Genomic DNA, 126,146 nt, shown 5'->3' on the forward strand with positions numbered 1-126,146 from the left:
CAGCAATGATACTTTAATGATTATATACTGGATACACTAAGGGGGGGTTAATCCGGTCGCTTGTAAGCCGACAGGAGTAGGAAGGGGGGGGGGGGGGTAGAATCCGGCTGCCTCATCCGGCCAAGGGTATCCCAGGTGAACCCACTGTAGTGCCGTTCAATGCGCCGGCGATCCTTGGACCACAGATGAAAGCAGGTGGACTCTTTGTGGGCCGGCGTCCTCCGGTCCACGGAGGAGAGACGTGAAGCGACCTCGTCTTGCAGAGCGTCTCCTCACCTTGCGTCCTCTCCAGGGGGGGGGGGGTTCCAACACACGGCAGTGTCGGGGGTCTTTATCCATGGAATAATCAACGTATACAAAGCATAATCCGTGCCGGGGAAGGCGGGCTGTCGTCGGTAGAATAATCCGGTATACAGGTCCACTCGCTCGTCGGCTCTGGGGCTCCTCGGGTGCAGCTTCACGTGGGGTCAACCACCCTGGATAAGCAGCCAGTTCTCTGCCCGAAACGATGGGGTACTGACTACGGTAGTATTCTCACCGCACGAAGCACTATATATTAACAGACTATTATTAGCTTAATAGACTACTTCCAACTCGACGATATAGTGCCAAATATGACTATTCAAATATTAATATACACGATGTCTCAATACCGATGGTAAGCCGAACTTGGCCTTACTCCCACACGTGGCGTCGCGGGGAGGCTTTACGTCTGTGACTCTATTGGAGGGTAAGAAACTGGACTGAAAAGGAAGTCCTACTTTAGTAGCGCAGTATATATACGCACTATGAACAAATAGTCCCATTAGTGGTGCGGTAGCCAGATTCCTACGCGGAACTAGGACTTGTTCGTACATGTTGAGCGGTACGTTTGAACTGGGTCTGGGGGGTATGGCAGCCTGGCACCAAGGTCTCGACCAATAGTAGAATGGAGACTATTATGGGATGTTCAGTAGGCTAGAATGGATATTCAATGCATATTGTACAAGGAATATACAAGGGATATCAAGGAATATTAGAGAATATACAAATACAATTAAATATATATATATAATAAATATATATATTCGGTTTAATCTGGCCCTTCACAACAGCCACCCCCTGATTGGTCCCAGACCTAATCAGTTAAGCAGAGACAGATTAATCGCGTTGTCTATTTACACATAAGGGTTTGCTGTAGGGGTCAGTCAACTTCACAAAGTCATAGGGTTATAGGGTCATGGTCATCATCGATTGTGTCTGGGAGTCGGGGCAGTTCTATGAGCCTCGCCACGGGACGGGTGTAAGTGCGACCCTGGACAAGCACTTCAGCTGCTCGGACCTTGCCGTCGGCACCGGTGATCACTTTGCTTACGCGGCCGGCCGGCCACATAGCTCTGGGCAGTGATTGATCAATAATCATGACGACTGTTCCTTCTGTCAAATTGTCTCTCTCCTTTACCCACTTCTGGCGGGTCTGTAGAGACGGTAGGTAGTGCAGTAGGAAACTGCTCCAAAACTTGTCGGCTAATACTTGGCTGTACCTCCACATTCGTCGGCCGTTCGCTTCTTCAGGCCGGTACATTGTCTGGGGTAATGCAGGATCTAGCCGCCCCATCAGGAGTGTGTTGGGGGTAACTGGGTCGATATCCGCCACATCACTGGAGACATATCCGAGGGGCTTCGAGTTAAGTACTCCCTCAATCTCCGTGAGGACTGTCATTAGGACTTCTTCCGCCACAGTCTGGGCCCCAAGTACTGCGTACAGGGCTGTCTTTATGGAGCGCACTTCTCGTTCCCAAGTGCCACCGAAGTGGGGTGCGTTTGGGGGGTTGAATTGGAAATCAACCTGTGCTGGAGCGAGGTGGGTCTTAAGTTCTGGGCCCATAGCTTGGAAGCTCTCTCTCAGCTCTCTTTCGCCGCCTTTGAAGTTTGTCCCATGATCGGACAATAGGGTAGACGGTCTTCCTTTCCGTGATGTGAATCTACGGAAGGCCATAAGGAATGAGTCTGTGCTCATGGTCGGGAGAAGCTCGATGTGTATCGCTCTGGTGGTCATGCATTTGAATACAATACCCCACCGCTTCTCGGTTCCTCTTCCTTTCTTTATGTGCAGCGGGCCAAAGCAGTCCATACCCGTTGAGTGGAATGGCTTGTCACCGATTCGGAGGCGACATGGAGGAAGGTCAGCCATCCTTGGTATGCTGGGCTGCGCGCGCCACTTGCGGCAGTCTAGACATGTTCGCTGGAAGCGTCGTACCGCCTCTCTTCCTTGTAGGATCCAGTAACGACGTCTGATTTCCGCGAAGACTCTTTCTGCTCCTGCGTGATGTACATCCTCATCGTATTTCTTTATAATCAGCTCTGTGACCTTGTGTCGGCTGTTCAATACGATCGGGTATTTAATGTCATCCGGTAGATTGGGGGCTCTGCGTAGGCGACCACCCACTCTGATGAGGGTATGAGCGTCGCTCTCGGGGGCCAGATGAATTAATCTGCTGTCGGATGGGACGGGCTTTCCTCCCTGTAGACAGGCCAATTCATCGGGGAACGAGTCTCTCTGGGCTCGCTGCAGTAGAAGCAATTCTGCTTCCTCGTAGTTAGCTGCTGACATATCAGCGGGGGACTTGCACTCCGGGTGGTACCGCAGGAATGTTCTTTGTTGTGCACTCTCTATGGACGTGCAATCGTCTATGTTAGGGTCGGTGGAGGCTACGGTGCTCAATCCACAGAACACAGACTTCTTATTTTCCACCTCCTCTGGACTTGCTTCCCTCGGGATAGGCATGGGCCACTGTCCTTCCGGGAGTCTTAGGAATGCGGGGCCGTCACTGTAGACATTGCGACGGGTGAGGTCATCTAGGGGCATTCCCCGGGTGATGACGTCAGCTGGGTTCTGTTTTGTATCAACGTAGCGCCACTCTGTTTCTCCGGTTAACTCTTCGGTTAAGTCTTGAATCTCGGTGACTCTGACTCCCACGAAGACTTTGTACTTGCATGAGTCCGATTTGATCCAGGCGAGTACTGTCGTGGAATCTGACCACAGGATTGTTCTAGACACCGGTATGGTGAGCTCACGTTGGATGAGCGTGGCTAGGTGCGCTCCGGCTAGGGCTGCGCAGAGCTCTAGACGTGGGATAGATTGTTGCTTGCGTGGGGCTATTCTCGAGCGGGCGAGGACAAATGCTGTGTAGACCTCTCCCCCCCTTTCTTGGGCCCGCAAGTAGGCTACTGATCCGTATGCGACCTCTGAGGCGTCACTGAAGACGTGTAAGTCCATTTTACATGTCTCTGGCCTCACCGTGGGTGGGAAGTAGCTTCGGCGCATATTAACGCCTGGGAGTGAGTGGAGCTCCATCTCCCACTCTCTCCAGGTGGATGTAAGGTGTGCGGGAATGGGGTCGTCCCAGCCCTGGTCCTTGTCCCACAATGCTCGTACAATCATTTTTGCCCTGGTGGTGTACGGTAGAATACATCCTAGCGGGTCATATTGTCGGGCGAGTGTTGTGTACACACTCCGTCTGGTGGTCGGCGCCGCCGCCGGCCTTCCCTGCTCCGTAGTCAGGGGCTTGTGTCTGTAGTGAAGCGAATCTGTTTTGAATCGCCACACCAATCCCAGGGTCATCTCCTGGGCTTCTCCCAGGATTGTAGCCATCCAGGTCTCGCTGCTGGCTGCCTTGTCCTCGGAGGAGAGGCTGCGCAGTACTTGCGGATCGCTGCTGGCCCACTGCCTGAGATCAAAGCCGCCTTTGATCAATGAGGCGCGGAGTTTAATCAGGAGAGCCTCGGCTTCTTCCTGGGTTGAAAGGCTTTGTAGACAGTTGTCTACGTAGAAGCTGTTCTTTACGCTGTGTCGGACCTCTTCGTCCGCTGCTGGGTCCTCTGCTACATGTTTCTGTAGTGCAAATGTAGCACAGCAGGGGCTGCACGTCGTTCCGAAGGGGAGGACTTCCCATTGGTAGATGGCTGGGTGCTCATCTCCTGGCTTCTCTCTCCATAGGAACCGTAACAGGGGCTTGTCCTCCTCTACTAATCTCACCTGCAGGAACATTCCTTTAATGTCCCCGCTGATGGCCACCTTTTCCTGGCGGAAGCGGAGTAGAACGCCGAGTAGGGAGGGGCCGAGTGTGGGACCGGGCAGTAACTCTTTATTCAGATTTTGGGATCCGATCTGGTAGCTGCAGTTAAATACTATGCGGTCTTTACCGTTGTGATGGACCTTGTGGTGAGGCACGTACCACGATTCAGTGGTCTGGTCAGCCTCTTTAATGTCCATCTTTGTGACGTGTCCCGCTGTGATGAGCTTCTCAATCTCAGCGCGGTATACACTCTCTTGGGCGGGGTTCTTGGCTAAGCGCCGCTCCGTGTTCAGCAGGTACCGTTCTGTGGCGTCTGTCTTGGCGTGGAAAGTAGGCATTCCTTCTCGCCGCAGGAGTGGCGTGGCGTATCTCAACACGCCGTTGACCGGGACTCTCTTGGTCCCTGTCTCGAGGAGGTGAATGGCGTAAATGTCATCTTTAGAGCGAATGTCTTTCCTTCCGTTCTTAAAGGGCATTTGTTCCAAGGTCCATAGCCGCTCTACGTGTTGCAGGAGTGCGGTTTCTCCCTCCGTGACTCGGGAGTGGAGACATCTAGTGGCTGTACTTCGGTTGAGAGATTTGGCGAGCGGGCCTTGGAGAGTCCATCCCAAACGGGTCTCGACTGCTGCAGGACAGCCTCGGGGTCCGGTATGAACCCGGTCTATCGGGACAATGAGGTCTGCATGGTCGGAGCCTATCAACAGGGTCGGCATAGCATTGTCTATGAGCGGGATCGGTAACTTGCGCAGATGTGCATATTTCTCCATCAGCTTGGCGACGGGGTATGTGTACCGCGACAGTCCTATTTCTTGGCTGGTGAAAGCGTCTGTAATCTGGTACCGTCGCTCAGGCTGGCCGCTTGCTGCGATAGAGAATGAGACATTCTCGCCCTTTATCGTCTTCAAATCTCGTCTTATTGTCCGAATTGTCATTTGGGTTTCGCTTCCCCGCAGCCCTAGCTGGGCCGCAGCGGAGGCGAGCAGAAGGGTCTTCTCTGACCCGTCATCGAGGACGGCGTAAGTGTCCAGGACTTTATTCTGGTAGCTTAGTGTCACACGCACTACTTTTAGGAGTACTCGGGCTCCACTGCTGCTGGCGGGATCGATGTACATGACGCTCGCTTTGCTGCTGGATGGTGCGGGTGAAGGGCGCCGTCTGTTACTGTCGTGAAGTATGTCCAGATGGGCTCCATCGCACTTGGTGCACCTTTTCTTTAAGCGGCATTCGGCTGCCATGTGTGAGCGCGCACAGCGAAAACAGCGCTTGTTGGACTTTATCCATTGACTTGCTTCCTCCGCGTTCAGCTTGGAGAAGGAGTCACATTGCGCTAGCCAGTGTTCTTTCTCACAGTAGGGGCACACTATCTTCCACTTCTCCGTTCTGGAGGGGGTACTGTGGCTCCTGCTGCTCGGTACTGACTCCGATTGGTGCATCACAGTCACCGATCTTCTTCCATCATTTAGTCGTCTGGTTCCTTCTCTGGAGCCAGGGGTGCTCCGTCCGAATGTATCTAGCCGTAGGCTGCTGACTTCTCTCGCCAGGAAGTCTGCTAGATCGAGGAGGTTCGGTTCGGGGCCATTCGGGTCTCGGTGGTCTCTCTGCCGCCTAAAACGCTCCTGTCGAGCGGGCGGCAGCTTCTCCAAGATCCTTTCCACATTTGAGTTGCCTCCCCTTCTCTCTCTGCGCTCCCAACATCCCTACCAGGGACTGCACTCTGATGGACAGGTCGTCCAGTGCTCGATTGTCTATTGCTGGGGGTAAGCGGTCGATGTGTCGGATCTCCTGGATCACGTAATCCCATATGCGCCCATACCTCTGGTCCAATGCTACCAGCGCTGCTGTGTATGGGGTGGTGGAAGTCGCGTAGGCGAGCACTATATTATGTGCGCGGGGTACCTTTAAGTGCTTCAGTAGGATGGTGTATTTATGGCGTTCATCCAATACATCCACCAACATGGTCTCCAGACACATGCGGAGTTCTGTATACTGGGCCCGGTTCTCTTGGGTGAAGTCGGGTACCATAGGCGTGCCAATGTATGACGCTGACTGTGGATACATCGGCGAGCGTTGGGGGAGAGGCCTCCTAGGCGAGTCTCCTCCCGCTCCTTGGTATGGGCTGGTACCGGCAGTGTACCATGGCCCGCTTGTCCAGGTGCTGTTCCTCGGTGCGGGTCGTGCGTCGTGCTCACCCGTGTATAGAGTCGGGGGTCTGTAGCGCAGCTCCGCGGGAGTATAGCCTGGGCTGTACGAGTACTGTGCTGTCGTCGGGCGTGGTTCTCCTCCTCTTCCTCTTCGTCTTCAGTTAGGTCATCCAGTGCTTGTAGTCTCTGGTTTAGCCTCTCCACAGGATATGCTGCTCCTTCCTGGTTGCTAGGTCTCGCTTGGACCGGTGGGGGGAGGTGGTCTGTGGGGGGTATAGACCTCGTCTGTTGGTCAAGTTCAGGGTTGTTTACTCGGCTAGGGGATGCCGCCCTGGAGGTGTGTCTAGACGAGTTCCTGGAGCCTCTGGCGGAGGGAGAGGGTGTTGTCCGTCTGATCAGCTGTTCTATTAGTTGCGCTTGCTGTCTGTCGCGCTCTGCGTCCCGTAGAGCACCAGCAGCTGCTCGCTGGCTGTCTGCTCGGTCTCGGGCCACATTCTCTTCCCTCTGAATGCGTCTTATTTCTAGACGTATATGCTCTTCTTCGCTCCGCTGCTGGATCTGCAGTCGGTCGCGTTCAGCAGCGGCGTTCAGGCTGATGAGGAAGGCCTGCTGTAGGGTCCTCTCTGCCTCGCTGGGAGAAGGCGGTTGTATAGGGGAGCCTTCCCTCGGGGTACTCCTTGCGGAGCCTTGGAGCTCTATCTCCACGGTGCTCTCACCGTCTTCTTCCGTGCCGAGTTCTCTCTCGGTAGCGTTGTATTCCTCCCGGGACTCATCGGGGACTACTTCTTCAGTACTGGCGGGGTGTGAAGTCATGTCTGGTTCCCACTGGTCCCCACCGTGAACTTGGTCAGTTACATTAGAACCCGTAGGGGCCTCTATGGTCGGGGTAGTCTGGGCGTTGGGGTTAGACATACTTTTACTTTCTAGTTTTACCGCGTTTACTGTTAGTAGAAGACTAGGTTGTTGACTGACAGCGTAAGCCTCTAAGTACTGAGGGAGCCGTCGTTCGCGGTGCGGGCGTTGGTTAGGAGGATCGTTTCGTGGAGTGTTCATCATAGGCCATTTCAATATTAATAACACTATATTAATATTACACTAATTACCATCCGGCTCGAAGGACCAATTGTAACTGTGGGGTACAATTCCCTGACTGTATTACTAGATATGATACTTACTACCACTACCTTTGTACTTAATATTCGGCCACCCAGTACTCGGCATAAATATATTATGATGAACACTGTCACGTAGATGAAACGGATCCAACACAAATGTACGAATTAGAAATAGGTCTTTATTTCTACACAGCGATGGTGTGTAGAGCAAGCACTTAATCAAATCAATCACATTTATGAATGGGAATTAGTATGCACTTTTATGGCAAGAGTATTCGTCGGTATATCAATAGAGAATGTCCAATCTCTGAAGGCGCAGGTGGTACATATACGACCTGGAATAGTTTAAGGAATAACAGCAATGATACTTTAATGATTATATACTGGATACACTAAGGGGGGGTTAATCCGGTCGCTTGTAAGCCGACAGGAGTAGGAAGGGGGGGGGGGTAGAATCCGGCTGCCTCATCCGGCCAAGGGTATCCCAGGTGAACCCACTGTAGTGCCGTTCAATGCGCCGGCGATCCTTGGACCACAGATGAAAGCAGGTGGACTCTTTGTGGGCCGGCGTCCTCCGGTCCACGGAGGAGAGACGTGAAGCGACCTCGTCTTGCAGAGCGTCTCCTCACCTTGCGTCCTCTCCAGGGGGGGGGGGGGTTCCAACACACGGCAGTGTCGGGGGTCTTTATCCATGGAATAATCAACGTATACAAAGCATAATCCGTGCCGGGGAAGGCGGGCTGTCGTCGGTAGAATAATCCGGTATACAGGTCCACTCGCTCGTCGGCTCTGGGGCTCCTCGGGTGCAGCTTCACGTGGGGTCAACCACCCTGGATAAGCAGCCAGTTCTCTGCCCGAAACGATGGGGTACTGACTACGGTAGTATTCTCACCGCACGAAGCACTATATATTAACAGACTATTATTAGCTTAATAGACTACGTCCAACTCGACGATATAGTGCCAAATATGACTATTCAAATATTAATATACACGATGTCTCAATACCGATGGTAAGCCGAACTTGGCCTTACTCCCACACGTGGCGTCACGGGGAGGCTTTACGTCTGTGACTCTATTGGAGGGTAAGAAACTGGACTGAAAAGGAAGTCCTACTTTAGTAGCGCAGTATATATACGCACTATGAACAAATAGTCCCATTAGTGGTGCGGTAGCCAGATTCCTACGCGGAACTAGGACTTGTTCGTACATGTTGAGCGGTACGTTTGAACTGGGTCTGGGGGGTATGGCAGCCTGGCACCAAGGTCTCGACCAATAGTAGAATGGAGACTATTATGGGATGTTCAGTAGGCTAGAATGGATATTCAATGCATATTGTACAAGGAATATACAAGGGATATCAAGGAATATTAGAGAATATACAAATACAATTAAATATATATATATAATAAATATATATATTCGGTTTAATCTGGCCCTTCACAACAACTACCGTTATCATAAAAAATACGTGTAGTCATAGAAATTGTGTTACAGAATCATCCAATGCTAAATTACAAACCTGCAGAGCACCTGGGGGGACATGGGAGGAAATATTTGCATTATCTTGCAAAAGCAGATTCAATTGCTGATCTATAATCACAAGATACAATTATATGCATCATGTAACTGTGGCCATTATATGGTTTCATCATTTATATGTTATTTCAGTTTGTAAGTGTAATATTTGAGAATGTATTTATGTTTCATTTCTTATTTTCTTTATTATTTAATTTGCTACAATTTATAATATATTCATTTTGACGTCTGGTCATATATGGTGTCCCCGTAGGCTGCTGTCGCATTTTTACCTTTGGAACTGATTAAGACACCTGCGAGCAAGCGGCAGGGATGGTCGGAGACTGGGACTGATTAAGACACCTGCGAGCAAGCGGCAGGAATGGTCAGAGACGAGTTGTACAGGCTCTCTAAATTCTAAGTGTACCACTATGTGTAGTGTACCACTATCAAGACTGTTACCAAAACAGAAGAATAAGACCCCTTTTTATGTAGCATGCAGCCAACGAGGTATTTAAATGTTTGTTTGTATTTTGCTTTGCTGACGTGTTGTTTTCATACCGTGTATATTATTGTTTGTGTTGACCTGACGCGACTTATGTTTCTGTTTAAGTTTTCACGGTGGATTGGAGGACCAAGCCTTTAATAAACCCGTCGAAAGGAAACCACTTGTGTCTGCAGTGCTTGGAAGGAGTTACACATCATGTTGTACACATCCAGTCTGATAATAGTTTTTCCACAATTGCTTAATATCTATCAATATGGCGGACTGGAATCCCAAGACGAACACTTCACAGAGTTGGACTTTTAACGAATGTCACCCATTTTGGCAGTGAACGGCAAATACCATTTTAGCCAGCCCATATCAATGAACCTTTTAGAGTTTTATAGGTGTTATTTTTATTGTATAATTATTTAATTTAGAATGGTTAATGTTTTGGTATGATCTATGTTACTTTAATATTGAATAAAAGTAAACTATGACAAAATATGTGCCATGCTGGATCCACCCTTCCCATGGGATTAGGACTATCCTGATTTCAGTGAATCAGTGAAAGGTCAGTGAATACCACGACCACAACACCAGAGGGAGCGCCACAAATCCTGTTAAACCCAGATTCGGCTCAAACAAGGGACTAAACACGTTTTGCAATTATGCCACATCAATGTGGAACGCCCTACCCACAGCTGTAAAGGAATGTGAATCCCTACTACCCACTTTCAAAACCACTCTCAAGGAGCACCTACGGGAGACTGCAATTCGAAACTGGCCCCTGTAAATGTCCTAACCCAATAATAAACGAGACCCTCTTCTTGGGACCAAGTAAGGTTTCGTCGATATTCCAATGTACAGTCCCCCCCCCCCCCCCCCCGCCTACCCAACCCCCCCCCCCCCAACCACCTACAATGTACAGTTTCCCCCCACCCACCTACCCAACCCCCCCCCCCACCCCACCTACCCAACTTCCTCCAATGTACAGTTTCTACGTCAAATGATACTCTCTTTTTTAGATGTTTTTTTGTATCACAAACAGTACTGTATTTGTAAATCTGGTATGTCATAAATGTATAGATGTAGCAGTACTGTCTATCTGTATGTCATGTATGTCATATATGTTATGATGAATTGAAAATGGGGGACCCTAAACAAGACTAAAGTCTTTCTCTGGTCTGCATCCCCCTAACAATTGTGTGTATTGTTTATTATTGTTCTATGTGTAAGGCTCAGTCAGGGCGACTGTTTATTATTATTTTTTGTGTAGAGCTCAGTCAGAGGACGGTTTATTATTGTTCTGTGTGTAGAGCTCAGTCAGAGGACTGTTTATTATTGTTCTGTGTGTAGGGCTCAGTCAGAGGACTGTTTATTATTGTTCTGTGTGTAGGGCTCAGTCAGAGGACTGTTTATTATTGTTCTGTGTGTAGGGCTCAGTCAGAGGACTGTTTATTATTGTTCTGTGTGTAGGGCTCAGTCAGAGGACTGTTTATTATTGTTCTGTGTGTAGAGCTCAGTCAGAGGACTGTTTATTATTGTTCTGTGTGTAGGGCTCAGTCAGAGGACTGTTTATTATTGTTCTGTGTGTAGAGCTCAGTCAGGGGGACTGTTTATTATTGTTCTGTGTGTAGGGCTCAGTCAGGGGGACTGTTTATTATTGTTCTGTGTGTAGAGCTCAAGTTTCAAGTTTCTTTAATAGTTGTCATACAGAAGTACAGAATACTTTCATACAAAATGCTTCTTACTGTTACGCTCCAGAGACTGTGCTAGACAAGATAGTATCAAATATTATACAACGGCATGCAAATTTCTCGATTCTGATTGGCTGAAACAGTCATTTTACACGTCTTTATTGGCAACAATCCACGCTGCTGGCCCAGGACCCGCCCACAACCGACCCACATCACATCACTCCGCCGGATCACAAGAAGGTGGCCAATAATATTTACAAATGGATATGTTAATGGCGACTAAACGACTAAATATGAAGCGATTCTGTCAAGGGGAATGTGTTAGCCCTTTAAACAATGTTGGATGATGTAATTGATGGGTCTTGAGGCAATCTAGAACAAAAGAAAAATCGCGGTTTGATTGATAGATTAATTGATTGATTTAAATGTCTACTTCCTTCTTGCTACTGACTGCAGCGTTCTCTCTCACTGTCCGACGCTGGCGTACCCACAAACACACACACACACATACACACACACACACACACACACACACACACACACACACACACACATACACACACACACGCACACACACACTGTGACACACACACACACACACACACACGCACACACACACACACACACTCCTGTCTGCAACAGCGGGGGAGTCAGACTGAGAGAGAAGCAGCGCTGTTTTAAGTGAGCATGGTCTATTGAATTGATTGATTGGTTGATTGCTAATTTTATTACTGTACCCCTGGTTTCCAACTGGTTAAGTTTAGGCTAAAAGAAATAAATAAAAAAATAGGGCGAAGAAAACGTTTTTTTCCTATGCATTCCCTTAACAATTGTGTGTATTGAGCCGTACTGTATTGTACCCATTCTGCATCTGGTAATAAAATTTTCAATCAATCATTCCAATAATACACAGTTGGATGTGTTAGTTGGTTGGATGCACTTCAAGCTGCTTCCACATGAGGCAACTTCTCTCAATCATTCCAATAATACACAGTTGGATGTGTTAGTTTGGTTGGATGCACTTCAAGCTGCTTCCACATGGAGTTGTGGGAACTACTTTTTCTGGCGGATGGTTTTTTCAATAAATCTTCGATTAATGTGTGTTTATTGTATAGAAATAAGGTTGGATGAATCTGGCAGTTGTATAAAAGCTTTACACCACGTGCAGTCGTGATTTGTGACCAATAAACCATGCCTAGGGGGGTCTAACGACCCTCGGCTGCGCCTCGGGCCTAACAACCACCCCTAGGCATGGTTTATTGGTCACAAACCACTCCTGCGTGTGATGTAATGCTTAAACATAGTATAGCATGTAATTTAGAAGAAGAAAATGAGGTCACAGTGTTCGGTATAGACATATGTACAATGTTCTGAGTTACCATATAATATACAATACTATGCAGTGTACTAATGTACAGTACTATCTAGTGCAAAGCAGAAATGGGATGAGGTACAATTTAGGTACAATTTACAGTAAGGTGTACGAGTTGTAGTGCAATCCTTCATCAATAAATATAAAGTGTGGGGAGTGGGTGCTACAGTGTGTTTGTTTAAAGTGGGTGTGTGCTATAAAGTGTGTGGAGTGGGTGCTACAGTGTGTTTGTTTAAAGTGAGTGTGTGCGTGTGGATGTGTGTGCTATGTGCGTTTGGTGGTTGTTGTTGTGTAGTGTTCATTCATTGTTCGTTTAGCAGCCTGATGGCCTGGGGATAGAAGCTTCTTCTGAGTCTTTCTGTGCTCGCCTTGAGACTCCGGTATCGCTTGCCTGACCGCAGCAGTTCAAAGAGGCAGTTGTTCGGGTGACTGGAGTCTTTAATGATTCTCTTAGCCTTGCCCTTGCAACGCTTGTTGTAAATGTTCTGGAGGGTGGGGAGCCCCCCTCCAATTGTGCGTTCGGCTGAACGTGTCACTCTTTGTAGTCTGCTTCGGTCTTGTGCAGTGCTATTCCCAAACCAGGAGGTGATGTTGCCGGTCAAGATGCTCTCTATTGTACATGAGTAGAAGTTCTTAAGGATCTTCTGACTGACTTGGAACTTCCTTAGGCGCCTGAGGAAGTAGAGGCGTTGTCGTGCCTTCTTCACAACACTGTCAATGTGTGTGGTCCATGTCAAGTCCTCGGATATGTAGGCTCCGAGGTACTTAAAGTAGGGATGCTCGATATTGGCTTTTTTACCGATACCGATATTCCGATATTGTCCAACTCTTAATTTCCGATACCGATATCAACCGATACCGATATATGCAGGGTTTCCCCCCCCCAAAAAACTGAATAATTTCAGGTAACTAATAATTTCACTGGATATATATATAACAAATATTGTTATTGTTTTTCTTTTTTTTTAAACCGATACCGATATTTTCCGATATCACATTTTACTGCCGATATCGGCCGATAATATCGGTCGGCCGATAATATCGGACATCCCTAACTTAAAGCTGTTGACTCTCTCAACCGGTGCCCCGTCGATGCTGAGGGGGCTGTAGTCCTTGACCCCCGACCTCCTGAAGTCCACAATCATCTCAGTCAGGGGGACTGTTTATTATTGTTCTGTGTGTAGGGCTCAGTCAGGGGGACTGTTTATTATTGATCTGTGTGTAGGGCTCAGTCAGGGGGACTGTTTATTATTGTTCTGTGTGTAGAGCTCAGTCAGGGGGACTGTTTATTATGGTTCTGTGTGTAGAGCTCAGTCAGAGGACTGTTTATTATTGTTCTGTGTGTAGGGCTCAGTCAGAGGACTGTTTATTATTGTTCTGTGTGTAGGGCTCAGTCAGAGGACTGTTTATTATTGTTCTGTGTGTAGGGCTCAGTCAGAGGACTGTTTATTATTGTTCTGTGTGTAGAGCTCAGTCAGAGGACTGTTTATTATTGTTCTGTGTGTAGGGCTCAGTCAGAGGACTGTTTATTATTGTTCTGTGTGTAGAGCTCAGTCAGAGGACTGTTTATTATTGTTCTGTGTGTAGGGCTCAGTCAGAGGACTGTTTATTATTGTTCTGTGTGTAGGGCTCAGTCAGAGGACTGTTTATTATTGTTCTGTGTGTAGGGCTCAGTCAGAGGACTGTTTATTATTGTTCTGTGTGTAGAGCTCAGTCAGGGGGACTGTTTATTATTGTTCTGTGTGTAGGGCTCAGTCAGAGGACTGTTTATTATTGTTCTGTGTGTAGGGCTCAGTCAGGGGGACTGTTTATTATTGTTCTGTGTGTAGGGCTCAGTCAGAGGACTGTTTATTATTGTTCTGTGTGTAGAGCTCAGTCAGAGGACTGTTTATTATTGTTCTGTGTGTAGAGCTCAGTCAGGGGGACTGTTTATTATTGTTCTGTGTGTAGAGCTCAGTCAGAGGGACTGTTTATTATTGTTCTGTGTGTAGGGCTCAGTCAGAGGACTGTTTATTATTGTTCTGTGTGTAGGGCTCAGTCAGAGGACTGTTTATTATTGTTCTGTGTGTAGAGCTCAGTCAGGGGGACTGTTTATTATTGTTCTGTGTGTAGAGCTCAGTCAGGGGGACTGTTTATTATTGTTCTGTGTGTAGGGCTCAGTCAGGGGGACTGTTTATTATTGTTCTGTGTGTAGGGCTCAGTCAGGGGGACTGTTTATTATGGTTCTGTGTGTAGAGCTCAGTCAGGGGGACTGTTTATTATGGTTCTGTGTGTAGGGCTCAGTCAGAGGACTGTTTATTATTGTTCTGTGTGTAGAGCTCAGTCAGAGGGACTGTTTATTATTGTTCTGTGTGTAGGGCTCAGTCAGAGGGACTGTTTATTATTGTTCTGTGTGTAGAGCTCAGTCAGGGGGACTGTTTATTATTGTTCTGTGTGTAGAGCTCAGTCAGGGGGACTGTTTATTATTGTTCTGTGTGTAGGGCTCAGTCAGGGGGACTGTTTATTATGGTTCTGTGTGTAGAGCTCAGTCAGGGGGACTGTTTATTATGGTTCTGTGTGTAGGGCTCAGTCAGAGGACTGTTTATTATTGTTCTGTGTGTAGGGCTCAGTAATTCAGCTGCTCGGCTCCCAGACTCTGGAACGCCCTGCCCCAACATATCCGACAGTCCGACTCACTCTCATCATTCAAATCACAACTGAAAACCCATCTGTTCACACTCGCATATTCACTATAACCTCTGTCACTGTCCTATACCCCCTGCTGTTTTTTTTTTTTTTTTATATTTTGTTATTATTATTAATAACAGTGTATTTTGTTACGAGTTGGGTCGGTGTGTTGGACCCAGGTGCAGAAGCGAACAGATAGGACGAAGGACAGGTGTTGATCTTCAAAACAAGAAACTTGTTGCTTTAATGTTTGTAACGAACAGCATCAGCAAACGACGACCAGTACACTCCATCCCGGAACCTACGATCCTCTGATCTAGGTCTCCTCTCCATCCCTCGCACCAGGTTACGGACTTTTGGGGACAGAGCCTTCAGCGTGGCGTCCCCTACCCTCTGGAACTCTCTCCCCCCCGAAATCCGCAACGCCCCAACCCTGGACACCTTCAAATCCGCTCTAAAAACACACCTCTTCACCAAGGCTTTCCCCATCAGTTAGTTTTAGATTAAATTAGGTCCATTATCCCCTACTTTCCCTCATCCCCTCTTCCCCCTCCCCCCCTACCTTACTTGCCCTATTTTTTGTCCCGATTGTAAAGCGACCTTGGGTTCTATGAAAGGCGCTATATAAATTTGATTTATTATTATTATTTATTATTTGTATCTCAGGTTAACAAAACAGGGAAAGCAAAGTGAAGAGAACTCGGTCTTCAAAACACGTTCTTTGGCATACATGTCAAACGACGGAGATGTATACAAACATAATTATATACACTAAACTTTCAACAGTGAATGCAAGTGACACGATAAACAGTAACAATAACGAGTGTACTTGTCCTCCCCTGGCAAGGAGCGATAAGACTAACTCACAACGGTGGACTCACGGTAACGGTTCAGTGAACAACTGACAATGAGACAGCACACACAGCAGGCGTTAATTAGAGCAATCAGGACCATTTAGAAGAGAGAACACGGTGAAATACTCCAGGATAACGCCACAGCTTTTACTCCCAAGTGAGAGCAAAAGCCCAAACGTTACAGTATTTATTTACCCAAAATGGGATGAAATTAAAGAGATAACAAAACAACTAGTCTGCATCCTGCCTTCGCACCCTGTCCTCTATCTCCTCCTTGCCCTGCTCCTCGTTGGCCTCTTTCTCCTGTTCCTCCCTGTCCTCTTCCTCCTCCCTGTCCTCTTCCTCCTCCCTGTCCTCTTCCTCCTCCTCCCTGTCCTCTTCCTCCTCCCTGTCCTCTTCCTCCTCCTCCCTGTCCTCTTCCTCCTCCCTGTCCTCTTCCTCCTCCCTGTCCTCTTCCTCCTCCTCCCTGTCCTCCTCCTCCCTGTCCTCTTCCTCCTCCTCCCTGTCCTCTTTCTCCTTCTCCTGTTCCTCCCTGTCCTCTTCCTCCTCCCTGTCCTCTTCCTCCTCCCTGTCCTCTTCATCCTCCCTGTCCTCTTCCTCCTCCCTGTCCTCTTCCTCCTCCCTGTCCTCTTCCTCCTCCCTGTCCTCTTTCTCCTTCTCCTGTTCCTCCCTGTCCTCTTCCTCCTCCTCTCTGTCCTCTTTCTCCTTCTCCTGTTCCTCCCTGTCCTCTTCCTCCTCCTCTCTGTCCTCTTTGTCCTTCTCCGTGTGCTGCTCCTCCTTGTCCTCTTCCTCCTCCACCTTGTCCTCTTCCTACTCATCCTCTTCCTCTAAAAACTGTGATTTTAAATGTCTGCACTTAATGTGCTCATTTTATGCCTTTTTATCTTTTTTCTGTTGTGAAGCAATTTGAGCTGCAGTTTCTGTATGAAAGGTGCTATACAAATAAAGTGTATTATTACTCAACATTTTAGAAGAATTTCAATCGGGATTCAGAAAATATCATAGCACTGAAGGACCGCATGAATGAGAGATAGTATATGTGTACTTATGCACGCTATAGAAGCGGGCTGAAATATCTATTCTTTCATTTCCTGATCAGCGAGCACACACACACACACACACATATGGGACACGTTGATATAGCACCTCAAAGGCGCTTAAAACAAAATTACAAACATCACAAAACAAACTGGTCAGACTACTACTTGACCTGAACCCTAGAACCCACCTCACCCCTGCCCACTTTGACAACCTAGGATGGCTTAGAGTAGACGACAGAGTACAGCAACTTGCAATGGGCCTGGTCTACAAGATACACTACACGACCAAGGTACCCATGTACATGTCAAAATACTTCCCAAAGGTCAGTGAATACCACAACCACTACACCAGAGGAAGCTCAACAAATCATGTAAAACCCAGATTTGGCTCAAACAAGGGACTAAACACGTTTCGCAATTATGCCACAACAATGTGGAACGCCCTACCCAAAGCTGTAAAGGAATGTGAATCACTACCCACATTCAAAACCGCTCTTAAAGAGCACCTACGGGAGGCTGCAATTCGAAACTGGCCACCGTAAATGCCCAAAACCCCCACCACCTCCTAATAGACAGTCTCCTCCCCACCGCATGTATATATTCCCTCCCCGCCGTATGTATATTTCTCTCCCACCCACCCACCCCCTCCTAATGTACAGTCCCCTCCCCATCATATGTATATACTCTGTCAGGATCTAGGGGTAACAGTACTGTATATTTGAATACCGTTTATGTCACAAATGTATCAGTACTAAATACCTATATGTCCCTATGCCATAAATGTCATGTATGTTGTGTATGTCATAAATGTCTATGAATTGAAAATGGGGGACCCTGATGGAAACAAGACAAACGTCTTTCTCAGGTCTGCATCCCCTTAACAATTGTATGTATTGAGCCGTACTGTATTGTACCCATTCTGCAATCTGTTAAATACAGTTTTCATTCATTCATTCATTCATATATCTGTGAAAAAAGCTCTGATTATTAAGACTGGTAAAATAAATTCCTTACCTCAGATCAGATGTTATCCAAAAAGATTATTCCAATTCCTGATCGCCATTCCAAATATTGATCGCGTTTATTGATTCATCGTTGGGTACTGTAAATACATAATCCACGCGTTTTCCGGGCCGGCGATCACAATGGATTCTTCAGTTGGCTCGACGGAAAAATAAAATGAGGAAACTGGCCCGCCCCCCCCCCCCCTCAGTCTAAAGTAATGGGGTGCAGTTACACAGGGAGAGACGATAGGGGGCGGTATCTTCCCAATTGAGCTCAGAGAGAGTCTGCAACACTAACCTGAGGCTCGATTGATGAAATATGAATAAAAATCACCAATAAAAAAAAATACGACAAACAAACGCTATATAGCGTTGCCGGCACTCAACTGGCGGCATGAACTAACGACAAAACACGTTGCTGGCACTCAAAGTGTTAAGAGGTTAATGTTATTTTTTTTGTAGCCAAGAGTAAAGACCATAACCCTATCAAAAACAGTAGTCAAACTGTATATTTTCATTTTTACCGATGTTTTATACGATATATCGGAAATACGAATTTATCGAAAAAATGCTAATTATCGCAAAACCGCAAGGAAATTACTAAATCCAGATTCAACCCTGCCATTGGAAAGAGGAGCATTTTCCCTATGCATGGATGTATGATTTGGCCATAATAAGGTCAAGGTCAAGTTCAAGGTCAAATATGAATTCATAATTAAAATCGATTATCATTTATTACTGTATCTACAAATCCTTCTGTTTACTCATCTTCCCTTTATTAATTTCCTTAGATTTTTTTACACTTGATCTCAATAAGGTGGTGAATGAGCTCAGTGAGCGACCTCGGTTACGGCACAATTGTAACATGGTGTTATTCACCGGCACAGATGCAAAAATAAATCATAATTTATATTCTCCTTTTCTTCATTACAATTTACTCAAGCCTAGTAACAGACACAATATTTCTGACACTGGAAATACATACCCTGAGGTCCCTAGATACCAAGAACATGCAAATTGACCTTGCAGAAGTGGAGCAATCTTCCATTTACTTAGGCATGTACCTTTAGGCGAAATAGGGCTACAGCTTGTTATTGCGCTCTGTGCCATGACGATGTACGCCTCGTCGGCCCACTCCGTCACTCTCCGAGCCAAATGACCCCTCGGCATCTGCTTTTTGTCAGGATGACACATAATTTCCGGGCAAAGGAGCGATGCGAGCGGCTTATCCAAGCGTGGCACGCCGGTCCTAAGCCCCCTGACAATACCACACCATCGGGGGCAGGTATCAGCGGGGGCACAGGGAGCAGGAAACAAAGTGCAGTTTAAAAAGAGAGCAAGCAAGAATGTGCAAGAAAACAAACAGCTGTAATAACTGGTAAAATGCTATTAAAACTGCCAAGTTCACTTCCGATCAGTGGATTTAAAATGAGTGAAAAAACAACTTCAGTGGCAGACGAGGCAGACGTGACTCACAGGAGCAACAACTGACTGACAAATTACAAGGTGCCAACCTGCTCATCGGGAGCAGTTAGGGGGTTAAGTGTCTTGCTCAAGGCCATTTCGACAGGATGTCGGTTAGGAGCTGGAATCGAACGGGAACCTTCCGATTACCAGATGATCAAGGCAGTGTTGATGCTATGTGATGTATTTAGAAGTCACTTTGGTGAAACAAAGGATTTCCTTTTGGGAGAAAGCCGTGTTTACAAATGGCACATGCTGCCCTATAGTGGTCAGAAAATGGTTATTGCAGATTTAAGTTTGGCTTTGGGGGAGGTTTGGAATTTGCCGACTTGCAGCTTGACTGAGGCAAATCATTCACCGTTTCCAGCTCCAGATTTGACATCACACAGGCGAGAGGTGGAATATATGGTATTCATTTATTTTCACCACAGTCACCACCATGGTCCATTTTTAATTCAACAAGGACCAAATCTCAATTGACTAAAAACATGCCTATTTCAGTAACGGGAATAATTCAACAGCTACTGTACTAATACAGAACTATTCAGTTCATTACATTTAATAGACAAGGAATATCACCACTACCCTGCTTAAGGCCCAATAAACATGAAATGTATTATTTGTAGACACCACCATTCACATTCTTAGGGCATTTTCATTTGTTTATTTAATATTTTATCATGTTGAACATTTACATTCATGCTCCAAAAAAGCAATTCTTACCTTATGTTGGCATGCAGCAAAATATACATGATAGATGGAAAGTAGTGTTAATAATCTCAAAACAACTAAAGTAACAATTTATCAACATAACATTATGTTTCTGAAACAGGAAACCCAACCCCTCCCAGAGAGAGGCGGCTTGGAGGAACTCTCAAAACAGTCAAATAAAAGTGTCACTGTCAGTATCAATGAAAAGTCAACAATAAAACATCAGTAACAAAATAATGAATGCCACCAGTTAGCATATATATTTTTTGCATTAAATCATTGTCAATTGTGAAATTAATAAAGTTTTAATTTAGTTATGTTTATAAAAAAAAAAAAAAAAATCTTTTTTGTTTAGTTTTTTTTTCTAATTTCAGGATGTCCCATCTATTGATTACTTGGAGAATAACATTTTAACATAAAACTTTCTCAAGTCTTCATACAAACTCAAAGTGGAACATTACTTCCTCAGCGACATGAGTCTTGACAGTTCTGACAATGGCTGAATTTACATAGAACATCCTCCTGATAAGCTCACTCATTCAATGTTCAGCAACACAGATGTCAATTCTGCGTGATACTTGCAAGTAGGAATGGGCAAAACTCACAGAAGTACTATTTCAGAGAACTAATCACGCAAACATACGATTTAGTTTTTACTTGATAGTGAACGTGAGATAATCCAACAAGCGAGCTAGCCGTCTGCCGTCATTGCTAACACACTAGCGGACACACTAGCGGACCAAGCTAGCGTATTTCCAGGAACAAAAGCATTAATTCATGAAAGTTACATCACTGATGCTTGAAATGTGTGAACTTAGTGAAACAACTTGGCAAACGTACAAAACGTTGCTACCATGTAACAACTCCGGTCTCTCTTTCTTTTCTGTTCTCCTATCTGAAACAGACTGTTATGGCACCTGGCTAGCTAGCGAGCTGTACCCAGCATTAGGGATGGGTACCGAATTCGGTACTTTTGAGGTACCGAACCGAAACACGTCGGTACTACCGAGTAGCGAATCAAGTGAGAAACCGAAAAAAAAATTTAAAAAAAAATAAAAAAAAAAAATGTTTATTAATTTTTTTTTTTACTTTTTTTTTTTACTTTTTTCTTTTCATGTCAACGTTCACACGCACAATATATGCTTACCTAGGATTTGACTTGATTCAACAACAAAGCAGTCGGAGCAATGACAAGCCGAAAACTGTCGAAATTGTAGTTATTTGAAGTTTGGATTTTTTTTTACGACTGAGGTAGGTAAATTAAATTTCGACAGTTTTCGGCTTGTCATTGCTCCGACTGCTTTGTTGTTGAATCAAGTCAAATCCTAGGTAAGCATATATTGTGCGTGTGAACGTTGACATGAAAAAAAAAAAAAAAAAAAAAATTAAAGTACCGAAAAAAGGTACCGTTGGGTACCGGTATCGATTCAAATGTGAAAGGTACCCATCCCTACCCAGCATGCCGTTGAGTGGGGTAACAGAACAGTTAATAGGGACCCCTCTCAATACACTACTACACAATGTAGGTGCCAGTAAAAACAAGGGAAAATATATATATATTTTTTTACAAAATGACAAAATGGTATTCGCACAAACAAATGGACTTATTTATTTATAATACAATTAAAAAATATATATCTATGCCCATCCCTACTTGCAAGGTCCATCACTCTTACCATCGTCGATGCCAATAAAAAAATTCTACTGAAATACTAGGTTGCAACGATATTGCTGTCATAATTGGCTAAATATTGTGATTACATTCATGTGCATTATATATATGTATATATACAGTTATCCTACTGTGATGATAAAAAGTAGGGATGTCCGATATTATCGGCCTACCGATATTGGCATTAAAATGTAATATCGGAAATTATCTGTATATATTTGTTTTCATTTATTTAACCTTTATTTACCCAGGCAAGCAAGTAAGAACAAATTCTTATTTAATTTATTGTCAAAAGTATGCATAATGTTGTGTTAATTCCACGACAAGAGATATGAAATGTTAATTACCTGAAATTATTCTGTTTTTTGGGGGGGGAAACCCTGCATATATCGGTATCGGAAATTAAGAGTGGGACAATATCGGTATATCGGTAAAAAAGCCAATATCGAACATCCCTAATAAAAAGTGGCTAGTTTGCCTCGTCCAGGCTATGTCGTCCACATCACCACTATGGTATCAAATGGCAAGACTAAGGCTACAAATGAAAAAACCACACTGTACATCAAGGAGCACGATATGAAAGCAAGAGGGCGTGTCCATACCATATTTGATAGTGCAAAAGTAATAGACACTTTTACCATGTCAACACTTTGAACTCTGAAGTGTTTAGAAATGAAATGAACAAAAAGGCACTGGATTTACAGCAAATAAAAAGGTCCATGGAGTCCAGAGTCCTCCCTCTACTGCGGCCTGTAGCCACTCAGCTGGGGCCTGTAGCTGGAGGAGGGGGAGCGGCCCTCCTCCGGGGGCGTGGCCTGCCGAGAGTCCTCCTCCAGGGGGCAGAACCTGGCCGGGGCCCCGCCCCCCTCCCCCTCCCCCTCCTCCGCCTCCAGCCGGCTGAGCTCCGTGGAGTCGCAGGCGTCCCCGCCGCCCGGCGAGCGTCCGAAGTACGGCTTGCAGGGGGGAAACCGGTGCGCGCGCCCGCCACCACCCTCCGCCTCGGGGTTCTCCTCCGAGTCCAGCAGGGGCTGCGTGGACTCGGAGCGGGCGAACGTGTGCTGCTGCTGCTGGGGCTGGCAGCCGGGCGTCTGGCCCTTGTAGCCGCTGGGCGCCGCCACCACGGAGGAGTACTGCACGGTGCTGCCGGTGGTCTGGCCGGAGTCGCCGCCCTCGTCGCTGTCGGAGACGCTCTGGCGCGGCGAGGACATGCAGGACGAGCCCCCGATGCCGCTGCTGTGCTCCTCCGACAGGTACTTGTCCTTCTTCAGCGGCAGGCCGGCCTTGTCCTCCTCGAACACGGACTTGCCGTCGAACGCGTCCACCTCCACCACGCTGACGTCGGCCATGGCGTTCTCCTTGGGCGTGTCGGCCTGCAGGGGGGAGAGGAGGCGTGTTGGAGTTGAGGAGAAATGATAATAATAATAATGAACTTTATTTGTAGAGCGCCTTTCATACGAGAATTGCAGCGCAAAGTGCTTCAAAGCAGTTAAAACATTTTAAAAGGCATAAAATGAGCACATAAAAATCACAATTGGCGAAAAAGTGCAGACATAAAATAAGTATAAAATAGACCGCAGCAAAACAGACCAAGTCGAGGTAAGACATAGAACATTAAATCACATATTAGATTTTCATATTAGGATCTAACATCTTAATAGGCCTCTTTGTTAAGGTTTGATGATCACTGATACTAGGACAAATCTGACAACACAATGATAAAGGGGTCAAATAGAATAGACAGAGTAAAATAATGCAATAGTGCAATAAAACAATCAAATAAATCGGTGTAGATGTGGCGAGTCTAGGCGGCATAAGAGGTAGTTAGATGAGTCTAGAGGCACAGTGCATAAGAGGTAGATGAGTCTAGAGGCACAGTGGATAAGAGGTAGATGAGTCTAGGAGGCACAGTGCATAAGAGGTAGATGAGTCTAGAGGCACAGTGCATAAGAGGTAGTTAGATGAGTCTAGAGGCACAGTGCATAAGAGGTAGATGAGTCTAGAGGCACAGTGGATAAGAGGTAGATGAGTCTAGGAGGCACAGTGCATAAGAGGTAGATGAGTCTAGAGGCACAGTGCATAAGAGGTAGATGAGTCTAGAGGCACAGTGCATAAGAGGTAGATGAGTCTAGAGGCACAGTGCATAAGAGGTAGATGAGTCTAGAGGCACAGTGCATAAGAGGTAGATGAGTCTAGAGGCACAGTGCATAAGAGGTAGATGAGTCTAGAGGCACAGTGCATAAGAGGTAGATGAGTCTAGAGGCACAGTGCATAAGAGGTAGATGAGTCTAGAGGCACAGTGCATAAGAGGTAGATGAGTCTAGGAGGCACAGTGCATAAGAGGTAGATGAGTCTAGAGGCACAGTGCATAAGAGGTAGATGAGTCTAGAGGCACAGTGCATAAGAGGTAGATGAGTCTAGAGGCACAGTGCATAAGAGGTAGATGAGTCTAGAGGCACAGTGCATAAGATGTGTAGAAATGTGCATAGTAAGATGTGGAGAAATAAACCCAAACAGGATATACACAATTGCTGCTTCCAAATTCTCCATACTACGTTGTATGTCGTTTTCAGTATGTGATCTGTAATTATTATGTAAAAGAGATTTGTATGAATACTAAAAAGGAGCAACATTTGCAGTAAGAAGTGCTACATGATCGTTTCAATCCAACATTTCTTGGCGGCAGGTAATTTCCTGTGTTAATTACAGTTCCAGGCCAGCGAGAATTTCTCAAACAAAGGTAGAAAAAAAAATAAATAAAGCTGGTCACTGAAGCATCATTTGTGTGTTTTTAGCTAGCAAGTGGAAACAGCTGTGAGTGAACCGTTTTCTTCTTCTGATGTTATGAATGGCCACGTCCTTCCAAGCGTGTTGTATGTCACGCATACTGCACTCCATGAACAGTATGTAGTATGATGTACATACTTTATGTGTACAAACAAGGACTTTGGAAGCAGCTGATGCCAATGACACTACACTGATTAACCTACAACTGCATCTTACGGCTAGTGCAAGTGATTGGCTGAAATGTATGTTTTAAGCAAACAAAATGGATGGTAGTGTTTGTTGTGTAATGACAACACATATCGTGTGGCTAACAGCACGTCTACTGGTCATGTGACTCATTTTAAATGTTGTCATTTGAGAGCAGCAGTGATCTTACCTTCGAGGGCGAATCAGGAGACCAGGCTCCAATACTGCTGTTGCCAGGGTCTGGGATCTGAGGCCAGAAGTTCTTCTTGATCCTGCAGATTAATCGGCTGTTAGAAATATCTACCAGCATCATGCGCAACACGCACCCAAGGGGTATCGGATTGCCTTATTCAAACTGGACGGCGCTTCTAGAGATGGAAACCAATTTAAACATTTAGTCGTTATACAAATTCCCTTTGTGGTCATTGCGCGCATTGTGATAGTCTACATGGAGATGGTGAGCAGTTTTAAATTTCTTGGGGTCACTATTTCAAATGACCTGAGCTGGCACTCCAATACCAGAACCATTGTTAAAAAGTCCCAGCAACGTCTTTTCTTTCTTAGGAAACTGAAAGAGTTCACTAATAACAGGGTGATTCTACACAACTTCTATCGCTGTGTGATTGAGAGCGTCCTTACTTCCTCCTGTACTGTATGGTTTGGTAACATTACAGACCAGGAGAAGAAATCTCTGAACAGAATATTGTGCGTCTCGCACGCAAGACAATCTGGGTTAGTCTGCCAGCTCTAGAAGAGATCTATGGTGCCAGGCTGCTTTCCCGTGCCTCTGGCATTATCAACGACCCCTCATGTCACCCAGCCGCAGGCCTCTTTGTCCCCTTCACGTCAGGCAGACGCTACCGCTCTATCACAGGCTCTACCTCACTACACACCCTCAAGACCCCTACGCTCTGCATCTTCTGGCCGCCTCAGATCTACTCCTATCCAAGCTCCCGGAGGGTCATCAAAGAGAAGCCGCCTATTCTCAGTCCTTGCCCCACAATGGTGGAATGAACTACCCATCCCAGTTAGGACAGCCGAATCCCGTCCAATCTTTCGCCGTCGACTAAAGACTCACTTCTTCAACCATTATCTGAAATGATAAAAAAAAAAAAAAAAAAAAAAAAAAAATCTAACCCCGACTAACCTTAATGTCATGCACTTGTCCTAATAAACTAACCTACACTGTAACACGCAACACTTTGATGAACATTGTTACTCAGCTGATAGAGTTATACCCTTCTTGCTGTCTTGTCGCACAGAACTTGTAAGTCGCTTTGGATAAAAGCGTCAGCTAAATGACTAAATGTAAATGTAAATGTACCTCTCGGTTTACTAAGAGTTTCTTCCCCAGTGCTGTGCGCAGCCTGAATAACAAAGGCTAGATTTGTATATTATCCTACCGTACTTTTCGGACTATAAGCCGCGGCTTTTCCCCCCATTTTTCGACCCTGCGGCTTATATAACGGTGCGGCTTATATGTGGACAAAACCCGAAAATCGAAATATTGCTTTTTTTACTGCATTGAAATGTTATTGATCTGTTCCCTTATTTGCTAAACTTAATACAACTTGTAAATTAGTTAATTCTTGTTATTTGTCCGACAGTATTGTGTCCCAATGGGAGTCATTCTCTGTAGAGGTGGGAGTCATTCTCTGTAGAGGTGGGAACTTAAAGCTCAATATAAGAACGGCACCACAGAATCGAGAAAGAGCAATCAATCTGTCAATCCTTTCCGTGTCCGGGCCGGGTGAGGTTTCCCGTGTCGAGTCAAATTAAGCCGCAGGCTCCACTCCTTACATTATGGTAATTAAACATTAAAAACACATGCGGCTTATAGTCCAGTGCGGCTTATATATGTACATATCATTCAATTTAGCTGCTGCGGCTTATAGTCAGATGCGGCTTATAGTGCGAAAAGTACGGTATTTTATTTTGGTGTGTTACTAGTCAGGTTGTGGAAGTGCTGTTTCTGTGTGTCTGCGCATCACACACTTTGATTATAGTATGCACTTTTACTGTAAATTGTGCCTCTATGCATTATGTACTTTACTATGATATGCACTTTAGGGGATGTTGATATCAACCTTAGCATTTGTCCTTTTATACCGTGTGTTTATTTTTATTCTGTACTGTTTCTACTCTGCTCCTGTATTGGATTAGTTGTAGACAGTATTTGCTCTGTACCTGTATTCCAATGTGGATTTGTCCATACACTACTTTTATTGTCTTTTATACTTATTCTTATGTCTGCAATTTATGGATTGTTTTATATTCTGTCAATCTGTGTGCTTATTTCATGCCTATGTTCATTTTATACTATATAGATAGTTATTCATATTTATTTTAGACCTCTACGCTACCCAGCCGCTCCAATTTAAACACAATTATGTCGCGGGATTTCAAATGAGCTAGTATCACATTGTGCGTTAGTTTAGCTGTGGTTGGTTAAGACTGACCGCTCCACTAGCAGGTAACCAACCTGTATTCAATCAGAATAAGAAACTTTTGAACATGACACAGCAGGTGAAACACTGAATTCACATGATGCTGCTATGACCCGTTGGAAGTTCCTTTTATGACCAGTGTCTGTATGTGTTTTTAACGATTTCTAAATACTAAATTAAAAACGAAAATCAAACACTAAAATGCACAATATATCTGTCCTAGTTCACAAGCATTTCCTCTTCCAGAAGATGGTACTAGCTTGTCATTGAATGGGTATTTCAAGTTTACATCTTTAGTTATTTGATTTGTTAGATAATTAAATAAAAAGGTATTTGCAGGGAACACCTTATATCCATTAGACATTATGTATTTGATGAAAGCATCTCTTTGCTTGTAAAACCTACAAGTCTTTTTTGTAGATGCAGAGGAACATCGTGAGCATCACCAGGAACAGGAAGCCGATGCAAACTCCAACCACAATGCCCTCGATCTGCCCTGGAGCTGCAAGACACAACCAACATGTAAAGGGTTTTATTGAATACAGTATTAACTGAACACCTTCCCTGTGTTGTCAGAGGCAGTAGCAGGGTATAACGTTGCTGTTTATTTGTGGACAACAGTTTTTTGTTAGTCGACGTATCAGGGAGGCATATAACAAGACAAGATTCTGATGTAGACCAATAAAGAAGCACACTATTATGTTATGTGGCTAATGGCTTAATTCAGAACCACAACATGTATCTCAAGATTCAAAAGTTGTATTTGTCACATACATACACGAGACATGCAGTGAAATGCCTGCCTCGATTGTGCAAAAATACAAATAATAAAATAGAATAGACATGATAAAACAAAGTAATACGAATAAAATACAATGCTAACCGTAAGAAATAAAAGGTAATATATACAATAATATACAAATATACAGTTGGGACTATTACACAAAAGTACAGTTCATTTATTTTTTTAAGTGACCTTTTTTGTAGTGTATTTGTATGTGGGGTGTGTGAGAGTGAGTGAGGATGTGTGTAGTGTGTGAGTGAGTGTGAGTGTGAGCGTGTGTGTGTGTGTGTGTGTGTGTTCATGTGTGCTTGTGTGTGGAGAGATCAGTGTTCAGTGTTCTGATGGCCTGGGGGAAGAAGCTGAGTCTGAGTCTCTCTGTTTTTGCCGCATGAATGCGTAGGCGCTTGCCTGACCGCAACAGCTTAAACAGACTGTTGTTGGGGTGGTGAGGGTCCTTCATTATCTTGCTCTCGATTTGCACCTCCTGGTGTATAAGTCCTGCAGGGGTGGTAGTGCAATATCCATAGTACGCTCTGCTGAGCGCACTACTCTCTGCAGAGCCTTCCTGCCCTGGGCCGTGCAGTTGCCAAACCAGGCAGTTATATTTCCAGTCAGAATGCTCTCCACAGCCCCGGAGTAGAAGGACTGAAGTATCTTCCCTGATACTCTGAACTTCCTCAGTTGTCTCAGGTGATAAGAGGCGCTGCTTCACCTTTTTTAACACAGTGTCTGTGTGTGTTGACCATGTCAGGTCCTCTGTGATGTGGACTCCGAGTCCCAGGTACTTGAAACTGCTCACCCTCTCTACGATAGTCCCATTCATCCACATTTATGCTAGTCCCATTTATGCTCAGGGTGATGGAGTTAATAATAATAATAGATTGAATTTATAGAGAGAAGCGCCTTTCTCAGACTCAAGGACACTTTACAAGAGTGAGAAGCTATATAAAAAAGGGGGGGGGGGTAAAACTATGAATATATATCTAAAAAGAAATATAGGAAAAGATAAAAAATAATAATAAGGAGGCTGTCCAATTGGACAAAACAGTAAAAGAAATATTGGAGGTTTGTCCTGTATGCAAACGGCAATGGGTCCATGGTACTAGGGAGGGAGGCACATATGTAGTCCCTGCCATAAGCCCCCGGTGTCCTTCTGATCCATCCGTGTCTCTAGCCTGTTCCCATATCTCCGTTTGGCAGCCTTCACCGCCTTATGCCACTGTCGTATACTCGTCCCTATTTCCAGATGCGTGGCCCGAGTTGTAAGCAGCATTCAGGGTGACTCGGATAAGAGTTGTCGACCCACGGTTTCTGGTTCGGAAAAACCAGGAACAGTCTTTGTGGGGACGATACTGTTCGCTAGTCTTCAATGTTCAATGTAAGGATATTTTCCCAGATAGAACTATTTATTTTCCCACATCAGATTCACTCACACATCAACGCCGGAGGTGAGCAGTTAGTTAGTGATGCCACGAGAGGCTGGGCAGTTGTTGTCAGGCAGGACACACTCACCACTGATGAAACAGACGACCACACTCACCATATTACTGATGAAACACAGACCACCACTCACCATATTACTGATGAAACACAGACCACACTCACCATATTACTGATGAAACACAGACCACCACTCACCATATTACTGATGAAACACAGACCACACTCACCATATTACTGATGAAACACAGACCACCACACTCACCATATTACTGATGAAACACAGACCACCACACTCACCATATTACTGATGAAACACAGACCACACTCACCATATTACTGATGAAACACAGACCACACTCACCATATTACTGATGAAACAGACGACCACACTCACCATATTACTGATGAAACAGACGACCACACTCACCATATTACTGATGAAACACAGACCACACTCACCATATTACTGATGAAACAGACGACACCATATTACTGATGAAACAGACGACCACACTCACCATATTACTGATGAAACAGACGACCACACTCACCATATTACTGATGAAACATACGACACCATATTACTGATGAAACAGACGACACCATATTACTGATGAAACAGACGACACCATATTACTGATGAAACAGACGACACCATATTACTGATGAAACAGACGACACCATATTACTGATGAAACAGACGACACCATATTACTGATGAAACAGACGACCAAACTCACCATATTACTGATGAAACAGACGACACCATATTACTGATGAAACAGACAACACCATATTACTGATGAAACAGACAACACCATATTACTGATGAAACAGACGACCACACTCACCATATTACTGATGAAACAGACGACACCATATTACTGATGAAACAGACGACCACACTAACCATATTACTGATGAAACAGACGACCACACTAACCATATTACTGATGAAACAGACGACACCATATTACTGATGAAACAGACGACACCATATTACTGATGAAACACAGACCACCACACTCACCATATTTGAACGTGCTGAATGAGAGCGGCGTGCCTTTGCAGGAGCCTCCTATGGTCGACGCCATGATCCGGACCACGTAGTTGGTGTTACCGGTGAGCGGCTCCAGAGTGTAGGAGGACGTGTCGGGCGACAGCAGTATAGCTGCAGATTAAGAGACACAGACGTGAATACACAAGATTGGCTTCCCGAATTCAATCAATAAACCACAAATCTCCTAGAATAGACTTTAAAATACTGTTACTCGTCTATAAATCACTTAACGGGTCAGGTCCTAAATACATCTCTGAGTTGCTTCTACACTATGAACTCTCTAGACCAGTGATTCCCAACCTGGGGTCCGCGGACCCCCTGGGGGTCCGCCAGGGGGTGCAGGGGGTCCGCCAGACCACAGATGATTTGAGTTTTTTTTTTTTTTTTTTTTAATTTTTTTTATTTAATTTTTATTTATTTTTTTATCATCAGAAGCATGAATAGTCTCTCCACTACAATAAAAAATAAAGATAAATAAATAAACATCTAGACATGATTTTTGAACGTTAACAGTAGGCTACCGGGTAGCCGCTAAAACGCGAATCAGTTGACTGTATCACTTTCTGTAGCTAGCCTAGCACGCTAGTTAACTTTCTCGGCTCGTCTGCAGTCAGCCGCCAGAGGCGAAAATGTGTGACAAACGAAAAGGAGATGACGGCAGCTCATCTGCAAAAAAAGTTAGGACCTACAGCAATCGCGAAAATTACATCACCATGGGCTTCACTGAGGGACCAGACAAACGACCTTAGTGTGTGATTTGTGGAGAAAAGTTGGCAAACTCGAGCCTGAAGCCCAGCAAGCTGAAGAGACATCAGGCGTCTAAGCACCCAGAAACCGTTGGGAAGGATCCAGACTTTTTTCGGAGGAAAGAACAGTCTCTCAAGGCGAACAAGCCTGTTGATGTTAGAGTAGCGTGGAGCAGGGGTGGCAGTGATTTACAGAAGGCTACCGAAGCCTCCTTTGAGTGTTCGCTTTTAATTGCAAAAGCAAAGAAACCGCACAATATTGGCAAGCAGCTCATCAAACCAGCCTGCATCAAAATGGTTTAGAAACTGTGCGGCCCACAGGTGGCGGATAAACTAAAATCAGTACCACTCTCGAACAATGTAGTGAAAGACCGAATTGATAAGATGTCAAGTGATTGCGAGCAGCAGCTGTCAGAAAAGCTTAGAAAGGGTCCATTTGCCATACAACTTGATGAAACTACAACTGTCGCAGACGAGGCTGTGCTCATCGTTTATGTGCAATATATTGAAAATGAGGATCTGAAGCAGGACATTCTCATGTCAGTCAACCTTACTACCACCACTCGAGGTGAGGATATTTTTACTGCAGTGGATTCTTACTTCATTCAACATAAATGCAAACCGTTCACCATTAGGGCCTGATTTGAGAGGATGAATACAGGATTTGAATATTGGCCAACATTTTGAAATACATATGGTGCAAGATTAGATTTGTTGATTGAAGGCACAAGTCAAAGAAGCATAGTGGGTCTAATTATGATGCATATGCCTGTGTATAAGCAGTTTGTTATTAAAAAGACAAAAAAAAAGGTATTAAACCCAGCTAGGACAGATTCTCTCTGCTACTGATTGGAATTTCCTGTCTCATATTTAGTTTAATTTGTTGCATTGATTTGTTCCATAAATGCAAACCGTTCACCATTAGGGCCTGATTTGAGAGGATGAATACAGGATTTGAATATTGGCCAACATTTTGAAATACATATGGTGCAAGATTAGATTTGTTGATTGAAGGCACAAGTCAAAGAAGCATAGTGGGTCTAATTATGATGCATATGCCTGTGTATAAGCAGTTTGTTATTAAAATGACAAAAAAAAGGTATTAAACCCAGCTAGGACAGATTCTCTCTGCTACTGATTGGAATTTCCTGTCTCATATTTAGTTTAATTTGTTGCATTGATTTGTTCCATAAATGCAAACCGTTCACCATTAGGGACTGATTTGAGAGGATGAATACAGGATTTGAATATTGACCAAACATTTTGAAATGCATATGGTGCAAGATGAGATTTGTTGATTGAAGGCACAAGTTAAAGAAGCATAGTGGGTCTAATTGTGATGCATATGCCTGTGTATAAGCAGTTTGTTATTAAAATGACAAAAAAAGGTATTAAACCCAGCTAGGACAGATTCTCTCTGCTACTGATTGGAATTTCCTGTCTCATATTTAGTTTAATTTGTTGCATTGATTTGTTCCATAAATGCAAACCGTTCACCATTAGGGCCTGATTTGAGAGGATGAATACAGCATTTGAATATTGGCCAAACATTTTGAAATGCATATGGTGCAAGATGAGATTTGTTGATTGAAGGCACAAGTCAAAGAAGCATAGTGGGTCTAATTGTGATGCATATGCCTGTGTATAAGCAGTTTGTTATTAAAATGAAAAAAAAAAAGTATTTTATGGTATCTTATTAGGAGGGGGTCCGCGAATTTCATCAGAGATGTTTGGGGGTCCCTGGGGGGAAAAAGGTTGGGAACCACTGCTCTAGACCTCCTCTATCAGGGACTGGTCTGCTAACTGTTCCTCTAGACCTCTTCTATCAGGGACTGGTCTGCTAACTGTTCCTCTAGACCTCCTCTATCAGGGACTGGTCTGCTAACTGTTCCTCTAGACCTCCTCTATCAGGGACTGGTCTGCTAACTGTTCCTCTAGACCTCTTCTATCAGGGACTGGTCTGCTAACTGTTCCTCTAGACCTCCTCTATCAGGAACTGGTCTGCTAACTGTTCCTCTAGACCTCCTCTATCAGGGACTGGTCTGCTAACTGTTCCTCTAGACCTCCTCTATCAGGGACTGGTCTGCTAACTGTTCCTCTAGACCTCTTCTATCAGGGACTGGTCTGCTAACTGTTCCTCTAGACCTCTTCTATCAGGGACTGGTCTGCTAACTGTTCCTCTAGACCTCTTCTATCAGGGACTGGTCTGCTAACTGTTCCTCTAGACCTCTTCTATCAGGGACTGGTCTGCTAACTGTTCCTCTAGACCTCTTCTATCAGGGACTGGTCTGCTAACTGTTCCTCTAGACCTCTTCTATCAGGGACTGGTCTGCTAACTGTTCCTCTAGACCTCTTCTATCAGGGACTGGTCTGCTAACTGTTCCTCTAGACCTCCTCTATCAGGAACTGGTCTGCTAACTGTTCCTCTAGACCTCCTCTATCAGGGACTGGTCTGCTAACTGTTCCTCTAGACCTCCTCTATCAGGGACTGATCTGCTAACTGTTCCTCTAGACCTCCTCTATCAGGGACTGATCTGCTAACTGTTCCTCTAGACCTCCTCTATCAGGGACTGGTCTGCTAACTGTTCCTCTAGACCTCCTCTATCAGGGACTGATCTGCTAACTGTTCCTCTAGACCTCTTCTATCAGGGACTGGTCTGCTAACTGTTCCTCTAGACCTCCTCTATCAGGGACTGGTCTGCTAACTGTTCCTCTAGACCGCCTCTATCAGGGACTGGTCTGCTAACTGTTCCTCTAGACCTCCTCTATCAGGGACTGGTCTGCTAACTGTTCCTCTAGACCTCCTCTATCAGGGACTGGTCTGCTAACTGTTCCTCTAGACCTCCTCTATCAGGGACTGGTCTGCTAACTGTTCCTCTAGACCTCTTCTATCAGGGACTGGTCTGCTAACTGTTCCTCTAGACCTCCTCTATCAGGGACTGGTCTGCTAACTGTTCCTCTAGACCTCTTCTATCAGGAACTGGTCTGCTAACTGTTCCTCTAGACCTCCTCTATCAGGGACTGGTCTGCTAACTGTTCCTCTAGACCTCCTCTATCAGGGACTGGTCTGCTAACTGTTCCTCTAGACCTCCTCTATCAGGAACTGGTCTGCTAACTGTTCCTCTAGACCTCCTCTATCAGGGACTGGTCTGCTAACTGTTCCTCTAGACCTCCTCTATCAGGGACTGGTCTGCTAACTGTTCCTCTAGACCTCCTCTATCAGGGACTGGTCTGCTAACTGTTCCTCTAGACCTCCTCTATCAGGGACTGGTCTGCTAACTGTTCCTCTAGACCTCCTCTATCGGGGACTGGTCTGCTAACTGTTCCTCTAGACCTCCTCTATCAGGGACTGGTCTGCTAACTGTTCCTCTAGACCTCTTCTATCAGGAACTGGTCTGCTAACTGTTCCTCTAGACCTCCTCTATCAGGGACTGGTCTGCTAACTGTTCCTCTAGACCTCCTCTATCAGGAACTGGTCTGCTAACTGTTCCTCTAGACCTCCTCTATCAGGGACTGGTCTGCTAACTGTTCCTCTAGACCTCCTCTATCAGGGACTGGTCTGCTAACTGTTCCTCTAGACCTCCTCTATCAGGGACTGGTCTGCTAACTGTTCCTCTAGACCTCCTCTATCAGGGACTGGTCTGCTAACTGTTCCTCTAGACCTCCTCTATCGGGGACTGGTCTGCTAACTGTTCCTCTAGACCTCCTCTATCAGGGACTGGTCTGCTAACTGTTCCTCTAGACCTCTTCTATCAGGGACTGGTCTGCTAACTGTTCCTCTAGACCTCCTCTATCAGGGACTGGTCTGCTAACTGTTCCTCTAGACCTCCTCTATCAGGGACTGGTCTGCTAACTGTTCCTCTAGACCTCCTCTATCGGGGACTGGTCTGCTAACTGTTCCTCTAGACCTCCTCTATCAGGGACTGGTCTGCTAACTGTTCCTCTAGACCTCTTCTATCAGGAACTGGTCTGCTAACTGTTCCTCTAGACCTCCTCTATCAGGGACTGGTCTGCTAACTGTTCCTCTAGACCTCCTCTATCAGGAACTGGTCTGCTAACTGTTCCTCTAGACCTCTATCAGGGACTGGTCTGCTAACTGTTCCTCTAGACCTCCTCTATCAGGGACTGGTCTGCTAACTGTTCCTCTAGACCTCCTCTATCAGGGACTGGTCTGCTAACTGTTCCTCTAGACCTCCTCTATCAGGGACTGGTCTGCTAACTGTTCCTCTAGACCTCCTCTATCGGGGACTGGTCTGCTAACTGTTCCTCTAGACCTCCTCTATCAGGGACTGGTCTGCTAACTGTTCCTCTAGACCTCTTCTATCAGGGACTGGTCTGCTAACTGTTCCTCTAGACCTCTTCTATCAGGGACTGGTCTGCTAACTGTTCCTCTAGACCTCCTCTATCAGGGACTGGTCTGCTAACTGTTCCTCTAGACCTCCTCTATCAGGGACTGGTCTGCTAACTGTTCCTCTAGACCTCCTCTATCAGGGACTGGTCTGCTAACTGTTCCTCTAGACCTCTTCTATCAGGGACTGGTCTGCTAACTGTTCCTCTAGACCTCCTCTATCAGGGACTGGTCTGCTAACTGTTCCTCTAGACCTCCTCTATCAGGGACTGGTCTGCTAACTGTTCCTCTAGACCAGGGGTGGCCAACCCGCGGCTCGCGAGCCGCATGCGGCTCTTTGCCCGTCAATGTGCGGCTCTTCCATCCAAAAAAAAAAATAAAAAAAAATAAAAAAAAATAAAAAAAAAATATTTTTTTTTATTTCTTTTTTTACTTTTTTTTTTTTTTATGTCACTCATTCCATAAGGACGTAGAATAAACATTTACAATTTTTTTTTAAATGGTCCATTTGCATGTTCTTGGTATCTGAATCTAGGGACATATATGGATCAGTGTCAGAAATAGTGTGTCTGTTACTAGGCTTGAGTAAATTGTAATGAACCAAAGGAGAATATCAATTCTATTTAAAAAAAAAATGATCTTTGACTGTAAATAACACCATGCTAAAATTGACCAGACCTGAAAAATCTAAGCAAATGAATAAAGGGAAGATGATTAAACAGAAGGTTTTGTAGATACAGTACTGAATTCTGCCATCTTTTTTATAATGTAAATTTCTCCACCATTCTTCATCATATTGCAACACCGTTTTTTGCAAGACGTTCACAGAAAGGTAAAGAAACTAACTGCGTTCTGTTTTATGGCAATAACGTTCAGGTTTGTGGGAGATAATCCCAAAAAATAAGAGAAATTAAAAAGTAAATCCAGAAGTCAGATGATTGACAGGGGCTGGTGTGAGCTGGGTAGGGTAGTTTTTCTAAATTTGAAAGCCCCGAGTCTCTTCCTTCAAAAGACTACACTCACTTTTGGCTGTGCCACTTCCTCCTGTCAATATGCGCCGGTTTCCGACTCAATGCCCTGAGATTTCTATAATCTTATATTTCACTAATAACAGTTAAAATAATTGGTAAACAAACATAATGCTGAAAATATACACTTTTACTGTATATCTCGGGCTTAAGAGGTTAACCCTGTGAGGCCCAAATTAAAAAGAAATTAGCAACTTCAGAGGCCAGAGGGTGGGACATATAAACACATTTACTATCAAATAGCATTGTGAGGCTGAACAACAGGACCAATTGACTATACATGTGCTTAAAGGGGAACTATCTTATAAATGGCTTTTTTCAGTGTTTACCATTGTTTCTTAGCTATGTGGACTTATATTAATAGGATATATGTCTCTAATTCTCATATTGGCGAATTCTTCCAATTCTCCTCTCACAATATTCACCCTCACTGAACTGAGTCATCTGAAAATGTGCATATCTGTGATGTCAGAGATTTCTCAGCTGCATAATAATGTGGCAGTTGATGTGGCAGTTGGCACCAGGCCACACAGTGGTTGGAGCCCAGCCTAAAAACGGCTTAAGATCTTGAGGTAGAAAAATGCGGTTTTTAGTACTTGATTAGAAATACAAAACAATGCATTTTTTTTGAAAAAAACCTAGGTGTTCCATAGACTCACAGGAATTGTGTAAAAGTGCCCAAATAGTGAAAGAAATAGTAAAATAGTTCCCCTTTAACATTTTTTAAATAAACATTATTTTTTTAAATGGCTAAAAGTGATTTTGTAATTTTGCAACCGTGGGTCTCACAGGGTACTTTTAACCCTGTGAGGCCCAAATAAAAAAGACATTAGCAACTTCAGAGGCCAGAGGGTGAGACCTATAAACACATGAAGGGTGCCGTGACTGAAAAAAAAGGTTGAGAAACGCTGGTATATGGTGTGGCTCTTTGTGGTACCACAGTCATTTTTTTGTGGCTCTTAGTCTCTGACTGGTTGGCCACCCCTGCTCTAGACCTCCTCTATCAGGGACTGGTCTGATAACTGTTCCTCTAGACCTCCTCTATCAGGGACTGGTCTGCTAACTGTTCCTCTAGACCTCCTCTATCAGGGACTGGTCTGCTAACTGTTCCTCTAGACCTCCTCTATCAGGGACTGGTCTGCTAACTGTTCCTCTAGACCTCCTCTATCAGGGACTGGTCTGCTAACTGTTCCTCTAGACCTCCTCTATCAGGGACTGGTCTGCTAACTGTTCCTCTAGACCTCTTCTATCAGGGACTGGTCTGCTAACTGTTCCTCTAGACCTCTTCTATCAGGGACTGGTCTGCTAACTGTTCCTCTATACCTCCTCTATCAGGGACTGGTCTGCTAACTGTTCCTCTAGACCTCCTCTATCAGGGACTGGTCTGCTAACTGTTCCTCTAGACCTCCTCTATCAGGGACTGGTCTGCTAACTGTTCCTCTAGACCTCCTCTATCAGGGACTGGTCTGCTAACTGTTCCTCTAGACCTCCTCTATCAGGGACTGGTCTGCTAACTGTTCCTCTAGACCTCCTCTATCAGGGACTGGTCTGCTAACTGTTCCTCTAGACCTCCTCTATCAGGGACTGGTCTGCTAACTGTTCCTCTAGACCTCTTCTATCAGGGACTGGTCTGCTAACTGTTCCTCTAGACCTCCTCTATCAGGGACTGGTCTGCTAACTGTTCCTAGGACCAAAACAAGACATGGTGAAGCCGCATTCTGCTACTATGCCACACATAGCTGGAATAAACTGCCAGAAGATCTGCCCTAACTCTGCCTATTTTTAAGAATAGGCTAAAGACCCTTATGCTTGTTTCTGCTGCTAAACCACTGCAGTTTTCTTTGCACTTTACTGCACTTTCTTTTAAATTATTATTATTTTTGTGGACTGAATCTATTACCGCTTTTAGACTGTACCCTTCTGTATTCCTTTTATATGTATTTTTATATGTTTTTTTGTGTACAGTACTTTGGATCACCTCCGTGTATGAGATGTGCTTCATAAATACATTTGACTTGACAAGCTTAAAGATCTAAAGATGTCTTGGTTAGACGTAAGCTGGTCCTCCTCATCTATCCCACAGTTCAATGCGGTGCAATTTCCTCGTTCAATTAACTAGTAGCCGATATGTTAGCGGGGCAAGGTAATGTTACACTTAACAATATATCTGCTGCTGGTAACACCAGGTAATGTTACACTTAACAATATATCTGCTGCTGGTAACACCAGGTAATGTTAGCTCCAACACTTGCTAAGGTTTAACTTTAAAACACTACTCCTCACCTTCAAAGCCCTCCACAGCCTGGCCCCCCCCTACCTGACTGATCTCCTTCTCCCCTACCGCCCCACCCGTTCCCTCCGGTCCTCCTCCACTGCCTCCCTCACTGTCCCGACATCCAAGCTTAAAAACTTCGGAGATCGGGCCTTCTCTCGCACTGCACCCCGACTCTGGAACTCCCTCCCCCAGTCCATCATAGACTCCCCTACACTCTCCACCTTCAAAGCTCGCCTCAAAACCCACCTGTTCTCCCTTGCCTTCAACCACCCCCACCCCTAAACCCCCCCCCTCCCCTCCAACCTGATTGATATCTGTCTCCAGTCCTTTTTTGTGCTATCAGGCTGTCTCCCCTGTTCCCCCCATGGTCTCATGTTCCTTTTGTTTTTGTTTCTTTGTTGTTTTTGTTTTTGTTTCTTTGCTTTCGTTTCTTTGTTTGTACCCCTGCTCCCGACTACTGTCAGCGACTTCGGGTTATTGAGAAGCGCTATATAAATTAAATGAATTATTATTATTATTATTAAGGTTACCATCTTTGATAACGTTAGTTAGCCTCATCGGTAACGCTTGGTAGCCAACATTAGCTCAAATAACTAATCTTAGCACCAACACTAATTAATAGTGAAAAAGCAGTTATGTTAGACAATTTGAATTGTGAGGTATGAATGGTGAATGGGATTGATATCAGTCGGTTAAGGGGGAGGGATGATTAGGTGGCCTTGATGTCCTGATTGGGAAGGTAGAGCAGGAGAACCGGAGCATGGTCCATTCGAGGACATGGACATTGAATAGTCTCCAGGACAATAGCGATGAGGAACATTTTGACAACCTAGGATGGCTTAGAGTAGACGAGTACAGCAACTTGCAATGGGCCTGGTCTACAAGATACACTACACCACTAAGGTACCCATGTACATGTCGAAATACTTCCCAAAGGTCAGTGAATTCCACGACCACAACACCGTCCAGAGGGGAGTTCCACAAATCATGTCCAACCCAGATTCGGCTCAAACAAGGGACTAAACACGTTTCGCAATTATGCCACAACAATGTGGAACGCCCTACCCACAGCTGTAAAGGAATGTGAATCAGTGGCGTCGTTAGCCCTGGGCTTCCGGGGCTTTAGCCCCGGATGTTTTTCTCCTAGCCCCGGATCTAAAAAAAAAAAAAAAATTGTTTAAATTTTTTTTTTGATGTCAGCATCCCCATTGTCTGTGCTGAATGTTTGTTAGTGTTTGGTATTTTTTGTTGGTTTTTAGTACTTTTAAAAATTTTTAGTAAGTAGTTTTCATTTGATCCTATAATTTTTTCATTCACCGATTTGTGGACTTTTTTTTTTAGTGTCCTGAAAGGCGCCTTATAAATCAAATGCATTATTATTATTATTATCATCCAGGAGGGAAAAGACACTTTGGATAGTAGGGACTGCATCTCTGCCTGTCCTGACCAGGAAACACTTTGCAACTGTGATCTCCTCTGGCAATAGTTGGATATTGTAATGTGTGGCGAGGGGTTGCAGCAATTCCACTGAGAGAAACTGGCCTGAGGCTGGATAACATGCCTGTATGCCTCTCATAAGTTGTTATCCAACTCATGAGAATCTGCTCTCAAGCTCTTGCAGCATTCTGTCGACGACTGGATAGAACAGTCTCTGTCTCAGCTGATCTCCTGAGCTGAGGTCTGAGCTTGTGCCACAAGATGACTCAACTACATACTCGTCCATCCTTTTCTGCTTCCTCCTTTGGCTGGTAGTATGTTCCTCAATCCAAAGGCCATTACATATGGCCTTTGTCCTGTCATACATGTCCACTGTCATCTCTGAGGTGCGATAACCTTTGAGTGTGTCCTGCACTGTGCTTTTAAATAGTACAGATATTGAAGATGTGCACTTTAACGCAGCAGCACCTGGAGCCATCCATACCCATGTCCAGTGTCCTATAATAAGCTTTAATCGAACCTCAGATAGTCCGGTTGGTTTGGGGTGGTGTGAAAGCTCATTCACTCTTGCAAGTGAACCCTGCTGCGGTTCATTTGAGATGTGAATGCAAAGCGGACCAAAGGCAGGAAAAGACCCAAAAATCTAATCTTTTTTTTATGAGAAGACTGAAACATATGTATATAATGAAACACACAATACAGTTTTTTTTCGATTGTCTAAGCATGATTTTGAAAACGGGGCCCGGTGTTTCAAAACACACAATTAGCACAACCACACACACAATTATCAGAACACCTCAGATCCTTTGCTAAATTAAACACTTGTCAAAACCATACACTAATTTTGTTACCATATGAAACACACGTTTCATATGAGTTAATTCTGTTTGAACCAGTTACACACACTGCTGTGCTTAACCTAAAACACATTTAGCAATTCTACTTCTCAGTGATTAGAGTACTGTAAGTGAAGTACGCAGAGAATGTGCAAATATACAATAAATTCACCAAACACTACACAAGACCAATGCTGTAGACTGATGAAAATATAATTTATTTATCTACATATACCCAAATCAATGATGCAGACTGATGAAAAAAATAACATTTTCTCTCCATATACCCAAATCAATGATGCAGACTGATGAAAATATAAATGTTCTCTCCATATAACCAAATCAGTCAACATTTCAACATGGAGAATCACAACAATACATGTCCCAGTTTTCATGCTACTACCGGTATGTGCATAACACTGTAAGCTCAGCAAATATCAGACAAGCATAAAATACTGTATCCAGTACAGGTTAAAATGACAGTAACAACATTTTTTAACAGAAAATACTAGACATTATCTCTTTGTGTAGCTGGATCTGGCAAGATAATTTTTTGTTGTGATTCTCCATGTTGACATGTTGACTGATTTGGGAAAATGGGAGAAAATGTATATTTTCATCAGTCTGCATCATTGGTTGTCTTGTGTAGTGTTTGGTGAATGTATTGTATATTTTTACGTTCTCTGTGTACAGTACTTCACTCTCCTTCCATTTTGGTTGAAGACAGGTGAACTCACCTGCTGCATTTTTATAGTGCTTAAACCTGATTGTGTATCTACAATTAAGCAATGGTGTGTTTGTGCATCTGATGGCTGTGTTTAACCAATTGGCTCATATGTGTGGTAATTTGACATTCTGTGTCTAATGTAATGCAAGTGTGTTTAGTGTTTTGCAAATCACTGTGTGTATTGTTTTGCAAAAAGTGAGGCTGACATTGTAGGGGTGCAAATCTGGGCCTATATTTTGCTCCTTGAGTGTAAGGTTTTGATAATTGTGTAATACTTTTGATTTGAGTGTTTATGCAATTGAAGAAAACTGTAAAGACTAGAGATGAACTGTTTATTTATTTTGTACATAGGCTGTGCATACCTATGTTTGTTTGTTTGTTTGTTTATTTGCTTATGTGTATGATTCTTAACTGTGTTTTTATTTTGTTATTGGTGTATATGTGTATGTATGTACAGTATATGTATATATATTATATATATATGTATATATATGTGTATATACCGGTATGTATATTTGTACTCCTGTTGGGGCTTCTTGGACCAGATCAATGTTTTATCTGGCTAAATAAATAAATAAATAAGAAACTGATGATTTGGTCCTGTTAACCTTGAATTTTCTATGGGGACTGCCCAGATCCCTCTCATGGACCTGGACCTCACTTTGAGAACCTCTAATGATTCTAGTTATTCAGTATTCATCTCTAATTACTCTAAAATTGCGTATTTCTGTGTTTAAAAAGCCCCCAATGTTTTCTAACCCTAAAAACGCCCCTGATGTGAATCCCTACCCTCCTTCAAAACCGCTCTAAAAAAGCACCTACGAGAGGCCGCAATTCGAAACTGGCCCCTGTAAATGTCCGAACACCCTCCCACCCCCCCCCCCCCCCCACTCCATTGTGTACAGTTCCCCCCCCTCAAATGTATATATTCTCTTTTAGAAACGGTCTGTAAAAAGCAGTACTGTATAATTGTATATCTTGTAGGGGTGTAAAGGTACGCGTATCCGTACCGAACCGAACCGTTTCAGTGTGTACCGTACCGTACCGAATGGCTGTGTAGTGTACCGAACGAATACAACGTTATGTTAACCACTAACGACCGCCCACCGGGGGCTGTTTTTTTTCACAATCTAATATAATTGTTGTGAAGGATCAGATTAAACCGAATATGTATATTTATTTATATATATATATTTAATTGTATTTGTATATCGTTTGATATCCCCTGTATATTCCTTGTACAATATGCATTGAATATCCCCGTTTCTACTAAACAGCCCATAATAGTTTCATTCTACCATTGGACGAGAACCTGGCGCCAGGTTGCCATACCCCTAGGTCCAAGTTCAATCGTGCCGCCTAACATGTCGAGGCAACCCCCGGTTCCGCGCAGTAATATGCCGGGCGAAATACGTGTGGTACTATTTGTTCATAGCGCATATATATATGGCGCTCGTAAAGTAGAACTTTCTTTTTAGTCCAGTTCTTTACCCTCCAACAGAGTGACAGACGCAAAAGCCTCCCCACGAAGCACGTGCGGTGTAGTAGGGCCTACTTGGCCCAGAATAGGCATTGAGATATCGTGTAGATTAATAGTTGAATGGTCATAGTTTGGCACCATACCGTCAAGTTGGACGTATTCTATTTAAGCTAATAATAGTCTATTTATGTATGGTGCATCGTTCGGTTCGAGTTCTACAGTTATCAGTACCCCCATCGTTCCTGACGTTATCTGGACGCTTATCCAGGCTGGTCAGACCCCTAGTGGTGATTGCATCCGAGGAGCTCCGGGTCAAGAGCGACTGGACCTGTATATTGGATTACTCTACCCGACGACGGCGAGCCTTCCACGGCTCTTGGATTATGCTTTGTGTGCTTTGGTTATTCCATGGATAAAGGCCAACACTGTCGAGTGTTGGAATTACCCCCCGGAGAGGACTACAGGTGAGGCGGCGCTCTACACGTGAGGTCGCACCACGTCTCTCCGTTGTGGACCGGCAGATACCGTTCCACAGAGGGTCCAGCTGTATTCGTCTGCGGCCCGAGGTTCTGTGGGCACTGGGTCTAAGACTTTGGATTCTCCCAAGACACCGTCGGCCAGATGGGATACCGCCAGCGGCTTCTCTAACCACCCCCCCCTCCTACTGTCTTACAACCAGCGGGACCCCCCCCCCCCTTAGTGTATCCAGCTATAATCATTTAAGTACTATCGCTATCGTTTCCTAAATATTCCAGGTTGTATACTTACTCCCTGCGCAACCAGAGATTGGACATTCAATGTTGATTTACCTACGAATACTCATTTGCCATAAAAGTGCATACTCAACATTTCAAATCATAAATGTAATTAAGTGAATGTTGTATACACCCTTTGCTGTATTAAATATTCGATTTGGTCCATTTGTGTTGGTTCGTTTCATCAGGTGGGAAAGTGTTCATCATACTTATATCTTGTACTGGGTGGCCAGAAGTTAAAGTACATGAGGTAGTGGTATTAAATATCATATCTAACAATACAGTCAGGGAATTGTACCCCTCAGCTACAATTGGTCCTTCGAGCCGGAGGGTAACTAGTGTAATATTAATATAGTGTTATTAATATCGAAATGGCCTATGATGAACACTCCACGAAACGATCCTCCTAACCTAGAACGCCCGCGGCGCAGACGACAGACACCTCAGTACTTAGAGGCTTACACTGTCAGTCAACTACCTAGCCTTCGACAAACGGTAAACGTGGTAAAAGTAGAAAGTAAAATTATGTCTGACCTTAACGACCAGGTTTCCCCGACCACAGAGGCCCTAGTAGGTCCTAATGTAACTGACCAAGCCCACGGTGGGGACCAGGAGGGAATTGACATGCCTTTACCCCCCGCCACTACTAAAGAAGTAGTCCCCGACACGCCCCGGGAGGAAGACAACCCTACAGAGAGAGAACTCTGCACGGAAGAAGAAGAGGAGAGCGCCGAGGAACTAGAGCTCCAGGACTCCCCAACGAGTACCCCCAGGAGCGGTTCACGCAGGAGCGGCTCACCTCCACTACCGCCTTCCCCCAGCGAAGCGGAGAGGATACTACAACAGGCGTTCCTCGTCAGCCTGACAGCCTCTACCGAACGCGATCGGCTCCAAGCACAGACGCTTAGCGAGCGCGAACGTCTCCAAGCCCAGGCGACCAGCGAGCGCGAACACCTCCAAGCACAGCAACGGAGCGAAGAACAGCGCACAAGTCTGGAGATGAGACGCTTCCAGATGGAAGAGAATATGGCAAGAGACCGGGCCGACGCCCAGCGCGCCGCTGCCGGTGCCCAAAGAGAAACAGAGCGCGCCGCCGCCGACGCCCAGCGCGCCGCTGCCGGTGCCCAAAGAGACGCAGAGCGCGACAGACTACAAGCGCAACTAATAGAGCAGCTGATCAAAAGGACAACTCCCTCTCCCTCCGCCAGGGGCTCAAGGAACTCGTCGAGACAGCAGTCAAGAGCAGCGTCACCGCAACGAGCAAGCGACCCTGAACTTGACCAACAGACCGAGTCTAGACCCCCCTTCCCATACCGGTCCAAGCGAGACCCAGCTACAAGGAAGGAGCGGGCTACACTGCGGAGAAGCTAAATAAACGATTACAAGATCTGGAAGATTTGATAGAAGAAGAAGAGGGAGAAGAGGAGAACCAAGCCCGACGACAGCACAGTACTCCACCGGACCAGGAGGTCCCATACAGTCCAGGCTATACCCCCGCGGCGCTGCGCTACAGACCCCCGACTCTATTTACGGGTGAGCACGACGCACGACCAGCCCCGAGGAACAGCTGGACCAGCGGGCCATGGTACCCTGCCAGTACCAGCCCACAGCGAGGCGCAAGAGGGGACTCGCCCAGGAGGTCTCTCCCCCAACGCTCGCCGATGTATCAGCCATCCACGGCGTCATACAACGCCACGCCGTCATTCCCAGACTTCGCCTATGAGAGTCGAGCACAGTACACGGAGCTCCGGATGTGTTTAGAGACAATGATGGTGGATGTCGTTGATGAACGCCACAAGTATGCAATATTATTGAAGCACCTGAAAGTACCGCGAGCGCACAATATAGCGCTAGCCTATGCTACCTCCTCGACCCCATACACAGCGGCCCTTGCAGCGCTGGATCAAAGATATGGACGTATATGGGATTACGTAATCCAGGAGATAAGGCATATTGACCGCCTACCCCCAGCCACAGACAATTGCTCACTAGACGACCTGTCAATCAAAGTGCAGTCCCTGGTGGGGATGCTGGAAGCTCAACGGGAGAAGGGCAGGCATGAGCTGTACGCCAACTCTAACGTTGAGAGGATTTTGGAGAAGCTGCCACCCGCAAGACAGGAGCGCTTTCGGCGGCAGAGGGACTACCGAGATCCCGACGGCCCCGAGCCATCCCTCCTTGATCTGGCCGACTTCCTGGCGAGAGAGGTCAGCAGCTTACGACTGGACACCTTCGGGCGGAGCACGCCAAGCTCCAGAGAGGGACCCAGGAGAATAAGTGATGGAAGAAGATCGGTGACTGTCATGCACCAATCAGAGTCAGTACCGAGCAGTAAGAGTCACAGCACCCCCTCGAGAAAGGAGAAGTGGAAGATAGCGTGTCCCTACTGTGAGAAAGAACACTGGCTGTCACAATGTGACTCATTCACAAAGATGAATGCAGAAGAAGTGAGCCAATGGATAAAGTCCAACCGGCGCTGTTATCGATGTGCGCGGCCCCACATGGCAGCCGAATGCCGCCTAAAGAAAAGGTGCAGCCGGTGCGATGGAGCCCATCTAGATATACTACACGATAGTAACGGAAGACGGCCTATACCCGCACCACAGAGCGGCACCAAGGCAAGTGTCATGTACATTGACCCCGCCAGCAGCAACGGAGCTCAAGTGCTCTTAAAGGTAGTCCGTGTGACATTGAGCTACCAGGATAAAGTCATGGACACTTACGCCGTCCTTGATGACGGGTCAGAGAAGACCCTTCTGCTCGCCTCCGCTGCGACTCAACTGGGACTGCGGGGGAGCAAGAACGAAATGACGATTCGGACAATAAGAAGAGATTTAAAGACGATAAAGGGCGAGAATGTCTCCTTCACTATCGCAGCCAACGGGCAGCCAGAGCGACGGTACAAGATCACAAATGCTTTCACCAGCCAAGAAATAGGACTCTCGCAGTACACCTACCCTGTCACCAAGTTGATGGATAAATATGTGCACCTGCGCCAATTACCTATCCCGCTCATAGACGGCGCTACCCCGACCCTGTTGATAGGCTCCGACCATGCAGAACTCATAGTCCCGATTGACCGGGTCCATACAGGCCCCCGGGGCTGTCCTGCCGCAGTCGAGACCCGCCTAGGATGGACATTGCAAGGCCCCCTCGCTAAATCTCTCAACCGAACCGCAGCCACTAGCTGCTTCCACTCCAGAACGACAGAAGAAGACACCACTCTCCTGCAGCATGTCGAGAGGCTATGGACCCTAGAAACAATGCCCTTTAAGAACGAAAAGAAAGACATTCGCTCTAAAGAAGACATTTACGCCATCCACCTACTCGAGCAGGGGACAAAGAGAGTCACAGTCGGCGGAGTGATGAGATACGCAACTCCACTCCTGAGGCGAGAGGGAATGCCCCCCTTTCACGCAAAGAAAGACGCCACGGAGCGCTATCTACTGAACACAGAGCGGCGCCTAGCCAAAGACCCCGCTCAACAGAGTGTGTACCGAGCTGAGATTGAGAAGCTAATCACAGCGGGACACGTAACAAAGATTGACATTAAAGAGGCCGATCAGACGACCGAATCATGGTACGTGCCGCATCACAAGGTCCATCACAATGGCAAGGATCGCATTGTGTTTAACTGCAGCTACCAGATCGGATCCCAAAATCTGAATAAAGAGCTCTTGCCCGGCCCCACACTCGGCCCCTCCCTACTAGGCGTGCTACTGCGCTTCCGCCAGGACAAGGTGGCTATAAGCGGGGATATCAAAGGGATGTTCTTGCAAGTGAGACTAGTAGAGGAGGACAAGCCTCTGCTACGGTTCCTATGGAGAGAGAAGATCGGAGATGAGAACCCATCCATCTACCAGTGGGAAGTACTCCCCTTCGGAACCACATGCAGCCCGTGCTGTGCTACATTTGCACTACAGAAACACGTCACAGAGGACCCAGCAGCAGATGAAGAGGTCCAACACAGTGTGAAGAACAGTTTCTACGTAGACAACTGTCTACAAAACGTCTCGACTCAAGAAGAAGCCGAGGCTCTCCTAATCAAGTTACGCGCCTCCCTAATCAAAGGAGGCTTTGATCTCAGGCAGTGGGCCAGCAGTGACCCGCACGTATTGCGCAGCCTCTCCTCCGCAGACAAGGCTGCCAGCAGCGAGACCTGGATGGCGACATTCCCAGGAGAAGCCCAAGAAATGACACTAGGATTAGTCTGGCGCTTCAAAACAGACTCGCTCCACTATAGACACAAACCCTTGGCTCCAGAGCAAGGAAGGTCGGCGGCGATACCGACCACCAGACGGAGTGTGTACAGAACACTCGCCAGACAATATGACCCGCTGGGATGTATTCTACCTTACACCACCAGGGCAAAGATGATTGTACGAGCACTATGGGACAAGGACCAGGGCTGGGACGACCCAATACCCGCACACCTTGCCTCAACATGGAGAGTGGGAGACGGAACTCCGCTCACTCCCAGGTGTCAATATACGCCGCAGCTACTTCCCATCCACAGTGAGGCCAGAGACATGCGAGATTGAGCTACACGTCTTCAGCGATGCCTCCGAAGTAGCCTACGGATCGGTTGCTTATTTGCGTGCCCAAGAGATGGGAGGAGAGATACACACTGCTTTCATACTGGCCCGCTCAAGGATAGCCCCACGTAAGCAACAATCTATCCCACGTCTAGAGCTCTGCGCAGCCCTCGCAGGAGCGCATCTAGCCACGTTAATCCAACGTGAACTCACCATTCCGGTGCATAGAACAATCTTGTGGTCAGATTCCACGACAGTACTCACATGGATTAAGTCTGATTCATGCAGATACAAAGTCTTCGTGGGAGTCAGAGTCACCGAGATTCAGGAACTAACAGAAGAAGCAAGCTGGAGGTATGTGGATACCAAACACAACCCAGCTGACGTCATCACCCGGGGAATGTCCCTGGATGACCTAACCCGTCGCAACATCTACAGTGACGGACCAGCATTCCTCCAGCTCCCGGAAGGAGATTGGCCTACGCCCACCCCGAGGGAAGCAAGTAGCGAGGAGGCTGAGAACAAGAAGCCTATGTTCTGTGGACTGAGCACTGTCGCCTCCACAGACCCGAACATAGATGACTGCATTACCCTAGAGAGTGCGCAACAAAGGACATTCCTGCGGCACCACCCAGAGATTCAGTCCACCACTGACATGTCAGCAGCTGACTACGAAGAAGCAGAACTTCTTCTACTACAACGAGCCCAGAGAGACTCGTTCCCCGATGAGCTAGACTGTCTACAGGGAGGAAACCCCGTCCCATCAGACAGCAGACTGATTCACCTGGCACCAGAGAGTGACGCACATAATCTCATCAGAGTGGGTGGTCGCCTGCGGAGAGCCCCCGATCTACCAGATGACATTAAGCACCCGATCGTCTTGAACAGCCGACACAAGGTCACAGAGCTGATCATAAAGAAATACGACGAGGATGTGCACCACGCAGGAGCAGAGAGAGTCTTCGCGGAGATCAGACGTCGTTATTGGATATTACAAGGGAGAGAAGCAGTACGGCGCTTCCAGCGAACCTGTCTAGACTGCCGTAAGTGGCGCGCGCAGCCCAGCATACTACGGATGGCTGACCTACCCCCCTGTCGCCTCCGAATCGGCGACAAGCCATTCCACTCCACAGGCATGGACTGTTTTGGCCCGTTGTATATAAAGAGAGGAAGAGGCACCGAGAAGCTGTGGGGTATTGTATTCAAATGCATGACCACCAGAGCGATACATATCGAGCTCCTTCCGACCATGAGCACAGACTCATTCCTTATGGCCTTCCGGAGATTCATATCACGGAAAGGACAACCGTCTACATTGTTGTCTGATCACGGGACCAACTTCAAAGGCGGAGAAAGAGAGCTGAGAGAGAGCTTCCAAGCTATGGGCCCAGAACTTAAGACCCACCTCGCTCCAGCCCAGGTTGACTTCCAGTTTAATCCCCCGAACGCACCCCACTTCGGTGGAACCTGGGAACGAGAAGTACGTTCTATAAAGACAGCCCTGTATGCCGTACTCGGAGCCCAGACTGTGGCAGAGGAAGTCCTAATGACAGTCCTCACGGAGATCGAGGGAGTATTGAACTCAAAGCCCCTCGGTTACGTCTCCAGTGATGTAGCAGATGTCGACCCAGTCACCCCCAACACACTCCTAATGGGGCGGCTGGACCCTGCGCTACCCCAGACAATGTACAGGCCCGAAGAAGCGAACGGCCGAAGAATGTGGAGGTACAGCCAAGTACTAGCTGACAAGTTTTGGAGCAGCTTCCTACTTCACTACCTACCGTCTCTACAGACCCGCCAGAAGTGGGTAAAAGAGAGAGACAACTTGACAGAAGGAACAGTCGTCATGATAGTTGACCAGTCACTCCCCAGAGCTATGTGGCCGGCTGGCCGCGTAAGCAAAGTGATCACCGGTGCCGATGGCAAGGTCCGAGCAGCTGAAGTACTCGTCCAAGGGCGCACCTACACACGGCCCGTGGCGAGGCTCATAGAACTGCCCCGACTCCCAGATACTATCGATGATGACCATGACCCTATGACTTTGTGAGTTGACTGACCTTACAGCGGACCTTGAGTGGAAGACAGTGCGGTTAATCTGTCTCTGCTTAGCTAATTAGGTGGGACTAATTAGGGGGCGGCTGTTGTGAAGGATCAGATTAAACCGAATATGTATATTTATTTATATATATATATTTAATTGTATTTGTATATCGTTTGATATCCCCTGTATATTCCTTGTACAATATGCATTGAATATCCCCGTTTCTACTAAACAGCCCATAATAGTTTCATTCTACCATTGGACGAGAACCTGGCGCCAGGTTGCCATACCCCTAGGTCCAAGTTCAATCGTGCCGCCTAACATGTCGAGGCAACCCCCGGTTCCGCGCAGTAATATGCCGGGCGAAATACGTGTGGTACTATTTGTTCATAGCGCATATATATATGGCGCTCGTAAAGTAGAACTTTCTTTTTAGTCCAGTTCTTTACCCTCCAACAGAGTGACAGACGCAAAAGCCTCCCCACGAAGCACGTGCGGTGTAGTAGGGCCTACTTGGCCCAGAATAGGCATTGAGATATCGTGTAGATTAATAGTTGAATGGTCATAGTTTGGCACCATACCGTCGAGTTGGACGTATTCTATTTAAGCTAATAATAGTCTATTTATGTATGGTGCATCGTTCGGTTCGAGTTCTACAGTTATCAGTACCCCCATCATTCCTGACGTTATCTGGACGCTTATCCAGGCTGGTCAGACCCCTAGTGGTGATTGCATCCGAGGAGCTCCGGGTCAAGAGCGACTGGACCTGTATATTGGATTACTCTACCCGACGACGGCGAGCCTTCCACGGCTCTTGGATTATGCTTTGTGTGCTTTGGTTATTCCATGGATAAAGGCCAACACTGTCGAGTGTTGGAATTACCCCCCGGAGAGGACTACAGGTGAGGCGGTGCTCTACACGTGAGGTCGCACCACGTCTCTCCGTTGTGGACCGGCAGATACCGTTCCACAGAGGGTCCAGCTGTATTCGTCTGCGGCCCGAGGTTCTGTGGGCACTGGGTCTAAGACTTTGGATTCTCCCAAGACACCGTCGGCCAGATGGGATACCGCCAGCGGCTTCTCTAACCCCCCCCCCCTCCTACTGTCTTACAACCAGCGGGACCCCCCCCCCCCCCTTAGTGTATCCAGCTATAATCATTTAAGTACTATCGCTATCGTTTCCTAAATATTCCAGGTTGTATACTTACTCCCTGCGCAACCAGAGATTGGACATTCAATGTTGATTTACCTACGAATACTCATTTGCCATAAAAGTGCATACTCAACATTTCAAATCATAAATGTAATTAAGTGAATGTTGTATACACCCTTTGCTGTATTAAATATTCGATTTGGTCCATTTGTGTTGGTTCGTTTCATCAGGTGGGAAAGTGTTCATCATACTTATATCTTGTACTGGGTGGCCAGAAGTTAAAGTACATGAGGTAGTGGTATTAAATATCATATCTAACAATACAGTCAGGGAATTGTACCCCTCAGCTACAATAATTATAATTATTTTCAAAAAAAAATTACAAGTCGCTTATTAATTTCAATATAGAATATTCGTTGACAGCCCTACAAGTACAATTCGTTACTGCAGTGCACACTACATCACCCAAGTGGAACATGGAAAGCCAAATTTTCCCCCACTGTACCGAAAACCCTTACCGAACCGTGACTTCAAAACCGAGGTACGTACCGTACCGTGGTTTTTGTGTACCGTTACACCCCTAATATCTTGTATGTCATTAATGTCTGGATGTAACAGTACTGTATATCTGTATGTCATATATGTTATGATGAATTGAAAATGGGGGACCCTGATGTAAACAAGACTAAAGTCTTTCTCTGGTCTGCATCCCCTTAACAATTGTGTGTATTGAGCCGTACTGTATTGTACCAATTCTGCAATCTGTTAATACAATAATCAAAGCACTGTGTAACTGAAGACCCATGAGGCTGCGGCTGCTGCTCACGTGGGTAGACCTTCTTGTCCTCGGCCGAGTAGAAGATGGTGTAGTTGGTGATGAAGCCTCGCCGCTGGGACAGGGGCACCTCGCTCCACACCAGCCTGGCCTCGTCTCTGCCGGCCTCCACCGTTACCGAGGGGCCCTCCAGGGGAGCTGGAAACCAACCAGAGCAGAACCCAACCAGAGGAGTCACACAGTGAGAAGAGCAGAACCCAACCAGAGAGAAGAGCAGAACCCAACCTCCACCGTCACAGAGGGGCCCTCCAGTGGAGCTGAGAGACCAGGGCCCCGTTCCCCGTACCTGGATAACTGAGTTAGCCGGATAACTTTCGGTTAAGTCTGACTTAAGCCGGACTTTCCGGCTCCCCGTACCTGGATTTTCCAAATCACCATGACAACAGATCCAAAAGTTTGAGCCTGGTCGAAAGCAGGGTTTAAGTTCAAGTTAGCCGGATCAACCATCGCCACGCCCCCGCAAAGGAGTGACAGCGCGTTTCCTGAAATTATTCCCACAGTCTAGGATCTGCGTTATACCATTCTGAATTACGTTTTTGTGCTCCATTCTTCCAGAGGGGTCTTTTGAAATGTAAAATAGAACCAAAATGCTGATACTAAATTCACTTTGTCCTAAATAATGCACGTTATATACCGTGGCGCTCGCTCGGTGCAACAACAACAAAATAAAGAATATTCTAAACACGGGTCTCTCGTTCATTAATGTATAAACAATGAATTTATCCCATCTGGCACAGTGGCTCAGCGGTAGTGTTCAATCCTGGCAACCCAGCGACCGGTGTTCGAAACCCCGTGTTTCCAATATAATTTTTTTGAATATAATATTAATTATTATACGCAAAGGTAGCCTGGTTTTAAGTTAAAATATTATAAATCTACATGCATTGCGGATGTCATTCTTTATATAGCTCTCAACGTGCACCAAATTGAATTATTCCTATATTGCAAAAAGAAGGAGACGACTGGGTTTCGAACCCCGGTCGTCTGCGTGAAAGTCAAAAGAAGAACCCGTTACACCACAGAGAAGATAAGTAAAAGATCGACCATACATCAATCAATGGGTAAGGGAGCCGTATCGTTATTCTGTATAACAGTTTTACTAATTATTTTCGCTAGCAAGATCTCATTTGATTATTCAATCCAGCAGGCAAGTTTAAAGAAATATAATCTGATTGATTGAGGTAATGAGGGACTTAAAGTTAGCCTATAGATAACGCATTTAACTTGTCGGTGAGGCGATTGAGCCGTACTGCAATATGTTACTAAAGTTTTAAATCAATTAATCAATCAATGCCGCTAGAGAATCAGGATCTCTGCTCTCAACACTTGCTGCCTTCTCGGCTGAGGCGGGCACGCGCACTTATCCTGCGTCTCAAGTCTGGCTTGAGTTAACAAGACTGAATCCACCTTCGAGGAACAGGAAAATCCCGGCTTCAAACATCGGGTTAACTGAATCTGGATAATGACATCTTGATCGACTTAGTTGAACCAGGTACGGGGAACGGGGCCCAGGGACAGACGGAGTGAGAAACATCTCATCCACTTCTACACTATAGCTGTTATTGTTACAAGGCCATGTCACACACATACACACAGAATTTATTGTCCGACTTTCAGTGAGTGTGTGTCATAGTATAGAATAGAATAGAAATACTTTTATTATCCAGAGGGAAATTTGACACTGCAAATCGCTCAACATTAAACATTTAGAACAAGTCACGAATAAGAATAACAAAACAAATTGCCTAAGAATAAGAATAGAATAAAATATACAGTAAATAAATACAGTACAAATAGATACAGTAGGTAGACTTCAGTATATGTTTACTGTATTTATTTACTGTATATTTTATTCTATTTTATAGTAGATTTCAATTGTTGGTTTTATATGACTTTGAGGCTGTAAAAAGGTATGTTTACATTCTCCTGACAAAAGCAAAGCTTTGACTGTAGGTGAATCTGGGATCCTGGGCCCTCATTTATCAATGGTGCGTACGCACAGATATGTGCGTAACCCGTGTGTACGATCATTTCTAAATAAAGTGTGTGACTTATCAATTTGAACGTGTGCTTGACTTTGTGCATATATTTACGCACAGTTCCGACCATGCGTACCTGGCGCCCGGTGTAGGAATATTATTATTGCAACGCGGAAATAAGCTTCCGTGCATTACTTCCAACACTGGCGTGTGTTCTGTATGAACCGTAATTAATTATAGTTCATTGTAAAATAGCGACAGTAGTGTAATTATAACGGGCTCACGCGCGAACAAGAGGTTGGCCTACTTGTTGGGCAGGGGCAGAACACCCACCTCCAAACGCGATTAAATATTGTTTAAAATAAAAAGCGAAATACTATTATTTTGTGTGTCATGTTTCCAAATAAGATTGGTCACAACGAAATGCTTTCTACTTCAATTTGTTGGTTAGAATAGATGACCTCCGTTGAAACTTCACTGAGACTAACAGTCTATTTGTGAGCTCCCGCACAGACGTGATAATAATAATAATAGCTTCATTTTATATAGCGCCTTTCAAGAGACCCAAGGTCGCTTTACATAGATAGGGGGGGGGGGATAACAAAGTAACAAACATAGTGGACAGACACAACATATAAATATGATGATGGAATTCAAGTTCAAGTTTGTATTGATCATATATAGGCAGGCTACACTTGGCGTAGGCTACATCATACAGTGGCAGTGAGATTCATTGTTCTTGTATATGCTCTCGTATTATTGTTTATATAGGCTACCTAATACCGACATCAAAATAGATTGCATGCCTCTACAAATCCATCGCGTTTTGGAATAAAATTGAGGAGAACTTTAATCCCTGGGTATTAATCGAACGAAATGGGAAAAGGCAGTCATATTCCAGCACGGTCTTTATTAGTGTTTGCGCTGCCCAGCCAGCAATGGTTAATAGATATCATATCCGACATCACCGTACGTGTACACGTCAGCCTGTCGCGTATTTCTCCCATAACACGCTTCGCTCGGCTTAGTCCACTTTTCCACATTTCATGGGGGTGTTCCATTACCGTATATGGTTAATTACGGGCGGTGCTATATGCAAATACTTAAAATCGTGCACGAGCACGGAGCGTAGAACAAATGGTATTTATCAACACGGAGTGTGCGTAGAACCTGTGTACGCACGTTTGATACATCCCGATTTTTCGGTGCGTACACACATTCAAAATTCTGTGCTTAACCCTTTCTGCGCCAAAAACACTTTACAGCGATATTGGCCGCCATGCGCATTCTGCCAATACCGCTGTCCAGCGATTTTGAGATCAATATTTAATTTTTTCGCCATGGCATTCATAATTCATATATACACCCGCGACGCTGCAGCTGGACCCTACAGGTGAAGGCAACGACGGCTCAATACCGCCGCCTGGTGGATGGTCGGGCGAGTTACACTTGCCTACAGGATATGGCTGATGTGCGTCGATTAAACTCATCCGGCCGTCATATATTGTTGCATGACGCCCGACAGACACAATGTACATAATGGATCACTTTCTAAACGTAATAATCGATATGATTTCGGCGTTTATTGCGACATACAAACCGGAAATGGATCGTATACTTGGGATCTTTCACCGCCAGTCTCTTTGACCCACGGTAAGAGGAATGTAACGTTATTTCCAACCCAATTGTTTATTCATTTCACTGCAAACCATCTGATCAATATATCACCCAACCTACATAAAGCAGTTACTGATGATCGGGGAATTATAAACGACCCCCCCCCCCTTTCCTCCACGCATGATGAAGCATAACGTATACCGATCATATACAGTTGCATTTTTTAATATAGCGTGTATGGGGGGGAAACGGCAATCGATAATCTATATATGTGTTTAGGCCTATAACTCATGTTCTAGGAATTACTGCAGAAAACGATAAAAACATACTTATATTCTAGAAGGTATTTTTGTATGAATGTATGAATGAAAAAGTATAACGTTCCCACATCCTGAACGATAGATAATCGATGTTGAATGGGCCATAGTAATGTCAATATAGCAATAAAAATTAAAAATGTATAGCCCTGCAAAAAAGGTGAGCCACTCCATAGACTTATAGTGCTGGCAGACTGGGTACAATGATGGGCACAATGCCCGGCGGGCAATGTGTTAAGAATGAAAATAGAACACTTTCTACGCATTGTTGATAAATGAGGGCCCTGGTTCTTCTGTCCTTCCTTATAATATAAAGCATGGTTTCTGAAAGGTTAGGTTTCAAGACAGGGACTCAAATTACTTTGTATTATGTTTGTTTTCATCATGGAACACATAGTCTCCTTGAAATTCAACTGTTGTTCTATGGCAGGGGTAGGCAACCCTAGGCACGCGTGCCTGCATAGGCACGCGGGGGCATTTGCATAGGCACAGGGGGCAGCATTAAAAAAAAAAAAATAAATGTATTTAATTTTTTTTTAATTACATTTTTTTTTTGCTTTGAAATATTATAGTGAACTATTTTGCACTGTTGTCGCATTTATCTTGTTGAAATCCTCCCACAGGTTCTTTTTACTTCCACATATTTAATTGAGACCCTTTATTTGTTTATTATTTCAATTTAGCTGGAAATACATTGCTACATCATTCAGTAACATTTGCAGAGCCTTATAACAAAAACATTATTATGGTCACCATTGTGACCAGTGGGATTAATCAACAAATTGTATTATTAATTTTTCTATTTCATTGAACATTGCACATGTTAAAAGCCATTTTTTTACTCAAAATGTGAGTATTACCAAGTCAACTTGTGTTCTTAAAACAATGACAATAAACATAGTTTTATTAGGTTGAAATAATGTGGTTGTGTACTTATTTTTCTGTTAACGTATTATGGATTGAAAACTGAAAACCTTAATGCACAGTAACTGAAATCAATATTTTTAAGTTCTGGTAACTAATAATTTTTTTTTACAGTGTAGTCTTGCGATCAATCAAACTTATTTACACGATATACCTCACATTCACCCTCCATTCACATCCTGGTGTTCTCCTGGTGTTCTCCATTAGGCTTGTAGGTGGAGCTATGACAGCACACGTACAGTACACACACCGATGGTGTGTGATGTGTCCAAAAATGAATGGGCAAATGTGAGTGAAATGGTCGCACTGTATGCAGCTGTTTGTCTGCATTGCATTCCCCCCCCCCCAACTCAGATTTAGGGTTGATACAACCATCATAATAATATTGTTAATAATAACAATAACAATAATGATGTAATAATGTAAAAATTATCATTAAAAAGACCTGATTATGAAAGAAAAAAAATACGATGCATGGAATATTGTTGAGGCACACTAGTTACAACTATATTTCAAACAGGCACTCCATGTCAAAAAGGTTGCTGACCCCTGTTCTATGAGGACCCTCCAGAACAGGGCTCTACAGTGCGAGCATTTAATTTGCATTTTGCCCCTAAAAATTGATTTTGTGCGAACCGGAAAAATTATTTAAGAGCACAATGTGCAAGTAATAGTTTTGGGTAGTGGGCGTGCCAACGCGTAATTGTCATTTCATAATAGACACAGAGCAGCGCGGACCTTCAATTTTAGAAGCTATGACATCTAGCTATTCAGCCCTGTGTTCGACAGCTCTGTAACAACTCATCTCGCTGGTTCTATGTGCAACAAAAACTCTTGAGAGCAACGGGTCCCATGGTCTAACATGCTTGGCATCCTCGCCATTCATGTATACCCAGGTCGCGCTAAAAACCTTAACTAATGTTAGCTGCTAACTAAGCTAACGCTAACTACTGTAAGCTATCCCTGGGAATGCTCAGAAGCATCCAATAGTGAGGGAAGGGGGGGGGTCTCTCTCTCTCTCTCACCTATTTCATTCAAAAAGAAATATTGATGGACAGTAGCTATAGTATATACTATAGCTCAGCAGATATAACAGAATTATTATAATTTTTTGTTATGTTTCAATAGCGTTTAAATTATAATGAATTAAAGAATGATATAAAGAATTGTCCATGTTCTGTCATCTAATAATATAGTCAAAATGTTGGTATCGTGACAACACTACAACATACAAAAGCAGCTTGACAACCGATATCCTTTGCGTCTAGTAGGCATGGGCCAATGTGTGATTTTGGTGGTATGTGCTTTGCACAGATGTTTGTGCGTGTGCAAAAATCGGACGCACGCACAGTATAATTTGCATGTAATAAATAGTTTGTTAATAAACTCTGTTACTTGAAAATGTTTCACTGTGCTCCTAAATGTCTTTGTGTGCTCCTAAATTTTTTCATTTACATTTCACATTGTGAGTCCGAAACAGATTCTTTAATGCTGGCTTTAATATATTTGTATTTCTCGTGAAATACGCTGAATTGGTGATTTGTTCGATTTTTTTTTTACATATTAAATCCAGTTCAGTCATGAAGGGGAGATAGTGGTACATGGATGGTAGGACTGCATCTATATAGCAGCTTTTATCCAAAGCGCTTTACAACCTGTTCCTCACATTCACCCATGCACTCACACGTTCACACACCGATGGCAGAGCGCACCATGCAAGGTGCCAACCTGCTCATCAGGAGCAGTTAGGGGTTAAGCATCTTGCTCAAGGACACTTCGACACGCTTCTGGGAGGAGCAGGAATCAAACCGGGAACCTTCCCATTACCAGATGACTGCTCTACCTCCTGAGCCACTGTCGCCCCCAGTGAGGAGTAGACAGTGTCCACAACACTGAAGAGGTTCACTAAGATGCCATGGCTCACCTCCTTGTTCTAGATATACTAAAGTGCTTCCAATCCAATCCAACTTTATTTATAAAGCGCTTTAACAGCCACAGGGGCACAAAGTGCTGTACAGAGGCAGCATATAAAAAAGAGATAAAAGAACAAGAGTACTAAAAAGGAGGGGGGGAAAAGATTAAAAAAAAGGCAACAATACAAATTTAAATAGCTGAGTACTTAAAAGTATTTAAAAGCAATGGACACAGTAACAAAACGATACAACAATAACACAAGATTGCTTCACTAAGATCTCACCTCCTTGTTCCAGATAGACTGAAGTGCTTCACTAAGATCTCACCTCCTTGTTCCAGATAGACTGAAGTGCTTCACTAAGATCTCACCTCCTTGTTCCAGATAGACTGAAGTGGTTCACTAAGATCTCACCTCCTTGTTCCAGATATCATTATCATTGTTATGCCGATGATACTCAACTCTTCCTCTCCTTCCCTCCCTCAGATATCCACGTCTCTGAGCGGATCTCGGCCTGTCTGTCCGACATCTCTGCCTGGATGACGACCAACCACCTCAAACTGACCCTAAGCAAAACAGAATTGCTCCACCTGCCGGCCAAATCCTCCCCCCTGACCGACCTCTCCATCACAGTCGAGAATGCAGCTGTGACCGCCAAGAACCTTGGTGTTGTCCTCGACGACCAGTTGAACTTCTCTGCTCACATCGCAGCGACAACCAGAACCTGCCGATTCCTCCTGAGCAACGTCAGAAGGATCCGCCCCTTCCTGACAAAAGAAGCCACCCAACTCCTCGTCCAATCAACAGTCATCTCCCGCCTCGACTACTGCAACGCACTGCTAGGTGGCCTCCCGGCCACTGCCACCAAGCCTCTTCAACTCATTCAGAACGCAGCGGCCCGCCTGATCTCAAACCTACCGAAGTCGGCCCATGTCACCCCACTTCTTAGGGACCTGCACTGGCTCCCCATTGCTGCACGTATCCGCTTCAAGGCCCTCGACCTAGCATAGCGTGCGGCAAAGGGAACCACTCCCGCCTACCTCCGGTCAATGGTCTCTAACTACACACCCTCAAGACCCCTACGCTCTGCATCTTCTGGCCGCCTTAGACCTACTCATATCCAAGCTCCCGGAGGGTCATCAAAGAGAAGCCGCCTATTCTCAGTCCTTGCCCCACAATGGTGGAATGAACTACCCACCCCAGTTAGGACAGCCGAATCCCGTCCAATCTTTCGCCGTCGACTAAAGACGCACTTCTTCAACCATTATCTGAAATAAAATTAAAAAAATATATACCGGTATAAAAAAATAAATAAAAAATCTAACCCTAACTAACCTTACTGTCATGCACTTGTCCTAATAAACTAACCTACACTGTAACACGCAACACTTTGATGAATATTGTTACTCAGCTGATAGAGTTGTATCCTTCCTGATGACCTGTCGTACAGAACTTGTAAGTCGATTTGGATAAAAGCGTCAGCTAAATGAAATATTATATGTATAATATGTAAAATAGACTGAAGTACTTCACTAAGATCTCACCTCCTTGTTCCAGATAGACTGAAGTGGTTCACTAAGATCTCACCTCCTTGTTCCAGATAGGGCTGAGCCCAAACGTTCGAACATTCAGACCTTCGTTCGTTACGTTGGCATTCAAATTCTAAATCAACAGAATTTCAATTCGAATTTTACATTTTTAATATATTTAAAAAGAAAAAAAATTATATATATTTTTTATGTGTCTATTCATTCTGTTTAAACCAATAGGGGTTTTCTTCACAGTTGCAGATAAAGATTAGGCTACACTAATATAGTATTAAAACTGATGAGTTATATTCATTGAAGAAAGTTGATTTAAAAAGAAATAATAATAATAATTTAATCAGATTAATCACTTTATTCAAATTGAGGATTTAGTTTAAGGATATTTATTAAAAAAGAAGAACAAATAATTAAAAACAAAGGTTTGAACGTCCGTTCGAAAAACCCTGACGAAGTTCGAAGCCCAAAAACAGGCTTCGGGGACAGCTCTAGTTCCAGATATACTGAAGTGGTTCACTTTATGCCTCTTTTCCATTGCATGGTACCTACTCGACTCTACCCTACTCTACTCTACTCGCTTTAGGTACCTGGTACTTCGTTCCTTTTCCACTGCAGGTACTAAGTACTCAGTTTGTCTCCGTGTGGGGAGGCGGGGCCGCTGGTGATCAGCATGAGAGCTCCCAGAGCTCCAGCATAGCTATGTCTGTGAGCTTGGCAAGCCAGAGTAAAACACAGTTTTCAATCAATCAATAACAACATTAACCAGACTCTCGTTGTGTCTATTCTGCTAACGCTAACGTTACCTCTCATTGTGTCTATTCTACAAGCTTTAACGTTACCTAGGCTCTCGTGTCTATCTGCTAACGTTAACATTAGGCTAACTAACGTTACCACTCACGTCCCTAACCCTAACAACAAGCTTAACTAATCACTCAGCGATCTTTTGTGAGACTAAACTCTCCGCTCGATGGCAAATTGTGTTGATGTCGGTTTTGTTTCAAAGGTTTGTTTCATCAATAATTTGTTTCATCAATAAATGAGGCAGAATACACAGTGACTGTATCCTTTTTTGTTTATTGCACTTGTTTCTTGCTGCAAACATAATGACATCCTACGCGAGCCATTAAAGATGGCGGCTTTCTGTTTTTGTTCAGAGGCTCCAACGAGTGACGCGTCTCTCTTCTGACCAATCAGTGGTCTGCAGTGTTTCACGTGACTTTTCTGGTACCACTTCTACCCGCTTGGCACGCGCTTGGAACCTCGACAGAGCAGGGACTAAAAAAGTACCCAAAAAGTACCTGGTGGCTGGTACTAAAATGCTGAGTAGAGTAGAGTAGAGTAGGTACCATGCAGTGGAAAAGGGGCATATTATGAGATCACTCACCTCCTTGTTCCAGATAGACGGCTACAGTTGCAGGCTTCCCGGCCTCCAGGCCGTGGACAGAGCGGTACACAGAGTGGTACATGGGATACACAGACACGCTGTAGCGTGTGAACTTCTCAAGGGCACCTGCCGTTGAAACAAAGACGAAAGTAGAGGTGAGTGCTTACACTAACAACACGTCTGTTTGTAGGGATACTTTGGGGAGGGCTGGGGTCAATTCACAATCTATTTATTAGAATTGTATTAATTCTACATGAGACGGGGTTCCCACAGATTCCTTAGAAATTCAAGGACTTTCAAATACTTTTCCAATCACTATTTTTCAGTTTAAAGGGGCATTTAAAAAGGATACAATTCACTTTTAAATGCAGTTTTTTATAGAAAAGAAATCTGATCCAATATGTATGGCTTAAAACCAATTTCCGACAATTAGTAAATAAAAAAAATTATTTTCTTGATTCAGAATTTTTTTTATCATGCGAATGTTTGATTTTAAATTTCAAGGACTTTTTAAGCACCTTGTTAAAAAAAATTGGCTGTTTAAGGAATTCCAGGCCTTGACTTTTGTTTGTAAAAAAAAAAGCACTTCAAGGACCTTGTGCGAACCCTGATGAGATAAAAGACACTGGAGTGAACATTGCTCAAACAGGGAACACAGGTGTTACATATCAGCTTAACACAATCACATGGCCGATAACCATGTATACACTGTACATGGTTATACATTAAGATATACATTACGTCTCAAATAGCACAACACAAAAATATAAATAGACAGGTAATCATAATACAATGTACTACAACGTACAAGAATAATTGGTACTAGTCATGGAAGTAAATATAAATTAAACACAACAAGTAGTACTAATACATAAAGAAGAGACATTCAAATCATCAAAGATATATATATATATATTAGTGCTGTCAAACGATTAAAATATTTAACTCGATTAATCGCATGAGTGTCCATAGTTAACTCGCGATTAATCGCAAATTAATCGCATTTTTATTTAAATTTTTCTTTTTACCTTAAACAGATCTTTTTCAAGTTCCAAGTTTTAATACTCTTATCACCATGAGGGTCAACAAATGCTTGCTTTGTGCAGCCATTTAACACAAAAGGATGACCCTCATGCATTGCAAATTTGCATCAAATTCAAAACAGAGTGATGCACAAAATAACTTAAAAGAAAATAATAATTTAAAACAATGAATAAAGTGTGCATGAAATAATAGGGGAAAGAAAACGTTAGGAACTTGTTACATTCACACACACAAGGGCTGATTAATCACACACCCCCCTCTCTCCCTCACACACACACACTCTCCCAGCTCTTTTTCTCTTTTGCCCCTTCCTCATCTCTCTCACCCCCCTCTCTCTCTATATCTCACACACACACACACACACACACACACACACACACACACACACACACACACACACACACACACACACACACACACTTCAGAAACAAACATAGTATCAATGAGAGCATCAATAATACACCTGAGTGAAGTCTAGTATAAAAAAAAAAAAAAAAAAAAAAAAAAATTTTTAGTTAATCTTGAGTTAAAAAAAAATTAGTGGCATTAATAGAATCGGGAGTTAACGCGATAATAACGCGATATATTTGACAGCCTTAATATATATATAAATATTACATTGGTACTTTGTAATAGTGACCTATCAAGCACTTAGTCAGCACCCTATATTAGAAAATAATTGTTCAGTTGTGCAGAGGTTTATTTCACAATCTATTCAATCAAATATACATGTAAACTACATTCCACTAACTGATGATAGAGTATTCTTTAATTCATTCATATACTAGATATATGGAAGTAACAATATATATATATAAAAAAAAGAATTATAATAATGCTCTAAATTCTAAAATGTTTGTTCTGACTTTGTTTTATGACAAAAGCTTGTAGCAAAAATGTCAAAACCACCAGCAACAGTATCCCCTTTCGTGACTGTGATGCACGCCAACAAGGTTTGGCCGAGTGAATCCACAGTCCCTTGCTCCCCAATAGGAAACCAACCTAGATTTACCATGAAGAACTGGTCCGACGCGAAGCGTTCGTTATACAAGTATCGCAGAGAAATGTCAAAGGTACTCAGTTGCACGCAATGAGAAACAGAGAAACGCAATGGTTTGAAGCTCGTCGTTGCTAATAAACATGAAAAAAAATATTATAAACGTGTAAACATCAGCGAGACGGCAGTGCGGCTCTGCAGATAATACCCTACTCCTCATTGCGGCGTTCGGGGGAGAGCAGCCATACGTTCTTCGCTGTTTACACGTTTATACAAATTATTTTAAATGTTTATTAGCAACGCCGGGCTTTTAAACCATTGCGTTTCTCTATCCAAGACCCTTGTGCAACTGTGAGCACCTTTGAAATTTCCTCTGCGATACTTGTATAACGAACGTTTCGCATCGGACCAGTTCTTCAGAGTTAAAATAGGGTGGTTTCCTATTGGGGAGCAAGGGACTGTGGATTCACTCGGCCAAACCTTGTTGGCGTGCATCACAGTCACGAAAGGGGCTACAGGAGCAGCGGCTACAGGACTCCAGATCACCTCTGATGGCTGTGCTGGTGGTGCCTGGACCCTCCCTCTGCCAGTCCATCTGCCAGTCGGTCCCCCGGTCGCTGAGCCACGCCCACTCCACCACGTACTCCAGGGGGGCTCCTCTGCCCGTGGCGTTGGGGGGCTGCCACTCCACAACCAGCTGGCCGCCCCGGGTGAAGGACTGCAGCTCCCCCACCGGCTGGCGCTCTGAGACACACATTTACATTTAGTCATTTAGCTGACGCTTTTATCCAAGGCGACTTACAAGTTCTGTACAACAAGTCATCAGGAAGGGCACAACTCTTATCAGCTGAGTAACAATGTTCATCAAAGTGTTGACTGCTACAGTGTAGGTTAGTATATTAGGACAAGTGCATGATGACAGTAAGGTTAGTTAGGGTTAGATTTTTTTAAATTTCAGATAATGGTTGAAGAAGTGCGTCTTTAGTCGACGGCGAAACATTGGACGGGTTTCGGCTGTCCTAACTGTGGTGGGCAGTTCATTCCACCATTGTGGGGCAAGGACTGAGAAAAGGCGCTTCTCCTTGATGACCCTCCTGGAGCTCCGATAGGAGTAGGTCTGAGACCTACCTAACAACAATTGGAGCGATCCAACTAACGTGAAGGAATTATCCAACCACTGCTCCCCAGACCTGGAATATATAACCATCAAGTGTCGTCCTTTCTTCCTCCCGAGGGAGTTAACGGCGATCATCCTTGTAGGAGTGTATATTCCACCGCAAGCCAGTAACAACGTTGCGCTCTCCAGACTCCACGACGAGGTAAATAGAATACAATCGGCGAACGTTAACGCCGCAATTTTAGTGCTGGGTGATTTCAATAGCGCCAATCTGAGAAAGGTATTACCTGACTTCTATCAGCATGTGACTTGCAACACCAGAGGCGGTAACATCCTAGATCACTGTTACACGCAATTTAAAGGTGGCTACAAGGCTCATTCTGATAGTGGCTTTGGTAAATCAGATCACGCGTCAATCTTTCTTTCACCAATGTACAAACAGAGAATCAAAAGTACTCCTGTAGTCTCGCGAGAGGTGCAGAAATGGGATTTGACGTCAGAGGAGACGCTCCAGTCTGCGTTTGACTGCACAGACTGGAATGTGTTCCGCGACACAGATAACATTAATGTCTACACGGAGACAGTGCTGGACTATGTTTGTACTTTGGTGGAAGAAACAATCCCCACTACCAAAATGAGAGTTTACCCAAATCAAAAACCCTGGGTAGACAAATCCGTCCGTGAAGCTCTGAGAGAGCGCACCAAAGCATACAACGACGGCCTAGTGGCAGGCAACATGAATGACCACAAGGTGGCGCGATACAACGTAAGGAGGACAGTGTCAGAGGCCAAACGGCGCTACAGGGATAAAATTGAACTCCAGTTTGAACAAGCTGACTCTAGAGCTATGTGGCAGGGGCTCAAAACGATGACAGACTACAAAGGCGCCTCCCTCAAACTGAACAGTGACATCTCCTTAGCAAATGACCTCAATACCTTCTATGCGAGGTTTGATGCTGGTAATAACAACACCAGCTCACAAGCCACGGCAATGGGGGGGGGGGGGGGGGTCAGCTGCTGATGGAGGCGCAGTGTTCAGGGTAACAGAGCATGAGGTGAGGCGGACCTTTAAAAAAGTGAATATCAGGAAGGCAGCAGGTCCGGACGGCATCCCCGGCCGCGTCCTAAAAGTCTGTGCCGACCAACTGGCCCCAGTATTCACTGACATATTTAACCTGTCCTTAGAACAGGCTGTCATCCCCACCTGCCTGAAGAAGTCCACTATTATCCCTGTACCCAAAAAATCCAAGCCTGCTTGCCTCAACGACTACCGCCCTGTAGCTCTCACCTCCATAGCCATGAAGTGCTTTGAGAAGCTAGTAAAGGGCTACATCTGCTCCTCCCTCCCCATCAACATGGACCCCCTGCAATTTGCATACCGCCCCAACAGGTCCACGGAGGACGCCATAGCCCATGTGCTGCACACAGCAGCATCACACCTGGACAAGAGGCAGGGGAACTATGTGAGAATGCTATTCATCGACTACAGCTCGGCATTCAATACCATAGTCCCCTCCATACTCATAGCCAAGCTCAGGGACCTGGGCTTGAACTATGACCTCTGCCAGTGGGTCTTGGACTTCCTGACTGGCAGACCCCAGGTGGTGAGAGCAGGCAACTGCACCTCCTCATCCATCACCCTCAACATAGGGGCCCCCCAGGGCTGTGTTCTGAGTCCCCTCCTCTACTCCCTGTACACACACGACTGTGTGGCTCAGCGGAGTAGCAATACAATCATCAAATTTGCTGACGACACAGTGGTGGTGGGCCTGATCTCTGCCAACGACGAGAGGGCCTACCTGGAAGAGGTCAAGGTCCTGGCGGGATGGTGCCAGGAAAACAGCCTCTCCCTGAACGTCAGCAAAACAAAGGAGATGATTGTGGACTTCAGGAGGTCGGGGGTCAAGGACTACAGCCCCCTCAGCATCGACGGGGGACCGGTTGAGAGAGTCAACAGCTTTAAGTACCTCGGAGCCTACATATCCGAGGACTTGACATGGACCACACACATTGACAGTGTTGTGAAGAAGGCACGACAACGCCTCTACTTCCTCAGGCGCCTAAGGAAGTTCCAAGTCAGTCAGAAGATCCTTAAGAACTTCTACTCATGTACAATAGAGAGCATCTTGACCGGCAACATCACCTCCTGGTTTGGGAATAGCACTGCACAAGACCGAAGCAGACTACAAAGAGTGACACGTTCAGCCGAACGCACAATTGGAGGGGGGCTCCCCACCCTCCAGAACATTTACAACAAGCGTTGCAAGGGCAAGGCTAAGAGAATCATTAAAGACTCCAGTCACCCGAACAACTGCCTCTTTGAACTGCTGCGGTCAGGCAAGCGATACCGGAGTCTCAAGGCGAGCACAGAAAGACTCAGAAGAAGCTTCTATCCCCAGGCCATCAGGCTGCTAAACGAACAATGAACACTACACAACAACAACCACCAAACGCACATAGCACACACATCCACACGCACACACTCACTTTAAACAAACACACTGTAGCACCCACTCCACACACTTTATAGCACACACCCACTTTAAACAAACACACTGTAGCACCCACTCCCCACACTTTATATTTATTGATGAAGGATTGCACTACAACTCGTACACCTTACTTTAAAGTGTACCTAAATTGTACCTCATCCCATTTCTGCTTTGCACTATATAGTACTGTACATTAGTACACTGCATAGTATTGTATATTATATGGTAACTCAGAACATTGTACATATGTCTATACCGAACACTGTGACCTCATTTTTTTTTTTTTTTTTTTTTAATTTTTTTTATTATTGCAAAACAAAACTTATTAAAAGTCAGTACTCAACACACAATGTATAATGAAACTTTCAGTAAAGGTGGTTAAAATATATGCAAGTACAGAAACAGGATAAAACAAAAATAGTCAATAATAACATTTTAACCGTATACAGTGTATATCCAGCGAAGTTACAATTATATAAATGTTAGTATATAATATACCCCTAATACCTATTTTCTAAAACCCTACACACATATGCTCCAGCTCAAACCCCCCCCTCCCGGACCCCCTCTTGGATAGTACCTCCATTATCCCTCACTCCTAACCAGACACCACCATTATAGGCTAGCTTTTATTCTCTCCACCACTTCTAACCACATTGACATTTTGGATTCATTGAGCCCCAGAATTCTTGCTGTAGATATTTCTTGATATATCACATCGAGATATGTAAGAAACCACACTTTCCGGCAAATTTTTTCCGGTTGAAACCAACGTGATGCGATCAGTTTTTTAGCTACTGTGATACCCGATAAAACCAATCTTTTTAGTTGTGGATTCACTGCAAACTCAAAAACATCATTCAATAGCAATACCGCGGGGTGTACAGGTATATTCCAAAATACGAGTATTGATAATTGTTGGGACACATCTTTCCAGAATGCCTTAACTGGTGGGCAGTCCCAATACATGTGCATAAATGTTCCTTCGTCCCCATTTGTACATTGGGAGCATTTGGAGTCTTGTATAAGCCCCATTTTGCACAGCCTTATAGGAGTCAAGTATGTCCTGTGAATATAGTTCCGATTGATTTGTTGATGATCCGGGTTCCTTGATGTAAGTCGGACATTTGCCCAGGCTCCTTGCCAATCAAAGTCATTTTCCAGGTCTGGTATATCCCTCCTCCAGACATTGTCTAGTTGAAGGGTTTCATACGAGGACGTTAGTAATTGATAATAAAAACCTGATACAAAACCTCCCAATGTATCTCTTTCATAGAAAAATTTGTGGTATCTGTGGTGTTCAATTGGTATGTGTAATGGAACACCGTGAGATCTCATACAAAGTCGTAACTGTATGTAAAAAAGCCATGTGGACTCGGTGAGGTTAAACTTTATGCATATTTCGACATAACTACAGAGGCCCTTGTTATTAAAAATATCCCCTAATGAGTGTATGCCTCTTTCTTCCCATATAGGGAATCTTATAGGTCGTTTTCCCATTAAGAGAGCATTGTTATTGAATATGGGAGTGTGATTATGCCATACTTGAGGGTTAGGAAATTTCCTTTGTGTTTCCCGCCATGTCCTGATTGCATGGGTTATTATTGGGCCAAATTCTCGCTCACAATGCTTGATTGAAAGTTTAGTGTATGCTATGTCTTTCAATCTCTGTGGGGCTACTATGTTTTCTTCTAATTTTCTCCAAGATACCAAAGCCTCGGGGTCAAACCATATCTTCTTCAATGGTCTTAATGTGAAGGCATTAAAATATTGTAAAAAATCTGGGACTGCCATGCCACCGTCTGCTTTATTTCTCTGTGCGGTGGATCTTTTTATGCGAGGTGGTTTGTTATTCCAAATAAATTTGTATGTGGAGGTTTGTAATCTTTTCCAGTAGCCCTCTGGAGGAGGTAACGGAAGCATTGAGCTGAAGAAATTGATTCTTGGTAATACATCCATCTTAACTATTGATACCCTTGCCTGTACTGAGTTTTTAAGTTTTGCCCACCTGTCCAGGTCGTCCTTGATTTTGTTCTGTATTTTTGTGTAATTGTGCTTCACCGTTTGTCTTATGGTGGGAAATATTTCCACACCCAAGCATCTGAAATGTTTGACCATGGGTATCGCACCTGGGAGGGTTGTCTCTTTTTTTGCACTGGTGTTAAGAGGAAGAAAAGCCGACTTAGGCCAATTTATTTTAAATCCCGATAAATCACCAAAGTTCTCTATCAACTTGAGTATAAGCGGCAATGTGTTGTTGGGGTTTTGCATGAACAATATTACGTCGTCCGCATATAAACGAATTTTATGATGTGTGCCCTTGATTACTATTGGTTCTATGTGTTGGGATTGTCTTATAAATTGTGCTAAAGGTTCTAATGATAGATCGAATAGTCCGGGACTAAGAGGGCAACCTTGTCTGGCTGAGCGTGATACCGGAAAGATATCGGAGATGAATGTGCCTGTTGTAATCCTGGCCGATGGGTCCTTGTATAGTACTTTAATCATATCAATGAAACCTTTTCCTAACCCCATCCTTTCCAATACTGCCCATAGAAACGACCATTCCAACCTGTCAAATGCTTTCATAGCATCCAGGGATAGTATCGCCTTAGGTGTGATGTCCTCTTTGTCTGTATCTAGTACGTGCAGTATTCGCCTTATGTTATCATTGATCAGGCGACCTTTTATGAAGCCTGTTTGGTCCGGATGAACTAAAGACGTCATATGCTTTTGCAATCTGATGGCTAATATCTTAGAGTACAGTTTGACATCGGTTCCGAGGAGGCTTAAAGGACGGTAACTACCGCACTCAGTGGGGTCTTTGTCTTTTTTGTGAAGAACTGAAATTAGTGCGGTATTTTGGTGTTCAATGAAGCTTCCCTCTTTGACTGAGTATAAGATCATATTTAGTAATAAGGGTCCAAATATGTCCCAGCAAGAAATGTACATTTCTGATGGGATACCGTCAATTCCCGGAGCTTTGCCGTTTTTCATTCCGGATATGGCCTTCTTGAGTTCTTCTAATGTGATCGGTACTTCTAACTGTTTAGCGTCTTCATCCGTAAGTTTAGGGAGAGTAATTTGATTAAGATATGTGTCTAATTTGTCTTGATCAAAGGTCGTTTCTGAGTTATATAAATCGGAGTAGAATTCTTTGAATGTATCGTTTATTATTTTGGGTTCTGTTACTAGAGCTTGTTGTTTCCTAATGGCAGTTATATCTGCAAATTTTGCATTAATTCTTAGTCGCATGGCTAATAGGTGACTAGGTTTAGAACCTTGGAAGTACTGCTGTTGTCTAGTGCTGCGTATTTGCAATTCCGATTTTTGTCTGTACATTGCTTTGATCTCTGTCTTTAGAATGTTAACTTGGTTATCTAGTCTAGTAGAGTTGTTGTATTTTAAAGAATTAAAAAGCGTTGAGTAAAGCGTTTCCATTTCAGACAGTTTTGTGTTTTGATTTTTGCGCAATATGGAGGTAAATCTATCCGAGAAATCCTTGATCATATTCTTTACCGACATCCATAATATTCTGGGATCTTGCACCGAGTTAGCATTATCTTGTAGGAATACTGTGAGAGCTTCTTTAATTTGTGTAATGAATTCCTTGTTGTTAAGCAGCATCGAATTAAAACGCCATCTTGGGGCCCGGGTAGATAGTGTACCAAATGTTGCTTTCAGGATTAAGTAGCAGTGATCTGATAGCGCATTGGGTGTCATTTCCACTTCATATTTATCAAATATTCTCGGGGATGCAAAGACGTAATCAATTCTGGATAGTGTGTTGTGTCTCGCCGAACGACAGGAGTACTTGCGGGTCATGGGGTTAAGTGAACGCCATAAATCAGTTACTCCTGTTGATTTCGACCAATCTTTTAATGCTTTAGATTAATTCTTTTGTTCGCTGGAGAAGGAAAGGTAAGTTTTGTCCATCCTTGGGTTCCAAATGGCATTAAAATCCGCACCTATTATATATGAGTACTCGGGATGGTTTAACATTTCTCCTGTTAGTGAAGTGAAGAAACCCACTTCGTACAAATTCGGGGCATATACCGCTGCCAATGCAATTTTCCTGTTATTGTGTATAATCCTAGCTATAGTTATGCGCCCCTCAGCATCCGACCATACCCCTTTCAATTCGATATTTAATTTGCGTCTGACGACTATGGCTACCCCTCTAGTTCTCGTAGCAAAAGAAGAGTGACTAATATTATGGTATATGTTATCCGCTAACGTATTTATGTCTCCCTCTAAAATGTGCGTTTCGCTTAATAGAGCCACGTCCACATGTTCTTTTTTCATCAGTGTAAGCACGCTTTTGCGCTTGTGTTGTTTGTTTATCCCACCGGTGTTCCATACCATTATATTCAAACTAGCCATAGTCTATGCATGTTTTCGTGTAGTTTTTGGTAATGTTTCTGGAGTATGAAGCTACAATAGATGCACATCCAATTAATGAGGTCCCGTTGAGAGCTGAGCTTAAAAACATATATATATACAAATAAAAATCCCCTATTTTCCCCTCACCCAGAAAGTCGAACATGCCTGTGTTCCAAGAACACATCCTCCGCGATTGACTTTCTCCCATGGTCCACCGGATTGCCCAAACTGAGCATTGTAATCCTAATTTTCCTATGCTCATTGCCATAGGATCTAACATTTCCATTCTATTGCAATAGAATGTCGCTTTTGGTCTTGCACCTTCCCTTACTGTAATGAAGTATTGTGATAAATAACCTAAAGATAAAAATAAAAAATAAAATAAAAAAAAGAGAATAAACCTTTATCGACATATTCCTTTGAACCCTCCATCAACGTGTGGGGGGAAAAAAAAGGAAAAGATTGTAGAGCAATATTGACACCTTAATGTGAAGAACATTGGAAAAGAATAATGTAAGTTAAAATATATTTAAAAAATATAGAGTAATATTGACACCTTAATGTGAAGAACATTGGAAAAGAACAATGTAAGTTAAAATATATTTAAAAAATATAGAGTAATGAGAAGAAAAAATTAAGTAAAATAAAAATCAATGGAAAGATATAGATAAGGAATAAGAGATAAATAATTATCAACGTGGAGAAGCCACTAGAACCGATTTAACTGATTAGATAAGATAGAAAAGCAGCGCCTTTGCTGTGCTCATACGTTTATGTGTGGTTAATTTTAAAGTATTATTAAGGACTGATTGCACTTCATTTAATTTATTATCTGCTATGTGTATGCACACCGAATGTTATTGTTAGAGTTGTATGCTTCGTTGTCATGGTGCCTTATATTCTAGAAGGTTGTAGAATATACTAGTGCCTAGACTATTTTACATTCCAGAATGATCTAAGAGACCCAGGGCATTTGAGCGATAAACCCAGAATATTCCAGATAGATCTTTTTGCATTGATATTTATTTGTCCCCTCAGAGACCAGAGACTGAAATTATAATGTATTATGAATCGTATTATACACAGTACACTTTGTTATAGACGACTTGCATATCGTTTGCTACTTTGATGAACACAACAATGTCATTCCAACACTGGTGGAATGACCTCATTGATGAACACAATAAAGTCATTCCAACACTGGTATATATTTAGAGAGAGGCTTAACTGATTCCGGCATTTTCGTCATGCTTTGGGTTATTTGCTGCATTTTGATTCAGGAAATCCTCAGCTTCAAAGGGTGTATATGGACCTGACCTGCGGCCGTTATTGCCCAAGAATGATAACAGCGCCGGATATGCTAGCCTTGGCTTGTAGCCGGCTTTGTACAGCTTTTGCATCACATCTTTGTATGGTTGACGTCGGATGATGGCCTCTCTGCTCAAATCTTCGTAGATAAATATTGGTTTATCACCATACTTCAGCTTCCCACGTTGGTTGCGAGCATATTTGATGATGTCATCCCTTGTTGTAGTTTTCCGCAGAGTGACAATGATGACTCTCGGCCCGTTGATACTTTGCCCCTGGGAACCAATTCTGTAAACTTGTTCCACTTCTGGCACTTTGTTTGGATCGGAGTTTTCCAAAATCGTTGATAACTCTTTTGGAAAGTTGATGTCTTCGCAGTTCACTGCTTCATCAAGCCCCACAATGCGGATGTTATTCCGCCTGTGGTAACGATGGGTTTCTAGTTGCCTCTCCATCACTTCGTTTTTAAGCAATTTTATTTCCCTCCGATATTCCTCTTTAGCTCTTTCCATCTCTTCTCCCATCTCTGTCAAGCCACCTTCGTTCGCTTTGACTGCTTTTGTGTTTTCTGTCACCGAAATCTCCACTGTCGTGATTCGCACGGACTGCAAAGCGACCGCTCTCATAACCTCTTCGAATTTAGTATCGATGTGTTCAGCGTGTGCGACCAACTGTTCTTCTACGTGTGCTTTGAAAGCGACCATCTGTTCTTTTATCAGGATAGTCAGAGAGTTGAAGTCGGGCTGTGCAACTGAACTGCTTGTGTCAGTTGATGTTATTGGAGCAGTGAGGGATCCGATGGATGTTTTTGCTATTATCTTCTCAAAATCGCCTGCTTTTTCCTTCACGGTACTTTTTTCTGATGTTCCTGTTATGTTGTCATCTATTGTCTCCATCTCGGGGCCAGTTGTCCTTGGTCCCTGTGTATTCTCCTCTATATTCCCCGCGTCGGGGCTTGTCCCCAACGGATCTGCCACAGCGTCGCCTGTTATTTTCCTTGAGCGTGTTTCAATCGGCGCCGTTAGAATTGCTGTGTCTTGTTTCCTTCCACCCTTTCTCTTATCCTTATCCATGTTGTCTTTTTGATATAGTTAGTAGAGGGTCTTATCAATACATACGATGTGGTCTAATCTCTTTTGGTATTGTCCAAATAAGGTTTTTAAACGAAATTAACGATAACGGGAGCGGAGCTGTAACCAATTGCGTGCGCTACATATTGCAGCTAAACCGGGGCGCCTAAGGAAGTTCCAAGTCAGTCAGAAGATCCTTAAGAACTTCTACTCATGTACAATAGAGAGCATCTTGACCGGCAACATCACCTCCTGGTTTGGGAATAGCACTGCACAAGACCGAAGCAGACTACAAAGAGTGACACGTTCAGCCGAACGCACAATTGGAGGGGGGCTCCCCACCCTCCAGAACATTTACAACAAGCGTTGCAAGGGCAAGGCTAAGAGAATCATTAAAGACTCCAGTCACCCGAACAACTGCCTCTTTGAACTGCTGCGGTCAGGCAAGCGATACCGGAGTCTCAAGGCGAGCACAGAAAGACTCAGAAGAAGCTTCTATCCCCAGGCCATCAGGCTGCTAAACGAACAATGAACACTACACAACAACAACCACCAAACGCACATAGCACACACATCCACACGCACACACTCACTTTAAACAAACACACTGTAGCACCCACTCCACACACTTTATAGCACACACCCACTTTAAACAAACACACTGTAGCACCCACTCCCCACACTTTATATTTATTGATGAAGGATTGCACTACAACTCGTACACCTTACTTTAAAGTGTACCTAAATTGTACCTCATCCCATTTCTGCTTTGCACTATATAGTACTGTACATTAGTACACTGCATAGTATTGTATATTATATGGTAACTCAGAACATTGTACATATGTCTATACCGAACACTGTGACCTCATTTTCTTCTTCTAAATTACATGCTATACTATGTTATTTGATACTATCTTGTCTAGCACAGTCTCTGGAGCGTAACAGTAAGAAGCATTTTGTATGAAAGTATTCTGTACTTCTGTATGACAACTATTAAAGAAACTTGAAACTTGAAACTTGAGACGGCCAGAAGATGCAGAGCGTAGGGGTCTTGACTCTTGAGGGTGTGTAGTGAGAGACCATTGACCGGAGGTAGGCGGGAGCCATTCCCTTCCCTGCGCGGTAGGGGTGTAAAGGTACACGTATCCATACTGAACCGAACTGTTTCAGTGTGTACCGTACCATACCGAACGGCTGTGTAGTGTACCGAACGAATACAACGGTATGTTAACCACTAACGACCGCCCACCGGGGGCTGTTTTTTTCACAATCTAATATAATTATTATTATTATTATTTTTCGATTATTAATTTCAATATAGAATATTTGTTGACAGCCCTACAAGTACAATTAGTTACTGCACACTACATCACCCCTGAGTGGAACATGGAAAGCCAAACTTTCCCTCACTGTACCGAAAACCCGTACCGAACCTCGACTTCAAAACCGAGGTATGTACCGTGGTTTTCGTGTACCGTTACACCCCTACTGCACGGTATGCCAGGTCGAGGGCCTTGCAGCGGATTCGTGCAGCAATGGGGAGCCAGTGCAGGTCCCTAAGGAGTGGGGTGACATGGGCCGACTTCGGTAGTTTTGAGATCAGGCGGGCCGCTGCGTTCTGAATGAGTTGAAGAGGCGTGGTGGCAGTGGCTGGGAGGCCAGCAAGCAGTGCGTTGCAGTAGTCGAGCCGACACGCCAGCTACACACTAGACACACACATCACCGACACGCCAGCTACACACTACACACACTCATCACCGACACGCCAGCTACACACTACACACACACTCATCACCGACACGCCAGCTACACATTACACACACACTCAATCACCGACACGCCAGCTACACACTACACACACACTCAGCACCGACACGACAGCTACACACTGTGCTTATCAGAAACACACACACTCATCACTGACACGCCAGCTACACACTGTGCTTATCAGAAACACACACACTCATCACTGACACGCCAGCTACACACTGTGCTTATCAGACGTCTGTACACTTGTCATTTTGAGTGGGTCACAGATGTGTGTGTAAAAAATATATATATATAATAGTTTTTTTATTTGTGATGCTGTGCTTTTATTTTGAAAGACTTACGTTTGCAGCGCACGTGCAATAGCCGTTTGCTGCCAGCGTTATCATGACAGTAACACTAACGTCGTCATCAGTTAGCGCTCATTGATTTGAGCATTTGTAAACATGGCGAAACGCAAATACGACACTGACTACATTAAATATGGGTTTTCTTACATTGAGGACAAAAGAGAGGGACCAAAACATCAGTGTGTTGTGTGCAGTGAAGTGCTAGCATCAAAGCCATGAGGCATGAAGCAATCAAAATGAATATTCTTCATAATACAATGCTGTTTGCCCCTTTGCACAGACGGGCAAGCATCTGTCACTGACTGACACTGTTACCGTGACTGTCCTATATGTATTTATGTATATATGTATTTATTGTGGGATTGGGAGGTGGGAGGGGGACGTTTTTGACGTTTTTTATGTTTGATGTCTGTTTCATGTTTGATGTAACCAGTGCTTAACATCTGTACCGAAAACAATTACCACCAACCATTGTTGTGTGGCATTAAAGTATCTCGTCTTGTCTTGTGTTCAGTATCCCCTGATTTTTTCATTGGGTTTTTAGCCCTAGTTGCACTTTTTTTTGTTTATTTCATGTTTTTAACAATGCATGAAGGATTGTGTATTACTGGAAGATTTGTGAAATAAATCAAAGTGGTTAAAAAATTTGGGTCGCAACTTAAAGCCTAAGGAAAACTGTGGGTCCTGAGGCGAGACCAGTTGAGAACCAGTGCACTAGACAGATATCAAGATGTATCCATCAGTGGACCAATTGCATGCTTTTGCAGAGGACAAGAAGCCTTCAGTCGACTCCTTCAGACATTAAGCACCCCCACAGCCCAAATGGAATGACCCCAAAAAAGATATATATATATATTTAATCCTTAAAAAAATGCATTCGGGGGGAGTAGTCGACTACCACTATCTGCAAATTTTGGCAAATCAAAGTAGACTATACAAATCCTTAGTCGGGGACAGGCCTAATATGTATATATATTCAGAACTGCGTTTCTCAGTCATTTTAACCTGTAGACTCTTACCCGTTCTGGGGATGATGAGCGCCGTGACGGGAGATGTCCCCTTGGAGTTGCGTGCGACCGCTTGGATGGTGGCCCCCTCCCTGTTGGTCAGGTGGATCTGTCCCAGGTAGGTGATGCTGCCATCAGACCTGTTCACGCGCTCCCACTCTCTGCTCTGCAGACTCACGTTAAAGCCAACAATCCTTCCATTGGACAGCCGGGGATCCTGGCAGGGTTAGCAGAGCCAAGCTACTGTCAATTTTCTTTTAGAATCAAAGCTACGGTGCATGACACACCTAGTGCTGTGGTTTAAATCAAAGCTACGGTGCATGACACACCTAGTGGTGTGGTTTAAATCAAAGCTACGGTGCATGATACACCTAGTGCTGTGGTTTAAATCAAAGCTACGGTGCATGATACACCTAGTGGTGTTGTTTAAATCAAAGCTACGGTGCATGATACACCTAGTGGTGTGGTTTAAATCAAAGCTACGGTGCATGATACACCTAGTGCTGTGGTTTAAATCAAAGCTACGGTGCATGATACACCTAGTGCTGTGGTTTAAATCAAAGCTACGGTGCATGATACACCTAGTGGTGTGGTTTAAATCAAAGCTAGAGTGCATGATACACCTAGTGCTGTGGTTTAAATCAAAGCTACGGTGTATGATACACCTAGTGCTGTGGTTTAAATCAAAGCTACGGTGCATGATACACCTAGTGGTGTGGTTTAAATCAAAGCTACGGTGCATGATACACCTAGTGGTGTGGTTTAAATCAAAGCTACGGTGCATGATACACCTAGTGGTGTGGTTTAAATCAAAGCTACGGTGCATGATACACCTAGTGGTGTGGTTTAAATCAAAGCTAGAGTGCATGATACACCTAGTGCTGTGGTTTAAATCAAAGCTAGAGTGCATGATACACCTAGTGCTGTGGTTTAAATTAGGGATGTCCGATATTATCAGCCTACCGATATTGGCATTAAAATGTAATATCGGGAATTAGCGGTATCGGTTTTCAAAAAAATTATTTTTTTACATTTACCGTACTTTTCGCACTATAAGCCGCACCTGACTATAAGCCGCAGCAGCTAAATTGAATGATGTGTACATATATAAGCCGCACTGGACTATAAGCCGCAGGTGTTTTAATGTTTAATTACCATATGTAATTAGCATTGGGACACAATACTGTCGGACAAATAACAAGCATTAACTCATTTACAAGTTGTATTAAGTTTAGCAAATAAGGGAACAGATAAATAACATTTCAATGCAGTCAAAAAAGCAATATTTAGATGTTTACATTTTAGAGTTTGGTCACGTCGAGTCACATAAGCCGCACCGTTATATAAGCCGCAGGGTCGAAAAATGGGGAAAAAAGCCGCGGCTTATAGTCCGAAAAGTACGGTATTTACCCAGGCAAGCAAGTAAGAACAAATTCTTATTTTATTTATTGTCAAAAGTATGCATAATGTTGTGTTAATTCCACGACAAGAGATTATGTAATGTTAATTACCTGAAATTATTCGTTTTTTTGGGGGGGGGGGGGGGGGGGGGACCCTGCATATATCGGTATCGGTTGATATAGGTATCGGAAATTAAGAGTTGGACAATATCGGTATATCGGATATCGGTAAAAAAGCCAATATCGAACATCCCTAGTTTAAATCAAGGCTACAGTGCGTGCCACACCTAGGTGTTAGGCTTAGGGTTGGGCATCGTTTGGATTTGAACGATTCCGGTTCCGATTCCGATTCTCCATATCGATTCCTGTTCTAAACGATTCTCGATTCCGATTCTTTGAGGTGCAGGTCAAAACAGGTTACAGCTTATTTCGAAGGAGATTTTTTTTTTTTTTATTATTTCAAAAAGAAAATCATACTATTCACATTTTCAGTTGACTTGATACAGTTTAATTTGGTTGCTGTACTGTAACTAGGGTATTAAAGTAAAAAAAAAATCGAAATTCAAATATGTTACTTCCGGTTCCAGAACCGGAAGTTAGGAACCGGTTCCTATTAGAACCGGTTTTCGGTGCCCAACCCTAGACTTAGGCTGAGGTTTGTGTCTTACAGGCTACTCTTTAATTGATGGGTTGTAGATGAATTTGTCGAGATAAATACGATTTTCTTCTCCCTGCTTCTTTTCACAGATGGAATGTGCAAATTGAGAGGTGCTTTTATTATGAAATGATACTATTATACTTTTATGGAACTGTGCATTACCATGAACGGAACAAATTCAAATGAAATGAAATTTACCTTGCAAATAATTTGCACTGTCCGCACTTTGTTTTTGCTGTCAGTCTGGGTGATGATTCTCCATACATCTGGCTCAGTCTTAGGTACTGTTCAGGGAAAAAGAAGAAGACATTTCTCACGGATGTATTTTAATGAATCACAGTCACATCAATGCTCGTCTGGCTTGGCGCCATGTGACTGGGTATCAGGCTGCCATTGGTCGACTATTTCAGTCAGAATTCTCCTCCCCTTCCACTATCTGAGACACTGTCGCTGCTTAGCCCCGCCCAGGATTATTGTGATTGGGTTAAAAAAAAATATTAAAAAAATAACACAAGCCAGAGTGTTTTTTCCCCTATACTGGAATGATAATTCAGGTTCAGTCAGACCTCTCTGGCGCTGGCACAGCGCTAACATAGTGTGGAGAGAGGTCTGGCACAGCGCTAACATAGTGTTGAGAGAGGTCTGGCACAGTGCTAACATAGTGTGGAGAGAGGTCTGGCACAGCGCTAACATAGTGTGGAGAGAGGTCTGGCACAGTGCTAACATAGTGTGGAGAGAGGTCTGGCACAGCGCTAACATAGTGTTGAGAGAGGTCTGGCACAGTGCTAACATAGTGTGGAGAGAGGTCTGGCACAGCGCTAACATAGTGTGGAGAGAGGTCTGGCACAGCGCTAACATAGTGAGGAGAGAGGTCTGGCACAGCGCTAACATAGTGAGGAGAGAGGTCTGTCACAGTGCTAACATAGTGTGGAGAGAGGTCTGGACACAGCGCTAACATAGTGAGGAGAGAGGTCTGTCACAGTGCTAACATAGTGTGGAGAGAGGTCTGTCACAGTGCTAACATAGTGTGGAGAGAGGTCTGCCACAGCGCTAACATAGTGTGGAGAGAGGTCTGGCACAGTGCTAACATAGTGTGGAGAGAGGTCTGTCACAGTGCTAACATAGTGAGGAGAGAGGTCTGTCACAGTGCTAACATAGTGTGGAGAGAGGTCTGCCACAGCGCTAACATAGTGTGGAGAGAGGTCTGGCACAGTGCTAACATAGTGTGGAGAGAGGTCTGCCACAGTGCTAACATAGTGTTGAGAGAGGTCTGGCACAGTGCTAACATAGTGTTGAGAGAGGTCTGGCACAGTGCTAACATAGTGTGGAGAGAGGTCTGCCACAGCGCTAACATAGTGTTGAGAGAGGTCTGGCACAGTGCTAACATAGTGAGGAGAGAGGTCTGGCACAGTGCTAACATAGTGTGGAGAGAGGTCTGGCACAGTGCTAACATAGTGTGGAGAGAGGTCTGTCACAGTGCTAACATAGTGTGGAGAGAGGTCTGGCACAGTGCTAACATAGTGAGGAGAGAGGTCTGGCACAGTGCTAACATAGTGAGGAGAGAGGTCTGTCACAGTGCTAACATAGTGTGGAGAGAGGTCTGGCACAGTGCTAACATAGTGAGGAGAGAGGTCTGGCACAGTGCTAACATAGTGTGGAGAGAGGTCTGGCACAGCGCTAACATAGTGTGGAGAGAGGTCTGGACACAGCGCTAACATAGTGAGGAGAGAGGTCTGGCACAGTGCTAACATAGTGTGGAGAGAGGTCTGGCACAGTGCTAACATAGTGAGGAGAGAGGTCTGTCACAGTGCTAACATAGTGTGGAGAGAGGTCTGGCACAGTGCTAACATAGTGTGGAGAGAGGTCTGGCACAGTGCTAACATAGTGTGGAGAGAGGTCTGGCACAGTGCTAACATAGTGTGGAGAGAGGTCTGGTACAGTGCTAACATAGTGTGGAGAGAGGTCTGGCACAGTGCTAACATAGTATGGAGAGGTCTGGCACAGTGCTAACATAGTGTGGAGAGAGAGGTCTGGCACAGCGCTAACATAGTGTGGAGAGAGGTCTGGCACAGTGCTAACATAGTGTGGAGAGAGGTCTGGCACAGTGCTAACATAGTGTGGAGAGAGAGGTCTGGCACAGTGCTAACATAGTGAGGAGAGAGGTCTGTCACAGTGCTAACATAGTGTGGAGAGAGGTCTGGCACAGTGCTAACATAGTGTGGAGAGAGGTCTGGCACAGCGCTAACATAGTGTGGAGAGAGGTCTGGCACAGTGCTAACATAGTGAGGAGAGAGGTCTGGCACAGCGCTAACATAGTGTGGAGAGAGGTCTGGCACAGTGCTAACATAGTGAGGAGAGAGGTCTGGCACAGTGCTAACATAGTATGGAGAGGTCTGTCACAGTGCTAACATAGTGTGGAGAGAGGTCTGGCACAGTGCTAACATAGTGTGGAGAGAGGTCTGGCACAGTGCTAACATAGTGTGGAGAGGTCTGGCACAGTGCTAACATAGTGTGGAGAGGTCTGGCACAGTGCTAACATAGTGTGGAGAGGTCTGGCACAGTGCTAACATAGTGTGGAGAGAGGTCTGGCACAGTGCTAACATAGTGTGGAGAGAGGTCTGGCACAGTGCTAACATAGTGTGGAGAGAGAGGTCTGGCACAGTGCTAACATAGTGAGGAGAGAGGTCTGTCACAGTGCTAACATAGTGTGGAGAGAGGTCTGGCACAGTGCTAACATAGTGTGGAGAGAGGTCTGGCACAGCGCTAACATAGTGTGGAGAGAGGTCTGGCACAGTGCTAACATAGTGAGGAGAGAGGTCTGGCACAGCGCTAACATAGTGTGGAGAGAGGTCTGGCACAGTGCTAACATAGTGAGGAGAGAGGTCTGGCACAGTGCTAACATAGTATGGAGAGGTCTGTCACAGTGCTAACATAGTGTGGAGAGAGGTCTGGCACAGTGCTAACATAGTGTGGAGAGAGGTCTGGCACAGTGCTAACATAGTGTGGAGAGGTCTGGCACAGTGCTAACATAGTGTGGAGAGGTCTGGCACAGTGCTAACATAGTGTGGAGAGGTCTGGCACAGTGCTAACATAGTGTGGAGAGAGGTCTGGCACAGTGCTAACATAGTGTGGAGAGGTCTGGCACAGTGCTAACATAGTGTGGAGAGAGGTCTGGCACAGTGCTAACATAGTGTGGAGAGGTCTGGCACAGTGCTAACATAGTGTGGAGAGAGGTCTGGCACAGTGCTAACATAGTATGGAGAGAGGTCTGGCTATGCAAGACTACATCAATGCCATCCTGCCCCTATGGATAAACAGATTAGATTAGATAAAAATGTATTGTCGTCATAATCATCATACAGCACACGTACAGTACAATGAAAAGAAGTTTGGCATCCAACCAGAGTGCAAATGTAACAGTAAAGTGCAATAGTAATATACAATGTACAGATGATTAAACCGGGTATAAGGTATATAAATTAAGTACTACTGAGTAATAGTGATCAATATCTGAAATTAATGAAAATAATTATAATAATAACCTTCGTACTCTCTTCTACTGTCATGCTCTTTTCCACTAAATAATCTTCCTTGTCTATATTACTACCTACTATATGAATATGTCTCTACTACTATGCCCTAGTGTTGTCACGATACTGGAATTTCGAACTTCGATACGATACCTTGAAAAGTATCGATATTCGATACCATTTTCGATACCACGGGGAAAAAGGTTCAATCTTAAAATGGAAAAAAAAGATAAATATATACATTTATTTTTAATAAATGTTGCTTTAGTTGCTGGTTGATTCTCCTCAGCTTCTCTGGTTCTATAAGAGAAGATAAATATAACACTTTTAAAACCCTTGGTTTATCTTTAGATCACACATAAAAATAACTAAATGAGATTGCATGCACTCATCTGTGTTTCACCACACACATGAGTGCATGCTTACCAACTGTCCGTCTGCAACACTACTATCACCAACATCTAAGAAGGGAGATCCCCCCTTGAATGGCCCTTCTAAGGTTTCTCTCCTCCACACTGCCTGTGGAGCTTTTTTCCCTATTGTTAGGTTTTAGTGAGTTTTTCCTTACCTTCGCGTGGGGTATGTCTGGGAGTGCTTGCATTCTTTCATTTATTTGCATTAATCTAAAAAATGTTTGGACCCTATGGTGTTCTTGTTCTGTTCTTGACTTATTGTTATGTTGTCTTCTTGACTTGTTTAAAGAAGACCTGTACGGCCCATGGGGACATTAACGTGTGTTGTCGGGCCCTATAAATAAATTTGATTTGATTTGATTTGATATAATCTTAGAAATTAAGTAAAGTTAATAGTACTGCGTGTTAAGCATAACAGATTGATTGATTGCAAATTGTATTAACAGATTGCAGAATGGGTACAATACAGTACAGCTCAATACACACAATTGTTAAGGGGATGCAGACCAGAGAAAGACTTTTGTCTTGTTTACATCAGGGTCCCCCATTTTCAATTAATCATAACATAATCATATGACATTAAAAAAAAAGTTTAATCAAATTTAATTTATGACCTTTTTTCAACTGCAAAGTAAAACTTTGTCAACATGTTTTATCTAATAAAATAAAGTGCAGTCTGTTCATCTCACTTCAATCATTTTTATTGCAGAACATGGTATTTTCTCAAGCAGACAGATGTAAACACTGTAATCTGTGTTGCATGTACCTGACAAACTGAACTGTTTGTATTACAGTCATATTCCAACTTAACTGAATGCACATGTGTGTGTGTGTGTGTGTGTGTGTGTGTGGACTACTGTACTATTACAGGTATTGAAATGAACAATGCAACTTCCTTATACTTTTTTTTATGAATAATTAAATATCGATATTGCGGGAAATGAGTATTGAAACCGTTTTAAATATTCAGAATCTATATGTATCGAAAAATCGATATTTTTGACAACACTACTATGCACTCAACACTGCAGCACCCAAGTTTCAACACTGTTTGATGAACATTGTTACTCAGCTGAAAGAGTTGGACCCTTCCTGCTGACCTGTCATACAGAACTTTGGATAGTTATTGAGTCTAGAGTAGGGATGTCCGATATTATCAGCCTACCGATATTATCGGCCGATATTGGCCTTAAAAATGTGATATCGGAAATTATCGGTATCGGTTTAAAAAATATATATATATTTAAAATGTTCTTTACATTTATTTAACCTTTATTTACCCAGGCAAGCAAGTAAGAACAAATTCAGATTTTATTTATTGTCAAAAGTATGCATAATGTTGTGTTAATTCCACAACAAGAGATATGTAATTTTAATTACCTGAAATTATTCCATTTTGGGGGGGGGGGGGGACCCTGCATATATCGGTATCGGTTGATATCGGTATCGGAAATTAAGAGTTGGATAATATCGGTATATCGGTATCGGTAAAAAAGCCAATATCGAACATCCCTAGTCTCTACTACTATGCACTCAACACTGCAGCATCCAAGTTTCAACACTGTTTGATGAACATTGTTACTCAGCTGAAAGAGTTGGACCCTTCCTGCTGACCTGTCGTACAGAACTTTGGATAGTTATTGAGTCTAGAGTCCAGTCATTGCTCCTCACCGTCCTCCGGTGTTTTGGCCGTGGCGTTCCTGCTCCACTCGCTCCAGTACACGTTGTCCTCGCTGTCGTCTCTGCAGCGCACCTGAGTGATGTAGCTGGTGTCCGGCGTGAGGTTCTGCAGTCTAAAAGACTGGATGGGCCTGGGGGTGTCCTCAAAAGGTACCTGAAAGACATGTCAACATCATCGACGTAGAATTATTAAAGGGTACAAAGCCACCTGGAGGTTACAATTCCAAATCGATCATGCACTGCACCGCATACTCGAGTGGTGTAGCCGGTGTCCGTTGTGAGGTTCTGGAGTTTAATGTCCTCAGAAGATACCTGAAAGACAACATCTTCAATGTATAGGGGTGTAACGATGCATCGATTAATCAAAATGCATCGATTCTAATGTGTTCGATTCGAGGCATCGATTTGAATGTTAGAATCGATTATACCGTAATCAAAATTTATCGAAAACGATTTTAAAATGTATATGTTTTTTTTGTGTGTATTGTTTTTATTGACCTATAGTCCATTCATGCTGCGTGAATCAGTTCCCCCAGCCACATTTGTGTATTCAAAATTTTTGGGGGAATTAACTAATAGAAAATTTATCAAATCGAATCGTGGTCAAATGAAGAGATTTCATGATGCATTGAATCGTTGGCTGAAGAATCGTAATCGAATCGAATCGTTGTGAGGTCGCATCGGTACACCCCTAATTCCAACAATTCCAAATCCAATCAGTTGATCCAGGATACAGAGTTTTTCAGTGGTTATCATCCAAAATGGTGCCTCGCTAGTGGCCTGTTGCAGCAGCTCCTGTTGTCTTCTGTTGTTTTTATGCGTTTAGTGTGTTTTTTCCAACACCAATCTGGTGTACCTCTAATCTGCAATGGATATGAGGTGGTTGGAAAGAGTTCTCCTTCTTTTGCTGGCTTCTGGAACACTATTCCTGCCTGGTATGGATACAGGCGGCTACATGGGTATAGTGTATTCACAGGATCAGCTCATTGGTCAACAGTGGAGAGAGGTGAATCCACAGGGATCTTAGGAGAAGGTACTGTACAGGTGAATCCACAGGGATCTTAGGAGAAGGTACTGTAGAGGTGAATCCCCAGGGATCTTAGGAGAAGGTACTGTACAGCAGGGTTTCCGTTAGAAAAAATTGTTGCCGGTCTCCGTGTCCTGCAAGATTTCAATCTACCGGACAAATGAGATTAATTCCGGTCATAGTTTATTGAGCTTAAAAACAATTGATAGGCAGGCTATATAAAGAATGACATCCTCAAGGCATGTAGATTTATAATATTTTAACTTAAAACTAGGCTACTTTTGCGTATACAGTCATTAATATATTCCAAATAAAATAAGTCCCTCGATACTCCGTGCTGCTGCTGACTTGAAATAAAATAGACCGTGTCTGTGGGCAGTCGGCCCGACACTAAACAGCAGTCTGTTATAATCACATTTTTATGAGCTAACGAATTCCGTTATATTGGACATTTGTATTAATTATATCAAGCGAAGAACTGAGAAAGCAGAGAGAGACGGCAACATTATCGTGTGGTTCAACGTTGCGTGATCGCTGAAACCAATGCCGATCTCCGCCTCCCAGCGAGGCGTTGGACGAGTCCCAGTGGTGTGCAGCTGCAGAGCCGCAGAGCCAGCGGTGCTTTCAGGTCCGGTCTGGGGACCGCTTAGCAGCGCCACCCACCCAACAGCTGAATAGCCAATGGCTGAATTGGAGTATTGCACTGTGCGAACACAGCTCTGTGTGCTCTGCGGCTCTGCAGTTGCATGCTTCTCGCAAATCCAGCAACAAGCTCCCGCTGACACATCGTTGTCATTATTAGACATGCTTGGTGAAGCAACAATGAAACAAATGTAACTATTTTAATACAATTCAAATTGTGCTTAGAGGGAATTATTTTCACATGACATTATATTTAAGATATTTAAATATGTCGGACTTCAACAGATTTTGCCGGTCAAAAACCGGTAATTACCGGACAACGGAAACCCTGCTGTACAGGTGAATCCACAGGGAACTTGGGAGAAGGTACTGTACAGGTGAATCCCCAGGGATCTTAGGAGAAGGTACTGTACAGGTGAATCCACAGGGATCTTAGGAGAAGGTACTGTACAGGTGAATCCACAGGGATCTTAGGAGAAGGTACTGTACAGGTGAATCCCCAGGGATCTTAGGAGAAGGTACTGTACAGGTGAATCCCCAGGGATCTTAGGAGAAGGTACTGTACAGGTGAATCCCCAGGGATCTTAAAAAACATTTTAAATATATAAAGTTGTAAGGCAGATGAGCGACGACAATAAGCCTTTGTCGTCAAAATATGCATCTAAATGCCACAGAACCATATTCACCTCGGACCACGTTTCAGAGCCGGCGGCACAGAATCGGATGTGATAGATCAGATGCGACACGTAGGCTTTAGCTATTGGTGACGTCCAGCTGATCAGCAGGGAGGTGGTGAAGTTCTCCTCGGAAATCACCTTCGAGTTGGCCGGGGGATTTGTTTTCACTGTAAAAAAGAAGATGGAGAGTGTGAAACTACTATATCAGGGATGGAGAGTGTGACACTACTATATCAGTGATGCCTGTTAAAGAGAAGATGGAGAGTGTGAAACTACTATATCAGAGATGCCTGTTAAAGAGAAGATGGAGAGTGTGAAACTACTATATCAGAGATGCCTGTTAAAGAGAAGATGGAGAGTGTGAAACTACTATATCAGAGATGCCTGTTAAAGAGAAGATGGAGAGTGTGAAACTACTACAGTATATCAGGGATGGAGAGTGTGAAACTACTATATCAGGGATGACGTTGGTCATCAATACTAATACAGGGTCAGATCCATCTCAACAGTGTGGAGTAGGGGTGTAACGATACATAGATCTGATACATATTAAACAAATTTTATGTATTAAAATGTTTTATATACATTATGTATGTCCCCTATATATATATATATATATATATATATATATATATATATATATATATATATATATATATTAAGGCTGTCAAATATATCGCGTTAATATCGCGTTAACTCCCGATTCTATTAATGCCACTAATTTTTTTAACTCAAGATTAACTAAAAAAAAAAAAAAAAAAAAAATTTTTACTAGACTTCACTCAGGTGTATTATTGATACTCTCATTGATACTATGTTTGTTTCTGAAGTGTGTGTGTGTGTGTGTGTGTGTGTGTGTGTGTGTGTGTGTGATATATAGAGAGGGGGATGAGAGAGATGAGGAAGGGGCAAAAGAGAAAGAGAGCTGGGAGTGTGTGTGTGAGGGAGAGAGGGGGGTGTGTGATTAATCAGCCCTTGTGTGTGTGAATGTAACAAGTTCCTAACGTTTTCTTTCCCCTATTATTTCATGCACACTTTATTCATTGTTTTAAATTATTATTTTCGTTTAAGTTATTTTGTGCATCACTCTGTTTTGAATTTGATGCAAATTTGCAATGCATGAGGGTCATCCTTTTGTGTTAAATGGCTGCATAAAGCAAGCATTTGTTGACTCGCATGTTGATAAGAGTATTAAAACTTGGAACTTGAAAAAGATCTGTTTAAGGTAAAAAAAAATGTAAAAAATAAAAATGCGATTAATTTGCGATTAATCGCGAGTTAACTATGGACAATCATGCGATTAATCGAGTTAAATATTTTAATCGTTTGACAGCACTAATATATATATAACACAAGCTTGGTTTGGCTCAGGAAAATACATATATATTTTTTAATTCGTAAACAATGAAAATTTGCCTTAACCCTCTAAGCCTACATAGACAAAGGTTTGCCTGGACATAGTGTAGTGTTGTATTTTTGCCATTTCTCAGCGTATTCTTTGAGTCAGTATCAAGTGTTATACCTTTTATGATTCAGGGGAACCTACTCTTTATTTCTGGTGCATTGTAAAGTCACCACCACACATTACATTTGTGTGAGCATTAGGGATGGGTACATTTCACATTTGAACCACTACGGTACCGGTACCTGTGAATCGATACCGGTACCCAACGGTACCTTTTTTCGGTACTTTAGTCTAAAAAAAAATTATTTACCTACCTCAGTCGTGAAAAAAAAATCCTAACTTCAAATAACTACAATTTCGACCGTTTTCGGCTTGCCATTGCTCCAACTGCTTTGTTGTTGAATCAAGTCAAATCCTAGGTAAGCATATATTGTGCGTGTGAACGTTGACATGAAAAGAAAAAAGTTAAAAAAAAAAAAAAAAAAGTTAAAAAAAGTTAATTTTTTATTTTTTTTCTCTGTATCTCACTTGAGTCGATACTCGGTAGTACCGACGTGTTTCGGTTTGGTACCTCAAAATAACCGAATTCGGTACCCATCCCTAGTGAGCATACAATATTTGACGTAAAGAAAACACCCAGCGAAAAAACCTTCCGTTTTGTAGAATAACTTTACAACATGTAAAGTTAAATGTAGGTGTTTTGAGCCTCCATGTGAAATTCGGTGCCAATACACCTTTTCCTCAGTGAGTGACAGCCATTTATTTTGATATTGTCCTGGGCGCATTTTTTTAGCAGACAATGTGAAAATCTAAGTTGTCATGTAAAATAATCACATGTTACTGACACACCATCACCAACAAGCAGTATTCCTCTCTCCTCATCTCCAACATTGATGCAATATATAAAGAGAAGTCTACAACACCAGTTAGTTACCCCCCCTGCTTACCTAGCAGACCTCCTCACCCCCTATACCAACGTCAGGGCCCTCAGATCGGCTGACAAGGGTACCTTAACTACCCGGTCCAATTTCAAGTCTATGGGGGGGGGGGGGGGGGGGGGGGTGCGTGCTTTTGCGGTCGCAGCCCCTGACCTCTGGAACGAAAGGTTATGACTAACCTAGTTATATGAGTACTGGCTGAGTGTCTCGCTCTTCGCCATACCGAGATATACCTCATCTCCAGTACCTACTGTACTTCATTAACGAAAACAATGCACCCATGCACTTGACCAGGCCCCGCCCCAGTGTCCCCTATAAGACACCGGACATGGTCATACTCGCCCTTCCTCGGGAAAAAGTTTCCATCATAGAAAACCCAACCAAGGGACCTCAGGGCGCTGCTAAGAGCGAGACGCTCAGCCAGTACTCATAACTAGGTTATAGTCATAACCTTTCGTTATATAGCGTACTGGCCAATTGCGTCTCGCTCTTCGCCATACCGAGATATGGGGCAGAGCAGACGCGTGGCAGGACAAATGTACCCACTGAGGACCCGCAAGCCCTACCACCAGGGGGGAGGGGAGTCCCGTCCACCCGCCCTTCCTAGTGAAGAGGGGGCGGCAGTCAACTCCACCAAAGTGCGAAAAAGAGGGAACTAGAGACCCCTAAAAACGCACAGCACAGGCGGGACCACGTGTGACACATCACCCCGTGGCACACACCCACACACCCCTGCTAACCCACCGAAGGGCGGGACGCAGGGGAGGTCCCAGACCTCAGAACCGCCTGGGAAAACACCATTTGAGGACCAGAAGGACCGCCTTCAATTCCAACACATTGAATGTAGCGCAGACCGGGCAGCATGGTCTTGCCAGCTGCCCCCTACTGCGTTGGCCCAACGCGTCCGTCCCCCCAGTGACGTGATGAGACCGTGACGTGTGACAGCCTGCTGCCCATGGGGACCCCGCTGGTGAGGGCGAGGTCCCCCAGTACTGACATGGGAACCTTAGCCGCTTCCACTTGCCTCTCACCGGGTCTATTTCCATACTGGAAAACCACCTCTGTATCCTCCTCATGAGGTGAAGAGGAGGCCAAGAGGGACCACGGAATGAGCAGATGCCATCATACCAGGCAGGCGCATCACGGACAGCGGCGTAACCGGCCTAGGACGGAACCTCCTGAGAGTGCCGAAAACACGCTCTGAGAGGGATGCCCATATAGACCTTGAGCTTAGAATAAGCCCAAGTACTCCACCCGTTGACCAGTCTACAGCAAAACCCAGGCTGGTGAGGAATTCCACCACCTGCCTCGTATGAGACCTGACGATCTACCAGAACGTCGTCCAGGGCAGAATACACTTCGTTACCCCTGACGACGCAGAGGCCCCAGTGCGGTCTCCACGCACTTGGTGAAGATGCGGGGAGCCAGATAATAGCCAAACGGCAGCCTCTGGTACTCATACGCTAAACCCTGCAAAGGAAGCGTAGGTAAGCCCTAGGATGGAAGATCGGGGATGCGAATACGCATCCTACAGGTCTATGGAGGAGAACCAGGCCCCCACCTGACAGCGTTCAACAGGTGGGAGACGGTTCAAAATGCTGAACCTTCCATGGGACAGGTCCAGCATGGGTCTGATACCACCTCTCCGGATTTCTCGGGCACCAGAGAATACCGGGAGGAAACGCCACGTATCGCGTCCTCCTTTGGGACCACGACGATGGCTTGCTTCGCCCACAGAGATTGGATCTCGTTGGCCAGAGCGGTCACTGCTGGTGACCCTGACAATAGGGTCTGTACCAAACCTGAAAACGGGTGGGGTTGTGTAAACACAAGTCCCCGCCTCAGCGTTCTCTCCATCCACCTCGACATATGGTACTACTGTAGCCATATGTGATGATACTCCCAAAACGCACCCGCCGCCATTTGGCGCTGGTCCGCTAGGAACTGTAGATAGGCGGCCCGGTCCCGCCCGCTGTGCGTAGCCAACCCTGGACCCGCTAACCGTGCGAGCAGAGCGTTCCGTGGAGTCGGGACATCGGACCCTGACACTACCCACGAGGCAATCGCACCCAAGGGGGGACCCCCGACAGAAAGGGCCGGTTTGATACGGGAGAAGCTGACATCATACTAGGTGACAAAAGCTCCCCCACTGAACACCCAGGGATTAAAGCAAAAAAAAATCTCCTGACTGAACTTTTTTTCTGGCCAAGTCATATTCTTATTTTAACCTCCACTGTATTTTATTTAATAGCGTTAGCGTTTTAAGGGAGCCTACTTGTAGAGCCTACTGTCCTGACTGTGACTATAGACCCTACTGTTGTGTGCTGGAGAGCGTGAATGCAAGTCTTGTGGCTAGCTTCTGATTGATGGCGAGCTAGCACCCTTTTCCCATTACTTTGAACCATGAACTAAACGGCTTGTTATCATACAAACAAGGGACTAAACACGTTTCGCAATTATGCCACAACAACAATGGACAGTCTCCTCCCCACCATTTGTATATATTTTTTTACCACCCACTCACTCACCCCCTCCTAATGTACAGTCTCCTCCTCATCATATGTATATATTTACTGTTAGGATCTCTGGGTAACAGTACTGTATATTTGCATATCGTATATGTGACAAATGTAACAGTACTATTACTATATACCTGTAAGAGTGTAATAATAATAATAATAATTACTTGGATTTATATAGCGCTCTTCATGAGACCCAGAGCGCTTCACAGAGTCGATTATTCGTTCATACACAGTCATACCGGTGGTGGTAAGCTACAATTGCAGCCAGAGCTGCCCTGAGGCAGACTCACGGAAGCGTGGCGAATAATCAACGCCTACGGCCCCTCCGACCACCACCAACATTCATTCACATGCATACACATTCATACGAGGCAAGTAGGTTAAGTGTCTTGCCCAAGGACACAACGGCAGTGGCATGTATGTCCCTATGTCATAAATGTCATGATGTCATGTATGTTGTGTATGTCATAAATGTCACTATGAATTGAAAATGGGGGACCCTGATGATGTAAACAAGACAAACGCCTTTCTCTGGTCTGCATCCCCTTAACAATTGTGTGTATTGCTACTGGATTTACAAGATCCAGAGTGAATGAATGAATGAAAACTTTATTTAATACACGAGACCCTCTTCTTGGGACCAAGTAAGGTTTTGTCGATAATCCAATGTACAGTTACAACCCCCCCCCCATCCCACCCACCCAACCACCTCCAATGTACAGTTTCTTCGTCAAATGTATATACTATTTTTAGACTATTTTTGTATCACAAACAATAGGCTACTGTATTTGTAAATCTGGTATGTCATAAATGTATAGATGTAGCAGTATTGTCTATCTGTATGTCATGTGTGTCATATATGTTATGATGAATTGAAAATGGGGGACCCTGATGTAAACAAGACGAAAGTCTTTCTCTGGTCTGCATCCCCTTAACAAGTGTGTATTGAGCTGTACTGTATTGTGCAATCTGTTAATAACAATCAATCAATATTTAACAGATTGCAAAATGGGTACAATACAGTACAGCTCAATACACACAATTGTTAAGTGTTCCACTCGACGGGGTCAGTACCGACCCCTTTTGACCTTATTATCATATAGGCATATTTTTATGAAGATGAAAATAATTTGTGATTTTAAAATCAACCGTTTTCAAGTAGAAACATCACTACTATGTCACAAATACATGTAGAATGTAAAACGTTAGGTTGGCAATAGTTTAGCAATAGGTTAAAAGTGTACTTATATCATTTTAAGTTTTCTATTTGCGATCGTCTATTTTGACCCGGAACCGGAAATGGAAATGTTGAACCATGGGAATTGTAGTTTTTTGTAGAGGAGATCGCTAGCTATCTTCCAGCGTTGAAATTTCTCCGATCTACACTTCCTGTCACATACTATGGTGGTTCAAAGTTCAGCGTTCTGAATGAATCATATCAATAATTGTTATGATTCGCGATAATAAGCTACAAAAGGTAACGTTTTTGACAAATATTGAAACGCAGTCAGTTTCTCCACACTATTGTTAACATGTAGGAAGAATTAGATCTGAAATTAGTTTCAAAATGGTTACACTGTGGGGGAAATAAGATAGTACAGTCGATTACAATAAATATCAGTATCTGTTATTATGCAAGCCTGGTGATACTATATCCAAATTGAACTCGGCCATTTGAAAGATACTATATGTATATATATATAAATGTGCGAATTGGCTATAATAAGGTAATGTATAAGCATATATTCTATATTCTATAATAATATTTCAAATTGCATTGGTCCGGATGGGAGAATTCAGTACTGTATATACAGAACCTTCAGTTTGATCATCTTCCCTTTATTAATTTCCTTAGATCTTTTGTACACATGATCTCAAGAGGGTACTGAATGAGCTCAGTGGCAGTTTTTTAAGTTTAGTCATTATTATCATGGTTTTATTCACTGTCAAAGATGAAAAGAAAAATCATAATTCATATTTTCCTTTGTTTCATCACAATTTAAGCAAGCCTAGTAATAGACACAATATTTCTGACACTGAGAATACATTCATTGAGGTCCATAGATGTTCCTAGATACCAAGAATATGCAAATAGCCCTTGTAGAAGTGGAGCAATATTCCATTTACCTAGGTATACATTTTATGCAGATTTTCACCTGGGGTGGAACAGGTTAAGGGGATGCAGACCAGAGAAAGACGTTCGTCTTGTTTACATCAGGGTCCCCCGTTTTCAATTCATAGTGACATACATGACATACAGGTATATAGTAATGTTACATTTGTGACATATATGATATGCAAATATACAATACTGTTACCCAGAGATCTCCCGGACAAATGGGAGAAAGACGTTTATTGAGCTTAAAAACAATTGATAACGCAAATAACGTTCTGATTAACAAAGTCATTCGTTTTGTGGCATTAACGTTACCTAGATTTATCAACATTCATACATTTATCAGAAAGCGAGCGGTGTAAGCACACACACGAAACAACACCACCAACAACAAAGACAACAGCACAGTGCTTGTCGCGTAAATAACGTTCTGATTAACAAAAGGCATTCGTTTTGTGGCATTCACGTTACCTAGATTTATCAATAGCAATAGTAATATATATGTTTCTTTAGACTAGAATAAGTCAAATTAACTTACGGTCTCGTAAAAGTTGCCGCATGTAGTTGATGAGTCAAGTTTACTCGCGAGTAGAGCTAGACGCTAGAGAGCAATGGCGGAGTTTCAGAAACGCTAAAGAAAATGGGCGCTTCCCATTGGTGCTAAGCACAGCGGAGGCGGGTGAAAGGGCTGTAATCTCAGAACAATCTCGCATTCTGGTCGGTTGCATTTGCCTGAGAATTTGCCGATTGCTCGCAAATGACTGCTTGGTGCGGCCGCGGTAGGGGGAAAAAAGGATATTTGACGCCTCTGATTGGCTCAGGTTAAAATCCGTCACGACTCCGAATCAAATGACGGAATCTCCAAATCAAATGGACGGATATCCGTCCCAAGACGGAACGCTTTAATGCCTGAACACCCCTCCAGCATGGACAGCTGAGGAATTGTTCTACAGCTGGACATGCAAGGTGTGAGGCCCCCACACTGCCCGATAGGGTGCGTTCCTACACACCGTAGCCCTGCAGTGATATTACTACCACCCAAATCACGCGCGCCTGCCAGACCACTGCCGGTCTTCCGGGAGTGGGAGGCACTAACGTGATACCCGGCCTGGCGAAGGCAAGGTCGGGGGAACCCGCACTGTTTGCCCCAAGAGGTCTCGAGCCCCCCTGCTGACAAGCTTTGTAGTTGACAGACGTAACACCAGGCTCAACCAAACACAGACGCAGAACGTGTGGCGTGGGAGCCGCTTGACAGCACAACATTCTCACGGACAGACCCATAAACACTATGCAACAACCATCAAATGCACACAGCACACACATCCACACACTCACTTTAAACAAACAACACACTGCAGCACCCACTCTCCACACTTTAGATCACCTAAACACACTTTATATTTATTGGTAAAGGATTTGCACTACAACTCGTACACCTTACTGTAAATTGTACCTAAATTGTACCTCATCCCATTTCTGCTTTGCACTATATAGCAGGGCTATTCAACTAAATTGTTCAGGGGGCCACATTGTCAGAAACCCAAGGGGCCAGGGGCCGGACTGCCACGGCGCCTCCCCGTGCTATGAATATATGTACACTTGACACAACACGCAACCACATTTTCACAACTTTTATTTAACTACATTGCAAAAGTAGTATACTTTAAAAAAAAAGTGCTTCATTTATGTGCCACATCTGCAACATTTCCTGCAAAAAGTGCTTCATTTATGACTGTGCAACAACTGCAACATCTCCTCTTCAACATTTCAATATAAAAATAAAATAAAAAACAAACAAGTGCATGATGTGCATCTGAACATTCTAACATCAACACTTGAACAAAAAAACACATTTATAGTGCAGCTGTGCTTATGAAAAAGTGCTTCATGTCTGTGCAACAACAGCAAATCACAGCATCTTATTAGCACTTATTGTCCACTCTTAACTCTCAAACATCAGGGGGGTGGGGGGCAGACAGGCCTAGCCTACATACACACATCTAATGAGAGCGATTGCACTTCTTTGACTGGGCAATGGCAGAGAAAGAGGGTTCATAGGAAGTGAGGGCTACCCGCAAACAGTGATGCAAATGCTCATTTGTCAAGGAGGCACGGTTGCTTGTTTTAATGGCATTCATGTGAGAGAAACTGGATTCACAGGTGTATGTTGAGCCAAACATTGTTAGCACAGATATTGCCAGCGTTTTTATTTTGGGGAATGTCTTGACATGAATACACTTTATCCAAAATGTTGTGGTGGATTCATTCTCAAGTGCCTGCTTCAGAGCAGATGATGCTTGCATGTCAATTATTTCAAGTTGCAGGAGACCTTCATCAATGTGAAGTGATGCAAGGAACTCTTGTCCTTTTGTGGAAATAGCAGCTACATTGGCAAATGGGTTACTCACAAAATGCATCAATTCTCTGGACATGTCAAATTCATCAAATCGACTTGCAAAGTTTTCCCTCAATTTATCAATGAAATCTGTCATTAATTGAGTGACTTTTGGCTCAATTGTGCGTGTTAACGTTGACATGAAAAAAAAAATGTAATTAAAAAAAAAATTATTATCATGTAATCTTTGGCGGGCCGGTCAGAATCATCCCGCGGGCCGGATCTGGCCCGCGGGCCGCCAGTTGAATAGCCCTGCTATATAGTATTGTATATTAGTATATTGCATAGTATATTGTATATTGTATGGTAACTCAGTTACTTCTAGTCTGCATCGAACATTGTACGTCTATACTGAACACTGTGACCTCTATTTTTACTTCTTTTTACATGCTACTTTATTTTATTTCATACTTATCTTGTCTAGCACAGTCTCTGGAGCGTAACAGTAAGAAGCATTTTGTATAAAAGTATTCTGTACTTCTGTATGACAACTATTAAAGAAACTTGAAACTTGAGTCTCAGCCATCAACTGGGTGTCAGCCCCTGTCCCCATGAGAAGCGAAACGTGGGGCCGCTTGCGCTTCATTGAAGACACGCGACCCGCAACCAAAAGAAACAAATCAGAGCCCTTATCCCGCTGGTGTTGGGGGGGGGGGAAGGACCGGAGAGCGAGACAGCTAGACGGCGACGGCTTTTTAGGGCGTGCTCATCTAATGTAGCCGATCCCTCGGCCGCCAAGGCTGTCGGCCTTGCAGTCACCTGTTGACGTTGTACCCAGGGTACCTCAGGCGGGGGAAACATGGCCGCTGGTTGAGGGCCTCGCCACAGCCGCTGGCGAGGCCGTGGTCTCACCTCTGGCTGCGCGGTGTGAGGCGGTGTGGGGCCTAGGTCAAATACCGCCCGCGCTCCTGCGGAAAGACCAAAGTCCCTCTGCGGAGAGGGGAGCCCTGAGGAGGGAAAACATTTCTCACCCCCTCAAAGGGAGACTAATCCAACCAAGATGTCTGTAAACAAGCGTTGACAGCATCCTAGCCCTCCCTGCGGTTATAGCTTGCGGCTAGGTCAAAGCTAATAACGTCAAAATCTCGACGCGATGTTTCGATGTCGGCTGGCCTTCAAGGCCCCGCCACCGACACCATTTTTGACAGAAAAAACAGCAATTCGAACAATGTTACTAATCGCTGCTAATTCTATACCGTGGCGGTATAGGCTTAACAGCCCACCAGCCACCCGCCGGGCCGACTCACCTCATGGCGTCGGCCGGGCGGGGCACTGTTCCAACATGCCAGAGGCAAAGGACTGATGCCACCTGCTTCACAAGCACCAGTGGTGATTGCAACCAGCAACCTCCACTGTGGTGTGCACCCATGGGGTGGGGTTAATGAATAAATTAACTAAAACTCCACCAACACACTGCAGAATGGGCTAGCCCATACACACAATGTTAAGGGGATGCAGACCAGAGAAACACCAGTCCCGCACACCATTCATAGATTCACAAAAAGCACACCAGCCCTAGGCCTCAGCCCATTCACCCATGAAAAAGGTAAACAAGCCCCCGTCAAAACTCCCAACAGTAGACACCGATTGACCGTCAGCATGAATGGTTAAGAGGAGGGAAGACCTTTTTTTAAAAAGACAGCCCTCAGCGGGGAATCACAAAAGAACAGTAACCCAGCATCGTAGCATAGCATTAGCCGCTTACCTGGGCGCGACCTAGCCACGACAGCTAGCCGCCGCGCGACGTCCCTCGATCCGCTGTCAGAAGACAAGGAAACCCCAGGACAGGCCCGATGCGCTGTCAGAACGTGCCGAGAAGATTCCAGGGGCTGGCAAATCTCCGGCGAAAACCCAACATTGTTCAACTTCTCTCTGCATATCATAACAACTAGTTCATGGAATGCACTGCAACGTCCATGATGGAAACGAAAAAGAGGAAGGGCGAGTATGACCATGTCCGGTGTCTTATAGGGGACACTGGGGCGGGGCCTGGTCAAGTGCATGGGTGCATTGTTTTCGTTAATGAAGTACAGTAGGTACTGGAGATGAGGTATATCTCGGTATGGCGAAGAGCGAGACGCGATTGGCCAGTACGCTATATAACAGCATCCCCATATCCATCAAATCTGCCCCCTCCATCGAGTCTTTTAAATCTAAACTCAAAACCCACCTATACCGCCTGGCCTTTCCTGACTCACTCTGACTCTTGCCTTGCTTGTTGACGTGTTGTTTTGTTTCCTTGTCTATCCGTTGGTTGTTTTTATTTTCTGTTTATTCTATACTTTTCTATGTTCTTAGCTATGTGAAGCACTTTGGTTGACAAGTGTCTAAATGTGCTATATAAATACATTTGATTGATTGATTGATTGATTACAACATGTTCGGTTTCACCAACATTTAGTCATTTAGCTGCCTCCAACTGCCTCCGACTCACCAAACTTGTTGGCGTTAGCTTCCAGATGCTCCGACTGGACGGACCCCAGGTCGTTGGCGGCCGTCACCCAGATCTCCAGGCCCATGTGGTGAGGGAAGATCTCCGGCAGAGTTATGTTGCCGCTGTTGTTCCGTTTCACCACCACTGACAACGGCTCATAATCATCGCTGTTGGAAGAAATAACGATGTTCAGTCGACAAATGTTGATGTGGAATCATGCTCAAGAGAATTTCCTGTTCCACGGGCGTGCAAAGCCTATTTAATTACTACGATGTAAAAACAAACATGTAAGACAAAGCAGTCTTATTTCTACTGTACAAGTAAGCTAGCGACCACTGCTGTCCCTGTTGTCATTCTGAGGAGCTCAGTCTAAATAGTAAACTGCTGAGGACCTCAGTCTAAATAGTAAACTGTACTTCTGAGGACCTTAGTCTAAATAGTAAACTTATAAAAAGTATAAACAAACTACCGCAGTACAGATCTAGCTTGCTGGAAGAAAGATTCTCAACATTCTGTGAACAGTTGATCAAACTACACAGAGAAATGAGAAATAGTTCCTTTGCTGATCATTTGAAAATGACAACATTAGCTCAGAAAAAACAAGTATCTTTGACTCAGAAAAATTAACAAGTATCTTTGACTCAGAAAAATTTATTACACAGGATAATATTGCCGTTTGTTTATACTTTGATACTTAGACTAGGTCCTCAAAATGAATGGAAGTGAATGATGATCCTGTTGGGAGGGAATGGTGGTGTTGACAGTGGATGGCGGGGACAGCAGTGGTCACTAGGACAGGAGTGGTCACTAGGACAGCAGTGGTCACTAGGACAGCAGTGGTCACTAGGACAGCAGTGGTCACTAGGAGGACAGCAGTGGTCACTAGGACAGCAGTGGTCACTAGGACAGCAGTGGTCACTAGGACAGCAGTGGTCACTAGGACAGCAGTGGTCACTAGGACAGGAGTGGTCACTAGGACAGGAGTGGTCACTAGGACAGCAGTGGTCACTAGGACAGCAGTGGTCACTAGGACAGCAGTGGTCACTAGGACAGCAGTGGTCACTAGCTCACTGTGGATGATTTCAGATGAGGCGCTAAGGGGTTATATGCAGGGTGCAAACCATGGGGGAGCTAGGGGAGCCATGGCTTCCCTAGATGAGACATCAGCTCCCTTGAAAACATGATTTGTGAATTTTTGGGGGGTCTCTAAAATACTGACAATAATCTTGCAATTACCATTCGGAGTGTGGCGGCGCTGCAGCCTGCAGGCACAAATCAAACTTCACCCGCCGTTTTAAAAGAAAGAAAATACAGGTATTCAGGATAATGTCGAAAGTCAAACGAAAAATCAAAGAAGTAAGCCTTCTAACCAATTTTGGTTTTACAAAGAAGGCGAAGCAGCCAGTCGACTCGACTGAGCAGGAGCCGGTAGGAGCATCTACTTCTTCAATCGCAGACCATTTTTAATTGACTGCTGGCGACGCTAACAACCTGCTGCGGGGACTACTTCTGTGACGCTAACAACCTGCTGCAGGGACGACTTCTGTGACATGCAGATTTTGAGAATTGGGCAGATCTTCACCATCAGGTGGGTGGCGAGTAATTTTAATACTGTAAAAGCAGTCTGGAATAACTACCCTGCTTTAGCGCACAACTTTAAAACAGCAAGTGAGGACGCATCTCGCAGGCAGCTGTGGTCGCTTCCAGGGGAGGAAACAAACTTTTTGGCTTACCAGCCAACTGGCGAGTATCTGATTTTTTTTACCAGCCAAACAGATTTTTTACCAGACAAAAAAAATCGCTAATTGTGATAATTACTTCTTTGTATGTCAAGCCGCGTCAATGTTGTGTATGCATCTGGGTAGGCACACTGTGCCTTTAAGACAGCACGGTGGTCTTACGACAGTGCTGTGAAGTGAAGTACCGTCAAGTGTTGTGGTAACGTCAGTTGGGTTGGTGTGCTGTTGACGTTGTGTGCACAGTGCACTGGTTGAGCTTAGCTAGCCCCTTTCGTGACTGCGATGTGCAAGCCAGGGGCTTTTGAGCATGAAATAAAATGTCTAACCTTACGTCGTAGTCCGGTGCTCTACTGACGGTGGGGTTATACGTACAGTATACTCTTGATGCCGAGGGCTCTACTCACGGTGGGGTTATACGGGCAAACAGGGTGTAGTTTGTATGCAGCTCTCCACTCCCACGCGTGCCTGGTTCCCATGAGCAACGGAGGACATTGGAGATCTTGTCGCCCGACTGAAGGGCCACACAGGACAGACCTTCAGGTTTCTCAGGGGGATCTGGTGAAGACACAACAGAGAGCACACAAATATTACACCTTGAAGCAGATACACTATGGCCATTGAAAACAAGCATTTACAGCTCAAAACTTCACTGGCAATATAGGTTGAGTGTCGTCAACTTTAAAGGAACACGCCAACTTTTTGGGAAATTAGCTTAATTGCAGTCTACCCTGGAGTTAGACAAGCAGATATCCTTTTCTTCTCTGTGCATGCATTAGGCTTAGGAAACAGCCGCGCCGTTAGCCTAGCTTAGCGCCATTCACTGGAAGTAGGTGTGTCAGTGTAGCCTAGTTCCCAACAGTCACAAAATACACTCCAAATACAACTCCAAAACGTTCCTGTAAACATGTTTATATAGACCTGTGTATTTACCACGTGGAGAAATAAAAAAAGATTAGACATTTTCGTTTTTCTAAAATCTTTTTTGCCAAACCACTGCTGTTGTTTTGTTTTGAGGTGATGAAATCACTGCGGCCAGGCAGCAGTGGTTCGGCAAAAGAAAATTCAGAGTATATATATCTGCTTATAAAACGAAAATGTCAAAAAAGATTATAATAATTGTATTTCTCCATGTGGTAGATACACAGGTCACAACATGTTTACAGGAACGTTTTGGAGTTGTATTTGGAGGGTATTTCGTGACTGTTTGGAACTAGGCTACACTGGCACACCTACTTCCAGTGAATCTCTCTCCTTCTCTCTCCCTCCCATTCTTGTGATTGCAGAATACTGGAGGGTATGACTGTTGGGAACTAGGCTACACTGTCACACCTACTGTGAGTGAGTGAGTGAGTGAGTGAGTGAGTGAGTGAGTGAGTGAGTGAAGTGAGTGAGTGAGTGAGTGAGTGAGTGAGTGAGTGAGTGAGTGAGTGAGTGAGTGAGTGAGTGAGTGAGTGAGTGAGTGAGTGAGTGAGTGAGTGAGTGAGTGAGTGAGTGAGTGAGTGAGTGAGTGAGTGAGTGAGTGAGTGAGTGAGTGAGTGAGTGAGTGAGTGAGTCTCTCTCTCTCTCTCTCTCTCTCTCTCTCTCTCTCTCTCTCTCTCTCTCTCTCTCTCTCTCTCTCTCTCTCTCTCTCTCTCTCTCTCTCTCTCTCTCTCTCTCTCTCTCTCTCTCTCTCTCTCTCTCTCTCTCTCTCTCTCTCTCTCTTCTCTCTCTCTCTCTCTCTCTCTCTCTCTCTCTCATCTCTCTTCTCTCTCTCTCTCCTCTCCTCTCTCTCCTCTCTCTCTCTCTCTCTCTCTCTCTCTCTCTCTCTCTCTCTCTCTCTCTCTCTCTCTCTCTCTCTCATTCTTGTGATTGCAGAATACTGGAGGGTATGACTTTGCATCACACTCCAGAAATGACACACAAGTCAATTTAACAACAATTACAACCAAGTTAAGAAAACATATTAGAGGCGATAATTTGATATATAAAACCGAATTCAACACTAATTAGTAATCCTATTATATGCTAAATATTACCAAATTAGACAGTAAATAGTATAAAATATGTAATTATTCCATTATATTGTAATTTTACATAAAGTAATTTATTACTGTGTATAATTCCAACGGATAGTATGATAATCCAATGTTATTTAACCAATTATACCAGTGTTTTTTTACCAAGCCAGTTTACTCTGCTTTCATTTGTATCTAACCTTGGTTGTAATTACTGTTAAAATTGCTACTAATTAGTGTGTAATTTCTGTAATATAAAGTGCTACCAAAATGATAAAATACCAATATTCTGTTGTAATCTTGTATCACTCCCATATACAACAGCAGTCAGTAATGTGTGCATCCCTATTCTATTGTATCTATATTAATGTTTTGTTTGCTTTCATTTCACTATGTTACAGGAAAATAAATGGCTTCATGTAAAAATTTTATTTCCAATAATATGCTACGTTTTACAAAGATTCAAACGTGTTGTGAGGTGTGACAGCATAGGAAGGAATACTTACACCCCTTTCTAAAGAGGATTCCACTCATGAATCTGCTTTTGTTCATCATCACATTGGGCGAAGAAGATCTGCAATTGCACATTAACCATCGGTCACTGGCACTGGTGATGGTGAGCGTGACGGCGATAGCCGAGGCGTTGATCCTGGTGTACTGCTCTTTGGGCAGGGGCTTGGGGAACGACCAGTAGAGGTCCTCTGCAGTGGCGGCGCTGGTGTTCTGGAGCGCACACGTGGCAGTGAAGTTCTTTCCTATCTCCACCACCGGTGACTGCGGGAGTATCATGATGTGGCTCTGGTAGTCTGGGGATAGAAGAGACGGAGACCTTACCACCACATACCACAGCGTCTGCAGGACAGTGTTAGGGTGGTTTCTCACTAGGCATCCGGGTTCGAATCTGTGCAGGAGTATCCAAAATCCCGCCTGTATCTAAACCATCGTGTAGGTTTAGCTAGGTACATTACTTCCCGAGGAACAGCGAAAATGTCCCGTGTAACTGTTTTTGGTTCATTCAGAAATATAGACTATAGAGTGTTGCTCTATTGGGAACGAGACGAGATTGTAGTGTGTACGCAGAACAGAGGGGGGAGTGGGAGGGGGGGCTATCACTCTTGAGGACGGAGCGTGGAGGGAACGGAGCAACCGTTCCTAATGAGAAAGCGCCCTTAGTTAAAACAGCAGAAGTGGGCTCAATCACTTTCTGTAAAGAAATAAAGAAATCACTGTAAATAATAATGGTGCATTTATATAGCAGCGTTTATCAAAAGCGCTTTACAATTTGTTCCTCACATTACACACTCTCTCATTGACCCAACACAGCGTGAGAAGAGCGTTTATGGGGGTAAACACTGGGAAAGCTGCAGGCCCAGATGGGATAACAGGACGAATACTCAAGTCCTGTGCAAAACAGCTAGCCCCAGTGTTCACCACTATATTCAACCTATCCCTGGCCGAGTCCGTGGTCCCTGCTTGCTTCAAGGTGTCCACTATAATCCCTGTACCAAAAAACGCCTCCCTAGCAGGACTAAATGACTACAGACCGGTGGTAAAAAAGGCAAAGCAGCGCCTCTATCACCTGAGACAATTAAGGAAGTACAGAGTATCAGGGAAGATACTCCACTCCTTCTATTCCGGGGCTGTAGAGAGCATTCCGAGGCCTAAAAGAAAAAATGGTTTGTTTCCGGTTGCCGACCGACCCTGCCGATTTCGGTGCAACCCAATTTATTTTTATTATTTCTTTTTTTTACAATAAAGTTTCATAGAAATCTTAGTCAAACCTTTAGTATTATGGATATTAAACATGCTGGCAGAGTACATGCATCCATGTTGTTGTGAACATTTTAATTAAATAAAGAAATTCCCTATCCATAGTCACCGTGGGAAAGAATAAAATAAAAAATTAAATAAAATAAATTCCCTACCTAGGCCTAAAAAATATTATGGTTTGTTTCCGGTTGCCGACCGACCCGCGTGTAGCTTTATGCCAAGCAAGCAGTGCAAAAATTTACCGTAGTGGCATGCAGTAATGCGCCTTTCATTTTCCGCCGCCCAGCGCCCAGGTCGCGCGGAAATAGGCTGTCTATTGCCATTCTCTTTGACAAACTCTAACCTTAACCAGCTCCTTAACAACGCCTAAACTTAACCGTTCTAACCTTAACCAACTCCGAAACAATGCCTAACCTTAACCTTAACCTTAACCATGCCTAACCTTAACCATAGAAATTATATTGCCATTCTCTTTGACAAACTCTAACCTTAACCAGCTCCTTAACAGCGCCTAAACTTAACCGTTCTAACCTTAACCAACTCCGAAACAATGCCTAACCTTAACCTTAACCTTAACCATGCCTAACCTTAACCGGCGAAAGAATACACGTTAAAAAAAAATCACGTTAAAAAATATTTTCGATGGGATTCGAACTCGCCAGCAAACAAGCCATAGGATCCACAGCCATGTGTCCTTGCCAATTGAGCTATTGCTAGATACTGAATAAGGGGCGGTGACTTATATATATTGAGCTCCGCTCGTGTCGAACCAATGCGCATGCGCGGGCACCTCGCGCGAGCACGCCGGCGCACGCACGCACCTGAGCGAGCACGCCGCCGCCGGTGCACGCACGGTAGCATTTGTCTGAAAAGAAGGGCGCTTTACCGCACTAGCGTGCGGTGACGAATGCGGAAGCATTTTTGCACTGCTTGCTTGGCATTAACGTACAGGCGACCGACCCTGCCGATTTAGGTGCGACCCAATATATTTTATGAGGTTTTTTTTTAAGTAAAAAAATATATATATAATAATCCTTTTTTTTCTTTTTTTTCTTTTTTAAATACAGTTTCATAGAAATCTTAGTCAAACCTTTAGTATTATGGATATTAAACATGCTGGCAGAGTACATGCATCCATGTTGTGAACATTTTAATTGAATAAAAAAATTCCCTATCCACAGTCTTGGCCAAGATTGTGGTGACTGCTCTACATGCACCTCTGAGGCCTTGGATCAGTTATTCACCGCCGTCTGTCCGTGGTCCTGTCAACTGATTAACAGTATTAACAGACTGTTAACAGATTAACAGTCAACGCGGTTTCATTGCTGGGTTAAGTACTTCTATTCTATTCACATAATACGCTTACTTCATATATCTACTCCATTCACATATATGCCTACCACTTGTATCTATTGCTATGTCCGCCTACTACAATCTCATGAGCTGTCTAACGCCTGTCCCGTCTCCCTGTCTCCCTATGACTTGCTGTCCTGGAGTGTTGACTGGAGTGTTGGACGTCCCGTGACGAAGGCCGGGAGATTGCGACCCCCTCTGCGTGCCCCCCTGTCTCCGGAGGTCTCGTAGTGGTGACCGGAGTGCCGGATGTCCCGCGATGATGTCGGGGAGTTCGCGACCCTCCCTGCGCCACCCCCTATCTCCCTGTCTCCGGCTGTCCCTGAGCAACGACCGGAGTGTTGAATGTCCCGTGACTAAGACGGGGAGGACGTGACCCTCTTTGCGCCGCCCCTGTGCCTCAAATAGATCCGCTATCAACTCTATCTTTAATCTTTCAAAATGTTCAGTTGCTATCGCTATTAGCTCTATCTTTAATCTTTCAAAATGTACAGTTGCTATTGCATGCACTCATCTGTGTTTCACCACACACATGAGTGCATGCTTACCAACTGTCCGTCTGCAACACTATTATCACCAACATCTAAGAAGGGAGATCCCCCCTTGAATGGCCCTTCTAAGGTTTCTCTCCTCCACACTGCCTGTGGAGCTTTTTTCCCTATTGTTAGGTTTTAGTGAGTTTTTCCTTACCTTCGCGTGGGGTATGTCTGGGAGTGCTTGCATTCTTTCTTTTATTTGCATTCATCTAAAAATGTTTGGACCTTATGGTGTTCTTGTTCTGTTCTTGACTTATTGTTATGTTTTCTTCTTGACTTGTTTAAAGAAGACCTGTACGGCCCATGGGGACATTAACGTGTGTTGTCGGGCCCTATAAATAAATTTGATTTGATTTGATTTGATTCATAGTCGCCGTGGGAAAGAATAAAATAAAAAATTAAATAAAATAAATTCCCATGGCCTTAACTGACAACCAACAGGAAACAAACAATATTTTTTGTTATGCCCTACCCATGGCCTTAATTGACAACCAACCGGAAACAAAAATATTTTATTTTATGCCTGACTGGAAACATCACTACCTGGTTTGGAAACTGCACTGCCCAGGACAGAAAGGCCCTACAGAGAGTGGTGTGCTCAGCAGAGCATACTACGGGTATTGCACTACCACCCCTGCCTGCGGGACTTATACAATAGGACAGGGGTAGGCAATTAGGTTTGGCCGAGGGCCAAATTTTTTCCAAGCCATTGTATGGGGGGCCGGAAACAAAAACAATGGCTAATTTAATATTGATAGTGAAAACATTTTAACTCTGTGACAGACCACCTTATAACTAAGACATACATTTGTGGCAGAGGCAGAGAATGGACAAAATAAACGAGCTGCATAGGTGGCATAATAATAAACTGTAAACGACATACACATTTGCACTGAACATTATACCTTTGTCTGTTTGCCATTTTATTATAAAACCAGAGACAAGCGCCTCTCTCTTATCGGCCTATCTTACATTACGCGCAACCAATGCGTCTATCTGACAGCCCTTTCTGTGGAGCGCACTGGACTATTGAGAAAAAATAGGAATTTTCCATTGGTTCTCCCAGTCCACGTGACCATTTCTAGCATTTCCATTGGCTATAGTGACAGACATAGATATGTGATAAATGGATAGATACAGCGGATTAGATGAAGTCCAGGGAAAACAACCAATCTAGATATTTCAAGATTCTATGCTTTACATCCGCGCATTCTCTGAGAGATGCACAACATTTTTAGATGACAATCGATTCCGATACAATAAAGCAAGTCTTTATCACAAACAAATCCAAAGATATTCAATGTTTTACAAAACATGTCTAGTGTTGCGCCCGGCTTTAGAGGGTTAAAAGCCTAATTGTATGTTTTATTTGGTTAATAAATGTCTGGTTGTAATTCCTTATATACCTAATGTAGCGCATCTTCTTGAAGCAGATTCAGCTTTTTTTGCTCTGATTTGACTTCAGTTTAATTGCATTGTTACTGTTCACATGTGTGGTGCCGTCACAGTCATATATATATATATTAGTAAAGATAAAGTTTGAATGACTTACTGAACTGGTGTTTTAATTTCACACCACACTGCTTGTTTGTTATTTCAGCACCAGGCGCTGTCCACCGACTTTTTTTCATGTTGAGCAAGCGCTACATTGCACCTCACTGCCTACCTGTTATTCACTCTCAACATGGATAAAACAAAGTATAATAAGCATTCTTTAGGTGGTGGTAGTTTCTCTATTTGGACATTATAGCTAACATATAGCCTAGCCTAGTTGGTCTGATATATAATACATTTTAAAAAAAAGTTTTTATTTTTTTTTAATATTCTGAAGGGCCAGATATTATTGCTGGCGGGCCAATTTCGGCCTGCGGGCCGCCTATTGCCGACCCCTGCAATAGGAGGTGCAAATCCAGAGCCTGCAGAATAATGAAGGACCCTCACCACCCCAACAAACTGCTGTTCAAACTGCTGCGGTCAGGCAAGCACCTCCGTACACGCAGCAAGCACAGAGAGACTAAGGCTCAGCTTCTTCCCCCAGGCCATCAGAACATTGAACACTGATCTCTCCACACACAAGCACACACACGCACACGCACACACACACGTCACTTTAAACATAAGAAAAGGTCACTTTAAAGGAAAAACCTCAGCAGCAAGCAGCACACCATCTGACCTCTGACCTGCAAGCAGCACACCATCTGACCGCTGACCTGCAAGCCACACACCATCTGACCTGCAAGCCAGCCACACCATCTGACCTGCAAGCCAGCCACACCATCTGACCTGCAAGCCACACACCATCTGAATAGCGCATATGTGCATATTGCTGCGGTTTAACGAGAGTAGAAGGGCCTACTGGTCATGGGAGGCTTCAATAACATTTGGATGATAATCCATTTTGTGAATACATTTGTTGAAAACAATATCTTTGTTGGCCGACGGCTCCTGCTATCTTAACGTTAGCCAGCTAAAGGGCTGCGCTCTGCATAGCTTAACACATTGGACGCCAACAACGTCATAATTCGTTATTGCCCGCCATGCGTTGAACGCCAACAACATGATAATTCGTTGTTGGGATCAATATTTCATTTTTTCGCCATGGCATTCATAATTCATCCAGCCTCCCTGCGGGACTGCAGCTGCACCCTGTCTGATATTGCAACGCCTCAATACCGCTGCCTGGTGGATGATCGGGCGAGTTACCCTCCACGCCAAACCGGAAGTGGCGCTGGTGCATCGAGGAAATCCCTCCGGCAGTAATATCTTGTTACGTGGGTCCAGACAAACACTCGAGTGCATGGGATCGCTTTCGAAACGCAATAATCTATATGATTTCGGCTAGGGGTGGGAAGGTTCACAAAATGGACGGTTCGGTTTGTATCACGGTTTTGGGGTCACGGTTTTCGGTTCGGTTCGATATACGTTAATTTTTATTAAAAAGAAATTGAACACTCAAAAATATAAACATGCTTCTCATTTATAAAAAAAAATTAAAAAGTTTACAGTGTTTACAGCCTTAAATAATGTTTGGCACACAAAGACCGAACTGACTGAAAAATATAGGCTACATTTGTCAAAGTATTAACTTAGTGCAAACAAACAATATGCTCAGCCAGCACTAGACTTTCCTTTCTTTAATATAAACACAAAAAAACAATGTCAACCATGTTTAAATTCCCTGATTGTCAGTTCTTAATGGAAAGATTCGTTTTCTGCTTGAAATTAAAGTGCAGTATTTGAAATACAATGAAAGGGAATATGGCTGGATTTCTTATCATACATCAAACTAACACACACACACTGTACTGTTTAAAAACAACACTGCTCTGTTCATTCAATTTAAAAAATACGTACATTATCTGTCTACATTTATTTAGACTAACATTATTTAAATATTGAGTGCAACTGTGGTGGATTACGTAATTCGGTAAGTTGGAACTATCTATGGGTTGGCGGGTCCCCACGGACATTTTAGCGCGACACACCTTCAGCTCCGGTAACGTTAGGAGTTCATAACATCAACAAGCAGCACGAAAGCGGCAATAGTCCCGGTTGGAGTTAGTAAAACACAGTTGTATGTTAGCCTTCTTGGATGTTGAATAAACGCCTATCATTGTCTTTAAACACCCCGCCTCTCAGACTCCCATTTCCTCCTCTTCTAGCTAGTAGCTATGGTAACATTTCGTTGACTGTATTAGCTGGGCTACCATAGTTAAAACGTGCGTTGTGTTGTACAAACTGCTAACGCTGTGGCAAGATGTGTGTAGGCCTATGTAATGTTAATGGCTATGTTTTTAAAGTCGTAATGAAGATTGATTTATATTGTGCTTGCCATTTTTACACAAACTGACTAGCACCTGGCTGCAGTGCTGCTGCTGCTGCTGCTGCTGCCTGCAGCCAGTGCTCACCTCTCCCGGCTCCGCCAAATGATTTTTTTTTATTTGCGTGTCATCTGAACCGTACGATACACAGACGCCCCGAACCGTGGGGGTCGTACCGTACGGTACACGGTTCGAATGCGTATCGTCCCACCCCTAATTTCGGCGTTTATTGCGTCATACAAACGGGAAATGGATCTAGCAGATCGACGTCAAATAATTGGAATATTTTTCCTCCAGTCTCATCGGCGAACGGTAAGAGGAATCTAACGTTATTTTCAGCTTGATTGTCCATTTCTTTGTTTGCAATCCATCTGATCGTAATGTATCAACCCATATTAAATAAAGCCGTTACTGACGATCAAGGAATTATAAACGACCCCCCCCCCCCCCCCCCTTTCCTTCACGCATGATGAAGCATAATGTATACCGATCATATACATTTAAAATTTTTAATATAGAGTGTATAGGAAAGAAACGCCAATCGATAATCTATCATATGCTTCAGGGCCTATAACTCACGTTTTTGGAATTACAGCAGAAAAGCTTAAAAACATACTTATATTCTCGACGGTATTAACAGAACAATGTATGAATGAAAAAATATAACGTTCCCACATCCGGAATGATAGATACCCGATGTTGAATGGGCCATAGTAATGTCAATATAGCTATAATATTTAAAAAGTTATAGCCCTGCAAAGAAGGTAAACATCTCCATAGGCTCACAGCGGTGGCAGACTGGACCCAATGATGGGTACAATGCACGGCGCCCAATGTGTTAAAGGGGTTATGCACTGCTATTCCTAGCACTATTTGGGCAACTTTACACACTTCCTGTGAGTCTATGTAACACATCTGTAATTTTTATTCCAAAAATAATCATTGTTTTATATTTCTAATCTTGTACTCAAAACCAGCATTTTTCAGCCTCATGAAAGCAGGCTATTATTGGCTTGGCTCCACCCATTCTGGCAGAATGCTTTGAGTGACAGCCACCCACCAAATAGCTCCGCCCATCTCGCCGTCAGAGATTAGGTTTCAGGTTACATACAAATATGGTATGTCATAAATATAGAGATGTAGCAGTACTGTCTATCTATATATATATAATATGTTACCATGAATTGAAATTGGGGGACCCTGATGTAAACAAGACGAAAGTCTTTCTCTGGTCTCCATCATAGCAGTACTGAAGCAATACAAATATGGTATGTCATAAATATAGAGATGTAGCAGTACTGTCTATCTATATATATGTTACCACTATTTGTAAAAGCCACAACCACGTTACCATATTTGTAATAATGTAAATCATTGTGTCGTTGTACATATTGTGTATACACCGTTAGAAGCTAACATAGCTTAGCTTGGTAGCTATTGTGCTAACAACATATCCCGACGTCCGGCTCGCTGGCCGGCATGCACGCCCGACACAAAATGGTTCTCTCCTCTCTGTACACCCCCGTCCCCACGGGTACCCTGCCGGGGAGCCCATGGACGCGACAACGGCGGCAGCCGTAGGGTGCTCGAGCCCGCCGTAACGCTAGTGGTACACAATAGCTATGAGCTAACTAACGCTACGGCCGCCGCTGTTGTCGCGTCCACAAGCTCCCCGGCAGGACACCCGCGAGAACGGGGGCACACAAGGAGGAGAGAACCACCCCAAATCGAGCACTCATGCCGGCCGACAAGCCGGACACCGCGGTTGTTGTTAGCACAATAGTAGCCCACTGTGATGCACCGAGTGGGCCACCATTGATCAACATGCAGCGATGTGTAGCTTGCATGATGCGTGTGCAGTGCTTTGCCACACAGGTCTGAGAAGAGGACCTGCACATGATAGCAACCGGGAGCGTCGCGGAGCATTCAGCCTGCTGGCTACCTAGATCCACTTCAACCAGCCGAGCGTGGGGAGCTCCAGCAGCTTGTCGATGTGCTAATAGCCTGGAGCCAGCTACCGTTAGCTTGCAGAGGCTCCAGCACACCGACAAGCTGTGTAGCCAGCAGGCTGAATGCTCCGCGACGCTGGTTGAAGTGGATATAGGTAGCCAGCAGGCTGAATGCTCAACGACGCTCCCGGTTGCTAACGCCGGCCCCGGCTGGTGCTAAGTAGCTAGCGATCGCTCCCGAGTCCCGAGAGCTAACGCCGGTCTGTCTGTCGAAGACCGAGGGAACCGCATCAGGCTTCAGCTGATTAGTGATCTTCTGGACAAACCTTCCACCCTGCAGGTAGCAAGAATGGAGGCGGGCATTACTAAAACCACAGAGCCAATCACATCACCGTGCGCTATAAACAGCGCCCTGTGACGTGCACCAGGTCGTCAAATCAACATGACCTGATTTACTAGAGGCAAAGAGGGGATGGGCTGTAGCTGAGGAATTCGCCAATATAGTATTTAGGCCCAAAAACACATTGATACGAACTCCTATTACTATAATACAATGCTAGAGACTGAAAAATGACATTTATAATGCATAGCACCTTTAATTAACGTGCATAACATACCTGTGTTAAGTAACTTGTGTTCCGCTGGGAAAAGCCTCAGCATCAGCATCACTGCATACACTTGGTTTAATCCAAACGTCCATTCGGAAACGTTGTATTATGAATAGGGCTGTCAGTTTATCACTTTAATTAGATTAATTAATTACACCGCAAATGATCACGTTATGAAAATTAACTCAAAATTAATTAAAAAAAATTAAAACATCTCATTTCATTCCATAAAAACGTAGAATAAACATTTACAGACTTTCTTTGCATGTTCTTGGTATCTGATTCTAGGGACATCTATGGATCTCAGGGAATGTATTCCCAGTGTCAGAAATACTGTGTCTGTTACTAGGCTTGAGTAAATTGTAATGAAACAAATGAGAATATCAATATTTTTATCTTTGACTGTGAATAACACCATGCTCAAATTTACCAGACCTGAAAAATCTAAGCAAATGAATAAATGGAAGATGATTAAACAGAAGGTTTTGTAGATACAGTACTGAATTCTGCCATCCGGAAACATGCAATTTGAAATATGATTATAGAATATAGAATAATTATCAGGTCTAAAATGGTTATGAGATTAAAATGCGATTAATCAGATTAATTAATTACAAATCCTGTAATTAATTAGATAAAACATTTTAATCGCCTGACAGCACTAATTATGAAATAAGACGGGTGAGTGTGAGTCACTCAACTGTGTCTTTTTTGCATGATCGATTCATTTCCTGATAATGTATGATGGTGACCCCTCCTCATCTCACTAGACTGTGTTGTTGTGACCTGTGTTCGCGCGTGACTTTTGAATTATTGTAAACACAACATAGTACATAATCACATTCTGATATATATTTTTCATGTAAAATTCAAATTTAAATAAAAAACGAAAATGTAAAAATTTAAATAAATTAAAAAGCGGAGGTTCGAACCCATTAATTAAGATTTGAATGCCAACGTAACGAACAAAGGTCCCAACTAGAGCTGCCGCGATAACCGCATTACCGCGGTATCGCTGTTGCATCACGCCCACCGCAGGGCTGGGCTGAATACCGCATCACCGCTGGTTTTTATAAAAAATAATAAAGTAGCGCCCAGAAGTTGGGCTTGCGGCTCTGCAGATATACCCTACTTGGTTCCAAGCGACCCTATTGGGTAGAAGTGGTACCAGAAAAGTCATGTGAAACATTGCAGACCACCGATTGGTCAGAAGAGAGACACGTTACACGTTGGAGTCTCTGAACAAAAACAGAAAGCCGCCATCTTTACTGCCTCGCTAAGGATGTATTTCATTCAGGATTTGTTTGCGACAGCACCAACTGCAATAAACAAAAAAGGATGGATTCACTGTGTATTCTGCCTCATTTATTGATGAAACAACCGACATCAACCCAACTTACCACCGAGCGGAGAGTTTAGTGTCACAACAAGATCACTGATGTGCAGTGGTGCAGTGGCAAATTGACAGTAGGTCAAACGCTCCACGCGCGCGCGCGCGCATGCACAGTTTTTTTTGGCAGATATTTTTTTTTATTTTTTATACTTATACATTTTTTTTTAACAATGTTTTTTTTTTTTACAAACCGCTTGAATCATAGCCACGTTAATAATGCTTGTAATAAACCAAACCGTTTGTAAATCCGTCAATATTTCAGCGAGTTATGAGTATTTTTGTCTGTGCAGCTCACTCACTCTCACTCAAGGCTAACTGGAGCAAGATGGCGGCGGTTCAGTGACGTCGCTCTCCATTGGCCGGCAGCGCGGGCAAGCTATCTAGTGTTCTATATATATCTATGCCTTAAAGTGTTGCGGTCCTGAGAGTGTTGGTGCTCTCGTCCTGCAGCTGGATACTATTGCCTCACAGCGCGGCCGTCAGCGCGCGGCCCAGAGAGCGCCGCTGGCTCTGCGGCTCTGCAGCTGCATGCTTCTCCGGGAGTCCGGTTGGATAATGCCATGTAAAAAGTCGCATGCCTGACATATCGGCATGTAACTCGAGAACCGAGGCACGGATTTTGGCGATCCAGATGGCATTCGAACGGCAACGAATAGCGCTTTATTCTGTAATTTATATGTTCGGCGAAAAATGCAGCCCCGAGCCTTCAGATGCTCGCAAAGGGCCGTGAAACTGAAACTGAAACTGAAAAACAGTGAAACCCCGGACATTTCGATGAATTAATAAACCCCCCCCGGACAGGGCGTGAAAAGAGGACATGTCCGGGCAAAAGAGGACGTTTGGTCAGCCTACTCTACCTGTGCTTTTGTTATGTAAAAACGGTGGCCGCGCCGAGCCGGTACTTAGTTACAACGAATGGGAACAGCGGATTTTTGTGTGCGTGACTGCGCGTACACGCGGGAACATTTCCGTGCGCGATTGCGCGTACTTCAGCCTCAGTGAGCGAGGTATAACGCCGTTATACCGAGTTATACCAGCACTGCAACACTGCTGATGTGTTAAGTTGGTTGTTATTAGCCTAATACTACCGTCAGCAGATATACACGAGAGGTAACGTTAAACCCGGGTTGCTTGGTAGAATAGACACAATGAGGTAACGTTAGCTTTAGCAGAATAGACACAACGAGAGTCTGGTTAATGTTGTTATTGATTGATTGATTGAAACTGTGTTAAACTCTGGCTTGCTGCAAGCTCTCGGACATGGCTATGCCCACGGAGCTTTCAGTGTACACAAGCGGCCCCGCCTGCATCCCCACACGGAGACAAACGGAGTAGTACCTGGCTGCAGTGGAAAAGGAACGAAGTACCAGGTACCTAAAGCGGGTCGAGTCGAGTAGGTACTATGCAGTGGAAAAGCGCCATTAGACTAGAGGCAGGCTATAAGAGTAGACTACTAAAAAAAGAAAAAATGCATTCAAACTTTTTTTTTTTTTTTTTTTCGCACTGTGCGGTAATAACCGCGGCGGTAGGAAATATTTCGCAAATTTGTGCGGTAAGGAAAATATCAATACCGCGGCAGCTCTAGTCCCAACGTTCGAACGTTTGGGCTCAGCCCTACTGCCTAGGTGTCTCATTCTTTGGTTAAGATCCATGAGGCGTGTGATTATCCTAGAGGTTACTATACTGTAGGTCATGTTATACAGTGAGGTCAAGTTGTATAAAAAGATATATAAATGTTTTCTTCCACCACATGAAAAGGCTAGTATGGAGACAGACACATATCAACACACATGGATATGATTGGGTTTATTGGATTCACAGCTTTACAGCCATGCCTAATTTATATAATTGGTATTTTGGGGAAACCAATATGCATTAATACACTAAATAAAATAGAAGCAAATATCTAGGTGACAATCACATCACTGCATGGTTTGGCCCCCAAACAGAATGGGATAACTACTAAATAACTCAATTGTAAAACAAAGACTCTTGTGGTTCCATCAAGCCCATTTCGTTCCGATATGATATTTCGTCAAAATGTATATGCGATTTGATTAGTTATTGTTCTTAGTACTTGATAATTGCCTGATTTGCTAGCAAACTATTGTGAAAGATTATGATAATATGTGCGCTAGTATTCAGTATTGGCAAGCATTGACAATGTGTTCAGACTCAGAGACAAATAAAGTGAATTATGTCTTAAAAACTTGAGTTTTTGACAAGGGCTCAGTCAACTACTAGATTACAGATACCGTTAGACAAACTCGGCCCACCATCTATAATTGTATCACATTCACAATTATAAAGAGTGTGATCGATTGATTGAAAACTTTATTAACAGATGCAGAATGGGTACAGTACAGTACAGCTCAATACACACTATTGTTAAGGGGATGCAGATCAGAGAAAGACTTTAGTCTTGTTTACATCAGGGTCCCCCATTTTGTGTTTGTGTTTTAATAGATTGTACGTTAAGTTAACCTACTCACGATAACCTTTTTATGTTTAACATCCAGCATGGGAGATATTGTGATGTGAATGGGCCGAGTAATGACGTCAGGAGCAGGGACTCAAGTGGTTTCATTATTGAACTCAGGTGTTGCTGATTGTGTGCGGGGATGAGACGCTGAGACTATTGATAAGCCAGTGGGACTCAGATATCGGGGTTGGAGCACACAAGCGGTAACCAGACTCTGTTAGGGCCGGGGGGTGGGGTAGATCGTGGAGAGTTATCCACCGGCGATGAAGACAATTTAGCCAGCCGTCCACAGGTTCCGGTAGCGTGAGGAGGGGAGGCTTACCCTCCTGGAGACAGATAGGGACGGGAATAGAGGGTACTGAGTTACCTCGCTCCTAAAGACATTATACTCGGAACGTCCTCGCGGACACCGGGTACGATTGCCAGGTTACAAGTCAACTACAACCTGGTGGACCACCGTTCGCCGGAGCATTCGCCCGGAGAGTTGGACGGGGTCCAGGCACCGACCCTCGGGGGGGGGGGGGGGGGGGGGGGGGTCGCGCCATGCGGCGAGTTAAGTCCACTGTTACCCACATTGCACTTAGTATAGGATTTTGTGTTATGATCTATTTTTATAACTGTATAGGCCTACTGTGTAAATTGGTATATTGTATTGTATATGGTGTTATTGGTGTATCCTATAGTTATGCTCTCTGTATTATATCGTGCCTCTTAATTTAACCTGCATATAGGCTATTCCTTCCTATCCCCTATTTATGCCCTATTTATTGTATAGCCAGGCCGGTAGGATATTGAGTATGACCGATTGAGGAGGGACATGGGAAGACGAGAGGGGGGGTAATTATTGCCGGAAGAGTGTTCCTTAATTAACTACTATGGTTTGATGTGTTTTGCAAATGCCTCTTCGAGAGGGTGTCTGAAGTGCGTGGTTGATTAGGCCTTTTGTTCCAAGGGCTGTGCCTCTTACAGAGGGTGTTTAATGTGTGGGATTAAACACACCGTGGTGTGCAGTTGCAGTGCCTCTTACCGAGGGTGTTTAATGCGTGGGATTAGACACACCGTGGTGTGCAGTTGCAGTGCCTCAAAAAGAGGGTGTTTAATAGGTGGGATTAGACACACCTGTAATTGCAGTGCCTCATATAAGAGGGTGTTGTATAATAGGAGCTCTACGGTACCCAATTGGTCCTCTTAATTAATAGATCCTGTGTCCTCTGTATAATCGTTTAGTATAGGTACTTTTATGAAATAAAGTTGTTATTCCTTGTACCCCGGTTGTGCAGTTGGTTATTTCAGGGCATTTGGATAAATAGCAGTTTCCCTGCTAAATAGCAGTTTCTCCTGCTACTGGTATAACTCACGTATTTATTACAATATTAAAAGAAGACAATGCTATTCCACACGTACAGTATAAGAATCGCATAATGTAAAATGTACTTACCACCAACAGCAACAACACTGGAGAGGACCAGGCATAATAATGACAGCAGCTGGAGCAGGACACTCCGTGTGTCCATGATGTCTACGTGCTACACAATCACAGGGAAACGTTATAACGTTATTGATTGATTGATTGATTGATTGATTGATTGATTGATTGAAATGTGTATGAACAGATTGCAGAATGGGTACAGTACAGTACGGCTCAATCACACACTATTGTTAAGGGGATGCAGACCAGAGAAAGACGTTCGTCTTGTTTACATCAGGGTCCCCCATTTTCAATTGATTGATTGATTGATTGAAAACTTTATTAACAGATTGTAGAATGGGTACAATACAGTACAGCTCAATACACACAATTGTTAAGGGGATGCAGACCAGAGAAAGACTTTCGTCTTGTTTACATCAGGGTCCCCCATTTTCAATTCATCAGGACATATATGACATACATGACATACAGATAGTCAGTACTGCTACATCTATACATTTATGACATACCAGATTTGCAAATACAGTACTGTTTGTGATACAGAAGGAGTCAAGAAAAGGGAGTATATACATTTGACGTAGAAACTGTACATTGGAGGAGGTTGTGTGGGGGGGGTTGGGTACATTGGGATATTGACAACCATACTGGGTAATTTACATTGGAGGTGGTTGGGGGGGGGGGGGCCGGGGGGCACACTGTATAAACAAGTAATACTGTACATTGAGGGGGGGGGGAGGAGACACTGTACAAACAAACAAAATTGTACATTGAACTATTGACAAAACCATACTAGGTAAATGACTGTACATTGGAGGGGGTTGGGTTAGGATATTTACAGGGGCCAGTGTTGAATTGCAGTCTCCCGTAGGTGTCCCTTGAGAGAGGTTTTGAAAGTGGGTAGTGATCCACATTCCTTTACAGCTTTGGGTAGGGCGTTCCACATTGATGTGGCATAATTTCGAAACGTGTTTAGTCCCTTATTTGAGCCGAATCTGGGTTTAACATGATTTGTGGAGCTCCCTCTGGTGTTGTGATCGTGGTATTCACTGACCTTTGGGAAGTATTTTGACATGTACATGGGTACCTTGGTCGTGTAGTGTATCTTGTAGACCAGGCCCATTGCAAGTTGTTGTACTCTGTCGTCTACTCTAAGCCATCCTAATGGTTAGCTATAGCCAGCCACAACAAACATCGTTATATAGCTAACATTGGTTATATTTACATTATTGACCAACAACGCCATTTTTGGTGATGTTAGCCTCCTAAGATACAGTAGCTAGCTACTAGCTAACAGTCGCTCTACCTTACTTACCTACTGTGGCGTTAAATTGACCGATATCCTTGAAGATGGTGGCTTGCTATGTACGTCTAGGGTGTTTTAGATACAAGTTAAACACATAAAAATACCATACATGTTGTTGTTGCTGCTAGTTTGACGTCCCAGTGGAAAGCCTGATCTAGAGAGTTGGCAGCATAATGTCGCCCCACCTACTTCCAATTTGTGTAGGGCGTGTGTTTCAATAGCCTTGCGTCGTTGCGGCGCTAAAATGATGTGATGAAAAAAACATATGGATCGACTGCAGCATCGTGGAGATCGTGTACGTCACCCCGTTTACACCGTTTACAGATCTGCGCTCGTAACTTGCCGCTCTGCGATTGGTTAGAAACCGTGTCCGTCACAGGCCGTCTAACGAATCACAGTCTTGTCGTTTAGGTCTCAGTGACTGTTTTTCCAGTAAGTATCCGCCCCCTGTTCCTCATAATCACCATGTGTCAATATTTCAGTAACACCGCCCGCACAGTGCAGTAGTTGTTACATTGTTTCTAAACTGGGAACGAGGTTATATTAACACAAGCCCAATAAGTAATACATTTTACTCCAATGTACAGTTTCCACGCCTAATGTATATACTCTTTTCTTTCTGGACTCTTTTTGTATCACAAACAGTACTGTAATTGCATATCTGGTATGTCATAAATGTATAGATGGAGCAGTACTGTCTATCTGTATGTCATGTATGTCATATATGTTACGATGAATTGAAAATGGGGGACCCTGATGTAAACAAGACGAAAGTCTTTCTCTGGTCTGCATCCCCTTAACAATTGTATGTATTGAGCTGTACTGTACTGTACCCATTCTGCAATCTGTTAATAAAGTTTTCATTCATTCATTCATTACCATTTGAATTCAATTGAATTACATTACATTTCTTGTAGGTAGGTGTTCTCCTCATTTACATGCACAAACAACACTCATAGATGACAGTAGTCTATTTCTTCACCTTTTCATCCCATCATAACTCAAAATAAGTTTAGTTTCATCTACAAACAACACAAAAGTAACCCTAATACAAATAGAATGTGAGCCTATTACAGCGTCATAACATACTAGTGAGCTGAGCTGTCAGGAACCGGTGATTGATTGATTTATTGAAAACTTTATTAACAGATTGAAGAATGGGTACAATACAGTACAGCTCAAGACTACACATCCTTATCTGCTAGTCAATTTAAGTTTAATGCCACTCATTTTAATAATTAAAGCTGCAGTCATTCTTGTCAGCATTTTTCACATTTTCAAAACTTCTCATGACCACATGCTACCAGAATGTCTCATGTTTGTGTGTGTGAATGAATGAATGAAAACTTTATTTAACAGATTGCAGAATGGGTACAATACAGTACGGCTCAATACACACACTTGTTAAGGGAATGCAGACCAGAGAAAGACATTTGTCTTGTTTACATCAGGGTCCCCCATTTTCAATTAATATCGACATTTATGACATACACAACATACATGACATTTATGGCATAGTGACATACAGGTATTTAGTACTGATACATTTGTGACATAAACGGTATTCAAATATACAGTACTGTTACCCATAGATCCTGACAGAGTATATACATATGATGGGGAGGGGACTGTACATTAGGAGGGGGTGGGTGGGTGGAAGAGAAATATACATACGGTGGGGTGGAGACTGTACATTTGGAGGGGGTGGGTGGGTGGGAGAGAAATAAACATACGGCGGGGAGAGAATATATACATGCGGTGGGGAGGAGACTGTCTATTAGGAGGTGGTGGGGGGTTTGGGTATTTACGGTCGCCAGTTTCGAATTGCAGCCTCCCGTAGGTGCTCTTTAAGAGCGGTTTTGAATGTGGGTAGGGATTCACATTCCTTTACAGCTTTGGGTAGGGCGTTCCACATTGATGTGGCATAATTGCGAAACGTGTTTAGTCCCTTGTTTGAGCCGAATCTGGGTTTAACATGATTTGTTGAGCTTCCTCTGGTGTAGTGGTTGTGGTATTCACTGACCTTTGGGAAGTATTTTGACATGTACATGGGTACCTTAGTCGTATAGTGTATCTTGTAGACCAGGCCCATTGCAAGTTGCTGTACTCTGTCGTCTACTCTAAGCCATCCTAGGTTGTCAAAGTGGGCAGGGGTGAGGTGGGTTCTGGGGGTAAGGTCAAGTAGTAGTCTGACCAGTTTGTTTTGTGATGTTTGTAATCTTGTTTTTAGCGCCTTTGAGGTGCTTTGGTACCATGAGGTGCAAGCATAGTTGTAGTACCCTTGAATGAGTGCTCCTCATTCAAGGGTGTGTGTGTGTGTGTGTGTGTGTGTGTGTGTGTGTGTGTGTGTGTGTGTGTGTGTGTGTGTGTGTGTGTGTGTGTGTGTGTGCGTGCGTGCGTGCGTGCGTGCGTGCGTGCGTGCGTGCGTGCGTGCGTGCGTGCGTGTGTGTGTGTGTGTGTGTGTGTGCGTGTGTGCGTGCGTGCGTGCGTGCGAGCGTGTGTGTGTGTGATGTATTTACAGCCATCACTTTCAGTTTGGGAGAAATATAATGAGTGCTGTGTAAATGGCTTCACATTTTCAAACAATATTTGTGAACATGTACCATTCTCTCCTAATAAGGCTAATCTTTGTGAACCTTTGAACTCAAACTGCCAACCCTCCCTCCCCCCCACTAGCACCACGAAGACTTTGAAATTGGACAAACTGACCTCCCCTTCACTACTTTTAAGGACTCTATCACAGAGTTGTTTACACACCTGCAGCCTTTTAACTGTCATTTCTGCTTCATGTAATTTTATTTGGTTGTTTGTTTGATGTGTGTTTTATTGATGTGTGTATTATTCCCCTTACCTCTGTGATGTTTTGTCCCCTATCCCTGTTATGTGTGTTACCCTTCGAGAGGCCTTTTTGTCCTCTCGCCAGGCCGTCATCGTGAATAAGAATTTGTTCTTGACCTGCCTGGTTAAATAAAGGTTAACAGGGTTCGCACAAGGTCCTTGAAGTGCTTAAAGTGCAAAAAAAAATAAAAGTCAAGGCTTGGAATTCCTTGAAAACAATGTACACCTTAACCATTCCACCACCTGAAAAGGATCCAATTCATATGGCACAGTGGGGGTATTTAACTTAGGAGTGAATTTACTCCAAGGGGCAGCTTTGAGTAAACTCCTCCTTCAATACTAGAATATTCATTGTCTATGTAGCAGCCTGAGATTTTAGATCCAGATGACATATTTGAGGGTTCTCTCCAATTTCTAGCGTTAGGAGAGGGTGGTGGATGTAGAGGGATGGAGGACATACAGTATGTGAGCTCTTAAAATGGGTGGTACGTATTGCCCTTTAACCCTTTCACTACAACACTACTGAAGATTAATCTACTACTGTAGTGTGGTGGTAGTGAAAGGTTACCTGTAGTGTGGTAGTGAAGGGGTTAACCCTTTGTAGTGTGGTAGTGAAAGGGTTAACCTTCTGTAGTGTGGTAGTGAAAGGGTTAACCTTTTGTAGTGTGGTAGTGAAAGCGTTAACCCTTTGTAGTGTGGTAGTGAAAGAGTGAACCCATTGTAGAGTGGTATTGAAAGGGTTAACCATCTGTAGTGTGGTAGTGAAAGGGTTAACCCTTTGTGGTGTGGTAGTAAAATGGTTAACCCTTTGGAATGTGGTAGTAAAAGGGTTAACCTTCTGTAGTGTGGTAGTGAAAGGGTTAACCTAGTTATATGAGTACTGGCTGAGCGTCCTGCTCTTCGCCATCGAGATATACCTCATCTCCAGTACCTAGTGTACTCCATCAACGAATAAAAACAAATACACCCAGCACCTGCCAGGCCCCGCCCTAGTGACGTACTATATAGCACTAGGCGTGGTCACCACTCGCTCTTCCTCGGAAAACCGTTTCCAAGAAACGTTTCCCCAAGGGACCTCAGGGCAAGCTAAGAGCAGGACGCTCAGCCAGTACTCATATAACTAGGTTATATACATAACCTATCGTTATATAGTCGTACTGGCGAATCGCGTCCTGCTCTTCGCCATCGAGATATGGGGACAGAGCAGATGCGAGGACAGACAAATGCACCCCCTGAGGACCCGAAAGCCTACATCAGGGGGGAGGGGAGTCCCGTCACCCCACCCTTCCTAATGAAGAGGGGGCAGCAGTCAACTCCACCCAAGTGCGAACAAGAGGGAAATAGAACCTCTTGAACGCACAGCACAGGCGGAACCACGTGTGACACAACACATTGTGGCCCACACCCACACACTCCTGCTACCCCACCAAAGGATGGGAAGCAGGAGAGGTTCCAGACCTCAGAACCGCCTGGGAGACAGAACCCCCGGTCATGTCCATGAGGTAAAACCTTACGAAGGGACTTGGTGAGGACCATGAAGCCGCAGCACAGATGTCCTCCACCGAGGCCCCACCTAGCAGGGCGGCAGAGGCCGCCACCCCACGAGTGGAGTGCGCCCTGACGCCCCCAGGGGGAGCCAGCCCGGCCAACGTGTAGCAAAGGGCAATGCCCTCGCACAACCAATGGGACAGGCGCTGTTTCGACAGTGCCTTACCAGCACGAGAGCCACCGTAACAGATAAAAAGCTGATCGGTAGCCCTGAGGCCCTGAGTACGGCTGAGGTAAATCCGCAAAGCCCGGACCGGACATGACAGGTGAAGGCCCGCCTCCAACTCACTAGCGTGAGGAGGCGGATGAAACGCCTGAACCATAATATCCCTGGAGCGGAAAGAACTCCGGATATTTTTTGGCACGAAGGCTGGATTAGGCCGCAGAGTGGCACCGCTATCGGAACGAATAGACAGGCACTCGGGCCACACCGAGAGAGCACAAAGCTCACCCACGCGCTTAGCGGAGGTGATGGCCAGCAAGAACGCAGTCTTGAACGACAGCTGTTCCAACGGCGCTTGCTCAAGAGGCTCAAACGGGGCCATGGACAACTGACCGAGAACCAATTGAAGATCCCAGCTCGGAGCCAGAGAGCGTTTCACTGGCTTAAGGCGTCGAACGCCAAGCAGGAAACGCTTCACAAGAGGGTGGCTGAACAATACAACACCCTCAAACCCCTCATGATAAGAGGATAGAGCCGCAGCATATACCCTTACCGTTGAAGGAGAGACTGAAGGAAAATAAGGACAGCGGGTCCCGGCCCCCCGCCTTACACCACTCTTGGAACATACACCACCTACCCGCGTAAAGCGCGATAGTGGAGGGAGCACGCGCATTCCGGATGGTGTCAACCACAGAAGGGTCCATCCACTCCAGACTCACCCTCTCACCAGCCAAACCATCAGAGGTTGGCCCAGCACCGGGGGCTGATACAGCGACCCGTACGCTTGAGAGAGGGCCCTCGCCGACCAAGGAACAGGCCACGGGGGGGGCTACCAGTAGCTGGATCAGGACCGGGAACCACACAGCTGTGCCCCGGTCCGGCGCAACCAGGATCACGGTCCTGTGCTCCCACCGTACCTGCTCCAACAACTGACTCACCAGGTGTGTGAGGGGAAAGGCGTACAGAAGCCCGGGCGGCCATGGATACACTGAGAAGGCATCCACCCCCAAGGGAGGATTGTCTCCCCGGCTGACCGAGAACCACAAGGGGCACTTGTGAGATTGTCTGCTCACAAACAGATCCACTGAAGCTTCCCCGAAGCGATCCCAGATCTGCCTGACTATGTCTGGGCGCAGTTCCCACTCGTCGTGACGAGGACCGCCCCGTGACATCATATCTGCGCCCACATTCTCCTACACCCTGCCTGTTGATATACGCCGCTGCCGTCATACTGTCCGTTCTGACCAAAACGTGCTTGCCTACCACCAAGTGGGCGAGCCGTCTGAGGACCAGGAGGACCGCCTTCAATTCCAACACATTGATGTGCAGGGTAGACCGGGCAGCATGGATCGTCCAGCTGCCCCCCACTGCGCCGTGAGGGAAGCGTCGGTGAAGACCGTGACGTGTGAGCGCCTGCTGCCCATGGGGACCCCATTGGTGAGGATACCAGGCCTCCTCCAATGGGCGAG

General features: G+C 44.4%; 1 protein-coding gene across 2 annotated transcripts; it reads right to left on the reverse strand.

Annotated features, from left to right (window-relative positions):
• Positions 1 to 21,488: 21,488 nt before the first annotated feature.
• il6st (interleukin 6 cytokine family signal transduce) lies at positions 21,489 to 120,298 on the reverse strand. Of its 2 annotated transcripts, XM_084326477.1 has the most exons (17): positions 120,138 to 120,298; positions 118,835 to 118,922; positions 103,991 to 104,290; positions 101,895 to 102,045; positions 99,752 to 99,918; positions 87,951 to 88,108; positions 85,848 to 85,907; positions 85,587 to 85,749; positions 80,171 to 80,256; positions 77,927 to 78,131; positions 64,964 to 65,161; positions 62,377 to 62,502; positions 52,691 to 52,837; positions 30,474 to 30,614; positions 27,622 to 27,718; positions 24,960 to 25,041; positions 21,489 to 23,169 (listed from the first exon to the last, which is right to left on the reverse strand). In XM_084326477.1, the coding sequence occupies exons 2-17, from the start codon at positions 118,908 to 118,910 to the stop codon at positions 22,540 to 22,542; spliced, it is 2,787 nt and encodes a 928-aa protein (XP_084182603.1). In that variant the 5' UTR covers positions 118,911 to 118,922; positions 120,138 to 120,298; the 3' UTR covers positions 21,489 to 22,539. The 2 variants fall into 2 exon arrangements, with proteins under 2 accessions (XP_084182603.1, XP_084182604.1); XM_084326478.1 differs by lacking the exon at positions 85,848 to 85,907.
• Between the last annotated feature and the right edge of the window lie 5,848 nt (positions 120,299 to 126,146).

Source organism: Notolepis coatsorum, assembly GCF_963971535.1.
Source record: "Notolepis coatsorum genome assembly, chromosome: 12".
Classification (NCBI taxonomy): domain Eukaryota; kingdom Metazoa; phylum Chordata; class Actinopteri; order Aulopiformes; family Paralepididae; genus Notolepis; species Notolepis coatsorum.

What these genes read in the sequence shown, in the direction of transcription:
- il6st (XM_084326477.1), bottom strand. Translation starts at nt 118,910, where the DNA reads ATGGACACACGGAGTGTCCTGCTCCAGCTGCTGTCATTATTATGCCTG. An exon ending in CAGTGTTGTTGCTGTTGGTG is followed by an intron (nt 104,291 to 118,834) that starts GTAAGTACATTT and finishes TTCTATCCCCAG; the next exon opens with ACTACCAGAGCCACATCATG. An exon ending in TTTGCCCGTATAACCCCACC is followed by an intron (nt 99,919 to 101,894) that starts GTGAGTAGAGCC and finishes TTCTTCCAACAG; the next exon opens with CGATGATTATGAGCCGTTGT.